Source organism: Balaenoptera ricei, chromosome 5, assembly GCF_028023285.1.
Source record: "Balaenoptera ricei isolate mBalRic1 chromosome 5, mBalRic1.hap2, whole genome shotgun sequence".
NCBI lineage: Eukaryota > Metazoa > Chordata > Mammalia > Artiodactyla > Balaenopteridae > Balaenoptera > Balaenoptera ricei.
Window position 1 is genome coordinate 660,708 of NC_082643.1, and position 144,179 is coordinate 804,886.

Sequence of the window (144,179 nt, forward strand, 5' to 3'; positions counted from 1 at the left end):
GTCTTGGTGTAATGTTTTTATGCACCAAAAGATAACTAATACGCTCAATAGCATAAAATAACTGAATGAAAAGGAACAAAAGTAAATGCCTTCTTTCAAACAATGACTTGTAAAACTATTTGCAAAATGCACACACACACACAACACAGGGTAGGGATTAAGAGCATAAATTCTGGAGCCAGAATGCAGGGTTTATCCCATTGACTAGACTCAATATATCTCTAAGCAAGATGTTGAATTAAATAGTTTTTTTTTCAATTTAAAAGTCTACTCAAACAGCAAGGTCCTACTGTACAGCACAGGGAACTATATTCAATATCCTGTGATAAACATCATGGAAAAGAACATAAAGAAGAATACATATATGTATAACTGACTCACTTTGCTGTACAGCAGAAATAAACACAACATTGTAAGTCAACTATGCTTCAATGTTTTAAAAATTAAATTTAAAAAAAAAAGGTCTGCTCAGCTCAATTCAGAGCTTGATTGTATCATCCAGAGTATGGGGCTGATTTTGGAGGCGCTCACTTACCAAAAGATCAGTGAAGCAAAAGAAGAGAGAGAGAAATCTCATGAGGAAACTCTCAAGAGGAAAAAGGGATTTAGAATGCACATGCAGCAACTCTCCTCCTAAAAAAAGATTATATATAGTCTGTCCACATAGGAACGGGTAGAATCAGGTCAATGGAAGGTCTATCTGTTGTATGCTGACATTTTCACCTGATTTTGTCTTCATGTTTGAAAAACAGGTGTGCCTTTCAATCACTCTTCCTCTATCACTCTCACTGCTTTCTCTTCTCCTGGAGCAGACAAGCTGTCCAGATACCAGCACAGGTAGCAGGGGAGACCCACCGGAAGATGGAAATACTGCTCAGAACTTGGAGGAAATCGGCAAAGACCAGGCTCTTGCAGGTGCTTGTCTGAGCCTTGTGGGTGTGTGCGTTTCGAGTCCCACGCCTCGTGAGAACAGACGGAGGCACTTTTCTCGTGTCCCTCCCCAGTGGGATCAGAAATACCCAGGAAGGAACTTTCTCACACAGGCTGCCAAAATATTCACCCAACTCCCACAGTGCTCTCCTTGAAATGAATTCTAATTTGCTTCAGAAAATAGACCTAGTTCTTCCATGGAAGCAAACTCCTCACTGCCCAATGACACTGCCAGGCAAAATCAAAGGGATGTTCAAAAATTAGGAGCCCAGAGGATAAACCCTGACCATTTGATTCTTGGAGGAAACAGCTTCCGAAGAGAGGGAGTTTTTGTTAGACTCTGCCATTGAATGCCTTCTGCAGGAATCTGTCACGGACTTTTTTTTTTTTTTAAATTGAAGTAGAGTTGGTTTACAGTGTTGTGTTAGTTTCAGGTGTATGGCAAAGTGAATCAGTTATACACATACACATATCTACTTTTTTTTTTTTTTTTTTAGATTCTTTTTGTCACCGATTTTTGAAGCAATGACTACCTTATTTCTAGGTCAGGAGAGATTCTGCACCCTCTACAAATGCACAGAGGAAGTCAGCGTCCAAGCTTCCCGTCCATCTTTCTTCCGACAGGCCTGTGCATAGTGACCACAAAGATAGTAAACAACGCCCATCCTTAGAACTAAAAGCAGTCAGAACCAACCTAGAGTAAATCAGAGTCAGTGAAAAGAACTTGAGGATACTGATTATTTCAGCTTCCTGTTTGGTTTGATTTCGGGGGGTGGGGGGGATATGTGTATTAGAAGAAAATACTAAAGGAATTTTTGTAGGAAAATGCCTATATTCTTTAGTCTATTAATATGACGATTAAGAAGAAGAGGGAAAAGGGGGACATTAGCAATTGCTGGTGAGCCTAATGCACAATGGAAAGCAACAAATTATAACCAATTTCACATGGTTTGTAATTGGGAAGGAAAGTCACCAGAAGCAATCGGCTCTTCTCCTGGAGAGCAGAATTGACTTGGTTGAGGGAGTGGAGGTGCGTCACAGAGCCCTTCTACCAACTGGCAGGGCCCTGGAACTGCCCTAAATCTAGGCTTGTCTTCGGTCAGATCATCCTGATTCCCATTTTAAAGAAGAATTTATTTTAGGCAGCTCAGCACATCTCATCAGATGATGGCGTGAGAGTCCTGGAGGAATGGGATGAAGGATAGGGCAGGTCTGGTTTACAGCAGAGCCTCCCCCTCCAGGTAAAGGGGGCCCCAAGGGAGAGTTCCACTGGAGTCCTTGGGCACTGGATTCCTCAGTTAACTACAAAAGAACTTATTTTAATTCATTAACAATCTCTTTGTCATTTTTTTGCACAGCTGTTGAAAAACCTAGAAACTAACTTGGTTTTATAGCACTTCTCCTTTGGCCTACTATTTGTAATGAGTAGTGGATTAGCCAAGATATTTTTAGCAGAAATAAAACAGGCCAAAGGGGGAAAAAAACTATAAAATATATGAAGTGAAACGTTCATCACCACAAAGTGATGGCTATTACATTTTCCAAAAACTACTGCTGTTGAATAACTCTTTCCAAAGCTGACTTTCAACCATCTCAGAAATGATGCCTTTCTTTAAGACTCCTATGGAAGGTAGCTGACACTTTGGGTTTTCCAGAAGCACCAGCTGGAGAAGAACACACCCAAAGAGGATAGCTACTTGCCAAAACGTCGAAAGACCTCTGCTTGCAAAATGGGACGTGGCATGCATTGTCCGGCCTCTTTCCATGGTGATGGAGTTTCAATCCCAGATGTCGTCATTTGGATGGAACAAGGTCACTGAAGAATAAAATCAATGAGGTTTCTCTGAATACAGGGGTACATGGTGTCTGATTGAAAATGATGTTTGCTTTACGCTATTGCATCCAATGTTTGTCCTGTGGTTGCTTAAAGCCCAAATCTACAATAAACTTGGAAGATTCCTGGGCTACTTTCACATTTCCTGTGTTAGTAAATGTCCTCTTTACTGCCCTGTTTCACAGACATACCTATAAGGAGCTGCTCTTAAAGTGGGTAAAGCGAAAAGAAAACAACTCTTTTTAGCAATGACCCAGGTCAGGAGCCTTCCTGGTTTTTATTGCCACTTCAAAGCCAAAACAGATAAACCAGCTTAAGGTACTACTTTGACATTGAGTGGAATGTGAGACAGCTGTCTGAGTTTTGAGATCACAGGAATTCTGCTTGAAGATCTTGCCTCTCACCCATATATGGCAAAGCCCCCCAAGCTCTCTGCTCATTGGAGCCAAGAATCCCTCTTCTATCCCTTGACCCATCAGACTAGGACCTCCAGTGTTTCTGATGGGTTCATCCCTCATTTTGCAGAAAGTCACGTGAGAGTTGTGAGCCGTGATACCCAATTTAAACCGTTTGCGTTTCCTTCCCAGGACGCTCTAACCAGCAGCAGGGACCACGAGTGGAGCCCAGGACGGGAAAGTTGCAAACGCCTGGACACCATGTGTCCCGTCTGCTGTAGACACCCTTGACGCACCTTAATGTCGGTTTTCTGACTGCAGTGTGTCTGGAGTCTCAGTAAGTGCCCAAGCCACCCTCAGAGGGTCACTGCTTGCTTCAAGTAGCACCTGTGCCTTCCTGACCTCTCTGCCCCTCTCTGATGCCACCTGGGAGTCAACTTGGAGACGTTTTTTAGCAGGAAATGTACCGTTTGCTTCACGCCATTCTGTCATATTGGTGTGTCCAATATTTCAAAGCTGATTTGACTAAGAAAATGTCTAAGCCCAGATATGAGCTGAACAGATGACTTTCCAGATCAGAAGAGCTATAGCAGAGGTTTAAAGGGAAAACTTTGATTTCTAAAGAGAATAGGAAACTCATCTGAGTTATTCATGTTCTACTTAGGAAATGTCCCGCGTTGAAAATAAATGTGACATGTGAAATGGAATTTCAACGGGGGCTTCTGGTCACATCTGCAATGATACCTAAGGTTTTCCACTTCTGTGTTCAGCTTCAATAATAAATTGGAGACCCAAGAATCATCTTCTGGGAAAGAAGCAAGAGATCAGCTTAATCAAGAACATTAGGCAGAAGCAGGAAGCTGGAAGAAATATATTGATCTTCTTCTGTTCAATGTCTACAGTGAAATAATACCAGGTTTAAAAAATAACTAGGGGCTTAATAAGAAAGCTTATAACACCCAAATAACAAAACATTGGGGGTGTTGCTATCATAATAATGCTTGCCATTACTTTTTAAGCTGGCTGTTTCTACAAACTGTTTTTGTTCACATTTAAACTATTATCCTGCATTTTCCATCAAATATATCATATGGAAAATGGGCACCCGTACCTGATGTTTTAAATTGATCAGATATTAAAATATTGTAAGTTAAAAGCACTTGTAGCTTCCTTCCAATTGAAGATTTGTTTTCCTGTGTTCAGGGGAATATTTTTAAGACAGTTTGGTGCATATAAATAGTCTGCCCAATAACCAAATCTTGACATAAACTAAATATTTGCAAATGTTCCAGAAATTCAGAGACATCACATTTGTTTTTGTTTTTTTTTTTCCCCATTTTTTTTCATGGGCTTCAGCACTTCCTGTCTCAACTTGTGCCAGGAAAAGAAACTACCAAAATAGGGCAAAAAAGCTGTTTCTGTCTTACGGTTTGAGAATTCAGCCCAAAAATCAAGAGGTATTCGCAACTTCATGGGATCTCTGAACTGGAAAACATAGATGTGATCAAATGTTACACATGTAATAACCACCTCCTTTGAAGTTTGGCCATAAGCAGCATTCAATCAAAGAGAAAAATCAACATTGAAAAAGTAGGAATGATGGACCCTACAATGACAAGTTTACACGGCAAGTTGATTATGTCACTGTTAATTATAGAACCAAAAGGGTAATAACAGTTGGTAAGTTCCCCGCCTCTCAATATATTGAAGTTGGTTCACATAAGACATTAACCATGAATTAATAACTATTACTCATATATTTTATTATTAATTAGTTAATTATCAACTGACATTGGAAAATAAGTTTATTCTTCAGCTACCGAATAAAGCCTAAATTAACCATTTAATTCTTTGCATTTAAACTATGACAAAGACATTTCACCAACATATCTTTTTCCCTTAAAACTTGACATAGTTAAGCAATTACTATTTTATGTATTTTTTTCATTTTGTCATAACTTAAAAATATTTAAAAGATACTCCTTCCAGAAAGATTAGTATGTTTTCCAGTGTTCACTTATCTCTTCTGAGTTTGGGTTTCCCCACCCAGCCTCGAGGATGAAAATGGCAGTAGAAGTGAAGCACTGTGGGAGTATCCTTCACAGCCCAGGTTGTACGCTTACCAAAGTGTAAACATTAGTCCTACTGCAACAAAAATGCATCACCCTTCACAGTTCATAGGCCTCAAAAAAAAAAAAAAAAAATTCAATGGGTTTTTGAAATATTTTTCTTTCTTTGACTGTCTTCATTTTTATTTATTTATTTTATTTGGCCGCACCGCGCGGCATGTGGGATCTTAGTTCCCTGACCAGGGATCCAACCGGTGCCCCCTGCATTGGGAGTGGGAAGTCTGAACCACTGGACCACCAGGGAAGTCCCTGGGTTTTTGATAGAATGGAATATTTAAATTCACATGTTTGTACTGCTCACAAATGCAGACCACTTCAGTTTTGCAACCCCCAAAAGCTACTTCTTCCTACTAAGAAATATCTGCCTTAAACTAAAACTGAAAATAAAACATATGTAACAGAAGTTATGGGATCCCGTCACCACATACACCGTCAGTCTCCGTAGGTCAGCCAGTTGGTCGTCCTATCATCAGTCGGCTGAGACCAACTCCCACTTACCACCCTCATCAACGTTAGCCCGATGATTAAGTATCTTAGAATCAAGCATTTCTTCTTGCTTCCCGACTGTACAACTCCTGATCGCATTATTCTCTGACCCATCCTCTGAAATGTTGCTCTCTGTACCCATCCTAGAGAACAAGCCATTGCCGTGAGGTGTGATTGGGGGTAAACGTGAAAAGGGAGCACTGCACCCGGATAACTACCCCCCGCATCTGCTACAGTAGCTGACGTATCACCACTTAGAACCGTGTCCTTCCATGTCTTTCATGCTCCTCGAGCAGTTCCAGCAAATTGAACTGAGTCCCTCAAAACCAGATCATACCCATTTTCCTTCCAGGAGAGACCCAGAGCTCTCTCAGGAATCAGACACCTCGAGAGCTCAGGGACACTCGTCCTGGCTGGAGCTGAAGGTGCAGCCGGGTGAGGTGGCTGCGGGCACAATGGTGAACCTTTGAGGGCAGGGTCTCCCTGCGAGGGTCCGCAAAGCCCCTCTAGCCTTTGTCTTTCGCTTCTTCAGTCTCCACGCCTGGCCTGCTGCCCTCACCTGTAATTGCGTCCTTTCCTCCTTTATGAGTTAGGGTAGATGCTGATGAGCCCACCCTGGAAAATTCCCCTGAAAGAGAACACCTGACAATGTGAGATCTCAGTGAATCACTGCTTCTTTTCCTGGCATTCCTACCCATATTTGGACTCTGTAGTCATGGGAGAGCCATTTTTCTTGTGTTAAGAACATAGTAAAATCTTTCATGTGATACAATCATTCTGTGGTTAAATCGTTCCTTTCTTAGAAAAATGTCTACTTAGAAAATGATATATTTGATAGACCACTTTGGAAAATTTAGGGGCTGTGAGAGATGATTAGCAGGTTTTTCCCTAGCTCATCGTGAAAGTGAAGGAGAATTAAAAAAAGATGAAAAAATGTGCTTGGATGAAGAATTTAACAACCAGTGGAAATTCTGTAAAGCTCGAGACACACTGGATGATGTTTAACAGAACTTACCTACCTCTGCAAAGAAAAGGAAAAAAGAACAGGAGGAAAAAAAGACAGCATGCACTTGATGTGTGATGAAGTGCTTAAAAGCCCTACAGAAAGCTTTCACCACCACCCCGTTGCTTTTCCTGCAGTAGCTGAGCTTTGCGAGGCAGCCGCTCTGTATCTGCTTCTCCGGGCTCAGCACATCCTCTGATGCAGGGACCGAGAACTGGGTTCTCAGCCTAGAACCTGAAAGGAATCCCTAGATTCTGAAATTGGCAGCGCTTTTCTCATAGCTGGGGAATCAGTGTTCGGGGCACTTCACACATTTTCTTCCGTTATCTATGTGATTTCAGGGAGCACTTTGGCTCACCTAGAATATTCTTTCTGTGCTGAGGTTGCCCAGAGGGCAAAGAACATTCTCACTCCTACCACGCATCCTGCATTCTTCGTTTATCCAGTTTTAACAGAACTGCTTCCCAACCAGAAAGTCATCAGATTTCAAACCAAAATACACCAGACCGAGAGGGCTTGGTGCTGGCGATCAGGGAAGGTATCCATCCCTGAGACTGGGGAAGCCGAGGTGACGGCATTTACGCATGCACAGGGGTTACCACGGCTACAGGTGGCAGTGAAGCAGTCCTGTACCTTCCCATCGCACATGATGATCACCCGAGGCTGCCAACATCTCTGAAATATAATATCCTTACATGTTGGATCTTTTCCACATTATGAGTCCCACGCTCCCCAGGGAAAACAAGAAACTCACACCCTCGGGCTCCTTTGCAGCGCAGGGTCTAAGTCTGGACGATCAGATTTACCCAGGCGATACTTGGATTCAAGCCTGAGATACTGAAGGGGGGATTGATCTTCTAACAGGTGCTTCTGGGGTCTGCGGGACACAGCTGCTGGTGGCACCCATGGGCTCTCACTGATGCCGCAGCAGTGTTTTCATTTGGGAAGCCTCTGTGTTGTGGCTGGTTATGGCCTTGTCTGAGTTTTGAAATCTGGCTCTCTGGTCAACCCGGCAATACCTCCTAATAGAACGTTTTTTCTGCTTAGATTATTCAGAACAGGTTCTGTTGTTTAGAGCAACGGACACTGACCAATACATAATTGGTAGATCATTAATTCCCTCCAACTTTTTTTTAAAAAAACAACAAATACTTTTATTTTGTCGCCTATAGACTTTGGGTAATATGACAGTAGAGAGACAATTTTACTTTTGGAGCCCTAGGTGACGAAGAGCCTGGAGGCTACTGCAGTAAAATTTTTCAGAGAATGAGAATCTAGAAAAGGATGCTGGTGTTCGGAAATGGGGTCCTGACAGTTTACTGACAATTTGTGAACTAGAAAATATAAAGAAAGAGAATGCAAAACTGATGCCAATGCTTTCAGCCTCATGTTATAACAGAAACGTTCATTCCCCCAGATTTTCAGTTCCCCCTTAGCTGAGGTTTCTTTTATTTTGGTTCAGTATATAAGCACTTCTACGTCTATCCCTCTGGTTTCTGGTTTCAGCTCTCGTATTTACGGCGACAAGAGAAGAAATCCTCCTCCTCCTTTCATAGAATTGACAAAGCTCTGATAAAAAACTGTACAACGTGCGCCAACGGACATCCTGTTTTCCCACTTGGATGTTACAGGCTGAGACAAGGGGAAAGAATGGTGACAATCAAAGCACTACCATGTATATGTGTTAATATATGACATTTGTCTTTCTCTGTCTGATTTACCTCACTCTGTATGACAGTCTCTAGGTCCATCCACGTCATATATGTGGAACCTAGAAAAATGGTATAGATGAACTTATTTGCAAAGCAGAAATAGAGACACAGACACAGAGAACAAACATCAGGCTACTAAGGGGGAAAGAGGGGTGGGAAGAACTGGGAGATTGGGATTGACATACATACACTATACTATGTATAAAATAGATAACTAATGAGAACCTACTGTGTAGCACAAGGACCTCTACTCACTGCTCTGTGGTGACCTAAATGGGAAGGAAATCCAAGGAAGAGGGGATATATGTGTACGTGTGGCTGATTCACTTTGCTGTACAGCGGAAACTAACACAACATTGTAAAGCAACTATACTCCAATAAAAAAAAAAAAAAAAAAGCACCACCAGGTACGTGGCTGATGTAAATTAATTCACAAACAGACACGTATTACCCAGCTATCTAGGGGATGTATCAGGGGGCAGAGGGGTGTCTTAACATGCCCCCCACTGCCCAGTCATTCTAGGGGGTCACAGCCTCTCTCTAGGGCCCTCTGTTCTCCTGGGGGCTGGACCTAAGGACTTGTTTCTGAAGAGCAGCACGCAGCAGGGTGAGAAACGGTCACTTCTGCGATGACACTATAAAAGTCTGCCACTTCTTTTTTCTTTATTACAAAAGCAAACTCACCCTACTGGAACAACCTAACTGGAGAGAAAGGGTGGGTGAACATGCACGGTAACCAAAGGGAAAAAATTCTATGTCAAATCTTTTTAAAAAATGGCTGAATATGCTAAAAGCAGTTTACTTCTAAAGAAGCTGTCTGAAAGGAAAACAATGTTTACTATGACATGACATAGTAACCTGACCCCTTACAATAGTAAATCTGTAACTTGAATGTTTGTCCAATCCAATATTTTAATTTTTTTTTTTTGTATTTTTTTGGCCATGCCTCCCGGCTTGCGGGATCTCAGTTCCCCGACCAAGGACTGAACCCGAGCCCCAGCAGTGAAAGCCCAGAATCCTAACCACCAGCCCACCAGGGAACTCCCGCAGCCTTCTAAATATTGAGAGCAAATTTAAGCTATGTCTACTTAGGAATACAATAAAACCTGTTCTCTTAGTCTACCTAATAAAAATACTGAAAAAGCAGCTAATTAAATTGACATAGGTTTTCATGGACGTGCCAATCACAAGTTTGAAGAAAAAGAATCAGGAGAAAGGTCATCAAATGGTTTAAGCAACATGTAATTGAAACATTAGATCAACTCTGGCTTGTATACCAAGTGGTGACAAATGCCCACCTGAAGTTTTCAGGAGCTCAGTAGCCTAAGGGCTTGGTTCTGAAGGACGGCACACAGCAATGTGAGAAACGGTCACTTCTGAGACGAGACTACAACATTCTGCCACTTCTGTCTTGCTTGTCCTCTCTGTTCTTCACACTTGCTTGCTCTGGTGAAGGGAACCACTGTGCTGTGAGCGCCCCACGAAGAGGCCACTTAGCGGGGAACGCAGGGCCCCAGGGCATCGGCCAGTCCCTGCAGGAGCCAGCGAGGACCGCAGGCCCTCAGCCCAGCAGCCCCCGGGGCGCTGAGTCCTGCCCGTGATCACCAGACCAAGCCTGGAGCTGGTCCTTCCCTGGCTGAGCCTTGAGATGACCGCACTCCCACCAGCACCCCTCTTCCAGCCGGCGGGAGACCCCGGCCACGGGTCCGGCTCAGCCATGCCCGGGGTCCCGACCTACGGAAACAGCGAGCTGAGCAATGGTGTTTTAAGCCATTAACTTCTGGTATAATGTGTTGTGTGCTAATAGAGAACCAAAATGCATTGAAAGAATCATCTTCTAAAATATAGACATTTTTAGAATTAGTCAAGGCCTTCGGGAGCGTACTTAAAGAAAAGTAAGAAGTCTCTCGGTAACCTCTTTTCTTTATGGAATCGAATCGTGCGGTCAATTGGAGAGTTGAGTACTAGCGTGATGTTTATAGCCGAAAAGGTAGAAGAGACCCCTCATTGGGAGATACACTGTGAGCAAAGAGCAGAAACATTGAAAGGTGATCTGGGGAAAGATAGTTTTCTTTTGTTTTGTTTTTTTAATTTTTTTGTATTCTTTTTGTATTTTTTCGTTTTGTATTTTTTAACTGAAGTATAGTTGACTTACAAAGTTGTGTTAGTTTCAGGTGTACAGCACAGTGGTTCAGTTATACATATATATATATCAATATATTTCAGTGTGAAACGCAAATCTCTTTTCCTCCCCATGAGCCATTTAGTAAACTGGACATTATTCTTTAAAGCATTTGGTGTTAAATTTGAGTTTGGAGGAGAAACATAGTAAGACCTGCTTGGAGTCCCTCAGAACTACTGAACTCAGGTTAAAATAAACCAAAAGCTCCCTTTCATTAGGGAGTGAGGATTCCAGACACTGGATGCCTAAGAGGTGCAAATGGAAAAGAACAATCCATCAAGGTCATCCTTTGAAAGTAAAGTCTACACACCGGTCATGGCAATGTAATCAGGAGCATTTCAGTGGCTGAAGCACACGGGCTTGTGCTTTCACGAGTTAGGGAAAGGCTGCGGTCCGTTAGCGGGCAGCCTGCTTCCACTGTAAAAGCCTTGCTCATCCTAGAACTCACCCAGTTATCTTAATAAATGGCAGGGAGGCCCTCTCAGCTTTCATGCCCGGAGATCAATGCTCTACAGAGGTAATAAATCTGGGATGATCTCAGAAAAATAACAGGGGAATAGCAAATACTCTGGAAAACACAGAGCTAGTAATGTGGATTATAGATTCTGTTTTCATAGACTTCTTCACAATAAGATGCTAATGGATTCAAGAGAACATCTAGCTTATTTCTCACTGTCTTGAAGGAGAGCATCCAGTTAATACTGAGAGTTATCTAGGAATACCTCACATATCTCTGTGAAAGGGGATTCCACCATGCTTTTCACTAGCCCATTTCCGAGCAAAGTATATCTGACCAGATTCTCAAAAAAATTTCTATTCTATTTCACCTCAGGAGTTGGATACCTTACCATGCAAGGCCCAACACTGATCCTAGAACTGTTCACTTTGTCGGAAAAACCAACCTGGGCCTCTTTCCAACTCAGTCATTCTGTAAATCTCTCCTAGAACGTGAATCTCCCCTTTCGTTCTTACCCTGTTTCTGCCTGATATTGAGTTAATTCTGTCTTCTCGGCTTCTCAGTTGCCTTGATTCTCCCGTCTGCTGCTTGCTGCTTGCTGGCTTGGTTGCAGGCACTCTTTGAACTGCTCGGAGGCGTGGCGGTAAGTACAAGGCTCAGGTGAGCAGCACCATATCCCATACACTCAGAGGCTTCCATCAGTGTCTGGGGAAGGTCACAGCTTCGAGAAGGGAAAGTCCCAGTGATGACACAGGCAAGAACGCGCTGGGCCTGGGTACACGTGCATGCGGAGAACCCGCCCCGGACCAAACTCCACAGGAAGCGTGGAGCCCGGGGGAGGAGAAGAAGGCAGTGTCCCAGAGCATCCTTGAGGTTCTACACTCAGTCACAGGAAAGACAGACAATCGCTCGGAGCACCAAAGTCAACGCGTGTCCACCACACTCCCTCCAACAAAATCAGCCCGTCTTTTTTTTTGTTTTTTGTTTGTTCTGTTGTGGTTTTTCGTTTTGTTTTGGTTTTTGGTTTTGGCCGTGCCACATGGCTTGTGGGATCCTAGCTTCCCGCCCAGGGACTGAACCCTCACTCGGCAGTGAACGCGCCGAGTCCTGAGCACTGGACCGCCAGGAGTTCCCCAAAGCAGCCCCTCCTCGGAGGCCCTGGCCATTTGGCCGTATTCTACAATTTGTCATTCTTCCTCCTCAATTTCTAAGTGCCCCTCCTACAGGGAGTTCATCACCTGACTCACAGGGTAAACTTTATCCCAGTCAAAACCCAGCAGCATCCGTGGCGACAGTGCGTCATCCTGACCCCAGCGACCTCCCTCGTCTCCCAGGGCCGCTGTGAGCTGGGGCCCCCCAGTGCGAACCTCCGGCCCCCCAGCGGCCCGCTGGGGGGCCAGCTCCAGCTCATCGGCCCGGGGCGTCCGCCCTGACCCTCAGGCAGCACTGAGCACCCCCTCGACTCCAGCACAGGTCACACTGTGGCCATGCAGCCCCCAGAGCACAGAGGGGACTCGAGAAACACACGTTCAACTCAACCGTCTTCCTGTTCCAACTAATACGCCAGCGTTTCCCTGACACGCGCCTCAACCCCCCAGAACTGCCACCAAACCCGGAGCCCCCGCCCTGTGCTCTCCCCACTGCCCTCGTGACTTGAGGCTGGCGCCCCCCCGTGGATGCTGGGGGGGCATTCACCACGTGGACGCTGTGGTCTCCACGCTGGCCTGGGACCCTCCCACCTGTTCATCATAAGACATCCGTCCCCCAGCTCCCCTCGGCTTTCCTCCGTGCTTCCGTCCAAGCTGAGCTCTATTAACTTCAGGGTGTGCATAAACTTTCCAGTCTCCTGCAGCACAAAGAAAATAGAAACTCTTTCAATTTCCTATATTTCAAGCTCCCCCCAACTTCTGCCACATACACACCTTTAAGCATCTCTCCGTTCAAGCCCATCTTTTACAAACGTTTAGTTGTCCATCTTTTTTTTTTTTTTTTTAACTTTAGGAACTCATATTTAATCTTGTGTAATTGTCAAATTACATGGAAATAGAGCATTCTTTATAATGATCATCAATATGACCTACCACGGTCATGAACTTCAGATGACTTCTTGGTCTTGGTTTTCTGGCTCTCTCTCTGGGCGTTCTAATTAAATCTTCCAAATGTTTATTTCTCTCTTCCAAATTCACTCAGTATGACAATCTCTAGGTCCATCCATGTTGCTGCAAATGGCATTATTTCATTCTTTTTTATGGCTGAGTAATATTCCTTTGTATTTATGTACCACATCTTCTTTATCCATTTCTCTGTCGATGGACATTTAAGTTGTTTCCATGTCTTGGCTATTGTGAACAGTGCTGCTATGAATATTGGGGTGCAGGTATCCTTTCAGACCATGTTTTTCTCCGGATATATAACCAGAAGTGGGATTGCAAGATCATACGGTAGCTCTATTTTTAGGTTTTTAATGTTGTCCATCTTTTACTGAGGATATAAGCCCTTAAAAATGAGGGACGGGAGTGAGGGCAGGGACCATGGCTTATTCATATTTGTTCACCTAGTGATAAAATAAGTCTTGGAACATAGTATTGATGAGTATTTCTTAATTTTTCTTTCTCATAAAGATAGAGGAAAAAAATAAAGAGAAGGAAAAGAGCCAGGAGAATAAACAGTCAACATTTATTTATTATCAGCGTACGCCAACCACTGTGCTAAATGGTTTTCCTTTATAATATGTGGGTACTATGAATTTCCCATTTTGACAAAGGAAACACTACAGTTTGGGGATGTTGGGTAATTATTAACCAGCTCCCAGGCAGCAGGATTGGGATTGAACCCAGGCATCTCACCATCAGTCACCTTAACTACTTTTTATTAAATGCTTCCTAAAAGAGCATAGGATGCTAGCACTTTACGTGCAGGATATGCAAAGCTTCAAGCAGGAGTAAGAGTGGAGAAAACAGGGGGCAGTGAGAGTAGTAGGCTTTGCTACTTGTAGAAAATCATCTCTCTTGAAGGGGAGAAAAAAGTGAAGTGGAAGAGGTGACTCGATTCCAAGTGGCCTTGAAGAAATGAAATCAACTTTTTTCAGCCATAAAAAAAGAATGAAATAACACCATTTGCAGCACCATGGATGGACCTAGAGGTTCTCATACTAAGTGAAGTAAGTCAGACAGAGCAAGACAAATACCGTATGATATCACTTATATGTGGAATCTAAAAAAGGAAAAAAAGATACTATTAAATTTACATACAAAACAGAAATAGACTCACAGACATTGAAAACAACGTTATGGTACCAAAGGGGAAATGTGGGGAGGGATAAATTAGGAGATTGGGATCGACATATACACACTACTATATAGAAAATAGACAAACAACAAGGATCGACTGTATAGCACAGGGAACTCTACTCAATATTTGTAATAAACTATAAGGAAAAAGAATCTGAAAAAGAAAGATATACTTGTATGTATAATGAGTCATTGTGCTGTACATCTGAAACAAACACCACATCGTAAATCAACTATTCTTCAATTAAAAGTGAAATAAAATAACATAGAAATGAAATCAACTTTATTGGCAGTGGAGAGGCATTGTGCAATATTAATTCAAAAACTCCATGAAATGTATTTCATATCTATCATAGTCAATGCATTATGATAAGAATTATAAAAAGAGAGCAAATTAAATATCCCAAACCCTAACAACTAGGAGCTTACAGGAAAGATATAATAAAAAATTATCTATAATAGAAGATAGAAAATGATCATTGTGAAAATAAATATCATGGGATTTCAGAAAACGTAGAGATTTTTGAAGATAAGGGGACACTGTATGAAGGGTGATGGTTTAAAGATATTAAAAGGAAAAATATATCTGTCACTAGGAGGAAGCTCATTCCAGGGGGAGGAAACAGCCCAGCGAAGGTGCTGAGGCGGGAAAGCAGGGTTAAAAACTTGAGAGTGAAGTTTGCCCGGAGTGCTTAGTCTGCAAGGGCAGCAGTGAACCGCACACTCCGCGAAGCAGGTCCAGGCCACCACCTCCTCTGCAGGTGCCTTTTATGCCTCAGATAATGGGACACACACTATGCATGTCAGCTGGAAAATCATATTATCATAACTGACTGAAAAGACTAATCTGACAGGCTGTGTGGTGTGAAAGAGAAATATGATCGCTTGGTAGAAGATGTTCATGAATAAAGTAATATATACACACTACTATATATAAAGTAGATAATCAACAAGGACCTGCTGTATAGCACAGGGGACTCTCCTCAATACTCTGTAATGACCTATATGGGAAAAGAATTTGAAAAAGCATGGATATAGGTATATGCATAACTGATTCACTTTGCTGCACACCTGAAACTAATACAATATTGCAAATCAATTATAATATAAAACAAAAATTAAATTTAAAAAAAGTAAAATTGATGGAGCTTCACAACTAACGGGGTCTATCAGGCAAAAAAGAGGGGGACAGAAGAGTCGAACATTAACATTCCAGTGGAGTGGTGTAATCAAAGAATGTTCTAGGAAGATCAAACTGGACGAAGGGTACAAACAGAGTGATCAAGGAAGACAGAAAAGTGAGTGATGGAGAGATGCTGACAGATGCAGGGCCTGACAGAGTTCTGAGTGGATGGTGACAGGAGGAAGGGAGGTGAGGCTCTAAAACACAGTTCAAGACAGGAATGAACAAGAGCTGATGTTACGACGAATCTCATGAATGGAAGTCACAGAGTCAAGGGCAGATCTTAGGTTTAAAGCTGGAGGAGTTCGTGGTCCACCGACAGCAGTAAGGCCCGTACTATAAGGAAAAGTTTGTTTTAAAATGGGAAAAAGATAAATTTGGGCAGGTGGAGTTGCATAACGCAGCCACCATTAACCTCAATCGAGCCTTCCTAAAGCTATTGTTACACTGATACACTTTCTTTTTCAACATTGTAAGACACACCGAGCCTTCCATTTCAGATTTTCAGTTTCTCAGAAACTCTGCAGACATTTGATACTTCTAAATATTTTCAAGTAACCATTAGCTTATGTGTTTCATCTTGTTGCATACTACTGTAGCAGAAGTAGAGAGATCAAAGAATAATGTTGGTCTAACTTTTCTGTGCTTTAACGTTTGGGTTATATAGGAACCAGAAATCATAGTCACAGCTGAAATGGATCCTCAGACATTCCACAATGTCCTATTTGGCCATTGGTATGAAGACCCAGCAATAAAGAATCTAAAAACATCTGAAAGTTACTTACTTCAGGAAAAGCTGGCAGGTGACTTTGATCTTACTGTTTTAGTAATATGAACCAACACAGACAGTCATATAAAGGGCAAACCAATTAAGGTTGTTTAATGAGTAAACCAAATAAAACTATCAAATACCAGATTATTAGAAAAATAATCAGAGAGAATGATATAGAGTCAAATATAAGTGGGAAGAAATTTCCTGCTGAGTTTTTAAAAAATAGTTAATCCAATTCTTAAGCCATACTTAAATGGCCTCGGAAAACAGATATTATCTAGTCTATGCCCTAAACTACAAAAGAAACCATAACTAAGCACATGAAGACTGATGCTCTCCAACAAAATAACTTGCTCATAGAAATTATAAAGAACCAAGTATCCCAGTGATATTATGACTTTAATGGTAGGAAAAGCAAAATAGTTCAGAAGATCAAGGAATAAATATAGTTAAGGTTAGGGTTAGGGTTATTTTTCACACTATAATCTGTTGTCTGCTGGCTCCTACAAATCCCATGTTATGTCTGAAGATGTATTAATCTAGGCAAGATATTTCCCCTATGAATAAGGTTAGCAATGCTTCTGTCATTAATAAAGACTCAAAAATTAATATGAGTTTCAGAGTTTTAGAAGAGATATTTTCCAACTCATTATAATTTTTAAATTTAAAAATGTAAAGATAGTATGTATTAATTGGTCAGTTCTATACGATATATTTATCAACAATTAATATGACACAGTTAAATAACAGAGCAGACATAGAAAGATTGGCCAATTTGGGTAAAAAAAAAATAGTTTTTTATGAGAAATAATATTTTTTCCACCAATAAAATGACTTTGCCTGAGTAAAATAAATGAATCTCCATATTAAGATCATATGGGGTGTGTGTGAAAATGATTCCTGAACCAAATATTCGAAATCTTATTAGGAAAGAGGATTAGCTTAAGATGGGTGTAACAATTCAGAGTCTGCAGAAGAAACCAGGAAACTTAACCATGGTTTTATTCATTGGAGAAATCTCTTCAGAATCTGCCTAAGGGTTGAAACAGTCTCCATGAAATGCACCGGGGAACTCGGTCCCCAGACAGGCCCTTCTCGAATTACACAGAGCAACTGCTGTAGACTTGACCACAAAAAAAGACTGAGCACTCCAAAATGCTCCACGCGGGACAACCTGCTTGCATTCCTGCTAGATTAAACAATATGTCCCCGCACCGGACCAGGTGGATTTTTTTCATAACATCAAACCCCAAATCCAAAAACTTTCAGCATCCAGACGTTTAGTTCAAAATCTCCCCTAATTGTTGACAACACAGCAGCTGCCAGAAGCTCAAACCTGACCAAGAGAGCATTTTCCATCCTCCTACCGCAAAGAGAGTGAGGAAAGGAGATCTTCCCTGCCCACAACTATCTGATTTGGCTCGGATTTGGAGGAAAGTTGGGGGAAGGGGAAAGGGAAAAGAACAAAATATTTTGGCTACGCTGAGATAATGGGAAAGTCCCTTAAACAGCCCTCTGAGTTCTGAACGGTTTCTCATCTTTGTTTGGGGTAAGAGAGCAGCCAGGATATATGAAATCTTATTTTTAGTTTGATTCTTTGGAAAGGGTTGTGTTCCACCAACTTCAACAAGTTCAGGGAAAGGATAAAGAGTAAATAAACAGTTTAGGAGCAGGCTGTCCAGCTTCTTAGAAGAAATGAACTGGATGAAATGGATGATTTATTTCTCACTTTTCTAAAACAAGAAGTAAAATAGAAAACATTGAACTCCATCTAGGCAAAAAGCAGATTCAGCTGAAGCCACGGCTGTCCAAATAATTCGGACTGGTGTGTGCCAACGGGCTCGACTTTTATACTCTCTTCTGATTTATTAAGAAGAAGGAGAGGCAGGGATCATTATGGTGATTAGAACAAGCTTCAGAAACATTCTAGAGTCACAATCTCTAGCCCACTGATTAGGCTACAGCTCAGAATCTGTACGAACACGTTGAGGAGCACAGAAAAGGTCTAACCCTCCCATAGCTACGATGGCCTCAGCATAGAAAGACTTCCCAGAAACCTACAAGTCCCGCAGTTCGGCAGACAGATTTGCCAGGACGTGTGTCATGGTTAATGAGCTCCAAAGAGAGGAAGTCAGTAGCGTGGGACTCACCTGACTTAGTAGCAGTTTAGCAGTTTAGGTCTAACCATTGTGCTGGACCCGAGGAGATCTCCATTCTCTGGGCAATTGCTGTCCTTTAATGAGTAGGACCTTTAATGATGGAATGCAATGGAATAGGTACTAGCAGTAATCGATCCACAACATTTTGTGGGAACTGAGATATAAAAAAAACCAATGCATTCATTATTTCATGAAGAAATGGAGTCTTGACCTGTAAAAACGAGCCTGCATTGGCATTTATCTAACAAGACTCAGGAGCAGTAGACATCTAGATGAGAAAACACATGTTCACTGGTATAGAGATTCGTTCAAAATTCTGAGAGTTAAATGGAATATACAGAAAACATTCCACGTTACGTGGATGGACCTAGAGATGATCAGACTAAGTGAAGTCAGCCAGAGTCAAACATCATATGACATCGCTTATGTGTGGAATCTTAAAAAAAAAAAAAAAAAAGACACAAATGGACTTATTTATGAAACAGAAACAGACCCACAGACATAGAAAACAAACTTACGGTTACCAAAGGGGAAAGTGGGGACCAGGGAGGGATAAATCAGGAGTTTGGGATTAACATATACACATGACCATGTACAAAACAGATAAACAACAAGGACCTACTGTATAGCACAGGGAACTGTGGTCAATATCTGTAATAACCTATAAGGGAAAAGAATCTGAAAAAAATACGTATATATATATAACTGAATCACTTTGCTGTACACCTGAAACTAACACAATATTATAGATCAACTATACTTCATTTAAAAACAAACAAAACAAAAAGAAAGAAAGAAAGAAAGAAAACATCCCATGCTGGTAAGCAAGATTGCAAAACAGGTTGCCAATTCTTCCATCTCTATCTGCACACCGTTTGCAATGTGACTTGATGAGGGGTGGATTCTATTTCTTTACCCATTAAATCTGGGCTTGGCCACGTGACTTGCTTTGGCCACTGCGACGTTACCAAGTGTGACAGGAGCAGAAGGTTGAAAGTTGCTTTCACTTTTCACGTAGGAAGAAGAGGTTAACCTCTTAAGCCCGAGTCACACCCGCCCCGTGCTGACAGCCGGCACCAGTGGTCACCAGCACCAACCACCAGCTACGTGATGAGTCCACAGAGACCAGCCAGCCCCTCCTTGACCTGCCAGGTGACTGCAACCACATAGACGAGCCCAGGTGAAACCAGAGAAAACCTCGGACTCGTAGAATAGTGAGCTAAGAAATGATTGTTCATTTAAGACCCCAAGTTTTGGGTCTGATCGGTTACACTGCCAAAGCTGATAGCTGACATGCTATAGAAGATGTCATAGAACAGTCAGTGTTCCTAAAGGTGAAAAAAAAATGCATACCTGACTCTAGCGAGTTTCACAAGGAAAGGTGCCATTAAATAAAATAGTAAACAGTTCCTAGACCCTCCAGGAGGGCAAGATGACTAGACTTTGGAGCCAGAAACAGTCTAAATTGCCCTGCAGAAACTTTATCCTGGGTACACCACTGCCCGGACCACAGGGACCAGCCACACAAAACTGCACCTCTCACTTTGGACACGGAGCCCTGGATGCTGTTGGTAGGACCCCTGCCACTTTTGGAGAAAGGGCAAGTGCTGGCCCTCAGCACGATGCATCCCATATGTCACCTCTTTATTTGCATCACTGGCTTCCAAATGAAAGTCTCCAGTGGGTCTGCGTGGTTCGCAGAGTCAGGGAATATGCCTGCCCTCCAGGAATAGAGCAGGGTGGTGGGGAGCGAATCTGTGGCTTTGACCTTGTGGAAGAACGAGCTTATAAATTAAGAAACGCCCTCAAAGAAAGGGTTCAAAAGTGCTGGACAGCCAAAGGTAACTTACAAATGCCCTTCAGTGTCTGCTCCTTCACATATAGATGTTTCTTTCTCACTTACATATGCAAACAACCAGAAGAAATACATTCCTCTTAATGTGATGTAACCATCATTGTATGGCAAATGAAAACTGCCATACACCCGTCGTCCCAAAGGGAGACACTACCAGCTCTCATCCACACAGCAAATAGAGCCAAGTCCAGGATCTCTGAATCACGCCTTTTCTCTTCTGGTTCCACCCTGATCCTCTCTTGTTGCTCGATATTCTATAAACTACGGGTCAGGATGTAATGCTTCCCACCATCAAAACATCCTATATACACGTAAAAGAGGGAGAGGTCGAGAGGGGAGACATTAGAATATTCACATGTGTACATGACATGCGAAAGAGGGGAAGGTATAGATACTGCAAGTGGCCACGAGGCTGCACTTAGACTTTTAAACATGTCTCCTTCTTTCTCTGAACCACGTTGCCTTTGCCCTCAGCTGGCTGCTCAGTAGATTCGGGTCCTTTACCCAGCGAAATAACCCAGAAATAACCCGTATTTCTCAGCGATTGGAGGGCAGAGGTCCCACCTCTATGCTGTAATCTTTTATTAATCTTCATCGTTGGACGTGACCCTCTCATGGCACGTCCTGTGTTCTGGACACAGTTCTCCCTGACCTGTTACACACCAGTCACACTAACAGGCCACAGGAAGAAAGTCCCTTTGGGGGACAACTTTAGCAGGAAGTAATTAGGTAGTAGAGGACAAAGCTAGTCCACTCTGCCCATCGCCATGAACTTGGGATCCCTTCCTTTGGAGCCTAGTGAGGGATCAGCAAACTGCTTCTTAAAAAGGGAGATAGGAAATATTTTAGACTAAGAGACAAAGTCAAAGATATAATGTAGATATTTGCATAACCATTTAAACTGATATCACTGTATAGCACAGGGAACTCTACTCAATATTTTGTAATAACCTATAAGAGAAAAGAATCTGAGGGAGAATACATATATATATATGTACATATCCGGACACTAACACAACATTGTAAATCAACTCTACTTCAATCATAAATAAATAAATAATAAAAAGAAAATTAGAACATGCAAACCCATCTTAGCTCAGGAGCTATAAAAAATATAAATAAAACACAAAAGCAAGCCAGCGACCGGCTTTGGCTCCCAGGGCTATAATTGGCTGACCCCTAGTCTAGGTTATACCAGGTATTTTGGGCACATGGAATTATTTTGGCATTGGTCACCGAGTCCAGACTTCAATGAACAGTGAAAACAGTTAGAACCACTCCCAGTCCTGGTATGTGAACCCGTATCAGTAACTTCAATCTAGTTTAAGATGCAGCGTCAGCACTTTTATGAGTGCTAACAAAAGATCAAGATGAAAAAAAAAATTAATTACATGGGACTGAGTGAACTGATGAGGATGAGTATAATTTTTGTGACTTTCTGTCTGAATTTAAAAAAAAAAAAAAAAATTCCACAAGGACTCAGAGGCAAAGAATATACAAATCAATTTTCACTGCAAAGTAAAGGAGCTGTTACAGTGGAGGATTACTGGACTGAATGTCAATACTATGACATAGTATGAGTGTGTTTCATGTTTGGTAATTGCAATCATTGTTGCTTTTGTTGTGGTCATCCATGTACAATGCTTGGTGTCAGTCGATTTATCTCTTGTAAAAATAAAATACAGTGTGTGTGTGTGTGAAGAAGAAAAAAAAAAATATTTCACAAATACATAGTGAAGATTAATCTCACTTTGCTTTCTAACTTCTACCAAAATATTTGTTTTCCTCCATGCACACTCATTAATTTTTGATTTTCTTACTGTTTAATTCTTTTCTTTTTGCATTATTCATCTGTACCATTGAATTATCTGCTTGTCATTTTCTGTAAATTGATGCCAAGTCTAAATGGTTTAGCCCTGTACCATTTCACTCTTTTATGAGATTGCATTGGAAATACAATTTAATCTTGGAAAAAAAAAAAAAAAAAGATGCAGCGTCTCTCCGGACCTGACACCATAGACTCTCTCCCACACCTCAACTCGAGGCTCTTGTTATGCGAATCAGCAAAGCTGCACAAACCTCACGTGCTCGAGCCTTGTCCTACTAGGCTTTATTCCCTAGATGCCTCTACACCATCCCAGGGCACTGATTCTAGTTCCAGGTCTGAAGATGTGGCGGGGTTTTTAGGGAAATGGTGTTGTTGGGAGAATCTTCCTTCCCCTTTCAAGTCTGCTCCTTTAGGCAATGTTCTTCTGGGCTCATCGAGCAGGGCAGGAAGCGTCCCATTGCACCAGAGAGGAAGGGCACTTCCTGTGCCAGGCCACTGTCACTACTTGAGCAGAAAGAGGGTTTACTAAGCGCTCTTAGTTACCTCCTCCCTCTTCCAGGAAGGCCTGGCGTCAGCATCGCGAAGCACAAAGGGCCCCGAGTTCACGGCAGGCAAAGTCCCCCTTGAGACAGCCCTCCTGCTCCCAGGGCAGACCTGCCCACAAACCCCCAGACTCTCCTTGCCAGAGCCCGACCTCAGGTGCCACGGCCAGACCTTCTGCCCCTGCATCCACAGGTGACTCTGACCTGCTCTCCCAGCCTTGCCCCCCCCCCCCCTGACCTGCTCTCCCACGCCTGCCCCCCCCCCCCCCAGGGCCAGAGGACCCCACTTCTCTACGTCACGGGCTCGGACAAGTGGTCAGATTGGCAAAGTCTGGGGTGTATTTTTGTGCCCTCAGTCATTAAAGAAATATTAGAACAGCTGTTGTCTGGTTTCCACCCTGAGGAGCTGCAGGCTTAAGCTGCTCGATGCTTCTGGGAAGACAAGCACAATCACCAGCTTCAAAAATGACCTGCCCAGAGCATTCAGCAAAGATGTGGGAGCACCAGAGCTCTCTTGAAGCTGCCTGCTCCAGAGGGCAAGCCCTGCCCGGGGCACTGCAGAGCCGCGGGTGCAGGCGATGGAACGCCAGACACAGGGCAGGAAGGTGCAGGGTCCTGCAAAAGTGAGAGCGCAGGACGGCTGAACAATGAGCAACAGAGATTCCACATTTCAAACAGGAGAAGATGATAGATGCTGGATGGGGAGTGGAGAGAAGGGAGGCCTCCTGCACTGCTGGGGAGAACGTAAACTGCGGCAGCCGCTGTGGAGAACAGTGTGGAGGGTCCTCAGAACACTAACAATAGAGCTACCATGGGATCCAGCAATCCCACTCCTGGGCATGTATCCGGAGAAAACCATAATTTGAAAAGAGACATGCACCCCAATGTTCATTGCAGCACTATTTACAATAGCCAGGACATGGAAGCAACCTAAGTGTCCATCGACAGAGGAATGGATAAAGAAGATGTGGTACCTATATACAATGGAATACTATTCAGCCATAAAAAGGAATGAAATAATGCCATTTGCAGCAACATGGATGGACCTAGAGATTGTCATACAGAGTGAAGTAAGCCAGACAGAGAAAGATAAGTATCATATGATATCGCTTATATGTGCAATCTAAAAAAAAATGACACAAATGAATTTATTCACAAAACAGAAACAGACTCACAGAATTTGAAAATAAACTTATGGTTACCAAAGGGGAAAGCTGGGGGAGGGATAAATTAGGAGTTTGGGATTAACACATACACACTACTATGTATAAAACAGATAATCAACAAGGGCCAAGGGCCTACTGTATAGCACAGGGAAGTCTACTCCGTAATCCGTAATAACCTATAAGGGAAAAGAACCTGGAAAAAAAAAAAATATATATATATATAACTGATTCACTTTGTTGTACCCCTGAAGCTAACACAACATTGTAAATCAGGTATACTCCAATAAAATAAATAAATAAACAAACAAATTCTTGGCTACCAGTCAAAAAGAAAAAAAAAAAAAAAGGCAGAAGAGAGAGGCTTACAGGAGACAGAGGGGCTGAGAGTTAAAAAGAAAATTAGGAGAAAATTGACATCAAAGATCTCAAGCAAAGGGAGAAATTCAAAAAAAGAAGGCTGGGAGAGGTGTTAACAGTAGTTCAGAGGTCAAGAAATATATACATTTCTTAGAAGTCAGCAATTAGGGGGATAGAGGCAACCTCCACTGCCAGGTAAAGTCACAGGGAAGCCATATTGCAGTTGGTGGGGAAGAGAATATAAAATGGGTAAATGGGTACAAATACCAGGCACTTCCCTAACAGAGGGCAAAGTGAGAACGGTATCTAGAGGGGGACAGAGATCCCAGGAAGGGCTCTTTGTATTTAATCTGGAAGAAATCTAATCAAGTTTAGTTGTCGTTTCCTTTGTGAAGAAGAAAAGTGACCCTCTCGGATTTCTGAGGGCAGGATGGAGCGAGTCGGGATCTTAAGGAAGGAGTGGAAGCTTTGCAATGAAAAGGGCGTCAGCCGGGGCCACGTATAGGCATTTTTTCCAGCCGCGCTGAGATTCACGCTAAGGAGTCCTAGAGACTCAAACGCAACCATCATCGAAACACAGAGGTTGGAGTTACAGTAAGAATGTAGCACGAAGACAAGGAAGCAGGAACTTTGAGGTGATGGTCAGGGGTCTTCTAAGTCATGGACCAACGATCCAAGCTGGGTTTGTAAGAAAGTGACCTGAGGGGGTCGCTAGGTAATAAGGAGGTTCCGAGAGCCTAGAAACTTCTATGAAAAAAAGTTTGCATATAAATGAAAGATTTTCATCCAAACACCTATTAAAGAGGGCAGAGCGCAAAGCATTTGTCGCAAAGAAGACAGTGAAGGGACAGAGAAGGACGAGGGCAGATCAGATTAACACCGAGACTTGAAAGTTGCTTATTTGAAACACAGAAGATGGAAATAAAGGGCCCTGGTGATTCTTCCTCTAAGGAAGGGCACTTGTTCCAGACTCTGAAATTACACAGTGCATCACTTTCTGCGAGGTCAGTGCCTTAATAAAGAAATAAAGGATTCTCTAACTTCTCCAGAGATCATGTGTAAATAGACGTCCCTCCGGAGGCTGCGTGTCTTGCGTAGACAGCAGAGCAGATTGGGGGGTGTCACGCTGCAAGACCTGGTGGGAGAGGCGACGTTATTATCATGGACCACGAAAAAGGCCTCGTGGTCTCTGAACATACAGAGAATATTAGACTGTGAAAGTAAAGCTGCTTCCAAATCATGCATCCATTCCCTCAGTCACTATTTACTGACTTTTCTCTAAATACCAGGAACTATGCTAGGCATTTGGAATGTAATTATGAGCAAAAATGTGTACATTACCACTGCCTGGGGAGCCCCCAGCTGAGCTGGGAACGCACGGCCACCACACGCTGACATCAGGTGATCACACAGGGTAGCAAGTGCCCGGAAGGGGAAGGACAGACCTGCAGACCCAGGAGGAGCTGCCCAAGGCTGGGGCTCAGCGAGCCTCGCGGTGGAAGTCGTGCCTGCATGCAAGTCTGCAAGGCGAGTTCGAGAAGTGAGGACCTGAAGGACCGACAGAAATCAAGCGTGTGGGGCAGGTCAGGGACCTGACGCAGAAAACGCCCTGGTGAGTTCCAGCAACGGGAAGAGGGCTGGAGGCTGGAGGGAAAGACGAGCTCGTGAGGGGAGGGAAGCCCAGACTGCGTCATCAACCCGCCTTAGAGCCACAAGACTGAAAAAGCCTCCCCACCCCAAGTTAACAATCCATGGACGCTTTTGAGCAGGAAAACGACGTAACCAGATTTTGTTTGACCAATCAATCTGTCTGTGGAATGTATTGAAGGGGAAAAGGTCATCTCGACAGGGGGATTGTCCCTGAGACCAAGAGAACAGCATGCAGACGGAGAAACATAGGCGATTTAAGACGTGTGTGAGCACAGAGATTGGAAATTCAAGGTGGGAAGAGGGAGATGGGGTGGTACTTCCTCCCTCAGTTTCTAGCTCTCGCGACCGGATATAATATATAATATAATAAAGTATCCAATATTAATATGATTAATCATAATATAATTAATAACATATTAATATATAATAAGGAGCCTAGATAGAAATGTGAGACTGGGATAAACCAGATTTTAGGGGGAAAACATCATGATTTTTTTTTAAGGCGTGTGAGTTTGAATTGCCTAAAAATGAGATATTTAAGAAGCAATTGACTCTCGTCTACAGGTATACATCTGGGAGTCATTAGTTGCATAAAAGGTGTGTGGAGCCATGAGCGTGGACACGATTTACCTGTGGGACCAGAGTAGAGGGTGCGAAAAGAAAAGGGCTGGAACGAAGGCTTAAATGTAACATGTTAAGCTCAGAGGAAGGAGGAAGTCACCTTCCTAAAGGGATTGTGCAAACAGCATCCGGAGGATAAGGGGAAGTGGGACCCGTGTCCAGGAAGCCCAGGAAGCAGGTTCCAGATGGCAGTGCTGCCTGAGAGGTGCAGCTTCCCCTTCCAGGTCAGGGAAGGTGCAGACAGAAAATATCCACCTGGCCCCCGAAGGGGGTTTTATGAAGATACTCTTCATGAGGGGATGGAGCCAAAGTCGGAGTGCAGGGTGTGAAGGACTGAAAAACAGAGACTCGGAAGGGCTGGCAGCGGGATTTCTTTGAGGCGTTGAGCCAAGAAGGTGGCAGAAGAAAGATGGAACGGCGCTTGGTCTGCCCCAGATAAGGGGTCTCATCCAATGCCGTTTTTATTGTATACGGTTAAAAAGTGAAATGTAACAGAGCGTTTAAAATCGGATGATCTCACATAAAACCCCAGCTGTCCTTGAAATGTCGACTCATCTCACCGCACAGGTTTACAGCACTAGCTCTCGTTTGCCAAAAGAAAACCTGAGGCTGGGGATTTAGCTGACTTGCCCAACACGACAGCTCGGAAGCCAGGGCTGCAACCCAGCGCTGCTGACCCCGAGTCCTGCCGTCCTTTGCCTAACTCCATTCTGTTGCCCAGGAAGCTCTCAGGATCACGGGGGGCTCGTGAAGCAATTCTGGAGTGACTGGAGGCCCCCAGTGACCCTGACCCTTAGCTGTGCAGGAGAAAGCAGAGCCCTGCAGTCTGGGCTGCTCTGGCCCTGCTTCTGCAGCTCCTGGGTCTGACATGTGCTCCCCCTTGATGCGTTTGAAAGAAAGCAGCGGGGATCCCTGGAGAGATTTCTCTCAGAAGCAGGGCCTGCAGATGTGCATATACACGGTCAGTCATGACTCACGAACTGCTGAGAGTCAGAAAGAGCCAGGAATCCAGGGAGGAGTAAAGCACTCGGCCAGGCTCGCGTTTTGTACTCACGATGGCTGCCCTCCAAACGTCTGGTCTCCAGGATGGAAACCTCTTCCCTTAATTCCGTTATGGTCCTCAGTTCGGGGGAGCTACTGTTCCAGAGATCAATAAAACTCAACACGAAGGCTCTTCTCGGCCTCTGTCAGGGAAACTCTGAGTTACTCTCAGCTGTTCTGCTGTTGCTGCTGTTTTTCAAAGAACCCTATTTCCTCTGATATTGATGTGATTCTTCCCGGTTACAAAGTAAATGTGTCATTAATGTAATTAACTAGAAAATAAAATGTTACTTTTCCTAAGCATCAGAACTTACTTATTAAAAGCTCCATGTTTTTGTATATTGTGAACTCTGGACACAAAATAAAGAATTTTTAAATGTCTTTCTCCTTCAGGATTATTCGAGTGCTTCTTTATTTTCCTCCCTCTGTCCAACCTCCCCTGCCCTATTTGCCACAAGTCTGGAAAACACAGAAAAATATTACCTTGCCTCTGATTCACAGGCTTCAGGAAATGTCTTGGAAATGGTAAACATTTATAAACATGCAATCAGTTTGAAATTTTCTGTCATCTTCATGAAAAGTTAAATCAAATGGTTTAACTTTATAGAAAAATACTTAACCAAAAAATAAGTTCAACAGACATGAGGAGAAATGCCTTATTGTATCTTGAAAGCAAGAGTGGATGTGTATTAGTTTTGTGTCCTTCTGGGAAGATACCTATGTATTATCATCACAAGAAAATTTATCCTCCAAAATGAACAAATATATGTAAGGAATGCAAATTAGAACAAATTGTAGCTGGTGAACTAATAAATTATAAATGATTAAAACTATCTAATTAGATTTATGTATGCTTTTTTTTTTACAAGCCACTATTTTCAGCTTTTTATTACTAACAACCAAATAGTATTTCTAACTGATATACCCTCAGAAAATTACCTGGACAATTTTTCTATTAATTTTTCTATTAGTGGCTTTGGGTAAACCAGTTTTTTCCCCAGTTTTCTTTACTTCAGACAGAGTTGAGGACAAGATCCTGGCTAAAAGAAACAAAACAATGTATATACCCAGAAAGAGATTATGTATGATTATGTATTTTTAAGGCAATGAAAGTAAAAATGTTTTCATTTCACATGACACAGTATTCGTTTTCCTCTGAAATACTTCCTCATAAACTAATTTATGACAACATAATAAAAAGTGCTTCTTCCATGACTTAAAGAATTGTATTTAAAAACATTTAAGAAAATAAATGCTATCCTTAAAATAAATCAAATTTTTATTTAAGACATCTAAGAATCAAGAAATAGTACTCGCCTGCTGCTTCTTTGTGAGTTTCCTGAGCTTGATTTAAATACCAGGATGGTCACGGTCATGGTCTGGGCTCCTGGGAGTCTGGCCCTGGGGTGGAGAACAGAGGTTAGGATGCAGGAGGCACATGAGGACGAGCCCTTGTGACCGACACCTGAGAAAGCCCACCTGCGGTGGGCACCCTGCAGTCCCAGCAAAGGCCTGCGTGGGCCCCGGCAGGGCTGTGAGGCCCAGACGACCCTCCAAGCTCTCCCGACGGGGCGCGGGACCCAGAGGTCTAGAGCCCACGTCTGTGCGTCATTGCATAGCCCCCCCAGGATGGGGACATGACCTTGAGCCCTTCAGACACAGCAGGTATCACCTATGCCTCCCTCCCTACCCCTGTGGCTACATTTACATTTCATTCCTTTTTTTTTTTTTTTAAATTACACTATACTAGGTGTGCTTTATTTATTTATTAACGGCTGTGTTGGATCTTCATTTCTGTGCGAGGGCTTTCTCTAGTTGCGGCGAGCGGGGGTCACTCTTCATCGCGGTGCGCGGGCCTCTCACTATCGCGGCCTCTCTTGTTGCGGAGCACAGGCTCCAGACGCGCAGGCTCAGTAGTTGTGGCTCACGGGCCCAGTTGCTCCGCGGCATGTGGGATCTTCCCAGACCAGGGCTCGAACCCGTGTCCCCCGCACTGGCAGGCGGATTCTCAACCACTGCGCCACCAGGGAAGCCCAACATTTCATTCCTTTTATCACAGCGATGCTGCCGAAACTCATGGAAAGAGGGATGTGACGAGGACGTGCCTGGCTGGTGACGTTAAGAAAAAAGCCCCGTTAGGGTCAGGCAGCCCCTCTGGATCCGCCGTCAGGGCCGTGATCCTGGGTGCACACTCGGCAGGCTCACCAAGTGTAAGCATCCTCTGGCCACTTCTAGCAACTGTGGCACTTCAGCTGCACGTCACTAATTACTAGAGTAAGATCCATACCGTTTTTTTTAAACTCAGAATTTAATTTAGGCTTAGAATTCTCCCCTTCCCAGGATTTATCTCCTTCACGCTAGCTGCCTGCAGGCAAGGACGCTTGAGTGACCTTCTTTTCTTTTCCCTCTAGGTTGGCTTCTCCCCACCCATGGCCCCAGTGTGTCTGTTGCTTCTGATTCCTCCTGTTTTGGGTGGAAGGGGCGGGGAGATGTGAGAATCGGGGAGCAGTTTGGTTAGGAAGGAGCAAAGTTAAAGGAACAGGAACTTGGACCTGCCCGGCACTGAGCTGGTCTTGATTTCTTCTCAGCATCGCAGGTGTTTGAACCCGGAGAGCAGCTTCTGTGTGTGATACTGTGTTCTCTTCCCAAGTCCGCTCCCGTCCAAACTCTGAAGACGATTCCTAGGACACAAGTAGCATGGTTTCCTCTGAGTTCCCAGATATGCTTCTCTACCCAAAGCCAAAGGTATTGACCCCGTCACTCCAGTCGACCCTTTGGAAGGTGGAAATGGCGGCGAGCACGCTCTCTCTCTACACACGGGCTACATCGGGTCCAGAGAAACTCTCTGGTGTGGACGCAAGTGTGGCTTCTGACCGCTAAGCCAAGCTCCCTCCCAGTCCTCTGCAGCCTCAGGCATGTGCAGTCGATCCCCAGACTCTGACTGGTGTCTGTGAACCTTCCCACTAGTCTTGAGGGAGACGTGTTTCCTTCCCTGTGGGAATTCACAGCACCCAGCATTCTCCAGAGAAAGACTTGGCTTCCAACATCTTCAGCCCTTGAGGTCCGACTTGACGTCCTGTCCTCTGAAGCAGTGAAGGGTCAGAGGTCCCGAGCCAGGTTTCTTCACCTCTTTCTCAAGTCTTGCATGGATGGTCCAGCGTATCATTTTGGGAAATAGCGATACTCGCCATGATGCTTTTGTTGGTGATCTTTACGCCTCATTCAACGACGAGGCCCTAAGAGTGCTCAGTTTTCACAAGCTGCTCTACAACATTATACATTCACAAGGTAGAAACAGAGCCGTACGTACTGATCAGCCAGGATCTTATGACACACAAACGAAGCACAGCCCAACGCTCACCCTTTAGAGACTCTAAGGGAGACCTGGACTGAACGCCCTTGTAGGCCGAGTCTGCGGGCATCTCTGATGATACAGTCAAATCCTCTAGAGACTCTAAGGGAGACCTGGACTGAACGCCCTTGTAGGCCGAGTCTGCTGGCATCTCTGATGATACAGTCAAACCCTCTAGAGACTCTAAGGGAGACCTGGACTGAACGCCCTTGTAGGCCGAGTCTGCGGGCATCTCTGATGATACAGTCAAACCCTCTAGAGACTCTAAGGGAGACCTGGACTGAACGCCCTTGTAGGCCGAGTCTGCGGGCATCTCTGATGATACAGTCAAACCTTTCTTGAACAATTTAGGTCATTGACCTGACTCACAGAATTGCTTGTCAAATCAGACTCACAGGAACCAGAGATTTTATCTGATATCAAGCTTTACGAAATCATTCCAAAGATGCAGGCAAGCGAGAGGCTCAGAGAAAACAGAGACATCTGAGCCCTCCATGGCAGCTCCCCAGACGCTGGCTCAGAACAGATGAATTCTCCACGGGAGTTTCTCCGGGTTCCTCATACGGCTGGAACGTTTTAAATATGAAATAACTCCAGGGAGTGGCATTGCCTACATTACTCAGGAGGCCACATCTTGCGGATCCTGGGTTCTACGTTTCTAGGAAATCCTTAGCTAGGGGTTTCCTACTAACAGCAGCTCAGAGTCAAGGGCTTTTCTTCCTAGCAAATGACATTAGCCTATGACCCAGCGGTCAGGATGACCAGGAGATCAGAGAGCAGTCACCTACCTCCTTTTCTTTCTCCTGGGAGCACTTTCATCACCTGTAAAAGAGAGTAAGAAGATCTCAGACCATCTGCTTTAACTCTTTCCTCCCAGGCATTTAATGCTTAATGTACAAATGGGACGAAAAGAGTTGGCTTACCTCTAGGGTATAATTTATAACCTAGTGTAGTACAGATAAAACAGACATTCAAGGGTATTACACAAATGTAAGTGACTCACAGCATAAGCGCAGGAGAGGGTGCAGCATGTGGAGGATGAGAATGAAATCATTCATCCAAGGCAAGATGGGGCACCATCGCCACAAAGAGACGGAGGTTGGGATCTCAAAACAGCAAATACCGCATCCTCAGACAAGAAGTGGAGGACAGGCCAAAATAGATCAAGGTTAAGGCCAATGGGTTTTTTAATTATACTGTGGGTCAGCTATACACCACAGAGTTCACCACTTAGTGGATTTCTGAGAAGTTTAAACAAATGTTGATGACGCAAATAAATATGAAAAGGCCTCTTGGCAATTAGGCAGAAAAGGTAAAGAATGCTTTTACCTTAAAAGGTAAAAGAATACAAAGAGACCACCAGGAAACCCACATTTTCCTAAGGCTCTACCCTGAACTTTCTCTAGCATCTGTGCTTTAGAATTTCTACTGTCTTTTTCCATCTCTTCCTACTCTTCCAACTGCTATTCAATATGTTTTGAAGGCACTACCTAGAGCCTAGAGACACGGCAGGCTCTACAAGAGGGTTTTTGAAATAATTATATAAATATGCATAAAATCATTATTCTGACCTTAGATCTGTGCACTCCCTCTCACCTCTCTCTGAATATTTTTGAAGACATTAAGAATCAGAGTCCTATTCTGTCCTGCATTCTCTTTCTTGTTTACTTCAGAGCAATCACAGATGCATTTCTTGGAAATCGTAGTGATGCTCTTTTTTTAAATTTAATTTGTTTATTTATTTATTTTTATACAGCAGATTCTTATTCGTTATCTATTTTATACATATTAGTGTATATATGTCAGTCCCAATCTCCCATTCGTCATTCTTTCAATGACGTTTTATAGTTTTCGAGGGAGACATCTTGTACATCTTTTGTAGACTTATTTCCAGGAAATTGATATTTTTTATTGCTGTTATAGATGATACTTTTTTAAAAAGGATTTTGTTTTGGTAAATTGAAATAAAATTGATTTCTTTTCTTGACTTTATATCTAGCAACTTTCTAATTTACCTCAATTCGAATTTTCTGTAGATTCTTTTGGATTTTTTTACTTCCCCGGTGGCCCAGTGGTTAAGAATCTGCCTGCTAATGCAGGGAACATGGGCTCGAGCCCTGGTCAGGGAAGATCCCAGATGCCACGGAGCAATTAAGTCCATGCGCCACAACTACCGAGCCTGCGCTCTAGAGCCCGTGAGCCACAACTACTGAGCCCACGAGCCACAACTACTGAAGCCCATGTGCCTAGAGCCCGTGCTCCGCAACAAGAGAAGCCAGTGCAATAGAAGCCCACACACTGCAACGAAGAATAGCCCCTGTTAGCTTCAACTAGAGAAAGCCCACGTACAGCAGCGAAGACCCAACACAGCCAAAAATAAATTTAAAATAAATAAATAAATAAATAAATAAATTTATTTTTAAAAATAAATAAATAAATCCTGGTTTTAAAAAAATGATGATTTCTAAATGAAGTCTATTTTGTTTCTGCTTTTCCTTTCCTTATACCTTTTATTTATTTTATTTCCTTATTGTACTGGCTATGTCCTCCTGTAATGTATTGAATAGAAGTCTGAGATGATAAATTTAAAACATTGAGAGCAGTCATTCTTATCTTGTTTCTGATCCCAATGGGAAAGCTTTCGAGATTTCACCATTTTGTATGATGTTTGCTTAGGCTGTTTTTGTTTTGTTTTGTTTTGTTTTGATTTTGTTTCTTTTTTCAGAAACTCTTAATAAAATTAATGCTAGTACTTTGTATTTTTAGTTTACCAAAAGTTTTTGGGAGGGTGGTGGTGGTGTGATGAATTGGGAGATTGGGATTGACATGTATACACTGATGTGTATAAAATTGATGACTAATAAGAACCTGCTGTATAAAAAAATAAACTAAGTAAAATTCAAAAATTAAAAAAAAAGAACAGAAAAAAGTTTTTGTTCATTTTTCAATCATGAATGAATATTGAGTATATAAGATGATTTTCTTGCACCTGTTGAAATATCCATAACATTTTTCTTTATTTTATAGTATGTTGAATTATATTGGATGATTTTTTTTACTGTTAAATCAACCATCTTTCCTAGAATAATTCCAACTTTAATATAGGCATTATCTTTTTTATAAATCACTGGATTTGCTAAAAATTAGTTTAAAACTTTTTCATCATGAGTGAGTTGACCTGTGATATTCCTTTTTTGTACTGCCCTCGTCATGTTTTTGGCTTCATAAAATGAACGGGACAGTTTTAAAATTCTTCTGTTTTCTGGAAAAGTTTGTGTGAGATTAGAATAATTCCTCAAATGATTTATAAAATTCTCTGTGAAGACATAATTATAGGTTTGATTTCTGATTCTAGATAGATGGAGAACTATTCAGATTTTTGTACTTCCTTTTGTGTACATTTTAAGAATTTGTATTTTCCTGGGAATTTATCCATTTTATCTACATTTTCAAATTTATTGGCATAAAGTTATTCATAGTATCATTTTATGATATTTAGAATGTCTGTAGGATCTATAGTGTTAGATCTCTCATCATTCCTGATGTTGGTTACTTCTGATGTCTCATTTTTCTCTTGTCAGTCTCAGTAGAAACTTATCAATTCTGTTAGTCTTTTCTAAGAATTAACTTTTAGTTTTATTCATCCTCCCTATTGTGCATATTTGTTCTATTTCATAACTTCTGCTGTTTATTATTTTCTTCTATTTTCTTGGGCTTAATTTGCCTTATCTTTCGAAGTTTTTGAGATGTATACTTAGATTAATAATTTGCAGCTTTCTTCTTCTCTAAAATATGCACTTAGAGCTGTAGATTTCACTCCAAGCACAGCTCTAGTTGGTTTAATATGTTTTAATACATAATTATCCATTGTCTTCAGTTTCAGTTAGAATATTTTCTAATTACTGTAAGAAGGTTTCTCTTTGGCCCATGGGCTATTTGGAAGTACATTTCTTACTTTTCTGTCCAAATATATGGGGATTTTCAAAGTATTCTTTTATCATTGATTTCTAGCACAATTACTCTGTGGAAGGAGAACATTTTTTTTTTTTAATTGTGGTATAGTTGTTTTACAATATTGTGTTAATTTCTACTGTACAGCAAAGTGAATCAGTTATACATATACATATATCCACTCTCTTTTAGATTCTTTTCCCATATAGGCCATTACAGAGTACTGAGAAGAGTTCCCTGTGCTATACAGCAGGCTCTTATTAGTTATCTATTTTATACATATTAGTGTATATATGTCATTCCCAATCTCCCAGTTCATCCCACCCTCAACCCCCCGCTTTCCCCCCTTGGTGTCTATACATTTGTTCTCTATATCTCTTTTAAAGATAATTTTCCAACACAAGGTCAAAGCTACATATTTGAAAGATAAAAATCTGTTTAAGAATAAAATCTTACTCAAAGTAAATTCTGTGAAAATACTTAACAGAAAAACCAGGTAATTCATTTTCTAAAAGATTTGCTCCCTGCTGTGTAATCTGTAAAGAAGTTACAAAAAAAGAAATGAAAAAATCTGACCCAGCAAAAAATATCAGGGAGGAAAGGTGGTGAGTGTATTTCAAGATGAGCAAACTTAACTTAGAATGATCATATGTTAGATGAATGGATAAAGAACGAATGGCATACACACACACACACACACACACACACACACACACACACACACAAAATGGAATATTATTCAGCCATAAAAAAGAATGAAATAATGCCATTTGCAGCAACGTGGATGGACCTAGAGATTATCATACTAAGTGATGCAAGTCAGACAGAGAAAGACAAATACCACATGATATCACTTATATGTGAAATCTAAAATATGACACAAATGAACTTATCTACAAAACAGAAACAGACTCACAGACATAGAAATCAAACTTATGGTTGCCAAAGGGGAGAGGTAGGGGGAGGGGTAAATTAGGAATTTGGGATTAACATATGCATATATATAAAATAGATAAACAACAAGGACCTACTGTATAGCACAGGAAACTATATTCAATATCTTGTAAGAGTCTATAATGGAAAAGAATCTGAAAAATAATAGATATATGTGTATTTATAACTGAATCACTTTGCTTTACCCCTGAAACTAACACCACATTGTAAATCAACTATACTCCAATATAAAATAAAAAGTTAAAAAATGACAACAAAAATAAAATAAAATAGATAACCAGCAAGGACCTACTGTAGAGCACAGGGAACTAGACTAAATATCTTGTAATGACCTATGATGGAAAAGAATCTGGAAAAGAATAGCTATACATACGCATGTATAACTGAATCACTGTGCTGTACACCTGAAACTAACACAACATTGTAAATCAACTCTACTCTAATGTAAGATAAAAAGTTAAAAAATAACAACAAAAATAAAATAAATAAAATAAAATAAAATACGTAACCAGCAAGGACCTACTGTAGAGCACAGGGAACTAGACTCAATATCTTGTGATAACCTATGATGGAAAAGAATCTGGAAAAGAATAGACATGTATGTGTACATATAACTGAATCACTGTGCTGTACCCTGAAACTAACACGACGTTGTAAATCGACCCTACTCCAGTTATATATATATATATATATATATATATATATATATATATATATATATGGGAAATCTCTACTGTCTAGGCCACCGGGTCCCTTACGGCAGCCCAGACTAAGACAACACTCATGCATGTCGTTTTCGGAATAAGAATTATCTCATTAATTACACACTCCCTCAAAGTTGCTCCTTCCTCACCAGCAACCCTCCTGTCTAGCATCTAACAGTGACACTGGTTATACAGAATCCATTAAGTTCAATAAATAAAAATTTCAAACCTTAAAGAAGAAAAAAAAAAAAAAAGATTGCGAGCTGCCCTGACAACTGCTGGAATCCCGAGGGCCTGGTGGGGCGTAATAGCACTTCCCCTTCCCGCTGTGAGCCGGCTGATAAGGCCCCGCCAAACATCCTCCTTATCAGAGGGACCAGATGCCTTCCTGCTTCTCCCTGGGCAACAGGCTTCAGCTCCCGCCAGCCCACAGAATTCCTCAACCCGCTGTCCACATTCTACCCGGAACCAGGGGCTCCACTTCTAGATGCCGCACGCCTGCGTCCCACGGGCTCTGCGTGATGAGAGGGGCCCTGCCCCCTGGTCTGAGTGTACCAGTGACTCACAAACTGCTTTTGGTCTCCTGCGTCCAACGTCAGGGGTGTGTGTTCAGCCATCCCTGAAAGTCCAGGGCAGGAGTCCCACACACACACCGATGAGGTGAATGGGACGGGAATAAAGCACCTTCCCTTCCCTCCCACCATGAGGATTCTGACCCCCAGACTTGTGGAAGCATCTAAACTAGAGCTTGTCTCCCTCTGCTTCCCAAGCGTGCACCCCACCTGGACACCACTTAATACTCTCTCCGGGGATGTGCATTCTAGTGCAAACAACAAGAAGAAAAGGGTCCTCCAGACCCCAGACCCTACCTTGATGTAGACTGCAGTGAAGATGTTAAACAACATTTTTTTATTATTATTTTGCTGTAGGTCTATAAAACCGAAGTTTGAGTTACAGCAGGAAATATAACTGCCAGGAGACAAAGCCTTTTGCATCTTTCACCAGCCCTTTTTCCTCCTCTTTGCAGATGCTAATGAAAAACCTATGTATATTCAGGATTCTTGGTAGAAGCAGAATCAGAAAAATGAAGATAATTTGTATGTGTTGAATATTCAATAGAAATAGATATAAACTTCCTAACAGTCTTCTAAGTCTTCTTTTTCTTTTGTAATGCATTGCCTCACTCAGTCTTCACAAAACAAACAGCAGTTAGGGAGAGTCATCTCCATGGCACAATGAGAACACGTATGCCCATAGAGTTTGGGGAATTTGCCCAAGGTCACACAGGGATGGATGATGGAGCCAGAATTGGAAACCAGGAGAGCACTTAAAGGTTATTCCCTGCTTTGCTATCTCCTCAGCAATACATGCCAGGATCCAGGTAAAGCTCTGGGGGCACCATAACATCCAGCCTTCTTTGTTACAAATCCTCCTCTAATTCTGTCCTCCCCACCATAAGCTGATTTCTCCCAGGCACCCTTTGGAGCCTCCCCCAGAGCGTGGCTCATACAGATACATATTCCGCAGAATGTACGGAGGGCTCAATGGAGGAATATTCTAAAGTGTCCATTCATCTCTACAACCACGCTACAGAACCGCCAATAGCGTCTGAACTCAGTTGATCAGACTTGTGTGCAGTGTGTCCCCTCGGGATGCGCTCTGACAACGCAGCTCTTACTCCCCTGCCCCCCAAGTCCCAGGTGTGACCTACAGGGTCTCAAACCTCTGCTGAGGGCTTCAGCACAGTTACCCTTGTGGCTCTTGAGATGGCAACACACCTTTGCCCCTCTCCTTCCCTTGCATCTTGCTTACCCACGCCCTCAACAGCTGTCAGGGAATTTTTCCAGATGGGTAACTGGTACATGAAGCCTCATCTCAAGGTCTGCTTTTGGGAAACCCAGCCCAAGACAGCAGTCTTTCTATACAGAACACATTCTGAAATGAACTGCTCTTGACCGGCTTGAAAGGACCTCAGTTGGCCAGGATCGCCTTGCTTCCAGCACTAGAAATAGTTTGTGTCTATGGTGCCTTTTGCATACGTCTCATCTGATCAGTTATGTGTTGGCTTTATCATTGAACTTGGAATTTTGGTGTTTCCTCCATCCTGCTCCCCTACTGTCTGCTGTGAACACATCCATGTAAAAATGTACAAACCCTTCTTAACATGTACCAACTATTTTATGATGCTTTTTAATATCCCCTACAACCTGTAGTTAAGCAAGACAACGATTATTGTCCCCATTTTGACATGAGGCTGCGTGGGCTTGGAGGGGAGGCCACCCAGGCAGTCGTTGGGAAATTACACTGCTGAGCCCGGGATCCAGGTCCTCAGGCAATTTCACTTCTGAGACTAAGTCCTCAGGCCCTGGAAGTCATCAGCATCGTTTCTACATGTTCTTAAAATCTCTTAACTCTGCTACTTTCTATGTTCAGAACAACAGATCTTACATGGGACATCTGAGCAGTCTGGGAACTTCAATTCCATGCATATGTGCAAATCATTACATTTGAAAAGTAAATCTCCCCCTGTCATTTGTACTCTGGATGCAGCCATGAGTCACTTGCCATGGTTATATCATCTGGAACAAAACCACAGCATGCATAGGAAGGTGCCTGAAAGGGAAAGTATCTTTCTGATTTGAAAGACAGAATTTGGAGCATCAAAAAATGTCTTCTGTTGGATTGCTCACGTTCTGCACTAAATCAGGTTATTGTGACCTCACACCTCACAGTTATTTTATTCCTGGATTTTTCTCAGAAGTTGCCCATTGAAGAGAAGTGAGGGACAAAATCCATATATTTTGACTATAAAATATTTAAAAATTAAAATACATTTATCTTGGCCCTTATAATATTCTGGTATGTTTATTCCTCTTTCTCATTCCTTATATGAAGGTGTTTATTTATGGTCCTAATTTCAAGTAATGCATTTGATAAAATAATCATTAATTACCTTATATTGATAGGAAACAAAAACAAAAACATATAGGAATATATTGACTCTTCTCAGTATTTTAAAACATTTTATCTCAATTTTCCATTGGAGATTTTAATTCAATTGGGCATATTCTAAAATGTGTTTTTTTGATACATTTTTTTTTTAATTGAAGTATAGTTGATTTAGATACATTTCTTTTTTGGTTTATGAGGGATAGGGGAAGGAATTTTTAGAGGTCATGTTGCCTCTTCATTCTGCACAGAAAGCTTTCCTTTGCCAACAAGAACAGTGTTGATTGAATTAAGACCACTATTGTCTTTATTGGGAAAAAAGTCCACATCTGTCATGTTGTAAAACAGAACTAGAAAAAGCTATTTATTTTTTCTTGTTCTCATAGCAATCTTTTGAATACACTTAGCATTCAATAAGACTTTACAGTGAGATTAAAACAACATAGTTAATTTAAGTCAACAAGTATTTATTGACTGCCTACTATATGCCATACACCCCTCTAGACTCTGAAGTTATACTGGAGAACAAAGCAAATCCAGCCTCACGGAAGTTTATTTTAGTGAAGAAATACAGACTATTATGTCAGATGGTGGTAAAAAGTTGTTCAAAAGAGGTTAAAGTCAAGTAATATCGATAGTGCAGGTGGGTACAAGAGTCAGAGGAAACCTTGCTGAGTGGAAACCCAAAGGAAGGGGTAAGTCAGTCTATTCATGACTGGAAGAAAGAATATTGCAGGCAGAAGGAAAGCAAGTGAAAAGGCTCTGAGGCAGAAACACGTCCAGCATCTCTGAGGAAAAACAAGGAATGGAGAAGGGGATCATGTAGCACCTAGGGGTCCATGGTCTATGGTGAAAACTCTGGCTTTTACTCAGAATGAAACAGGAAGTTACAAGGTTGGAAGCTGAGGAGTGACACAGTCTGACTCAAGTTTTAAAATTCAAACTTTTCTAAAAATCTGACTACTATGAAAGGAAAAGAGAAAAAAAAAACAACTCATTAGGAAGCTATTGAAATAGTTCTGAGGAGAGATAAGAGGAGTAGGAGGCCAGGGCTGAGAAGTGATTTGACGCTGGGTATATTTTGATGGAAAAGCCAGTGTGGCTTCCTGGTGGATTGGATGGGAAGAATGAGATTAAAAGGAATAAAGAAAAACCCAAGTTGTTTGGCCCCAGTGATCAGTAGAACAGGCTTTTCTCCCTTTGAGGAAAGGGAAATCCATAGAAATAGTGGGCTAGGTGAAGAAATGAATAGTTTGACAAGCTATGTCTAGATACCCAAAGGAAAATGTCTCCTAAGTGGTCGGATGAGGGCGTCCAAAGTTTAAAGGAAAGTCAGGGCTGGAAGTAGGCATCTGAGTCATCAGCACACAGAGATGGATTTAAAGCCAGGGGATTGGATGAGACCACAGAAAGGAGTGTGGAAGATAGAGAAAACAAAAGGGAACTCGGCAGTGCATGGACTTTGTACATGAACATGTTCCCAAGCAGAAGCTCCAAAGATAGGAATTTCCTATGGATTCAAATACTCTATTTTTGCAGAATGGGTACCAAACAAATTAAACCTGGCATCATCCTTTCATAAAGGTCCTCTCTTCCCCATGTGTTGCTAAAATTCCTAAGTTCTGGAGATATCTATTTATGAAAGATTTTTTTCACAAATTAATGGTTGACTGTGATAATGTCAGACAAAGAATGGTAAATGGTGAAAAAAAATAGTATGTACCAAACCATATAATTACCTCCAATAATCCTCCCTTTGTTGATAATTATCCCCAATTATGTCTTCATCTTTGTGATTCATCCACATAACCAATAATTTCCCTTCATCCAAATGCCTTCTTTATTTCTAAACAGATTGAACAAATCTACTTACAAACCCTGTAGGCAGGTGTGGGTGTGTGGGTGTGTGTTTAACACATTTTCATTTTAATGTGAACTCCTGAAACACTCTTTTCACCTTGTTCAACAGCATTGATTTTGCAGAAACAAAACTGTGGCCAAACACACATAGCACATAGGAGACCTAATAGGATGGTTCTTTAGCAGAAGTGGTATCTGATCAGAGACAGAAAGAGAAAGAGAGAGAGCGAGAGAGAGAGAGAGAGAGGCTTTATAAATAACTGTGAGGCCTATTATATAACACTAGAATTTTACCGATGTACTAAATCCAATATATTATTTTGTATATTTTTATACATTATGTTATATATGATATATAGCATATATATGCTGTAGTTGTGTATATATTTTTAAGTACACATTGTGATATATTTCAAGTAGGCACCAAACACAAAACTGTTTTATAACAAAACATTTTTCTGGCACTAATCTGTCATACCAGCAACATTTCAGCATTCTTGAATATTTGGGTAATTAGATTAAAAAATCTTTTTTTTTTTTAAATTTTGGAACCAAATTTTTACCATCACAGAAGTACTGGGAAGAAGACATAGAATATGTTGATAATAAACCAGTGTCACAAGCCACAAACCCAGCTTTCTACACTTTGTGCAACGATCACTGATATTCCAGCCATCCCCAGATACTTGAAATGACCTGCCAACAACAGCTGTTATGATGGATGCCCAAGGACCACCTGACGTCAACAGGGCAGATGTGTGTACTCGTCGCAGCTGTCAGCACACAATAGAAGGGGCAGGAAACCTACTAAACCTCTTTCTACACAAAAACAAAAATAGTTTCCTTGTTTGCAGGTTAGAGAAGGAAACCCTACATTCAAGGGACAAAATGAAGTAAGCTGGTTGTCTTGCAATGCATGGGCTAAACTAGTTATTAGTCCGCTATCCTCCAAAAAATTGTTTTGGCATCTTAAAAAATAGAGACACGTATCTCTTCATGTCAACTCATTGGCTTTGCATGATTCTATTAGGCTCACAGGCAAGAGAGAACAGTTGTTTCTGTAAAAGCCATCACCTCAGACCCATCTTAAGTCTTTCTGAAACTTACAAACACACACCTGCAAACACACAGGCAGCAGCATTTTACAATAAAAGACAGTGGGACATGTTTACGTTTAAATGTGGTTTTGACAAATTACTCCAAAAAAATTCTCTCAAGCCTGTTTCGTCCAGCAAACGTGATGGTCAATAAGACAACCACTTGACAATAACAATGTTTATTCTTGTTGTCTATTTAGGATTTCTCGGGTTTATCATTTAGATTTCTTTGGTCCTTTTATAGGTATTTATGTTCCAAAGAACAAAAAAAACAAAACACAGGCTTGGTTGTGCTGGACTTCCGTGGTGATGGTTTCCGTCAAGACTAACCTCCTCTGGGACCTGTAGCCCAACGTCACATTTATTTTCCTACTGTGGTCAAGTAACTGGCTCAAAAGCAAAGAAGGCAGTTGGTGAGGATATTTGAAGATCCTGTTTCACTGGTGGAAAGCAGGCCACAGTCAGGAAGCACATCACACGCTGGGCAGGAAGATGGTACAAAGTGTGAAAACACAAGTGAAAATGCAACCTCAAATATCTTCTCCTATAAAACACTTTAACTTTGCACTATAATCTCCAAAAGCTTTCGAAGCCTAAAATACTATAATTTTAATAAATACCTAGAAATTGTTTTTTTTTAATTTAGTTGTCCCTGAAGGAAATACAGAGATGAACACTTTACATTATAATTAGGACATGTTTAGTGAAAATCCAGTTTTTCCAACCTATTTTAGTCTGTACAAACGTAAAGAAGTGAAAAACTTTAGAAGTGTCTCCCCTCATTCCAGACATTTTTCACTGATAAAAAATCAAAGAGTACAGCTTCCAAGATTGTAAAGTTGGCCAAGACTCTGCGACTTGCAATCGTCGGCTGGTTTTCACTCCCTCCCTGAGTTGTGAGTCTGGGTTTTGAGTAGTGAACCCTTTGCAGTCCACGGGAGCTCAACATGCAGAAAGAATTGTGTCTGGTGAGGCCGGTCTTTGCTTTTTCACTTTCCCCCCATGTTTTGTAAATGTTTAGTGTGGAACTAACATATATTCCTGCTTTATCTTCTGCTTTTCTTCGCACTATTATACAAAGTTGCATCCAAATAGTACAATCCAAATCCAGAGGAAGAGTTAATCTGTATACTTTCCAGAAACAAAAATACTTATTCAACTAAAATGGAAAACAGGCATTATGCCTTAAGCAAATGGTGCTCATATATGCACGATAAGTGCCTCATAGAACTGGCAAGGAAATGTCAAAATATACATACGTATGTAAACTTTAGAGGAATGACTCAGAAAAGTATTCCAATTAATTCACAAATTACTTTACCTCTCTCTGCCTCTCTCTCTGTCTCTCTCTCTCCTAGTTATTAAGACTTGAAGAAGCTGAATCATTTGGCCTCAAATTTTCCACATTAGTGTCTAGTCTAAAATGGAATTTCTTTTGAAAGTTTAAGCAAAATGTGTCTGGCTGTTTGTGAGTTATAGGAACATAGAAGAAATATGCTTCTCCAGTTTTAAAAAATACTGTTAAGATTTTTCTTTTCACTCATGTAAATTAAACGGCACCAAAGCTATAAACTTCAGACTTGGAAAGATTTGAATCACAACGAGAAAAGAAAACCTAGCTGAAATCAATGAACGTCTAAGTATTTTTATTCTTTAACTTACAGAACATCAAGAAAAGTGATTTGAAAATAACTAGTAAGATATATCTGTCTACCTGTCTAAAAGGTCACGGAATTATTTTCGTAGGGTAGTTGCCATGCACGTCTGCATGCATGAGCCCTTTCTCTCCCCTAAATTCTAGGGAAATTAAGTTAAAAAATTGCAATATTAAAGGGAAGATTATTAAGAACTTACACATCAGGAAATTATTAAATGAATAATCCATGAGTAAAATTAAATATAAGTGAATGTTGTGTATATGTGTAAGACATCTTTAGCAAAGCACTAGAATTATGCTTGGAGTACAGATCAAGTTTTCTGTGTCTTAATTTATGCACGTTACATGTTGTCCTGTTCTCCACTCTCACTTCAGATCAATCCAGCCCTGCTCCTCCCTCTCTCATCCCTGGCCTCTCATCCAGGCACTTAACCAGCTCTCCTTCCATCCAAAGCTATGATGTCAAGAAACCCTATGTACCACGGTTTATCAGCATCGTCTACTTTATTACTCTAGATGACTCAGGAAATAGCAGTTGTCCCGTAACTTTCAAAGGGAAGCATCACCACCTGCAGTTGTCTGCCCTCTGAGATATGAGTGAGAGTGTCCCTCCCCAGTCCCTATTTTTAGCAATGTGACACTGGCTTTGAATTTGTCACTTCTCTCCTGCATCCTTTTGCATCCTTGACTATAGGTCACTTCTTTATGTCTCGTAACATATTTGAAATGAGACTCAAAGTCTGTTTTTCTTTTCTCCACTCAGTTTTCCTAACACCTTGAGCCACACCACCGTTTGCGTAGATGACCATCTCGATACCCTGGTCTTCCTGTTCCAACACCTCCATCAGACTTTACTTCCACGATTTCACCGTGACCTACTCCCACCTTTGCCCCCATTACACTGTCATGGACCAAGATCTCCTACTTTTCACCAGCCTTCTTGCCTCGATTCAGGTTTCCACCTCCTGTCTCCACTCCGTGCTCCACCTTGGTTTCTAAATGCAACTTTATCTACAGCTCCTTAACGTATAGTTTTCTAGGTTATGACATCATGTAACTACATAATTAGATCTCACCTCTAAATCTCGGTCTATAAATTCCAAATTTTATCTACTGATTTACTGCTATGAAAAATAACAATCAGACATTTTTATCCCCCAGGCCACTCCTCTTTGTTACTAATACTATTATTATTATTATTATTATAATGATGATGGTGGTGATTATGATGGTGATGATCATGATGATCATGATGATGATGGTGATGGTGGTGGTGATGATGATGGTGGTGATGATGATGGTGATGGTGATGATGGTGATGATGATGGTGGTGATGATGATGGTGATGGTGATGATGGTGATGATCATGATGGTGATGATGGTGATGGTGGTGGTGATGATGATGGTGGTGGTGATGATGGTGATGATGATAATGGTGATGGTGATGATGATGGTGGTGATGGTGATGATGATGGTGGTGATGATAATGGTGATGGTGATGATGATGGTGATGGTGATGATGGTGATGATCATGATGGTGATGATGGTGATGATGGTGATGATCATGATGGTGATGATGGTGATGATGATGATGGTGATGATGATGGTGGTGATGATGATGGTGATGATGATGATGGTGATGATGGTGGTGATGATGATGGTGGTGATGGTGATGGTGGTGTTGATGGTGGTGGTGGTGATGGTGATGGTGATGGTGATGATGATGGTGATGGTGATGATGGTGGTGATGGTGATGGTGGTGATGATGATGGTGATGATGGTGGTGATGGTGATGGTGATGATGGTGGTGATGGTGATGATGGTGATGGTGGTGGTGATGGTGATTTATGATTTTTCTCTTGGTTATTTTTTTAAGTTTAGGTACAAAACTTGAATCTGCATCTATTAAGCAACATTAGAGTGTTTCTTAAACTCTTATTATGTAAGAAGAGGAATATGAAATTATTACTCCTGGAGAGTAGAACCAGCTACAAAACTTCTGCTTTTCATTCTATACCTCTCTGTACTGTCTGAACAAACTGTCCTTGAGTTGCTTGTGAAATAAATAAAATAAAGTGGAGATTTGATTATGACATCCACTCACGATGACTGTTTTCTCAAAAAGATTAGCTTTTCAGTCCTCCTGTTATGCTGTAATTCGTACAAACCTCTCTTCCCACCCGCATGCCCCCAAATCTCAGCACCTAATTTGTTTCCTGCTTTACAATGTCTTTCCATACTAATCTTAGTGCTCTGCCCAGGTACTGGCCGACTTGCCGAGAACGATGCCCTCACACTGTGGATGGGCTTCACTTACCAGGTATGTGAATCTCACAGCTGCAGACTCTAACCATCCACAAATGACTTATCTGGAAAATTATGGTGCTGGGTCGCATATGCAATTCTTGATTTTTTATCATAGAAATTTGTCAGAAAGAAGGTCAGGTTTGCCACATCCTCGAGTTAAGGCACATTGAACGGAAGTTCAACCCCCTCCCTAAAGCCAGATTTCTGTTCACTTTACCCTGGTTTTGCCACTGCCCACCGCATTTCCCCCCACACACACCTGCCCGCCAGCAGCAGCAGGCAGCTGAGGTCCCAGCAGCCTCAGGGACAAAGTGACAAAAACTAGGACTTAATCTTCAATTTCTTCGATCCCTCCAGCTCTTCTTGGCTAGACTGTACTGAGCTCCAGGTCAAAGAGCATTTTTTGCTTCATGAAGAAATTATTTAAGCTGAAATAAAGGAGCCAATAAACATTTTTATAATAATATGATGGAATTCAAAAGTTCTCAGTATACTTTCTCTTAGCAACAATCCCTGGCTTCATGAGCAAATTTATACATTTATTTTTCCCTTAATTCAGCAATTTCAGCAGAACCTTTTCTTTCACCACGTGTGTTTTTCAAGAGTGAACTTTCCATTCCATATGGTGGATGACAGTGGCCAGCCCAAGTGCCATGATTCCCTGGCAGGGCTCTGAATTCTTGTCCCCAAACCAGAAAGGATGCACTCACCACTCAGCCGAGGGGGCCGTCCACCAGAAGGAGACTCCTCGGGCTGCTTGAAAGAAACAGACAAAGAAAGAACCTCACAGCCAAGCAAAGAGAATATAATATTCTAAACCATTCCAAAAATGCTTGCAGATGTTGAGTACAAAATACGAAGGAAGGACAGTCTCTAAAATTGGACAGAGAGAAATGCAGATTAAGAAAGCCACATTTTCCATTTTGGGGACCTAAAAGATTCATCCTCAAAAGAGTATTCTCCATCTAATAAGAACATCAAATCATTCCAGGAAAGTTTATCAGATCTACAATTTCAGCACAATAAGGCAGAATTTCTTTACAAACAAAATATTCTGCTGTATAGCTATAATCTCATCATTTTATAATCCTGAGGCCCCTTCCACCTCCCATCACCAAGTCTAAAATATGATAAAAGAATCTCATTTTTCATCATGGCAGTAGAATCGTAGAGGAAAAAAGGAAAAGTCACCTAGTTCCAGTTTCCTCTGCCTTCCATGCTCCGTCCACATCCAGCATCCTTAGACCTTTCCCATCTCTGAGCCAATGGACTTGTTGACCCCTCCATCTCGTGTGTCCAGAGCCGACTCACCAAGCACGTCCCATGCCTTCATCCTTTCACTCAAGCATTTGGGTGAGTGAAAGTGCAGTGTCCCAGCACTGCAGAGATGGGGTGTGACACCAGAGAGCTCGTGGGGCTCACATTCTAGGAAAGGGACAGAGGCAAGAGATAGGCACCCAAGGGGAAGATGTCAGATGTTGTAAGTACCAAGGGCAGCAACGATTCGGGGCAGGAGCTGGGGATAACGTACTGGGACAGTGTGATGACTCTTAGAAAGAGTGCAGTCTAATGGCATTTGGGAAAACACCCGCAGGAGGCGAGGGGTGAGTCGCCTGTCTATTCCAGACAGAGAGACAAGCAGTCTCAGAGGCCCTGCGGGGGAGCACGCGTGTCAGGTTTGAGGGTTCCCAAGGCTGACAGAATGCGTGGAGCAAAGACAAGGGAGGGGGCATCGGGGGCCACTCAGAGAAGAAACTGGACCAAGTGGCCCACGGAGGAACCGGATGGGCACCGTGGACATCGGACTCGACTCTGAGTAAAGCAGGAGGCGTCAGAGGGCTTTGTACTAACAAGTGCCGTCCTCCGACTCCAGGGCTTACCAGGATCCCCCGGCTGCCGTGCTGCAGGTGGGGGGGCGCCTGGGGAGCACTCACGTGGAAGACAGTGTGGCCGGGAGCGGGGGGCTACTGCTGGTGTTGACGAGACGGTGCAGGACTCTGCGTATTTTGAAAGCAGAGCCGGACAGGACTGACTGAGGGATTGGATACGAGCGTCAAATTGTGTGATGTCCTTAGGAAATCTGACGTCAGACCAGGTTAGGACCTCCCGGTACACACTCCCAGGGGCCTGACCCCTGTCCTTGTACAGGATGCACCCTTTCAGTGTTTGTCTTTGTATCTGTGTATCTTCTCTTGTAACCCCAGCTGTTAAGGTAATGCCTTTCCTGTACTAGATGCCAAATGATATTCTATGAAATTATTAAGAGAAGGAAAAACTACAGCATTTGTACATTTTATTTCTACGTGTAATGCTCTGTGGTAACTTGCTGGCTGGATAAATTCCTATTCACCCATCAAATCCTAATGCAGATATCACCTGAATCTTTCATCTGCCACTTCCGAAAGCAGAGTTAATTACTATCACCCCTCTGTTTTTGTATCTTGTACTATTGCATTTATTACCATGTCTTACAATTGACTTTTGTAGTGTAGTAAAAAAAATTTCAACAGATGTGCTCTTAGCAAACAAAGATATCTAATAGCCAAGGGTTTGTGTTTCTACAAAGTAATAAACTCTCCCAACACACCCTGGCCTCCAGAGTATGTGCTATGTACACAAATGCCAGTATAAGTGACTTTTAAAGGTGAGAGCAAACAATATATTGAGTATTTATGTCACATTCTAAGTTAAGTACCTAAACGATCACATTTACTTTTCATAAAACACTAATAATTAAAACAATTGTTATCCTATTTATTTTACAAATGAGAGAATTGAGGTAAAGATCCTTGGCCAATTCACACATGTTGTCAGGGCCACAGCCGAGACCTCAGGTCTTGAGTGGAGAGACTGTCACCTACCAAGCTGTGTGCACTGCCGTCTTTCTGAAATGAAAGGGCTTGAGTTTTGTGCCCCGCCCTTGAGCAGACAGAATAGATGCAGGAGATTAAATTTAAGCTAAATCAAATGTTCAGAAGGAATAGGAACTCAGACCCCAAACCTGAAGCCAAAACTGACCATGTTGACGTGTATCTCCCAGGAGTATCCAGAAATAGGAGAGGCAGGACCTTTCCCATGGGATGTGACAGGAGGGGCCTGAATCCATTTAATTTCATTTCCTAGGGCTTGGACGTTCTTCAGGAGACCCAGGCGCTACATTTATTTTCCTGTTTATCTCTTCTCAGAGTTCACGTTTTCTGTAGGTTGCGCTCTTCCTTTCCATTTTATGACCTGCTACTGAGCAAGTTCTTCTTTGACTTAATGAAAGAGACTCATTCAAGTCTTCCTACTCTCAGGGGGGAGTCCACTCAAACCTGAAGAGACTAAGTGGCTAGACCATTATCATACAGGTAATTTGCAGCAGGGAATCTGTCTGTCCTCTGACTACTGGTCAAGGACTCCGTATCACACACCACGTTTAGTCTCACGAAACAGAGTCACATGCAAGAAAATGCAGACACAGAAAGGAAGAAAGGAAGGGAGAGTTTATTATCTTCTCTTAAAACTTACCACAAGCTCGAGACGCAGGTTGTTATTAATTCCATTTAGAGGAAATGCTCCTTCTTACTGATACTGCAAAGTCTATGTCAGCTCTTAAGTGGACAGTATTTTCATCTAATAGTGCTTTGCAATGTGGTCTCTGTCCTGCCCATAAATTATGTCCTGCTCATAAATCATTCAAGTCTGGCACTGCATTGGGACAGTTTAGTCATCTGTGCTCCATTGAATGTCGCTATCCTAAGGTGTGATAGTAATAACCTGTCATGCAAATGACCATTATTAAATATTTGGCAAGTGGTCCTCCTCAGGTAGACACATTAGAAAAGCAGAACTTTTTCTAGCCAAGAATAACCAGGGAAGTAGATATATACTGTAAAACATAGTAATGGTAATGATAAAGTCAAGCAATAACCAGATTAACTGCCATGGATTCTCAGGTATGAAGGTTTTTCAAATGCAGAGTTTCAAGTTCTGGCAAATTCTTAGAAGGAATATATCTCACAAGTTATGGACCCTCATCTCCAGCCTCCTCTTCCTCCACAAGAACAAGCTCCCTGTTGCATCTCTCCTGCCCTCCTGCTACCTCACATGTCCACACATACTCCGTGAAATTTCTTCTCCTGTGTTTAATTAATTGACTTGCAGTTGCATTGCCCTCAACACTAAATCTTTGCCTGAAACAGGTGAGACGTTTTCTACAAACAGTTACAGCCTGGATTAAATGTAAGCATTAGTTCAATGTGCTACCACTTCTATGAGGACATCTTGTTTTATGTGTCTGATAATGACACGTTGAACGATGAATTTCATCGGGTCCTCAGCTAATCTCTGAGCTTTTGGCTACATCCCAGGGCGATTCCTCTCAATCATATACTCTTCAGTCAGATGTGCCTGTTTTGGTCTTCTGGGAGGACTATTTGGGGAATAGTCCTGAGCATCTATTTTTCTAGACTCAGTTTCTCTGTAGTCAGGATTCCAGCCTACGTAGATCAGACTGTGCTCTCTTGCCACCAACTCAGCCCTGGAAGAAAGAGGATTCAAAAGCACTGCTGAGAAGGGCCTATGGGCATAGTCACTGATGTTCTTTTCTGGCCTAGTGCCTCATGGGTTCACCTTGCTATCACAGAGGAAATCCAGAACTACCACTTAAGGACACGTGTAAACGAATTGCTGACCATGGCTCTCTGAGGCCAGCTGTTCTCCAATCCACCCCTCCCTCAGCTCAAAGACATGGCAATCCCAACCAAATTTGATAACAATATCCCCAACACACACCAGTAGCTTTTAAACCATAAGGAAAACCAGAATCACATAGGGAAGCCTGTTAAATGCAGATTCCTGGTACCAGCCACTAGAAAACATCGAGTCAAAGGATTTGAAATGATAAGAGATCTAAACTGTTTAAAAGTACCACGTATTTTTTGAGACAGGTAGTCTTTGGATTACAATACTGTGAAAACTACTGGCCTTCCACCTGTAATTCATGTCATCATGTTTTTCTTAGTTTGACACTATTATTCTATGAATTAGGGCGATCAATAGAGGCTCTATTGGGAGAGGCTCAGTGGAGCTTTCTTTCTCAAGTCGCTGGAGAGGAATGTCGAGGAGAATACATTTTCAGGGTACAGTTCTCTAGCGTCCTATCAGCACATGTACTGGCAATAAATTGTTTACTGATATTTACTTCCTCAGTTTATAATTACTGCATAATCATGCTCCTAATTAAGTCATATCCTAGCAGATAAAATTTTTAATTTTATAAGGCTGGCAGAATTATCACAATATAGAACAAGCCACAAATGAAAATACATAGTAGATATATATTAGTCAGGAAGGAAAATAAGTGTAAAATCATAAGACATTGAGAAACAATGATGCAACAATTTGACCTTTCCCTCATATGATAACCTGACCTCAATTTTATTCTCTTTGATTAAAATGAGACAGCTTCTTGAAAGCTGATTCTCTGCTCTCTTATTTTATCCAAGTTGCTGGGTCAAGAGATAAACCGTGAGGCTAAGAGAAATGGCTCCAACACTGAGATGCACGTCAAATCTTCCAAGAACCTCCAGCATTTACTGAGCCTGCAGGATGGCTTTTGTGATCTTTTTGTGTGAAATCCAGTACTGCGTCAGCCTCCTAGGGTCTAAAGTGTGCCTTTCTTGAAAGACCTCAAGATTTAATCATCCTAGCTCTGAATGAGTGAAAATGTGCTTTGTTGAAACTTCCCAAGAAATAACTTCATTTACTGTGGAATCTTGCATTGTTTATGGGCCTGATGAAAGTGTTTGGCACTTATTGATTCCCAGAGTATTTCAACTTAAAAAAAAAAAAGAGAGAAGAAGGAAAAGAAAGAAAAAATGGTGGAAGCTGAATATTTTGAATGCTAAAAACAAAATATGTGGTTTCTAAACACTTACAAATAAGTTAATGCAAAGATTTGCCTACATGTTAGGAAAAGTCCTCATGACTGATGACCTCTTCGATGAGAAAACGAAGCATGAGAGAAAGTGACAGAGAACAAGAGACCCAGGTGGCCCTCTGAAATTCGAGTCTGTTGCTATTAGCTCTGGTATAATTATCTTCCACTCCCTTAAATTTTCCCCCAAATGCTAATCCTCCCCATGAAATCTCAGCCTTTGCTTCCATCAACACTCTAAGAAGTAATGTATTCTGCTTAACATCTAGCCAATTAGAAACACCATACATGGCACATAGTTACAAGAGGTAGCTTTTGAATAGTTACACATATTTTTGAAATGTATTATAATTAGAGAAAAAATTAACTTTTACGCTTTTCACAAAATTACTGGGGGGTGGGACTAAAAGGTAGCTTTTTCTTACCAGATGCCAACAATTTACAATTGGCTTCAAAATGTTTATTTATATGATAAAGGTGACAATTTATGTGACTGTAACACTTAAATCTCTTTATTACTGAGATTAGGTTATTTCTGAACTATGGAGACGTTTCATATACATTCTGTTGAAGAATTTCATCATCCTAATATGTCCTCACATGTAAAAATAAAATGTCAGGCTTATTTGCAATACTAAAGATTCCACTTTATTAAACAGGAAAGCTGATAGAATTTACCCAATTACGTTGTCAAAATTGCTTAACTTTCAAAAAGTTAAAACAACAAAAATTCTGGAGTACACTGTTACAACCCACATTCTTTTTATTCCTTATTTTCTCATTGCCAAATTCAGAGAATTATAGAACTCTAAATGCACAGGCTACAAGGGATCATTATTTACTATTTGATAAGTATCTGAAATGCAGTGCAAGAAAAATACACAGGATTTCTCTGGGGCTCTTTCTAGCAACTTGCTGGTTATAATGAATTTTGATTTTCATGTCTCCCTTATTCCTTTCCTCCACCTCTGGTTCCCAAATCCACGGGGTGTCTCCATACTCCACTCAGTCTCTTCAAGATCCCCAATCCAATGGACTCTCCAGAAATACCCTCCCTGGACAATCACGTATGCCCCATCACCCTCTCCCTCCACCTCTCCTCGTGACAAATGCCCTGATCAAGGAGTTTAAGCCAAAAGAGAATTTACTGGCTGTTTTAATTGGGAAATCCAAGTGACTGTATAATCTTTATGCACAAATGGATCCAGAATTCTGAATGACGTTGTTAGGAATCTCCCTCTTGCATGCATCAATTATTTTATCATTTATTATTTATTTTTAGGCAGGTTCTGCCCATGAAGAGCAAAAATGGGTCTGGAAAGCTGTAACTTTATATGGCACTTATTATCTAAAATCACAGAAGGAGAAAGACCCTTTCTCTTTCAGCATACATATAATTTTCCCCAAAAGGGCCTTGACTGGTTCTGCTTGGATCATGTGACCAAGCTAGACAGTCCCCAGGGTTAGTGGGACACGACTATGATTAGTCAGCAATGACTGGTTTCCCACTCCCATGGCAGAGAAGATGTCATGATTGATAACATACCATCTGAGTGAACGGCAGTTCACAAAAGGAAAGAAAGGCCATTTTTCTGTGTCCACCAAGGATTGAATCCACCATATAAGAAGTGTTTTTATTCTTTAAGGATTCTTAATAGTAAAACTGTATTCTAATAGTGGCATTGATGGTAGTATGATTGGGGTGTTGAAAAAAATTATTTTACTAAAGGATCCTTCCAGAATCCACTTGAGGATGGCTCGTCTTAATTCGCTTTTTATTGTATGTCCAAGATGTCCTAATTTCCAAGGTTTGCTGCTCCCTGAAAATATATGTGCACTTATTCCTTTCCAAAAGAAACATGAGAGGTGAATCGAAGGTCAGAAAACCAAAATATGCATGTACTTCTAATACAAATTGTAATCCATACAGACAAATTTACTGAGAAGTTTGTCTCCAGTTCGTTTCTGAAGCATTGTTATAAACAAAACCATTCTCAGTAAATGTAAAATCACATTATTGTTGAAATAATCAGGTAAAAAGGAAAAGAAATGGAAAGAATAGATTTTTTTCTCAAAATATAATTCTTCAACCTCAACTCTGATACCCCTGATGAAAGATCATCTTAACTTGTTAAAATGAGACAGAATCTCGGAATTACCTCATACAAAATTACCCTCAAGGTCTCTTTGAACCTAACATAGTCTATACATAGTCTATACTATATATATATATATATATATATATATATATATATATATATATATATATATATATATTTATGATTTCCTGACAAGGAATCATATCTTGCAGACATATGACATCAGGTAGTATGAGGTAGTATCTTGTCCAGTTTTTTTTTTCCTAAAAGACCATGAAGTCTGACATTTCACTATTTAGAATCTTAGATTACAAAAAAATACTGTTGTCAATAAATTTTCTCATTGAGCATGTGTGTTGAGCTTGAGTTGGAAGGTGCTATGGTAGCTGAAAAGTCTACAGCTGCTCTTGCCCTGAACAAAGCTGGAGGTAACACGCTCCCTGATTTCAAATTACACTACATAGAAAGAGTAATCAAAACAGTATGGTACTGGCACAAAAACAGACACATAGATCATTGGGACAGGACACTGTAGAGTTCAGATATAAACCCATACTTATGTGGTCAATTAATTTACCACAAAAGAGTCAAGAATATATAATGGTGGAAAAAAAAGTCTCTTCAATAAATGGTGTTGGGAAAACTGGACACCTACATACAAAAGAATGAAAGGAGACCACTTTCTTGCACCATATACAAAAATAAACTCAGAATAGATTGAAGACTTAAATATAAGACCTAAAAGCATAAAAGTCCTGGAAGAAAACATAGGCAGTATGGTTTGGCATCAGTCCTAAAAGTATTTTAGTGTCTCTGTCTCTTCAGGCAATGGCAACAAAAGCCAAATTTAAAATATGGGACAACAAAAAAAGCTTTTGCACAGCGAAAGAAACCATCAACAAAACAAAAAGGTAACTTACTAAATGGGAGAACGTATCTGCAAATGATACGTCCAATAAGGAGCTAATATCCAAAATATATTTTAAAAACTTACATAACTCAATACCAAAAAAAAATTTAAAACACCAAACAATCCAATTTAAAATGGACAAATAACCAGAATAGACATTTTTCCAAGGAAGACATATGGATGGCCAACAGACCCATGAAAAAATGCTCAACATCACTAATCATCAGGGAAATGCAAATCCAAACCACAATGAGAGACCACCTCACACCTGTCAGAATGGGCATCATCAAAAAGAACACAAATAACAAATGCTGGTGAGGTTGTGGAGAAAAGGGTACATTTGTGCACTATTGATGGGAATGTAAATTGTTACAGCCACTATGGAATACAATATGGAGATTCCTCAAAAAAATTAAAAATAGAACTAACACACAATCCACCAATCCCACTCTGGGTATTTATCCAAAGAAAATGAAAACACTAATTTGAAAAGATACATGCACCCCTATGTTCATTGCAACATTATTTACAATAGCCAAAATATAGAAGCAGCCTACATGCCCATTGATAGATGAATGAATAAGGAAGATGTGGTTCATGTATATATGTATACATATTTGTAGGAATACTACTCAGCCATAAAAAAGAATGAAATCTTGCCATTTGCGACAATATGGATGGACATAGAGGGTATTAATGTTTAGTGAAATAATTCAGGTAGAGAAAGGTAAATACCATATGATTTCATTTATATGTGGAATCCAAAAAACAAAACAAACAAATAAATAAAACAAAACATAATCAGACCCATAGATACAAAGAACAAAGTGGTTGTTACCAGAGGGGAGGGGCATGGTGGGTTGGGAGAAATAGGTGAAGGGGATTAAGAAGTACAAACTTCCAGTAATAAAATAATCACAGGGATGTGATGTACAGCTAGGGAATATAGTCAATATCTCAATAACTTTGTATCGTGACAGATGGTTACTAGACCTATGGTTATCAATTCATAATGTATATAAATATCAAGTCACTATGTTGCAGGCCAGAAACTAATATAATGTTATATGTCAACTATACTTCAATAAAAAAAAAAATTAGTTTGCACCTGGAGAATCATAGAAAGATTCTGGGGATGATATACTACCATGACATAGTAAGTAGTATTAGGAATTCATTATAAGATAAAGCAGTAAAAACATTTAAAAAATTAGATTATTACATTTGTAATTTGAATTAATATAATAGAAAGCTAAAACTTTTCAGTACTCTTCAAATTCTATACGCTGATAAACTGTATGTTTATATTTTAAAAAATTAATTTTTTGAAATGTCAGAGTAGTGTTAAAACATCCCCAATCCTCTGGACAGTCACCTTCTCTGCCAACTTTTCTGTAACCACCCCTCACCCTCCACCTCTCTCTTTCATCCTTTCTTTCTCCCTCTCTGTTTTTCATTGTCTGTGCACACACACACACACAAACACACACACACACACACACACACACGGAGGCTTGCATATGCAAAAATGGGTTTCCATTGTATTTAATGTAAAACCTTCTCACACCACATAGGGCTTCAGACACAATCCCTTGAGCGGCTTTGCATTAGACCTGGATCTTGGTGTCACATAGGTTCAACACTGCAAAACTTCCCTAGGCTGTGTGGTTCTTTAGTAATCCATTCTCTGCATAGTTGTCAAAGAGCCCAGGTGAAAGAATGCCATGGCAGCTTTCAGCTCTGGATTGTCCATAAAAATATTTGACCATGTGCAGAGCGCAGATGAAAGCAAGAAACGCTGGCAGCTATTGTAAAGCAAGTTGAAGTGAGGCAGATCATAACTTTTAAAGAGTCACTGGGACACAGCCTCGAAAAATGAGGCTTAAATGTGGGTGGTTGGAAACCACAGCAGTTGCAGGACCTCTTCATTTAGCTTTAAGGGAACTTCATCTTTTTGAGCAAAGGCTTCGGGCTGTCTGGAATTCCTGAAAAGGAAAGTGTGCGTGTGCTCTTCAGATGGTGGAGGGGATGCTAAGTAAAGAGTGTTTTATTTGTTCTCACATTTTATCATGAGGTGACGGTGTCATGTTTTTAAGTATATTTATGGATCTTAATTTTCAGTCATATTTCCTCCAAAACTAAAGGGCAAGAACAAATAGTCTAAGGCAAATATGCGTGTAGATATGTAGAGAATGCATGTGTGCACGATAATATCTAATTCAGTGAAAAATATCGAGGAACTGGTTAGTCTATTTAAGTGAATATTTTAGATAATAAAATTGAGCCTCTTCACGTATGAAGAATTTTTGAAATGTTTTCCTTTTTATAAGCAAAGTGTTATGTACATCACCACATTCAAAAGAAATTTTAATATAATTTAACCTTTTCTTAACGACAGATTGGTCTTAAAATCCATTTAGATGCCTACAACTATTTTTCCACATACTTTATGTTCTCCACTGCATTCATAATTAATTAGCTTGCTGTAAAATCAACATCGTCACTATGATCACTCTGCCTACTTCTGCCCAAGGTCACTGCCTCCTTCCTTTCAGCCCTCCTAGTAGTGTGTGCGATGATAAACAAGGTCATCTAGCTATTTCAAAGTGTCACTTAAGGAGACTTTCAAATCAAAAAACAAACAAAAATCAAAAAACGGGCTAGTCATCCCCAAAGCAGCTTCTCCCAACTTCCCAGCACATTGCCTATGAAAACTCCAAAACGTATGAAACCCAGAATGAAAGAGATTCCAGGTACCCCGAGGCAGACTGGACGGAACTGAACACACACCTACCTAAAGGAAGGAGGGAAGACCCTTTAGCTACGTTCACAGCCCTGCTCACTGGATCAGTTACACAAGATACATACCAACAAGAAAACAAAGCAGTTGCCCTCCTATTGAATGGATGTCACAGTTTGCTTAGTTCAGAGTTCCCTTCGTGCTCAAATTAAACTTAATCCTACCCTCCACCCCAATACCCCAACACACACATATGCACACACACTCATTAATACCTTCTTCATTCTTTTAGAAATTAAAGCTTAAAGGAAACATCTAGGCAAGGAGAGAGTAAAGTGCTTTGGAGGAAAAGGGATTGGGTGTTTGATGTCACTTTGGAAAACATAACCCCTCAGTTAAGGATTGTAAACAGCAGGAAAAGGCTTAATAAATCCAAAAGTCTGGCGATTATAATTTTTATATATTCCATTGCTTTGCAACCTAATGGCTCTATGAAAGATAGATTTTAGTGCCCTGAGACCTGGGCTAGGAGCTGTGCACAATGACAGAGACAGCACTGGAAAAAATGCATGTGACATCAGTGAAACAAGGGCACAGGCAGTCGACAAAGCTTGTCCGTGGAAAACACGAGTTCTAGAGAGATCTCTGCTCAGTCAAGTAAGAGTGAGAAAACACTTGCAAAACACTGCAGGGCAAGAAAAAGAGAACCACTTTCTGAAGGCTAAGCAGCTGAGAAGCCAGGAAAATTTCTAGGAAAATATGACATTCTCAGAAAAACACAAAAAAGATGAACTTAAGGCCCACGTGAAACAGGTGTAAAAAAATTTTTAAATCCTTTTGTTTTAAAAAGATCTTATATTTTGAAAGATCCTCGACCTATTAAAAGTGACATGGGTGCTCGCTTCGGCAGCACATATACTAAAATTGGAACGATACAGAGAAGATTAGCATGGCCCCTGCGCAAGGATGACATGCAAATTCGTGAAGCATTCCATATTTTTGAGAATCTGCCTGCTAATGCAGGGGACACGGGTTCGAGCCCTGGTCTGGGAAGATCCCACATGCCGCAAAGCAACTGGGCCCGTGAGCCACAACTACTGAGCCTGCGCGTCTGGAGCCTGTGCTCCACAACAAGAGAGGCCGCGATAGTGAGAGGCCCGCGCACCGCGATGAAGAGTGGCCCCCGCTTGCCACAACTAGAGAAAGCCCTCACACAGAAACAAAGACCCAACACAGCCAAAAATAAATAAATAAATAAATAAAAATTTTAAAAAAAAGAAAGAAATCGTTTATCAGTGAAAGCTCCTAAAATATATTTTAAAAGTGACATGGGTTAGATGAGAAAAGATCACAGTAGCATTAAAAAAGTGCATATTGAAGGTAATAAATGGTAACATTGACAAAGAATAAAAATAAAATCCTAATGTGAAGAGCAAGCTAGATACATCTCTGAATAACACAGAGGAAAAATGGCCCAAGGAAAGGAAAGCAGTAAGTAAAAATTCATAACTGAAAGACAGAAAATGACAACCAGAAATTAATAGAAGTTACTGTGGAAGAAAGCACAATACCTAAAGCAGAAGCAATAAGGAAAGATGTAGTGAAATAAAATGTTCCTATGCTAATAAATGGCCAACGTATAGATCAGAAAAGCTTAGTAATCTTCGAGCATAAGAATTATGGAGAGTTAAAGTATGTTTAGAAAAATGGTGTTAGAATGATAAAAAAAATACTAAAAGCACTTGAACATTTTTTTTTATTTACTACAAGTCAGGTTAGCCCTTATTTCTTCCAAATGGTAAATGGCAGAAAAATAAAAGTAAATTTCTAGAGTCTGAGGCAAAAAAAGTTATCCCCCAAACTGCATTTCCTGTCAAGTTGTCCTCTACGGGTGCAGACCACAAGAAAAAGAATAGTTGCAAATATGAAAAAACTCAGAAGACATAACGCTAACATGTATAGTTTGAAAAAAATAATAGAAAACAGTATCTTAATTAAAGAAAACTGTATCTTAATTAAAAACACAGCATCTTAACATCTAGAGATGATCAATCATAATTTTTAAACAGATGTGTCATCATATAAAAAGATTGACAGTAAATATTAAATATGTTTCAATGGCATATGTTCAAATTTGAAATATTTAAACTTTTTCTAAAAAGAAGATATATGACATAAATAATATTTTAATAATAATCTAGGTAGAAATCTCTAGATCGATGATCACAATTTCACGTGACCATGGGGCCTGGGATAGAAGGCAGATAAGGAAAGTGGTCCCGTCTTGATGGACAGAGAGTGGGGGAAGCCATGCTGAGCTGGGGACGCGTCTGCCAGCCAAAGGCAGCAGATGCTGCTAGAACCACTCACACCATTACCCCGCAATACAGGCAGGTCAACACATTTCAAGGGAAGCCAGATATCTATATGCAACATTGCAATTTCTTAATATACAAAGACAATCCATCTATTGAAAAAAAGCACTGGAGGGTGCTAAACAAAGTGTGTTTGAGATCTGAGCCAGGGCTAACCAGGTCTTAACCTAGACATTCAAAAATATTGGAACGTCTTAGAATTACAAAGGTAAATAAAGACCAGAGATGGTAGGTGGGAGGTTTGGAGGGTAGAAATGTCTTGCTTTCTGGGTTAAAGGGGGTCCAAAACAAATATGTGATTGGAAAATTAGTATTATATACAGTCTAAATGTTTGGAGAAAAATATACCAACAAAATTTGTAACATTTAAATAATTGAGTAAGATAAAGCAAACAAACCATGGCTAGGCAGCAATGTCCAGCTGTGCTGATTGCAGAATTCAAAAGGACACTAAAATTTAAAAATAAAATAGTGGTTAATTCTTTTTATACAAATACTATAAAAAGAAGGCAGGAGAGGACAACAGTTCAGAAACTGTAATAAGTAGAGTGGCAAGATAAAATGCAGTAGGTAAATCCAAGTAAGTTACTTTATTTTGAAATATGATTTAGTTAACTTTAAAAATAGAATAACCGATTTGCAAAGTAGAAATAGAGACACAGAAGTAGAGAACAAACATATAGACACCAAGGGGGTGGGGGAGTGGGATGAATTGGGAGATTGGGATTGACATGTATACACCAGTATGTATAAAATACATAACTAATAAGAACCTGCTGTATAAAAAATGAAAAAATAAAATAAAATTTAAAAAAAATAAAAAATAAAAATAGAATAACATGATGTGGTACAACATAATTACCAATAAAAGGATAATTTAATAATGATTAATAAAAGGATAAATAATTAATAAAGATACAAATTTTGTAATCATAACTTTTGAAAATACTTTATAAATATAAGCATCTGAGTAAATGTTAGTCCATAAAGAACATATCAAGACATTTTTTTATAGCACAACTTGTACAGCCCGCACTTCCTACTATTAACGTAGTGTAATTGAGTCAAAGAAGCTACCAAAACTTCAAATGTAGGTTATTTAGAAAGTAACAATGCAAATGTACTTATTAAACATATGGGATGTAACAAAAGTTGTAGTCAGTGGCAACTGTATACCTTTAAATGCTTTCTTAATATTAACAGAAGGATGAAAATCAGTAACAAATGAAATTAACATTCAAAGTAAGAAAGAAAACAAAAGTAGACTAAGGTGGTACCGATGAAGAAAGAAAAAACAAGAAATTGAGATGTTAGAACAGATTTTTTTAAAAGCTGATTTTAAAAACCCATAAAACCTAAGGGCCAAGCAAATCAAATGATGAGAGGTACACACAAAATTTTGAATGAAATAATTAACAAATAGATATGGCTAAACATTTAAAAAATAATAGTATGTGCAATTCTGTGTTAATTCACTTGAAGTTCTTGATGACATGTATGTTTTACAAAGAACAGATAAATTACCAAATGGTTATGCTTTCCGGTAGTTGAACCTCGGGTTAATAAGAAAAAGTAAACTAGTTATGCAGAGAGAACACAAGAGTAACATGTCAAGAAAGCTGCCCCCGGGCTTCCCTGGTGGCGCAGTGGTTGAGAATCTGCCTGCTAATGCAGGGGACACGGGTTCGAGCCCTGGTCTGGGAAGATCCCACATGCCACGGAGTGGCTGGGCCCGTGAGCCACAACTGCTGAGCCTGCGCGTCTGGAGCCTGTGCCCCGCAACGGGAGGGGCCGCGATAGTGAAAGGCCCGCGCACCGCGATGAAGAGCGGTCCCCGCACCGCGATGAAGAGTGGCCCCCGCTTGCCGCAACTGGAGAAAGCCCTCGCACGAACCGAAGACCCAACACAGCCAAAAATAAATAAATAAATAAATAAATAAATAAATAAATATTAAAAAAAAAAAAAAAAAAAAAAGAAAGCTGCCCCCTTGCTCGGCCACTTTCCACACAGTGACCTTGGCCAGGTCAACTCATGCCATTGTCCTCCTCTTCTCCACCATTAATTGAGAACTTGGAAAGTGGTCACCGTTGGGGTCTCTCTAAGCATCAGAATTCCTTGCTTCTCCCACATGCTAATCTGCACACAGGCATGAGTATGTGAAAGGCTAGTAAAATATAAAAGTAAGCAAAACCTCAAAGCATCATAATTATATTGCAGATCGACCCTCTGCCTGATGCCGCTTTTGTCCCTTCACCTGCTGTATGTCCCTATTAGTTCAAACACCAGAGCTAAGGGGAGATATACAAACCAAAGAATTTAGTTCAATATTTCATTCATTCAGTGTCTTCTCTTGGAATTCTTTCTTCTCTTCCTGTTTCTTAAAATATGTCTCTTTTCCCAAGTAACAAGTCATGCACTGTCTTTTCTTCTGGGGCTGGTTTCCAACACCAAAGTCTCCCTCCAACTCATACTTCAGGTTTGTGGCTTCTTTTTATATTGTTTTATGGAAAATGGCCAAAGTGAGCATCTGTGCGTCTTTCTTCCAAAACTTCTATGTCTCACGCTTTCCTTGAAATTTCTCTGTAGGTTTTCATATCACTTGATATCTCTTTTTTAGTGAGGGTGACACTCTAAATCTTTAGCCATGGCTCCAGTATTCATATAAATTTTACTCCACTCCTGCTGCCAATGTATCAAACTGGTCAGATTTTGAAATACCAGCTGGTTATAATTTGACTGTAATAGGCCCTATAAGTAAATCTGTTCATCATATTTTTTTCAAAATTATTATTCCAACTAATCACAGGCTATCACAATAGCCATGAAATAAAACAAACAAATAGCAGAATTCCCTGTCAGCATGCCTGTGGAGGACGGAGGGGGAAGGGGGAGAGGGCAGAAGAGGGTTCATTCAAATATATAAAGAACCTACATCTAACTAATTTACAGTTTTCACTCTTCCTAGGATTTCCCCCACTGCTAACAATTAACAATATGGTATAACCTAAGTGGTTGTGGTTCTCTTTTGTATCTACTGAAATTAAATTTTCCTTTACCCTGTAACCTTTACACATTTGTTTGCGTTCTGAGAGAAGCTATCTTATAACTGCATTGGGCTCTCAGATGTGACAAAACTATTCATCTGTCACCATGGGTGACATTGACTGGACACTCATGATATACTATTTTCTCTAATAAGTACTTTAATACCCTAAGCTTAAAGTTCAACACTACATCCATCACAGGAAACTAGGAAGAACATCAACTGACACAAGGTAGGCTCTCAATAAATAGTACTGAATGAATGCACAAATACATCATTTCATTAATCTTTACAACACAAAAAGAGTAAGTGCTGAAATCCTTCTTCTCACACACAAGGAAACCAAGGCTTGGAGAGGGTGGGCTTCTTGCTTGCAGTCACTTTGCTACTAAGTGGCCGAGTTAGAATGTAAACCCAAGTCTGACTGAGTCCCATGCCCTCACTGTTTTACTGCCCTAAATCCACCACCAATGTATTAAAGTTCTTCACTTGCTTCAGTGGATGTGGGACAAGGTAGCACTTTACAGGCATCTCACTGCATATTCTAAGAATGTCCCAAAACTTCTGGAACAATCTTGGCTGTGTTTGAGCCAGAGAGTTATACGCATCTGAGAAACAAAGAAGAGGGTCACAGAAAGGGTCATTACATACAGTTTGCACCCTTCAGACCATGGCTTCTGACCATTATTTAACATTCATGAGTAGTAAATTCCCTGGACAGTCTAAGGATTTTAGGTCATTTCCTGGGCCCTTGCTAAAAACCTTTATCTTTTACACTTAGAAAAGCAAATCTAAACATAAATGAAATTGATATTGTTATAGAAAACATTTGGTATTTTAACGATCAATCATTATAAATGAAAAATCAAACATTAAAAGATTTTAAATGACTTAAAAATCAACTAGAGATTTGTCGGTTTCAGAGCACACACACGTACATAGAAAGAAAAATCCAGAAGTGAAAGGTAATATATGACTCGTGTGGCAGTACTCGGTCCTGATAGACCAGACCACAGCAAATAAAGTCCACCTGAGTAGTCTTTCATTATTAGAACTTATTCAAACACTATGGAACGAAATAATCAAGATGCAATCTAAGGTTAATCATTGCCTTTCTTCAGAATAAATGTTATGTATCCTTTCCATAGGCAGAAGCCAATTCTGTCTTAAGTGCTACCCATGTTACTAAGGATTTTAAAAGGTCCCTCTTCATCTGATGAGAGATATTAGTCATTCATCATAACTCCACAGTATATCCAAAAATATTCCTGTGAAGAATCGTTGTTATATTGCTATTAATATTACAAATGTATAAGTAGCTTTTTATCCAAAAAGGTCAGATTATTCATATATATATATATATATATATATATATACATACATATATTATACAATTTATGGAAGCAAATCACGCCTTAGTATCATACATGTAGTAGTTTTGCCATTCTGCATTGGTCATTTTTTTAATATGTCGTGTAGTAGACATATTATCCTCCATTAAATAAGTTGGATTCCTAAAATAAAAACTTGAGTGTACATCAAAATTGCAAGTAAATATTTTTAAGTTACTCACAATCAAGATCTAAAACCAGGTGATTCATGATCCTAGTTGGATCTTCTCTTGTATAATTGATAGTGATGCCTCACTTACCTGGTTTATAATCTTGACACTCAACAAATTAATAAGTTATTGACAGATTTGCCCCACTTTTCATATATAAAAATATATGAATATATGTATATATTCATATATAAATATATATTTCATACATATAAATATAAAGATTGACAAAATCTAGAGCCAACTTCATTCAATGGGTGAATCAAAATTAAAATTAATAATTCTTTTCACTCACCTTTGCTTACCCTAAGAGCTACTCTGCACATACATCAAATAAGCAAGTACTGGCCCTCAGAGCTTTCCTTAGAGGCCAAGCAGGTCTGGGTCTTTCATTTTTGGCTCTTTGCTAACTAACCACCATAACCATGAAGCTTTAGAAAGACCACTCAGCCTATAACTGGGGAGAATTTGATGTCATCCACACCAGCAGACTCACATTTTACCCTGGGGAACAGGACCCTGATGTGGCTTCACATGGTCGCCATCACAATCCTGCGTTTCTCTTGACCTCAGTCTCTGGAAGGGTCAATCCTGGCCAAGCCAGAATGGTCAGTGACCACCTTCTGGCTCTTTGTGTGTCACCAGGTAGAGTGTCCAGCATTCCATATTCTGAAAACTAGCAAATAAGGGTCAATACAATTCTATTCCTATGGAATGCCAGTTTCCATAAACAAATTTGTTAATGACTGCTAGAATTATTCATTATAATTTGGAGGTCCTTTAAGACCAGTTAGACTTCACATTTATCTGTTTAAGTTCAAGCACTGGAAAGAATGAACTATTACCTAAAGAAGGACACCTCACATGACAGACAGAATCTCTGGGGTTGAGCAGATGTCACCTCAATCCCTAATTCCGCTTCTTGTTGGCCATTCACTAGTCATTTGCCCTAGAAGTGACCACCGGAGCCTCAGTCTCTCATCTCTAAAATGGGGCAGTGCTAGTCCCAAGTGCAACCCCTACTTCATGAGGTTATTTGTGGGGATTAAATGAAAAAATGGAACCAAAGAAAGAACGTAGCAGGTACCTGGCACATAGGAATGGCTCAATACATGCTGTCTATTATTTTTATTTCTCCCAACACAAATATAAAAATCGCCTTGATTTCAACAAATATTTATTGAGTATCACTATGTGCCAGACATCATTCCAAGCCTGTGATACATCAGTATACACAACAGACAAAGATCCCTGCTCTTCCTGGTGGGGGGAAACCAAAAATATACAATGAACATAATATATGAACAAAACTATGGAGATTTAGAAGGTGAATAACACAATGAAAATGAAAGAAAACAGGAGTAAGGGTGACTAGGAGTAGTTGGTGGGGCTGATTGTAGGGTGGTTGGGGGAGCCTATAAAATAAGATTTGGTTTTCTGAGTTTCTCAGTTTAAGAATTATTAAAATTGTACTATTTTTCCTTGTAAACTGCATGCATTTAACTAAAAACTCACTGGTCAGAGTTACTCAGCAGCATATATTTTTCAAAATCAGAAGCCTCCCCATATGCCAACAACCCTCCTTAAAAATTGCTGAGGTGACAATTGCAGAATCAATTGTTGACAACAGGTTGCACAGTCATGTCTAATGTTATGTATAGATCAATGTTGTCACAGAAAGCCTCACTCTGATTTTATCATGACTTTTCACACATATTTCTCCTTTCCCAAACTAAAGCTGTTTTCTATCAGAGTTGTGAGAGCTCTGAGATATTCACCTGGCAAACAAAGCCCTTCTGCTTTCAAAAAAGAAAAAATTACCCCCTGTGTTCCAAAAAGTCTATGAAAGTCTACATGTTAAACCAATAAAATACAGACAGTAGCATGTGGAACATTTTTCCAATTATTTTCTTTCTAAAAAATTACTTTCTGCAGGTTAAATCTCAGGTGTTTTAGATATTGCAGATTCGATAGCTCTTTAAACTTTTAATTGGTTCACAGCCTTGTTGTGGAATAAATAACAAACTTGAGAAAGACTGACACTTTTTTTTTTTTTTTTTAACTTATTTATTTATTTACTTATTTTTGGCTGTGTTGGGTCTTCTGTGCGAGTTGGGTTTCTGCGCAAGGACTTTCTCTAGTTGCGGCGGCTTTCTCTAGTTGCGGTGAGTGGGGGCCACTCTTCATCGCCGTGCACGGGCCTCTCTGTCGCGGCCTCTCTTGTTGCGGAGCACAGGCTCCAGACGCGCAGGCTCAGTAGTTGTGGCTCATGGGCCCAGTTGCTCCGCGGCATGTGGGATCTTCCCAGACCAGGGCTCGAACCCGTGTCCCCTGCATTTGCAGGCAGATGCTCAACCACTGCGCCACCAGGAAAGCCCCGACACTTTTTAAAATATCTTTTTTGGAGGGAGGAGGAGGATTCCTTAGGTAATAGAAGTTACTCCATTAGATTCTGAACACAAACAAGTCACAGAGTCTGAGTATTATTTTGAAAATGGATATGTGTTTCAGTTGAACCTACAGAAATGTTGAGAACTGTACAATTACATTTTTAGAAGAAAAAAAATGCATGGCTCTATTCTGTTTTTCTTCTTTTTTGTTTAATTACTTACCTCTTACTTTGTCTCCTACTGAAAGGCCTCGTGTTTCTGAGGAATAAAATTTAAACAACTTTCCACTGGAAACGCTACCTTCTCTCATCAAAGCAAATATCTTGGAAGCCTGATCCTCAGAGAATACCCTCTAGCAATTACTTCATTTTAAAATCGTTTTTAATTAAATGCCTGACTTGTATTTTTGTTTTATTTCATTAGTAATATGAATACAATTCATTTTCTGTGGAATTATTTAAGTGTGAAAGAAAATGTGACTATCCCAACACACACTGAATTTCCATTGACACACTTCCCTGTGAATGTGATGTTTGATCCGGAAATAGTAATCAAAGGTTTTATTCATTTGCATAAGCTCTGAAATTTTGAATTTTCACAACATATATTTACTAAGAATGAGTATTCTGGAAAAATAGTTCTTCAGTTTTTTATACCACAATCTCCAGCAACTTTTCCAATTACTTTTTAATCTTCTTCTTGCTTGCACCCTCCTTTTCTCCTCAACCCAAATATAAAGCACAACTTAGAAGAAATATAAGCATGCATATGTATACACACACACACACACACACACACACACACACACACAAACACCCCTACCTTGATTTCCTGACTGACGATTTTGGAGAAGGCAGTGATATGTAAAACAAAAAATGAGAGAAATATATGTCTGACTCTTGAAAATATGCATTAGGAAGAATGGTTGGATACATGTTAGCCAAAGGAAAAAAATAAACGTAATGCGAGGAGGTTCGGTTAATGGATCTGACCGCCACCAAAGTGTGCTTGAAGTTTCCATAACTCTGGTTTTTGCAACCTTTTAGGGATTTGCTCTGATTCTCTAGAGACCTACAAATATCAATTTAAGAATCAGTGTTCCTAAACATTCCACGCAGCCAATAAGGTCAGAAATATCGGGATAAGTTTCTAGAAACAAGGTATCCAACCCAAATTCCACTAATCTCTAAAGAGATCATTGGTTAAATTTTAACTCCAGGATTTACGAGTAGATTCTTTTTTTTTTAAATATACACCTCTGCAGTAACCAATAGTTGGCCGTTATGAATGAGTCTTTTCAAAACGATGCATTATTTAGAAAGTCAGATGGGTGGCTGGAAGGTTCGTCAGAAGCAGCTGGTCACATGTAACAACCTTTGCAAGCCTGACACACATGTAAATGCAAGTTCCTCAACTGTACAGAGGGACCAGATCATTAGGGTAGATATCATTAGGGCAGGGAAAGGTGTTCCCTTTCCTTGTCTCAGGACAGGCAGACATGCTGTGCTCATCCCCCCAAAGCATTCCCTAAAATAATGATTCTCAAGGAATTTTATTAGAGAATTCCAAAAACGAGGAGCCAGCCTATCTCTATTTTAATCACAAATCCCTAGCCTGTAGAGAAATTCTCATGAAGTTATATGGGATAAAACGATAACATTTTTTATAAGTATGTTCTCACATTCACACATAAAGCTGTCCAAAAGCCTAATGTGGTTCAGTTTCCACAGTGCAGAATCCGTTAACTGGATCTGCCTATGTTTTCCAACTCACAGCATCCTGCAATGCGAAGTATCTAATATAAACACTCCCCACTGAGACTCCTCAAAACCCTGGATTTTTTTTCTTCCTTGAAGTCAGCTGGTGAATTTAGATGGCCTAAATGCTAAAAATAAACTTGGTTTTTCATTCTTTACTGACATAATCCAACCCCGCACAGAGAGTTTAATAACAATTATCCTCTTTACAATCTTTCCCAAAAGACTAATGCAACGTTCATGTAAAAAGTCCAGAGAGAGGAGGGCAGAACAATGATTTGGCAACCTCAGATATCAACTTCAAGAAATGAGTGCATTTTCTCATTACAATTTTTATAGTTGTTGTTTTAACTTTAATGCTTACTGAAATAAGCATATATACAAAGAATGCAAGTCTTAAATGTATAGTTTGATGGATTTTCACAAGGTCATCACACACATACCCACCACCAGATCAAGAGGAAGAACATCGCCAGTGGCCCAGAGTACCTCTTATGCCACCATGGAATCACTGTCTCATACCCAAAGTAACTGCCATATTTACCTCTGTCACCACAGATTAGTTCTGCCTGTTTTTGAAGTTTATATGAATGATGTCATACATTTTGTACTGTTAAGTATTTAGCTTTTTTCCTTGCTATTCTCTCTGTGAGATTCATCCACGTTATACACAACAGTAGTTTGCTCTTTTGTTATTGTATAGTTTTGTGTTACATAAGTAGTTTTAACCATGGATTCAGTTTCTTTAAAAATACAGGAGCATTGAGATTTTATGTTTTGTGTCAATTTTTGAAAGTTGTGTATTTCAAGATTTGCCCACTTCAACTTAATGACACTTGCTTATTACCTTTTCCAGTCTATGAATCTATAATAATATGATATTTTTGTTCCTTATACTAGCATTGTATGTTTGCTTCCTGCCCTTTGTTTTTATGACTTGTATTGCTAGAGTGTTCATCAATTTTATAACTCTTTCCAAATAATCAAATTTTTATTTTTTGGTTTTTTCTATTTGTTTCACTAGGGGTTTTATTGGTTTCTGCTCTTTTATATTTCTTTTCTCTTAGGATTTTTAGCTTTAATTTGCTATGGTTTCTGTTGGACCTTGAGAAGGCTGCTTGGATAATTGTTTTCTAGAATTATTTCTTTATTAATGTATGGTTTAATTCTGTGGTTTTCTTCTCAGCTTTTGTTTAGCTGCATACCACAAGTTTTAATATTTTTAACTAAATGAAAATCACATATTTTCTTACTGCTATTGTGATTCACCTTTGACCAAGGTATAATTTAGAAAAGTACATTTTTATTTTCAACCATTTTTACAGATTATCTACTTTTACTTTTGCAATTGATTTCAAGGTTAATTCTTCTGTGGCCAGAGAATATGCTATGAATATTTTCAAAATTTTGAATTTTGGGATGATTTGCTTTATGGTACAGCATATGTTCTCTTTCAGCTAATACCAGTGGGAGACAATTCTCTGTGAGTCTCTTGTGTTTCTGCAAGTCCTCGGGGCAGAAGTCCTGACTCTCCGTAGTCTGGACTGTACTTTGAAGAATGTCTGTGCAGAGATCAACTTTGGAAGATGAGATAGTATCTCCCTCCAGAACAAAAGGCAGGTTTTCCTTCACACTGGGAAGACTGTCTCTCTCTGGAACAGCAGGCAGACGTGTTTACTATCCAGTGTAAAAAGCTCAAGTTTCTAAGCCCTTTCTCTTCTCCTGTAACACAACTCACGGCACGTGCAGATATTAGCTGGCTTTCCCGTCATCCTGTATGAATTGTAGCTTAGGGACCTGGCACAAAATACACTGATGTGTGTGCAGCTTGCTGTTATGTGAGTAACAAAACCCACTGTTTCTGGTTCAAGAAGAATCTCACATCTTCTGCAGGCCTTCATGAATCATAGCACACTAACATTTTAGGTTAAAAAAATGGATAAAATTGAGATGAAGTCAGCAAGACGGTAGAAGAGGAACTCCTAGAACTTCCTTCTGCCAGGAGACACTGGCTCAAAAACAACACAGACCTATTCCCTTCATGAGAGATCCAAGAACTAGTTAAGAGACTCCTGTACCCCCAGGTAAGTGCAAAACCAGCCACAGCAAAGCTGCTAGGAAGATTCACTCACCTGCTGTAGCCCCACCCCCCAGCTCAGTGTGACATAATTGAGAGAAAACTCCCAGCCCCCAGCTTCTTTCTGGGGAGAAAAAGAGAAAGCTGAAACATATGTCCAACATTTTGAGGAGCGCTGTCCAAGGGACTGGTTTCTGTCTTCCCTGTCTTCCCTGTCTCAGAGTACTAATGGGACCCGACACACTCTGGATGCAGGGGTGGGTCCTCCTCCAGAGGACCCACAATATAGCATAGAGAAGCCAATACAGCTCAGGAGACAAAATGGCAATAGTTAAGTCCTTCATTATCAAAAACTATTCTAAATGTAAATGGTTAAACTCCCCAATCAAAAGACATAGCATGGTTGAGTGGATTAGAAACAACAGCAATGAGATACAATTATATGTTGTCTACAAGAAATGCACTTTAGATTGAAGAGCAAACATAGGCTGAAAGTGAAAGGATGGAAAAAGATATTCCATGAAAATGCTACGTGGTAACCAACAGAAAGTATGGATGACCATAATCATATCAGACAAAATAGATGTTAAGCCAAAAACTGTCACAAGAGATAAAGATGGTAATTATATAATTATAAAATGGCAAATTCAGCAGGAAGAGCTATCTTTTATAAATATATATTCAGCCAACATCAAGGTCCCAATATATGAAGCAAACATTGACATAACTGAAAGGAGAAATAGACTGTAAAACAGTAAGAGAAGGAAATTTCAATACTTCACTTTCAATAGTGGATAAAAAATCCAGAAAGATGATCAATAAGGGAACAGGAACTTGAATGACACTATAGATCATACGCATTTAATAGATATATACAGAACATCCCCAACAGCAGCAGAAGATGCTTTCTTCTCAAGCATGCACAGAAGTATCTCCAGGATAGATCACACGTCAGTCACAAAACAAGTCTTAACAAATTTAAGAATGTTTAAATCATACAAAGTATCTTTTCTGACCACAATGGAAGAAAAGTAGAAATCAACAGAAACAGGAAAACTGGAAAATTAACAAATGGTGGAAATTAAACACAACTCTTGAACAACAAATGGATCAAAGAATAAATCATCCAGTAAATTGGAAAATAAGTTGAGACAACCAAAAAAGAAAAAATAAAATACCAAAATTTATGGGATACAGCAAAATAATATTAAGAGGGAAGTTTATACTGATGAACATGTACATTAAAAAAGAATTATCTCGGGCTTCCCTGGTGGCGCAGTGTTTAAGAATCCACCTGCCAGTGCAGGGGACACGGGTTCAAGCCCTGGTCTGGGAAGATCCCACATGCCGCAGAACAACTAAGCCTGTGCGACACAACTACTGAGCCTGCACTCTAGAGCCCGTGAGTCACAACTACTGAGCCTGCGTGCTGCAACTACTGAAGCCTGAGTGCCTAGAGCCGGTGCTCCACAACAAGAGAAGCCACCGCAATGAGAAGCCTGTGCACCACAACGAACAGTAGCCCCCGCTCGCCGCAACTAGAGAAAGCCCGTGCGCAGCAACGAAGATCCAGTGCAGCTAAAAATAAAAATAAATAAATTTATAAAAAAAAAAAAAAGAATTATCGCAAAAAAAGAGAACAACCTAGTTTTAAAGAAGAACAAATAAGGAAAAAGCAGAATAAAGAATATAATAAATATTAGAGCAGAAGTAAATAAAATCAAGAATAAAAAAAAAATCAAAATTGAGTTAGTTTTTTGAAAACATCACAAGATTGTCAAACTTTTAGCTAGACTAAGGAAAAGAGAGAAAAGACTCAAACAAGATGAGAAATGAAAGAAGAGACAATAACTTACACCACAGAAATAAAAAAAGATTGCATGTCACAAAATGTTTCACCTAGAAGAAATATAAATTCCTAAAAATATGCAACCTACCAAGACTGAATCATGATGAAAGAGAAAATATGAATAGACCTATAACTAGCATGGTGATTGAATCAGTTATCAAAAACCTCCCAAAAACAAAAACAAAAAAGCCCCAGACTAGTTGGATTCACTGGAGAATTCTACTAAACATTTAAAGATTTAATGCCAATCCTTCTAAAACTCTTCCAAAATATTGAGGAGGAGATCATTTCCAAACTCACTTTATAAGGCCACACGTACCCTAATATCAAAGCAAGTGAAGGGCACTACAAGAAAAAAAAATAAAACTACAGGGAAGTATTACTGATGAATATAGATGCAAAAATCCTCAACAAAATAATAGCAATATGAATTCAACAGCACATTAAAAATATCAGACACCAAGACCAATGGGGATTTATTGTGGGGATAAAAAAAATTGTTCAATATCTGAAAATCAATGTGATGCACCACATTACCAGAAAAAAGGATAAAAATCACATGATCATCTCAATAGAACAGAAAAAGCATTTGACAAAATTCAACACCTTTCATGATAAAAACATTTAACAAACTAGAAATAAAAGGAAATTACCTCTCTAATAAAAGCCCAGAGATAAACCCACTCAGCTATGGTCAACTAACCTATGACAAAGGAGGCAGGAATATACAATGGAGAAAAGACAGCTTCTTCAATAAATGGTGCTGGGAAAACTGGACAGCTACATGTAAAAGAATGAAATTAGAACAATCCTTAACACCATACACACACACACACACACACACACACACACACACACACACACACACACACACAGTAGATTAAAGACCCAAATGTAAGACAGGACACTATAAAACTCTTAGAAGAAAACATAGGAAGAACACTCTTTGACATAAATCACAGCAAGATCTTTTTTGACCCACCTCCTAGAGTAATGGTAATAAAAACAAAAACAAACAAATGGGACCTAATGAAACTTAAAAGCTTTTGCACAGCAAAGGAAACCATAAACAAGATGAAAAGACAACCCTCAGAATGGCTGAAAATATTTGCAAACAAATCAATGGACAAAGGATTAATCTCCAAAATATACAAACAGCTAATGCAGCTCTATATCAAAAAAGCAAACAACCCAATCAAAAAATGGGTGGAAGACCTAAATAGACATTTCTGAAAAGAAGACATACAGATGACCAAGAGGCACATGAAAAACTTCTCAACATGACTAATTATTAGAGAAATGCAAATGAAAACTACAATGAGGTATCACCTCACACCAGTCAGAATGGCCATCATCAAAAAAAATCTACAGACAATAAATGCTGGAGAGGATGTAGAGAAAAGGGAACTCTCTTGCACTGCTGGTGGGTATAGAAACTGATACAGCCACTGTGGAGAACAGTATGGAGGTTTCTTAAAAAACTAAACATAAAATTACCATATGACCCAGCAATCCCACTACTGGGCATATACCCAAAGAAAACCATCATTCAAAAAGACACATGCACCCCAATGTCCATTGCAGCACTATTCACAATAGCCAGGTCATGGAAGCAACCTAAATACCCACTGAGAGAGGAATAAATAAAGAAGATGTGGTACATATATACAATAGGATATTACTCAGCCATAAAAAGGAACAAAACTGGGTCATTTGTAGAGACATGGATGGACTTAAAGACTGTCATACAGAGTGAAGTAAGTCAGAAAGAGAAAAACAAATATCTTATATTAACACATATATGTGGAACCTAGAAAAATGGTACAGAGGAACCGGTTTGCAGGGCAGAAATTGAGACACAGATGTAGGGAACAAACGTATGGACACCAAGGGGGGAAAGCGGCTAGGGGTGGTGGTGGTGGGATGAACTGGGAGATTGGGATTGACATGTGTACACTGATATGTATAAAATGGATAACTAATAAAAAGAAAGAAAGAAAGAAAGAAAGAAAGAAAGAAAGAAAGAAAGAAAGAAAGAGGGGAAGGAAGGAAGGAAGGAAGGAAGAAAGGAAGGAAGAAAGAAAGAAAGAAAATTTTAAAAAAAGATACAGATGAACTTATTTACAAAACAGAAACAGGCCCACACACATTGAGTCCTTAAATTAGTTATTCAAACAGTGACATGGTATGATTGAGAATTTACTTTTAATTTTGAAAATTATTTTTCCTGAGATTAGAAATAATAGAATAAGCAAGGGTCTGGGAGGGGTCCTCAAAACTTTTGTTTATATTATATTATACATATTTTATGTTATATTATATTAGGGGGTCTTTTTCTAGTATTTTCCAATTGTTTGGAAATGGATGTGTCGTCTACACCTTATTTTTAATGAAATCTCTATGGCACCTTCTAACGACGACACAGCAGAGAGCTTCTGGGATGCATGACGGCCCTGCCGGTATGAAGCGTGCTATTGTACTCAGGAAAATGTGTCTGCTATTAGAGTCTCCAGGTACATAGGTAGCAAGGAATCACTAAGAAGTCAAAGAAAAGGCAAAGTCACATTCCCTTCCCCCTGTGTCCCCGCGCCACTGCAGAAAGGCCAGCAAATCTGCATTTTGCCTCTTCCGTTTCCATAAGCTCTTTTGTTCACTGAAATTTATGTCAATGACTGAGGGAGGGGCTCCCAAAAGCACCAGGAAAACAACTCCCGCTTTAAGTTAAATACGAACATTTAGCAGTAACCATTTCAATCGTGATCAGATTCTGCCCGGATACATCACTGCAAACGTCTGCCATCGTAAGTACATTCTTCAGCGGGTTATACAAATGGAAGACAGCCAGTAAGAAGAGATGCACAGTTAACCAGGGAAATTCAAACTAAAAAGTTACAAATTTAACATAAAATTTTAGAATCTCCTTGAATCAGAAAAGGCTTATTTGCAATTTTAAGGAGTCAATGATTTTAATGTACATCAAATTCGTCTTCTATTATAAGGATTTTAATTTCATCTTTAATTTCCAATATGCTCTTACATAGGCAAGCTTCATTCACTCCAAACAATGCTTTTTGTTCCACTTTGTTACCTCACTTTTATATTTTCCTTCTATTAGACAGTTCCTCTTACTGGTCACCAGACGGTTCAGTGAATCTATTAGATCACTTGTCTAGAATAATTTGCACCAAAGAAGCGGCTTCTAAATTAAACACTTGAAATTGTTTCAAGTGTGTGTGTAGAGGAGTGCATTGCAGAGAAAAAATATATATTAGGACAATTAGAAGGGATGGTAACCTTAGAATCTCTTTAACTAGGGTCCCTGGAGGTTAGTTACATTGCTTTAGGTCACTCATCAGCTCAAGCCTTAAACAAAAGTTTCCTACCCCTGCTGGTGCCTCAAGAGAAGAGGTGGTGAGGGATAGATTGGGAGTTTGGGATTGTCATGCACACACTGCTGTATATAAAACAGATAGCCAGCAAGGACCTACAGTGTAGCACAGGGAACTCTACTCAATACTCTGTAATAACCTAAATGGGAAAAGAATTTGAAAAAGAACTGATACTTGTATATGTATAACTGAGTCACTTTGCTGTACACTTGAAACTAACACAACGTTTTTAATCAACTATAGTCCAATATACAATAAAATTTTAAAATAAATAAAATATAAAAAAGTGCTTAGAGGAGCATTGTCCTACAGAGCTGGGCCCAGCCCCCAGCGGAGGGATGTCAGCTGGGTGATGGCCCCCGGAACACGGGAAAACACTGGAAAGGCTCCAACCACAGTTATTCCAGCCACACGCTGGGATGAAGAGCTTCAGGAAGGAGCTCGCCCCTCTTCCTCCAGAACCCCGTCAGCGCCCCCTATTGGCAGAACCTAACAGCGATTCAGGCGGCAAAGGTCAGCTATGGCTTGCAGAAGCCCAGCCCAAGGGTCACAAAGCAAATTGTAGGGGGGTTGGTTTGGAGCTGCAAGACAATACTTACAACCAGCACACTTAAGGAGGCTTTCAACTTCCCAGAGGACGCAGCCGCTGGAGTTCTAAGTACATATCCATTCTACTTTTGTGAAAAATGCCATTGGTAGTTTGATAGGGATTGCATTGAATCTGTAGATTGCTTTGGGTAGTATAGTCACTTTGACAATATTGATTCTTCCAATCCAAGAACATGGTGTATCTCTCCATCTGTTTGTGTCATCTCTGATTTCTTTCATCAACATCTTATAGTTTTCGGAGCACAGTTCTTTGGCCTCCTAAGGTAGGTTTATTCCTAGGTATTTTATTCTTTTTGGTGCAGTGGTAAATGGGATTGCTTCTTTAATTTCTCTTTAGGATCTTTCATTGTTAGTATATAGAAATGCAACAGATTTCTGTATATTAATTTTGTATCCTGCATCTTTACCAGATTCATTGATGGGCTCTAGTACTTTTCTGGTAACATCTTTAAGATTTTCTATGTCATCTGCAGTGACAGTTTTACTTCTTCTTTTCCAATTTGGATTACTTTTATTTCTTTTTCTTCTCTGTTTGCTGAGGCAAGGACTTCCAAAACTATGTTGAATAAAAGTGGCAAGAGTGGACATCCTTGCCTTGTTCCTGATCTTAGAGGAAATGCTTTCAGCTTTTCACTACTGCGTATGATGTTAGCTGTAGGTTTGTCATATATGGCCTTTATTATGTCGAAGTATTTTCCCTCTATGCCCACTTTCTGGAGAGTTTTTATCATAAATGGGTGTGGAGTTTTGTCCAAAGCTTTTTCTACATCTATTGAGATGATCATATGCTTTTTATTCTTCAATTTGCAATTCCTGAAGATCTGAATTTTTTTAAAAGAAATAGAAGAAATTTTAACCTGAGGGGCAATATTCTACATTGCCCCTAATGTAGGGGCATAATCTGCATTTTAGAATTAATTAGTAAACTATAATGCTTAATCTTAAAAAAAAGTAACATATTCATTAAACAAGTCAGGTGGAGCCTGGCTGTGGGTACCCAGGCTAGAGGGTCTGAGATTCACACCGTGAGTCCACAGATGCAGCTACGGGGCTGGGACACATGCAGATTACAGTCAGGGATCCAAAAGTGACTAAAGAGGAATTTCTTTCTACTACCTCTTGGATGATATTAAAGTGACTGTAATAAAAGGTCTTTAGAAACATCCATTCAAGGGCCCTTTGTCTCCATCTAATCCCCTCACAGCTTTCTTTCTCTTCTCTGCTTCCTCCGCATCTAAAAGGAAAAAAATCGCCCTCTGCCCCCAGTCCACTGGCCTTTCTTTCCTCCTCTTTCCCAACGTTGTACTGTTTGGTCATTAATTACAATGAATTAAGTGTTAATTCGCACCTTTTGCTGTAATGCATTGTTATTCTTCATTGTGATGGGCTGACAGCACTAATGGCCCCAGTTCTCACCCCTCCGCTTTCAAGCTCTTTGGCAGGAAACACTGTATCTCCCACCTGCCTTAACACAGGTCTCAGCCATGTGATTTGCTTTGGCCACGGAAATTTGGGGACACAGGACACAAGCAGAGGCTTGAGAAAGCATTTGCCCAACTGGATTTGCTCTCATTCCTGCTTTGACAGCATGAGAGTATGGCCAGGCTGGCCTGCTGGAGGGTGAGAGACGCTTGGTCCTGATATCTCTCTCAGCCTAGCTGGACCTGTGCCCAATTCCACCCAAGACCAGATGAACAGACCCACCAAGCCCAGCCAGACTCTCTGATTATAGATTGGTGGGTAAGTAAATCCTTATTATTATATTAAGTTCCTGAAATTTGAGGTGATTTGATATACATCATGATCATGGCAACAGATAACTGATATGCTTTTTAGCAGGAGCAAAACAGGGCTGGAAATTATAATATTCTCTTTGGTAGGTTGATGAAAAAAGAAATTCTGTGAACTTTTATTCATTAATAATACTTCAGTTAAATTAAAGCACACAGACAAAAACAAGGACAAATGCTAAGTATGAGACAGATGATTAGTGGCCTGTTTACAAGAAAAATAAGATAACTATCTAAGAATTGATTCAGAATAACTCCATTTTTAAAAACTTCAAATATTATAAGTAAGCTTTTCATTACAATTCCATGAAAAGTTTCTAAATCTGACAGAAAATTATTAAGAAGGCTTAATGTACCCAAAGTTTCCTTTTTAAAAGTTAGGTGAAATTTTGAAAATATTTTTTAACTTGTTTATGCTCTTATTCAGAATTTTTCATTACTCTCAAAGACTTTCTCATGCTTATATATCAAAGAGATTGAATGATAAAAGATATAAATCATAACAAAAAACTATGAGACTATATTTTTACCCTGCTCAGTCAGTCTCCAAGAACTTTGGATAACTAAAAAAATAATTACTACGATCTGCCTGAAATCTTTCTTGATCAAATATTTTTTGTAAAAAAATTGGCTTATTCTATGAAAAAAAAAAATGGGTAACCAGAAACTCCCCGTTCTTAATTTAAGGGAATTTGAGTTTTCAGCAGATTATTCAAAATGAATGCCAGGAAGGGAAAGGTGTACAAAAATGTAGACACCCACCAATGTGTTACCTGTCCGGGGCTCTGTATACCTGGCTTCCACAGCGCAAGGTATAAAAAGAAGAAAGAAATGACTAACTCAGGCCACAGTCCATGGAAGGTACAATGACTCTAAGAGTTCTCCCCTTCCTGGAACCACTGCTTTCTTCCTTTGTAGACCCATCCCCATCCTTCTCACCTGCCATCCACGGCCAGACCTACACAGTGTGTTAAACATCAGCTACACTGAACACCTTTGGACCAGAGGAATTTCACTGAAGCAATAAGTACAGAAGCCAACTTGGCATGAGCTGAACGACAAATGATACTGGCTCACAAACAGGGAGAGAGATCAATGGAATAAACAGTGTGTCTAGAACACTGGAAACACTGTTCCAGAACATCTGGAAAAGTAGAGACGATAAAGATTGCATTTCAAATCAGTGAGCAAAGTGTTTAATAAAACCGAGACAACCAGGTAGCTATCTGGGAGAGATTAAAGTCGGACCCATCCTTCAAACCTTACCTCAGGTATAGCAATGATTTTCATGTATGAAAAGAAATAATAAAAGAAGAGAAAACAGGTGAGAATTAAATATATATATAATCTCAAATAGATCTTTCTAACCTTGTTACATAAATTGAACCAAAGCAAAATAATTTTTTTTCATTATGAGAGCATTTGTCAAAAGATAACGACCAAGTAAGAAAAAGCATTATCAACACATATCACAGACAAAAGGTAAATTTCTCTAATACATAAAAGGTTACTAAAAACAAAATGAAGAATAATTATGGTATGCTTCCATTTGTATACAAAAGGGGAATTCGACATAGAAATTTGTTTATATATAGTTGAAATATCTCTGGAAATATAAATGAGAAATTATTGATTATTGGTTGTCCCAGGGCGGGAGTGTGCTGGAGAATGGCCAGGATTCAGAAACAAAAGAGAGATTTTTCACACGGTATGCCATTGAACTTTTAAATTATGAACTCTGGGAAAGTGTTATTTATTCAAAAATACATAAGTAAAAATTGAATTAAACTTTTTCATTTATAAAAAACTGATATCCTCATATTTTCATCAGCGTTGTTGGTGCTTGCCACACACAGAAAACTCCTTAAAATCTCAAAGTTTAACACACACAAGGTTTCTTTCTCACTCAGTAGAGCCTAGTACATGTTGGATGGCCCTCATACGTCTAGTATTCATGACATCTGGAACTAGCGGCCTTCGAGACTGGTCACAACGAAAGACAGGCGTGAGAAGCCCAGAACAGACACACATCATTTCTGCCAACAATCCAGGGGCCAGAGCCAGGCACGTGGCCCTGAGCGAACGCAGGACGGGGGCGTAAGGAAGAGCTTGCACGGGGCCCCTGGCAATCACTGCTGCGCTCTCCACTCCTTAGTCAGTCAGCTTTTAAATAAAGGGCTTCTTAATTATAAAGCCTCATACTTTATGTAACCTCTGTTTTATGTACTTTTGATTCTACCACATTAAAAAGCCTGTTAATAAAAAATGGGCAGAGGATCTGAATAAACATTTTACCACGGAAGACATACAGGCGGCCAACAGGCACATGAAAAGATGCTCAACATCACTCGTCACCAGGGAAACGCAAATCAAAACCACACTGAAATATCACCTCACACCTGTCAGAACGGCTATCATCAAAAAGGCAACACATAACAAGTGTGGAGAAAAGGAAACCCTCCTGCACTGTTGGTGGGAATGTAAATTGGTGCAGCCTCTATGGAGAACAGTATGGAGTTTCCTTAAACAAAATGGTTAAAACTACCATATGACCCAGGTGTTCCACTGCTGGGTATTTATCCGAAGAATATGAAAACACTAATTTGAAAAGATATATGAATGCCTATATTCCTTGCAGCATTATTTACAATAGCAAAGACATGGAAATGACCTTGAATGTCCATCCACAGAGGAATAGATAAAGAAGATGTGGTCCATATATACAATGGAATATTACTCAGCCATTAAGAAAGAATGAAATAATGCCATTTGCAGCAACGTGGATTGGAGATTATCATATTGAGTGAAGTCAGTCAGACAGAGAAAGACAAATACCATATGATATTGCTAATATGTGGAATCTTTAAAAAATGAACAAACAAACAAAACAAAGCTTAGATACAGAGAACAGGTTGGTGGTTATCGGAGGGGAAGAGCATTGGGGTGAGCAAAAATGGTGAAGGGAGTCAACTGTGTGATGATGGATGGTAACTAGACTCCTGGTGGTGAGCATTTTGCAGTATATACACACATCAAATTATGATGCTGTATACCTGAAACTAGTATAATGTTATACACCAATTTTACCTCAATTTAAAAAAAGCATATTCAAAGGCATAAATTCGGAGTTTGGGATTAACATGTACACACTACTATATATAAAATAGATAAACAACAGGCCCTACTGTACAGCACAGGGAACTCTACTCAATATTCTGTAATAACCTATATGGGAAAAGAATCTGAAAAAAAGTGAATATATGTATATGTATAACTGAATCACTTTGCTGTACACCTGAAACTAACAAAACATTGTAAATCAACTCTAATATAAAATAAAAATGAAATTAAAAAAATATTTTAAATAATAATAAAAAAATGAAAAGGCATATTCATACTTCAAATAAAGATACACAGATGAGAACTCTAGGATGTCTTAGAACACCGGGTATTTCCTATCTCAAGTGGAGAAGAATGAACTTAGACCTAGAACAGCAATGTGAGTAAACACACAGTTGGTCAATCTAAATTTGTGTATGCTTTGAAATGTTTGGGTCCAGTCCTCTTCAGCTGTGCCAGGTAACACTAAACAAGAGTGGTCCACACAGACATCCACCAGCAGTGTTTGGAGGCAGATGAGCTCACACTGCCCATTTTGTCAGGATGCTTCAGCTGAGTTTTCACATGCACAGCCAGGGAAGGCTACTAAGCGTATTCCTCCTCCACAAATTATAAAGAAAGTCTCGAAGAGAGGCAATGCAATGTTCTGCTGGCTATTTTTATCCAAGAAGGAACTGTTTGTATTCATCCTGGATTTTCATCTCTCAGTTCTCCTCTGAGCCCATTTTGCCAAAAGGTTCTTTTTCACTTTGCAGCAAGAGAAATGAGGTCTTCTCCTAAAAAGCTGAAAGCCATGGAGTAGATGATTGGATGGCTTCTAAGCGTACTTTAGGTACCATGGGGTGGCGTGTGGCCATGATTCAGCCAACATACTTTAGCTTATCTCATTTCACAAAAATGTTTATCTACCAGAAAGATCCCTGTATCCGAAGCTGAAGAATGCCAGCTGCCCCAAAGAAGACTCAGGGGAGAAGACAGGAACCTTTGGTGACTGGGACCTGGATTGAGGGATTGCTCCCCAGAAGAAGCGAAGAAAAGAATTGGGGAAGAGGTTGGTCCACAATTTAGCAGAGGAGCCAAAGGAGGGGAGGTGTCTCTTAACATGTCATTTTCATGAGGCATGAAAGTGACTGTACGAGCCATGTGTGAACAGGGCATTTTCACCTCTTAAATGTGTGCTGCTTTTATTTACCTGTGTTGAAAACACCACAGGGCCAGAGTGGTTGAACACCAGCAGAATGTTGAGTTATGAGCACACCCTACTGGTTTGGTGTGAGACCACAATAAAGGACAACAGAAGGTCTCAAAGGTTTGCGGGGGTTGTGTGTGTGTGTGTGTGTGTGTGCGTGTTTTAAATTATGGACATGATAAAACATACAGTATTTCATAATTTTCATATGACACTAAAATAATAGTGACATGAATATTAAGTGTATATTAATACAGATTAATATATACAATACATATATTCTACAGGATCTAATCCTTTCTGAAGTTTTTGGATGCCTTGCTACGCCTTCTTTCCCTCTTCTTCTATTTTTAAGCCTCTTTTCACGCCGTCAGCTGGCGTTCAGTGTTAGCAGACTTTGAATGCAGCCCAAGGAGGACTCTTCTGAAGTGACTCAGTTAGACCTGGATCCACAGAGACACCCGCACACGTCACACTGACACACTGCTCTTGACCCACCACCTGTTTTTTGCTCTTTCTCCCTCGGTTTTTGCTTTCATCCAGCAAATTCTTCCAACAGCTGGGTGATGCCAACACATGGAGCCCCCGAGGAGGACATTTTTGCTCCACACCAGAAATGCAACCCTAATTGCTCCGTCGCATTTGGGGTACAATTTCTGCTCCACGGATCTCTCATCATGTTGGCCATATTTGAATTAGAAAATAGCAGTGTTTTCAGCCATGCAAGAGGAACACAAATTTACTTAAATATCAATACGTAGCCATAATTATGTGGTCTGTTCTCCTGTGACTAGAAAATAAATGAATGTGTCACGTGATCCTTTCCAACTGCTCTCTTCCTGAAAGAGAGACATTATCTAAAAACGGATGCGAGGGGCATTGCAGTGGTGAATGAAGAGTTTCAGATTAATTCTTTTGTTTTTCAGCAGTAATAGTGACCAAAGCCACATGGCTCTTTTTACGTCATGATTTTACTACCTCTCAATAGGTATGTATGGGAATTTCACTACAACTGTATTCTCAGTGTCCAGACAATAAGGGATTAGGAATCATTAACTAAATTCCTATTAGTAAATGGGGACAAAGAAAAGCAAATTTATCATTCTACTTTTATGAAGTCCAAACTTTTTGTTTCAGAGATCAGATAACTATATGGATACAATGGTACGAAAGGAATTTCTTTCCAACTTTTTTATCTCTCAGGCATAAGAAATAATTTTGTGACCAAATACTAAACCTCTTCCAATATAATAAAATAAAACTCAACAAAGCTCATGTAACCACAAAATGTAATTAATATTTGGCAGCGTTTGCCTTCCATTTGTTTTTGGCTCAAAACTAACTCTGGAATTCCAACCACATTATTCATTTTACAGTGGCAGCATTCCTGAATTCGAGGCTCACTCTTGTAAAACTTTGACTCATACTATGTTTTTAAAATTGAAATCTGATAGACAATTGTGTAAAAATGGCAAGGTAAAGTCCATGAGCCCAGGCGCTGCGCCTCTCTCTAGAGACCTCTGTGAAATGCAATATGCGTCCTGCTACCAAGTGAACCTAACAAAGCAGAGTTGGAATCATATCATTCAAAAGCCGTTATTGGCTCCCCAGTTACCTACAAAATTAAATTCTTAAGTCTTGTCCTCACATGCAAAGTCCTCTTCCATCAACATCTCCATCTATACTTCTATTATTCTCTTTTGGACATTCCTAAGTTCCAACCTCACTGAATTACTTTTCTTTTCTTTTTTTCTTTTTTCTGATTCATAAAGTTTTTTTTTTCTCTATATACATGTATTTTTTAAATTGAGGTATAGTTGATTTACAATGTTGTGTAAGTTTCAGGTGTACAGCACAGTGTTTCATTTATATATTCTTTTTCATTTATATATTCTTTTTCAGATTCTTTTCCCTTATAGGTTATTACAAACCACTGAATATATTTCCCTGCACTATATAGTCGGTCCTTATTGGTTATCTATTTTATATATAGTAATTTGTACGTGTTAATCCCAAACTCCTAATTTATCCCTCCCACCACATTTCCGCTTTGGTAACCGTAAGTTTTTTTCTATGTCTATGGGTTTATTTCTGTTTTGTAAATAAGTTCATCTGTATCTTTTTTTTTTTTTTTTAGATTTCACATATAAACGATGTCATATGTTTGTCTTTCTCTGTCTGGTGTACTTCACTTAGTATGATAATCTCTAGGCCCATCCATGTTGCTGCAAATGGCATTATTTCATTCTTTCTTATGGCTGAGTAATATTCCATTGTATATATGTACCACATCTTCTTTATTCATTCATCTGTCAGTGGACATTTAGGTTTCTTCCAAGTCTTGGCTATTGTAAATACGGCTGCAATGAACATAGAGGTGCATGTGTCTTTCGAATGATGGTTTTCTCTGGATATATGCCCAGGAGTGGGATTGCTGGGTCATATGGTAATTCCATCTTTACTTTTTTGAGGAACCGCCGTACTGTTCTCCATAGTGGCTGCACAAACTTACATTCCCACCAACAGTGTAGGAGGGTTCCTTTTTCAAATGGACAGCCTAGAAGAAATGGACAAATTCTTAGAAAGGTGAATGATTTTCTCCTTCTTCAAATTCATCTGCTGCTTTCCTCTATGTGACTCTAATGCCATCCACCAACTACCATGGACCAATTCAAATTCCAGTCCAACTACATTTAATGGCAGAGATGAGGACGGCAGTGATGAGTAGCAGCTGGCACTGGTGCAGGCTTATCGTGGGCCAAGCACTGAGTGGAGCCCTTCACACCTGCACTAGGTCCTTCCTTCACACCTGCAGTAGGTCCTTCCTTCACACCTGCAGTAGGTCCTTCCTTCACACCTGCAGTAGGTCCTCCCTTCACACCTGCAGTAGGTCCTCCCTTCCTCTGGACAACTTGGGTGGTAGGCTCTGTTGTTAACGAAAAACTGAGATATTGTTCTAACTTGTCCAAGGTCTCATACCTTATATGCAGAAGAGCTCAGAGGGCAAATACCTTCTTTCTCAGAAGAGTTTTTTGATTTCCCAAACGTTATAAAACGACTTTATCCAGGTATGTCAGGCGGAACTCTTAGGCTGCTTTTGCTAGAAATCGTGGTCACCAGCAGTGTTTAGCCTATGAGCCAGCAGCCATTCATACTCCTGTTCTGGAAGGTCAGGAAGGCCCAGCGTTCTGTCCCCTTAGAGGTCCGGCTACCACCAGGCAGGAAAGCTTCACTTTCACCAGAGCCAGATTCCAGGAGCAAGATTATGTTTACCTTAATTCCAGGAAAGGGCAACCCGAACCCGCTGTGTTACTGGTTGGATACAAAAATTTCTTTTTTTTTTTTTTAATTTAGCTAGACTAGCAGTTCTTAGTATGATCTCTAAGTCTCTTTCAGGGAATCTGCAAGGTCAAAACGATCCTGTAGTAATACTTAGATATTATTTGTCTTTTATCAGTGTTTCAGCATCTACACTGATGGTGCAAAAGCAGTGGCGAGTAAAACTGTCGGAGTCTTTGCACAAGTAAAGACAGAGGTGCCAAACTGTCCTGGGGCGTCTTGTGTTCTCCACTGCCAGTGTATTCACGGGGTGGAGAAATTCCACTGAAAATGACCTTGAGAAAGCAATGAAATTTACTAATTTTATTACACCTAGACCCTTGAAAAAGTGTCTCATTAGTGTTCTGTGTGCAAAATGGAAAATTTCATGCAAAATTTAGAATTTTAGAACTTTGTCTTCTTCACCATATTGGCAGTCTCCCAATACTTTTAAATTTTTCTCATGAGATTGGTGGTTATATTAATGATTCTATGTATGTGTGGGTTTATTAAAATGAAGTGTATTAACATTTGGAAGATCTGGACAAGTTGGTGCACCTATATTTCATAATGGCCAATGTGTGATGTTACAAACTCATGTGTGGATAAGCAGTCCCTTTGATCTTAATGGAACAGAATACAAAATGTTCATGGATATAGTTTCAAGTTTCCCACTGTAACTAATCTTCAATAAACTACCACTTGTTATGTTGTGATATAATATCAAAAAACTCCAAAATTATTTGCAAAGGATACTTAGTTACTTTTTTTCCAGCTACATAAATTAGATGAGGTTTGACGTCAGATTTTCTTCATGTGCTCCAACCAAAACAATGTATCTCAACAAACTGAACATGTGAGAACCAGGCATCTTCTAATAATCCAGACACTAAAGAACTTTTCAAAAAAGTAAAGTAATGCCACTCTTGCCATTTTTCGTTTTCAAGAATAAAGTTATTTTTCATAAATATTTATGTTTAACCCATTATCACTATTTTTAAATTAATAAATAATTCCTTATTTTCTATTTCATAATATATGTTCTTACGGGATTTTCAATCAATTGTAAGAGTGTACATGGATTCTGAGACCAAAAAGATTATACACAATTGAGCTAGGCCCTCATTTTTAAGGATAAAGACCATGAGCTTTGCTGGATTTTTATGCACTATTCTCAAAAGGGTGAACATGTCGGGAAACACCTAAGCTGACACATGTATCTTGAATATCTTATTTTCACCAAGAGAGCCCATTTTAACATTTCCTATGGTAAATAGAGAACATCTAACTCACAAATTAGAACCATTTCTGACATTCACTGTGTGATGGGAAAAGCCTCATGTGATAACCACGACAGAGAATGTATAGTCGTCAGAACTTGGGATTTCTCCTTAGAATATTAGCTGACAACACCTGGAGTTTACATTCCCCATTAGAATTCAAAATTCATCAATTGAGTTTTAACTTAATCCAAATGAGAAACATGTTATACTACGCACCAATGCTGAAGTATCAAAAATAAAATTATAGAAACCACCAACCAGATGCCACCTCTCTTTGAATCTCTTCAGTTCTTTAATGTGCCTCTTCCAGGATACCTAGTTATGTACTCTGCCATTTTTGTATTGAAAGCTCTGTGCATTTATTTTACTTCCTGTTGTTTTCAAAAATCCTGACATGTTACCCATCCAACCACTACAGATAGATATAAGATATGATGACTGGGTAAGCGAGTCCTCAGAAACAGGAGAAATCTAACAAGAATGGTGTTAGGTGGACGCTGCATTTCCAGAAATACACAGGGAGCGACAGGAAATAAATAGTAAAGAAGAGATGGATATTCCAATGGTAAATGAAATGCAGCAATGAGAACCTAGGATCAGACAATATTTGGACACTTAAGAAGTTTTATTTTTAATAACAAACATCCAAAAACATTTAGGAAAGACTTTTTAACCCATCAGAAACTCAGGGTAGGGTTTGAGTCTTGAGGGAGAAATAAAATGGAAAATGACGTTTATAATCTTAGAGAGATTTGACCATTGGTTAGTTATGAATTTAAAGACTCGGGAAAAGGGGAATAAGACAATATTCCAGTTACCCATCCATCAGAATATATAATTATAATAAAAACATAATTTTAGTTTTAGTGAAGAGATGGCTTTAGACAGCCAGGACTATGTGAGTCTAACAGTTTGCAAATAAAGTCACAATGTTATTGAAATAATATACATAGGTAAATTCAGAAACATGGAAGAACAGCTTCAAAGCTATTATTCTTAAATGCATTTGGGAGAAAAAAATTCAACCAAGTACAACTATGGAGGACAAAAAAGGCTGGATTTTAATCCTAGCTTAACCGTATTCTAGAAATATACTCTTAAACAAGATACACAACTTCTCAAAATCTCAGTTTCCTCATTCCTAACATGAAGGATAATATCTTTCTGATAGAGTAGTTATGAGTATTGGATGTTATGTCTATAAAAAGTATAGTACATATGTCAGTTCATTCATTTTAAGAGTAAGAGGTCATTGATTTTGATCACAGCACTGTTTTGAAAAACTAGTTATTATCACAATTTCCAAGAAAAAAAATTTTCATGTGCCATGTCATTCCAAAAAAAAGACATGAAAGAAAACAAAACATAAACATCGCTGAAAGTATATTTTAAATGGAAATGGAAACAGCCAACCATAGTACAAAAATAACATGCTTCTCATTACAAATACGCTCAGGAGTTTTACTTACCTAGCAAGAAAGACCTCAAAGAGATGGGACATGTGTAGCAACCAAAATTCAGAAACATGGGTAGATTTCTGAATGGGAATAGAAATAAAGAAAAAAGTTATTTAGTCTACATAGATGAAGACTGAAGGAGATATAATAAAAATAAAAGAGCATAGTAAAGATAAATGGGTTTTATTTCCTTGGATTTTCTAAGTAAAGAATTTATACAAATCTACTGGTGAATTAAAAGTTAAATATATTCCAGTATCTCCTGTATTTTAGCTTGAAATACAACACAAACCTTTGAATAAATCTTACAAATTAAAGTCATTATAAAAAATTTCACACATAATGCTGCTCTGAAAGTCAAAGAATTTAGACATGTGTTGTGAGGCTACTTATAAAAATGTTAATCCTTTATTGTACCAGAATATCCTGACTAGAGTATTTGATGCTGTCTTAGTTCCTCTTACCTCCCTTGAAAGTGGTGATGCATATGGATGTCAGAAATAAAAAACACCCAAACTCTGATTATGACCACACCATTAACATAATCTGAATTGAAGAAGAGAAATTCTTTGTGGTAAAATGCTCCAAATCAGCTGTCTTCAAAGTTTGGTGTACATACACCTAGGCATATGTAAAGTCTTTTCAAGGAGTAGTTAGGCATGAACTTTCAGATTCTCAACTTCTATGGTTTTTATTTTTAAAATTTTTTTTAAAGTATAGTTGATTTAAAATGATGTGTTAGTTTCAAGTGTACAGCAAAGTGATTCAGTTATACATATATATATATATATATATATATATATATATATATATATACACATTCTTTTTCAGTTTATTTTCCATTATAGTTTTTAATAAGATGTTGAATTTAGTTCCTTGTGCTATACAGGAGGACCTTGTTGTTTATCTATTTTATACGTAGCAGTGTGTATATGTTAATCCCAAATTCTTAATTTATCCCTCCCCCCTTCCCCTTTGGTAGCCATAAGTTTGTTTTCTATGTCTATGAGTCTATTTCTGTTTTGTAAGTAAGTTCATTTGTATCATTTTTTTAGATGCCACATATAAATGATATACAGTATTTGTCATTTTCTGTCTGACTTACTTCATTTAGTATGATAATCTCTAGGTCCATCCATGTTGCTGCAAATGACATTGTTTCATTCTTTTTTATGGGTGAGCAATATTCCATTGTATATATGTATCGCATCTTCTTTATCCATTCATCTGTCCATGGACATTTAGGTTGCTTCCATGTTTTGGCTATTGTAAATGGTGCCGCAATGAACACTGGGGCGTGTTTATCTTTTCAAATTATGGTTTTCTCAGGGTATATGCCCAGTAGTGGGATTGCTGGATCATATGGTAGCTCTATTTTTAGTTTCTTGAGGAACCTCTATACTGTTCTCCATAGTGGCTGTATCAATTTACATTCCCACCAACAGTGTAGGAGGGTTCCCTTTTCTCCACACCCTCTCCAGCATTTATTATTTGTAGACTTTTTGATGATGGCCATCACGGCATGGGGTGATACCTCATTGTAGTTTTGATTTACATTTCTCTAAAAATTAGTGACGTTGAGCATCTTTTCATGTGTCTATTGATCATCTGTGTTTCTTCTTTGAGGATGTATCCATTTAGGTCTTTGGTCCCTGTTTTGATTGGGTTGTTTGTGTTTTTGTTATTGAGGTGTATGGGCTGTTTGTATATTTTGGAAATTAAGCCCTTGTTGGTTGCATTGTTGGCAAATATTTTCTCCCAGTCCTTAGGCAGTCTTTTCATTTTCTTTAGGGTTTCCTTTGCTGAGCAAAAACTTATAAGTTTGACTAGGTCTCATTTGTTTATTTTTGCTTTTATTTGTATTGTCTTGGAAAACTGACCTAAGAAAACATTGTTCTGATTTACGTCAGAGAATGTTTTGCCTTTGTTCTCTTCTAGGAGTTTTATGGTGTCATGTCTTATATTTAAGTCTTTAAGCCATTTTGAATTTATGTTTGTGTATGCTGTGAGGGTGTGTTCTGACTTCATCAATTTACATGAGGCTGCCCAGCTTTCCCAACACCGCTTGATGAAGATAATGCCTTTTCTCCATTGTATATTCTCACCTCCTTTGTCAAAGATTAATTGACCATAAGTGCAAATTCCATGTTCTTAAACTCCCAAGTATACACTGTCTCAAACTGATCTCCCTGAGAATACACTTTAGATTGAGGTTCAAGACCTCCTTTCCAATCACCCTCTCAAGATATCCTATGCCCATCTCAAAGTTATTACAGTCCACGATTCTGGGGTATAAAACTTTCAGGGAAGCCAAACAGGGCTATAAAAATATTAATGTTGGTGCTGACAGATGATTGATAGCAAATCTTTTCGTAAGTCAGGTAGTTTACAATTCTTTGTTTTGAACAAAATGGAAGAAAGATGTAACTAGTAGCAATATATTATCAAGATTATTTTTAACAATCTGCGTGATTTGGAATGATAACAAGGAAGGACTTCAAATAATTATGCCAAATTCTAATAACAAAGCTTCTATTTCTACCTGTTTATCTATGTGACAAGTTTCTGAACATGTACATCTAAGCAAACAAGAAAGAATATGATTAGGATTGTGTTTGAACACTAAATGTAGCAACAACTCAATTTTAATACATAAATTAATTTTTTAATTCCATCCTTTCAGAGGTCTATTAAAAGAGATGTGACAATAAAGTTCTTACTGTTATATTTAATTATTATTTTTCAGCATTTTAGTATATATGTTGTTTTTATCAATGGTATATAATTATATGTTTAAAGAAAACTCAATTTAGAAAAAAATTTTTGTCTGAGATTTGCAACCCCAGGAAGTTTTAAAATATTAGATTTCAATTATACATATGTATGTGCAACTTTTCTTGTTTTGTTCTGTTTTTTTAACTTTTTATTTTATATTGGAGTATAGCCGATTAACAATGTTGTGATAGTTTCAGGTGCACAGCAAAGTGACTCAGCCATACATGTACATGTATCCATTCTCCCACAGACTCCCCTCCCATCCAGGCTGCCACATAACATTGAGCAGAGTTCCCTGTGCTACGTGTATGTTTTCTTGTTGAATAGAAGTATGAAAGGATGATCAGTAGAAGGCATTCAAACAAAAGTGTATTTCATATATTTCTTAAAACATGACGGTACATATCAAGTTACCATAGGGTTTAAAATCAGTAAGATATATTTCAAAAGATGAAGTAATTGTTTTAACTTAGTTGTGATCATTTACAATATGCTGTGAGACTTTTTAATTGCAATGTTTATATTTATGTTAAAACCTTTAAAATGGTCAGCTAAATATCTGAAGTTGTCCATAGTTTTACAAAATTCCTTTAGGAGTAAAAGAATAAAAGTTTGAAGTCCAGGGCTCTAGTCTAAATCAGAGACCCAAAAGATGCTTGATTGAGAGAGTGCTGTGTCTAAAACCTCACAGTGGTCCCTACAAACAATAAGAAAGAGCGGTGAGTCTTTTGGACAGGTCCTGTTATTTTTTCTTTCAGTTCAGTGACCATGTCTGTCGCTGTTAACTCACCACACAAGATTTATGATTTTGAATGATTCATCGACAGTGACCATAATTTGTTTTTAAAGACTTTCTCTTTGAAATGTACCTTGATCTTGATATATCACTCCAGGTTGATCTCTACAGAAAAAAACTGACACCAAAAGCTGCAATGCTTTGAGGGAAGGTTTATGTGATGATTAGATTTCAAAGCCACTAAGCCCGTGATAATCTTCTACATAAAAGTCCTAAACACGATTGTTTGTGAACACTTCCTCATTCCTCTAAGGTTTCCTCTTCCCCACTTTCTCCAATACCATCGAAAATACGCCTTGATTTTCTTTGAATCAGAAGTTTTAGCACCTTGGAAGCCCTTCATTTGAAACAATTCCTCCGACTATGATGGGAAACATGGGGTAGAAACAATCGCTAAGCGCCCATGCTTAATAAAACACATCTCTTCTAGACATTTAAAAATTGGTGTCTATAAAAGTCACATCACATCTTCAATAAATTTTTCCATACCACTTGACTATTTCTAGAGGGCAGTGAGAAGAATTATATTTTCCCTTTTTAAAGCATGACATTTATTACTTTGTACAAATTGAGTGTTTGAGACCCAGAAGACCACTGCAGATACAGTTGAAAAAAAAGTCAGTTGCTTTTCTAATGGCTTTAACAAAAGCTGTTGGAATTCTTTATATTTAACATCTGTACGACTAGAAAGAAGTGTGTGTGCGTGTGTGTGCGTGTGTGTGTGTGTGTAAATGGGAGCTCCAGCTGCTCGTGGAGTGAAGGAATCTCCACGGCATCAGCAGATAGAATGATATTTCCTTCACCCTTCGGCCATGGTTGAAAGTCAACAAGCGCCACATGGTTGTTCTGGGTGTTAAAGTGTGTCTGCTTTGTAATCGTTGTCTGAGACCCAAACCCTTGTTTTATGGTGCTTAAATAATTGATTTCACCCAGCCTTCAGTCAGAGCTAGAAAACCCCAAATATTTCCCCATTAATCCTCAGAGTAGGGCACTGCTTATGATGCTATAAGGAGTTTCAAAATTCATGGGTTCATGGGAAATCACAGCGTTTATAAAGAAATCCATTTGGGCTGGGAACGAAAATAAAAGCCTCGCACTGATGATTTCATAATATGACGAACCAAAGCTGCAGGGTGACTAGATAAAACAAGAATATTATTAAACTCATGAAAGACGCAGGCTTATGCTGGTCTACCACTGGGCAGATTATTCCCCATAAATGCCATTGTTATCTTTTTAAAGAAATGAATTTACAAAAAAATAGGGGTTCAGTGAAAGCATGCGAAGTCATCCACATGCTACGAAACATTAGGACGACTAACTCTTAGGGTCAAAAACTCTCTAATGAAGAGCTCAAACGCGAGAAGACATTCTGAGTGCTTAGTCACCAAAAGAAGTTTAATGAAAATGCGTTCCTTCGAGAAAAGCATTCAGGATAGTCTGTCTGCTGTTCTAACCAATGAAATCCAAATTTTATTCCCTGTTGGAGTTAAAGGTAGATACATGTTTATTCATAAGGGAAGTACAAACTTACTTTCATTGTTTGCATTTGGTTGTTTGATATCCTGAAAGAATGTGAAGCACATTACAGACTCAAGCACAATATGAGATAAACCACTGAAGGATAAATATAACAAAGTTTCCTAAAGGAAATTTGAATAACTGCTCTAAGACACCTGAGTTGAGTAGATTACCAAACTCAGGCAATAAATTTGTCTGGAAGGCTTCTGACTGCAAAGTCAAAAGATGGGAAACATTTTGGGTTGCACCGTTTTCACATTTTAGCATCAGAAAGTGTAAATATTCATCTAAAGTCACTATTTCCCCTAGAATAAAAATTATGTGTGTATATTGTAGCTGGCCACATGGAGGTTGACAAAATCGTATGTGTAGATACATGTAGCAAGTGTAAAAGTGGTGACATGTGTCAAGATGCCAGATGCAAAAAGCTCTGGAGGATACAGGATGGACACTAATTTAGTTCTAATCATTGGAAACCAGCATATCAATGCTTACAAAGAACTAAGAAGCACACCAATGGTACATCCTGTAGAACAAGGAATTTGATGCATCTTTAAGAGAGATTCCCATGCCGGTGAATTTAATGAAAAGTGGGTGGGGTTTGCTCTTTCTAACTATACCGCAGAAATTTGACAAGCATGTGTTCATCTTAGTGTTTCTCCTTAAGGTCATTCCACAAATATAAAGAAAACTGCCATGACAGATTTTAAGAAAAATACATATTTTAATCCTGTAATCTGTGGTCTTAGCTCTGATCTGTTCAATTTTATGCATAAAAGTATGTGAGGTGATATGCTTTAGCATGTGCATGGCCACGTTTACATATCTGTAAGGAAATAATTAGAAAGGCCTTCACAATCCCGTGAAAGTGGTTCCTCGTCAAGCCCAGGGCGGCTCTCAGCAGAATGGATGGAGGGGATCCCGTGACCGTTTACAGATACGGCTGAGGAGGGCCCTGGTGGAAGTTATCCTCCTGTGGATTCCAGATGATAAATCTCCACGTCACTTTACTGTGTGAATTATGTGCTTGATCCACTGCCTTGCTTTCTGACCATTCTTTAACTTAGTAAGAAAAAGATCACTATTTGCGTTTCAGTTAATGGAGTTTTTGCATGGGAAGATGTGTGTCATGGAAGATGAGAAGAAATATGTGTTTATTTTTAGCAACACTTGGTGAGAAAAGGCAGAAGCCACATTACTCTGTTTAAAAAGCAGTTTCCCCGTGCAAAGAAACATATGTGGAAGCAGATGCAACAGCAGTTTCATTGATTTTCCTAAGGTGATGATTGATTCTAAGAAGGGGGCCCTTCAGAGGTGCAGCTCTATGGTGGGATTCAAGGGCACAGGTAGCTTGTGTGAATGCCCTTCCCATTTATATCTTTCTCAGGCTCCTGGCGGCCATCACAGCTCTATAACAATGGCTTCACCTACATAATCTTTTAAAGGAAATGAGGGCAACTGAGGTTCCCAGAGAGCAAAATAGAAAAAGCAAACCTGGCAGGTAATACCATACCTTTAAGCTTAAAACACAAGAAAACAAAATGGATAATGATAAAATTCTGTTGGTGTCTATTAAATCAGAATTTTCACTCTTTAAAAAAATTACAGAGATGCTCATTTTGCCTCAGATGAGTGACAGAACCACAGAGCGACGCTGAATCGTTCATTCAAACAAGATTTTTTGAGTTCTTCCTTTCAGTGTTCTGGGCATCTCTGGAGACGTTTGGGGGATAACATAGAAGGACACAGACAAACAGGCTATTTTCTAAGGAGGGAGAAAAACAATAAACATTATCTTAGACTGTGAGCAGTGCTCACAGGAAGGATAAAGCAAGAAAGGAGGATGCGAGGTGCTGGCTTGTGTGAAGGTTGCAATTTTCCTCACCATTGGGGGTTGGTGAGGGAGGGACCCCTGGGGAAGCCAGCTGTGGAGTCAAGAGCGAACCTGCCTGCTTATTCCAAGACCATCATGGAGGCCAATGTCAAAACGTATGGTAACTGACAGATTTGGGTTCTTTTATTTAATTTTTAGAGACATCACATTTTATTTAAAGAGTAGAAGAAACTCCATTTTATATTTTAGCAATTGCTGCTAAGGTGGCAACAAATTTAGTGGAAGGAAATAATATGAGAAGCAGCCCCTTCACTGGAAAACAGGAGGAGAGGTCGCTATTCTATCTCGTGTTTTTCCCTTAGACCTCAGTAGTCTCCGTGGAAGAACTGAAGGGAAACTGGTGTATTTCAATTTTTAGAGTGATGTTTACTTTCTAAAATGGACCGTGTCTACAAACTTGGAAACCTTATTTAATGAAAGAAAAAAATATGCAATTGAGGAAAGCTGCAAACATGAAGACAGACTTGACTCCAATAAAGTCCTGGAGGCCAGCCTTGGCAGCGGGGGGCACTTCATAAGCAAAATGTCAAGAAACCTTCCATAAGAGAGCACACAATCCAAAGATCCTTTCCTCATAAATGGACAAGTTGTGCTATCTCCACAATGTTGGTCATCAGTGTATGTTAACAAAGAAACATTTACTTCTTTTACTCCTCCACAAAAAGCAGGCCACCTCCTAAGCCTATTCCTGATAAATACATAGGTTATTTTTAAAAGGTCACGTGAAAAGAAGGAAAATAAGTAAATTTAACGAGAAGTAATGCATTAAACTACATGATAAAAAGAGAGAGGAATAAATGCTGGAGAGGGTGTGGAGAAAAGGGAACCCTCCTGCACTGTGGGTGGGAATGTAAATTGGTGCAGCCACTATGGAGAACAGTATGGAGGTTCCTTAAAAAACTAAAAATAGAGCTACCATATGATCCAGCAATCCCACTACTGGGCATACACCTAGAAAAAACTATAATTCAAAAGGATGCATGCACCCTAATGTTCATTGCAGCACTATTGACAATAGCCAAGATGTGGAAGCAACCTAAATGTCCATCAAGAGGTGAATGGATGAAGAAGATGTGGTACATATATACAATGGAATATTACTCAGCCATAAAGAAGACAAATTATCATATGATATCACTTATATGTGCAATCTAAAATATGACACAAATGAACTTATTTACAAAACAGAAAGACTCGCAAACATAGAAAACAAACTTATGGTTACCAATGGGGAAAGTTGGAGGACAGATAAATTAGGACTTTGGGATTAACACATACTCACTACTATGTATAAAATAAATAACCAACAAGGGTCTACTGTATAGCACAGGGAACTGTACTCAATATTTTGTAATAACCTATAAGGGAAAAGAATCTGAAAAAGAATATATATGTATATGTTTATATATATATATATATGTTTATATATATATATATATATATATATATATATATATATATATATATATATAACTGAATCACTTTGCTGTATACCTGAAACAAATACAACATTGTAAATCAATTAAATAAAATTTCAATAAAAATTTAATAATGAAAATTAACTATGTTTTAAAAAGAGAGGAATAAGAAAATGCATATGGAAAAAGAAGTCACTAGCTCACCATTATTGTATAGAATGACGCCAAATAGGCACTTTTTCATGATAAAATTAGAGTTCTGAGCCATAAAACCCCCAAAATAGGAAAAGATGCAAAATGTAAAATTGAGGGACCCCAAGATTCTTCTCATTTTTTTAACTGAAGTATTATTTAAGATACAGGATCTATACTTTCTTTCTTTATAAAGCTAATTTTCTCTCCCTGTTCATGCAGCAGCATGCATTTGTAGTAGCATAATCCTGAGGTCAGCAATCAATGTGCAGTGATCTCTGTTCTAAACTAAAAGACTGTTTTGCCAGATGTTAAGCAGTTCTGACAGGTTATTTTTAATTCAAACATGAACATCTCATTTTGCACCTCATTTAAGAGGCCCTAAAAGAATCAAAATCTCCCATCTCCAAACATAAACACATTTTAATTGCAGTTCTTAGAGATACACCAGGTCCCACACTCAGCAAGTACCTGCAGACCCGGTGCTTTCAAGATAAGTTTGCAGTCTCCACAATTGTTCAGAAAAGAAAAACTGGATTATTAAACTGGATTTATTAAAATTACATTACAGGTGTTTCATTATTCCACACTATATTCAATAACGAGAAAGTGCAAACTCCAAATAAATTCTGCTCAGAACTACCAAATCATAAATATCATTTTCATCATTTTGCTCTCAGACAACTCAAAATATGCTACTACTTGATTCATTTCAAAGACTTTCCAAGTGTTTTTTTTTTTTTTCTAAACTGCTGTTTAAGTAGTTCAAAAATATTTTCTCTGAACTGAGACTAACATTTCAGAAGTTACATCCATACAAAAAGATTTGTTTTCATTCCATCTAATTATGTTGAATGTGGTTTGTAACTACTTTTGGTTCCGTTGGAGATGTGTATACCAAAAACTGCTGACTTGAAAAAAATAGTAGATATATTTTGGCTGTTTGTAGATCGTCAGGAATGGTATTCTAGACACACAATCAAATTCTATACCCCCTCACTGGCACTCTTTCACTGCAGAGTTTCCAGAGTGAGCTCTGAGACGCTCTCAGGCCTGGGGTTTTTCCATACTCATAAACTAGGACATTAGCCTGGTTTTGCGGATACTGGCAGAGGACACACGTTCCCCTGGGGCAGAGACAAGAAAGCAGCAGAGCCAGCAACCTGGGAGTTTAGTTTGGAGGGTTCCCCTCTACGCCCCCCCCGCACATCCCAACGGGTCACTAGGCCCGCGGTGGGTCTGCATCGATCACAGAGGACAAACACAGCCTGGGAAATTCAACACCAAGAGCCTGGTCTTTGTCCCCGAGGGATGCCAACCCAGAAAAGGGACCCAGTGGAGGGTGGGTGAGGCCTGCACGTGGCACAAAACACTTACCACATGCGGGGTAGGGGGGTTGGTTCCTCTCCCACCCACACTGGGTGAATTTTTACTGAAAAGATGTCCTGATTGAGGAGGATTTGTATTCATCCCAAGAAACTCTATTTGTATTCTCCTTCCCCCACCCTCTTTCTCTCTCTCTCTCTCTCTCTCTCTCTCTCTCACACACACACACGCCACCACACACACACACACACCCCACACACACACCCCACACACACCACACACACACACCACACACACACCCCACACACACACACCCCACACACACCCCACACACACACCACCACACACACACACCACACACACACACACACCACCACACACACACACACCACCACACACACACACACACACAACATACACACACACAACACACACACACACACCACCACACAGACACACACACACACACACCACACACACACCACACACACCACACACACACACACAACATAAACACACACCACACACACCACCACACACACACACCACACACACACACACACACACACACACCACACACACACACACACACTGTGTGAGCACCAGTCGGCAGAGTCCAGCCCACAGCTCTGCAATTCCAGGCCATGAGCCCATCTCCACCCCAGAGCTTCTCCTCAGTCTCCTGCGCTGAGATGCCCCAGGATCTCTCCCCTCTGCACACTCTTTCTTGGCAATCTCACAGTTTCAATAGCAACTCTTGAAAATTCACTTTTTAAAAGAAGTTTTATATTGGACTATAGTTGATTTACAAAGTTGTGTTAGTTTCAGGTGTACAGCAAAGAGATTCAGTTACACATATACCTGTATCTATTCTTTTGCAAATTCTTTTCCCATTTAGGTTGTTACAGAATATCGAGCAGAGTTCCCTGCGCTATACAGTAGGCCCTTGTTGGTTATCTATTTTATACATAGTAGTGTATATGTGTTAATCCCAAACTCCCAAGTTATCCCTTCCCCCGTTTCCCCTTCGGTAACCATAAATTCATTCTCTAAGTCTGTGCGTCTGTTTCTGTTTTGTAAATAAGTTCATTTGTATCATTTTTTTTTAGATTCCACATGTAAGTGTTATCATATGGTATTTGTCTTTCTCTGTCTGATTTACTTCACTTAGTACGATAATCTCTAAGTCCATCCATGTTGCTGCAAATGGCATTACTTCGTTCTTTTTTGTGGTTGAGTAGTATTCCATTGTATGTAGGTACCACATCTTCTTTATCCATTCATCTATCGATGGACATTTAGGTTGCTTCCATGTCTTGCCTATTGTAAACAGTGCTGCAGTGAACACTGGCGTGCATGTGTCCTTTTGGACCATGGTTTTCCCCAGATATATTTGAATCCTCCTCTCTTACCCTGGCTTTTGACCCGTGCTTCCATCCTTTGTTTCCAACCCCTGACTGGTTGGAATTTCAGACTCAGTGGCCCCCGTGACCTCCCCTCCACTCCCTCAGCATTTTCTGTCCCTATTAGAGACATCATTACTCCCCACCTCACCCGGTTGGAAAAAATTATGGGAATGCTCTGACTCCCGTCTTGTAAAACTTCTACGTCCAACAATTGGATCAATTTGCACCACTGCCCTTTTAAAGAGTCAGGAAGTGTAATAATGCTCCTGCAGGTAATCCTTTATGGGCCTGCCAAGGAGTGTAAATTCATCCTAATCTCCCAAACAGCCAGCCACCTGGAGAGGAAATTAAAATGCCAACCAATCTTCACCCAGTGTTTTTGCAATATGCGTCTGCTACCGTCCCTGGCAGCCAAGGGACACTCTGGAATCCAATAACCCGTTCGCTAAGGGTCCCAGAAGCTGGTGCTTTAAATGTTTAATCTCAACTTTAAAACCTTTACAATGCTTCCGAGAAGTTGGCTCGAAAATAGCACACATGTGCACAAAAATACCAACCGACTGAAACAAACTGAAGGACACACAGAGAAATAGGAAACGTTTTGGGAAAAAAAGAGTGATCACATGAAGCCCGCCTTCTCCAGTAGGAATGGATTGATGGCTATGAGGACCTGTTCATGCCTCCAGTTTCTCTGAATGGAAAATTGGTTCCTTCCCAATCCCACTAAATATTGAATAAATATGCAGTGTTTGAATCGGAATCAAAGGATTCCCATTTCAGAGTGGGGACGACTCTGCCCTCACTCACCCGGCACCATCTCCCCACCCTGCCGTCATCACTTTCATCATTACCTCTTATCCTGAAATGGTCACACCTTTAAACTATCAGCGGGAGCATTTCTGGTGCTTTTAGGATAAGCTTGTGTATATAGCACTGATAGGTAGAAATGATTTTGTACTCCAAATCAATATTTAATTTATGAAAATTACAAAGTCAAGAGTGAAGTTCCCCTGGAAGTTGAAAGTTCAGCTTGTAAATATTGTCACATTTTATAGGACTGTTAACCTTTAATCAATTAAAACCTCTGAGTTATTTCAACATGTATTTATAAAATTACTATATTCCATTTCCTTACAAATATTGCACTTGTCTGCCATAATCAATGAAACCTTTCCACACACTTAAAAAGATCTTAAATATCTAGTAAATGGATTTATAAATGTGGTAATTCTTAAGTTCTCTTAAATGTTTTGATATTAGTTGTAATTTATTTTTAACTTGAATGTAAATTAACTTCTCAATTACGTATTTTAAAGCATCATAAAGGATACCCAAACATGAATCACAGTACTTATAATATTCAAAATATTGCTAAACAACACAAAATATAAATATCACAGTGTTGCTTCATTATGTTTCTATACCGAATTCCAAATCTCTCCCGGTTAAAAGTATTCACTTACTGTCTTCACACACTAGGTTGTCCCCTAATGTTGGGGTCACTTTCTCACCATCGAGAAATAATGGCAGCAGCCCAAAAGCCCTGCCTTTCAGACACCCGAGCAATTCTGTTGACTCCCTAGGGCAGACCTGTACTGCTTTCAAAACAAACTTGTTAACTGTTCTTGTAGCTTTTTTTCCCCTTATAAATAAGAAAAATCAAGTGACTTTCTAATGGGCCATTTGGTCAAAATTATATTGAAAACAGGGAGGGAAGGGATTTGGGGTTTCCTCTGAGAGGGCTGGGAAGCGTTTGAATACAGAGCAGGATGAGTGGGCACCTGGCAGCTGCCACCCAGGAAATAGATGGAGAGACGGGCAGGTGGGTTTGTTAGGAGGAAGGACCTTGACCATCCTAAGAAAATGCTCACATCTAGTCTGTGGACAGCAGGGAAACATAAATGGTCAAATAGTTGTTAAAAGAGAGCCATCATTTCCGCCGAATTTGTTAAAAGTGCTTTCAGGCCAACATTTATTGAAAAATATCGTAGTTTATTCAATTAACATTTTACAAGTCCTGCAATACACTTAGGCCAGAAAGTAAAGATTAAAATGCCATTTCTTCATATTCCCAGTTGTGTAAAATTCTGAGCGTGTCTGATTAACAAAGTAGAAATGTTCAGTGTCTTTCTTTCAAGATTTTTATGAAAGTAAAGTTTGCTTCGAAAACATGTAAAATTTAAAAAAGAAAAAATATTCAAAGAGAATTTTGTTAAGATAAATTTCAAAGAAGTTATGGGTGGCCAGAATAAGATATTCCATAGTTTCATACTTCTTTTTCTTTTTAAAAATAATTTCATAATTTATAGAGATCCTATGCTTATCATATATGCCACTTTCATATATTATTTACATTTATTTATAAAATTTTAAAAAACGAAATTAGCGTAAAAAGTCAAATGTTAAATCAATCATCGGCAATTTGGCCTATTCTTTCCAGAGAAAATTCTAAACAAAGTTACTGTATGAGTGCTGTCCAGCTGTCTTCCACAATACATTCACATGCCCTAATGGAACTCTTTTGGAACCAGACAACAATAGGGGAAAAAATGGAAATCAATTGCTTTACAGGCTACTGGTCGTTTTCTTGGTTCACAGTTTCAGAATCGAGATGGAGCCAGAAGTTATGTGGCTGGAGCCATTTGTCAGGCCCTAAGTATTATTTATCTAACGGCATATAACTACGAGTTGTCCAGCAATAACGGAGACTGCGAATAAATAGAGTCGTTAAGTGTTTGGAAAGCAGGAAAGTACCACACGAGTGGGTTCCGTCAATCACCCTGGTATGTGGAGCATTCACATCTTAACTCCCATTAAAATCTCAGACTGAAAGGCCTGGGAGTGTGCAAAATTGCAAAAATGCACTCCCTCTAGCTTTTCAGACAGCACTTTTCAAGATATATGTATATGCTTATATATATATATATTACATGTTCATTATACCACATTTAAATCAAATGTAAATAAGGGACCAGAAGAGATACAATTTAAATATTTAAAAGCCTATATGTATATGTATAACTGATTCACTTTGCTCCACACCTGAAATGAACACAACGTTGTAAATCAACTATACTCCAATAAAAATTTTTAAATAAAATAAAAATAAAAATTTAAAATCCTATATAGATAAAATTTCCCCTAGAGATGGAACATTAATATCAGAATGCACACAGTAAATTAAAAGTACCAACTACACACACTCACACGTGCGCGCGCGCACACACACACACACACACACACCCAGAGCTGACATATTACTCCCAAAGGGGACCCCCGTGGTTATGACTGATCCACTGGGGCATAACTTCAGGAGAAAGAAGTAAGAAGAGCAGCTAAGCTCCCAACGGACAGCAGCTTGAACCCTGCATCGTGTTTACGAACACCAGCAACAGATATGACATGCCCTCTCATTGGAAACATCCTGCTAAAACTGTAACATTATTACAGCGTGGCCCCATGCTCTGCCCCGCCCTGCCGACACCTTTGATCTGGGTCCACAGGGAGCATTTATTCCTGTGGGCGCAGCAACAGCTATAAACACGGCGCTAATGCTATCAGGGTATTGAATTTCTCTTTCTGTTCCAACCGAAATCAGGCTTTCTCTGCACTCCATTTCCCATTGGTTATACTTCTAAGTTTCTGACGTTTCAAGATAATCTACCAAAGGTAGTTGCTTAAAAACTGTGACCATCAGTTTCCATTAGGACAACAACAGAAACAATATTCTTCTTTCTCTTTGGTAAAGAGAACCGACTGCTGCTGATAAATCCCAACCCTCATATTTCTGGTCTTCTGTCCCTGCCCCAGTAGCTGTAGTTCCTAGCTGTTTATTGTTCACAACTAATGAGGCATGAAGTGGGGGAAAAGGTGAGCCTGGCCCCAAGCATGCCACATCCATACCCACTGGACCGTAAAATAGAGATAAAGAGAAAGGACACACAGAGATAAAGAGAAAGGACCATAAACCAGAAAATGGATGAATGTGCCCACGTACAGTAGGAGGAGCTTTTCCATAAGACCAGTGTCCGTGGTTCTACACTATACTTTCTATTAAATTCCCTTTCACACCCTAATTGTTCTTCCCCCTCTGCCATCTTCCATCTTCAAAGTCAAACTTCATCAACTTCATCCCGTACCTTCCGCCGGCCACCCCCTCTGCTCTGCACTTAGAGCCTCCAAACTGATTGTATGAGTGGCCTCTGACCAGGTTACCTGCCTTCCCTCTTTCCTTCCTGCCATCCACCCATCATGTGATTGAAGATGGATTTTTGTGCCATTCCACTGTTCAAAACGTTTCATTGAATGAGTACCACTGCCCTCGAAACACAGATCAAACAGCTTAAAACTGACTTTACGGCCAACCTGGGGAAAGCAAAGAAGGATTTTAAGGTCCTGATTTGAATTTCCATCCAATAATCCCAGAAGGAGACTATACTTCCTGCCCTCGTCCATCTAGAGAGACCTCTTCAGCCTTTGGACAGCCTTGATCTCAAACAGCCTTCATGACCAGCAGTTGCAGGTTACCTGGGAGCTTCTCAGATGAGAAGGCTCTTGGGGCTGAATCAGGATCTCCATCTTTGACACGATCCACCTATGCACCGGAGAGTGTGAGAAGCCCGGTGTTAGGGAAAAGATTCCTTATTTCCTGGCTAATCCTGGGCCACTGCTCTGCTGGCTCCTGGACTGCTTGGCAGGCCTCTGCCTGATGGTTTGCATTTTGTGAATCTGTCTTCCAGAATCACCCACTTGGTGACTTTCACCAAATTCACTTTTCACCTCCATCCTTGGCCAGAAACCACCAATTTCACATCTCGCGTGCGGTGGATGAGAGTGAAAACTGTTTATGTGAGGCACTTAATAGCATAAGAATAGGAGGGATTGTTTTCAACAAAAAGTAAATGAAATCTGTTTAAGACAGAAAGAGAGCGAGAAGAGCCTTGCGGCGAGGGTCTGGGCAAACGAGCGATCCTCAGTGGGACAGAGAAAAGGATGGATGGGTGTCACTAATCCCGCTAAGGCAACGTTGGGCCCTGTCATCCACAGGACTCTAGTACCACTGTTTCTGCTCTTACTTTTTTCCTCGACAGACACGCCTGGAGGAAGGGGCTTATTTCCATCTTGCTGTGCCCAATAGTGTTCCAAGCCCTCCTGACATGTTACCTAAGGCAACCTGCCAGCACGGACTCCCAATCTCTAGAGCTGATACAGTCACACTTGCTGTGACATCCAAGAGGCACGAAAATCAGGTTCCATCCTCTACTCTTGGCCACAAATACCACCAGCTTCCCGATTCCAGACTCCTTGGATGTGACTGAAATTCCATTTCTGAGCTTTTTATCTAAATCCCTCACATTGTTTAAAGCCCAAAGCCAGGAACTCTCTATAATCAACTGTCAGAGAAAAATCTTTCAATTTTAGTCCTGGAGTACTACTTGTATACCATTTGGGATGTTTATCACATTTGCCTTGAATAGTAGACAAGTCCATTCTAGACCCTAGTTTTTTTGTTCGTGTGTATCTATTAGGTTGTGTTTGTTTGTTTTTTGCCTAGAGACCATGTCTTATACCAATTTTGAATCCCTCAAACAGATGGTACTGAGTCTTGACATCAATTATGTTCAAAAACTAATAGTTATATGAGCCAATAATCTGAACTCTAATTCCTAAATCCCTAACGTATTCTTCTCTTTTCCAATTGAACCAAAGCATTGTGTTGGAAAGACAGTGCCCTCTATTCCAGGAACATCATTCATTATATTTCTGAAAATCTCCTCTAGGAATTGTATATTCCTTGTAGAGACAATATACACTTGAAGTTCCTTTTCATAAAAATTCTGACTTTAAATTTCCTAGCTTTACAATTGTGAGATGAGCAATATCTTATTAACTTGGAGTTTAGAATTTTTTGTCACTTAGCAAGTCCTACAAGACAATTTTATATCCTGCACCAAATATCTTTATGGCCAGAGTAATTCCCAGCCTTGGTGGATAGCCAGGAAGTAGGTCAAGGGCTCAGTGGTGTTATTCACCCAGCAGAGAAACATATTCTTCCTCTTCTCCCACCAAGGACACTGGCTTCTTCTGCAGCCTCAGAAATCACCAAGTTGTTCTGATGTTGGTTATGTCAAATGTGCATTTCAAAGTTAATGAAGACACACCAAGGACTGATTTTCATATAACAATTTTAGACATTGTAATATGCTAGCAAGAATTATACTAACAGTCTTTATAGACTTTTCTATTAACAAGAAATCTTTTTTAAAAAAAGAAAACAAATCAACTGCATCAATAAAATCTTAAAAGGGAGCATGCATTCAGTGAGCTAATTGTTTCTACCCCCCAAAAAATGTGTGCATGAATTTAAAAGCCAAATACCTCAAGGCACGCAGAAAGATCTCAGGTCCTATTATGAGAGAAATAAAATAAGATGAAGATGAATATACACTCATTTCATGAAAATTATATAATATAGAAAATGCAAAACATGAATTATGAGGCAAGCTTCCTTCATTCTATTTCTACAGATAATTAATGTTGAACCACAAAGAAAGGGAACGACAACTTCCCCCTATTCTCTCCCTCAACCCTAAATCTCTTTAATATTTTCATGTTCACTGGTGTTAATTATCCTTTAATATCATGAAATTAATTTTTTCTATTTCAGATAGTTTACTCACAATAAATTTTCTGAATGATACTATTTTGAGAAAGAAAATGTCCTTATTGACTTGTTGAAATGATCAAACTCTCATTTGCCAACAGACTTGTAAAAATTATCATTAAACTTCTAAGGAAAAAGGAGAATCTCATAGGAGACAACCCACAGAAAATGTCCTAAAGGTAGTGCTTAAATACAGTACTGGAAATCAAAGTGGAATCCGCCAAGTAATCTTACGTATCATAAAATGAGAGTCTTTCTGAATGAGACTTCATTATAGATGCTAGATTTTTGTAGGAGCAAAAACAAAGGTAAATTTTATCCAATTCATCCTCTTTTTAGGGAAAGCGCTCCTTCATCCTCACTAAGAAAAGAACACCAAGGCACTAACACAACATTGCAAATCAACTATACTTCAATAAAAAATTAATTAAAAAACTAGAACACCGAGGCAAAGGTAGAAATATCTCGTTAGCCCAAAGAATGGTCCCTCTTCTGCAACAAATTAAGAAGAAATGACACATTTAAGTCTTCAATTTTTTCTAAAACTTTTGATTAAGTTTTCATTTTTTTCCAAACAATCCATTATGTAAAATTTAGAAAAGAAGAAATGAATACATTTACCACCTCAATTTTCTCTGCTTCAGTAAGTGATGAGTTTCCAGATAGGAGAGAATGGATGTTAAATAATCTGAAAAGTTGAGCTTCCACCTCCCCAACCTCTACACCCACTCGCAAAGCTTTGCTCTTTATTTTTATAATTTTCTCATTGTTGCTGATGGGGAAGGTATGTCCTTTGTCTTTTCCAAACTAAATAACTTAGACAAGTGGTTCGATAAGAGGCCCTCAGGATCATTCTTTACTCATCAAATGAGGAAATTATGAAATAAGGAAGTGAAATGATTTTGTTTAGATTGCTGAGCTCAGTGGTAGAGAGTGGCAACTAAACTTTTAAATTTGTTCTAAAAAAAATCCCTAGAAGGAAGAAATTCTTGCAATGAGAATGTCAGTATGAATATGAGGATGTATTTCTTGAGTAACTGATTTAAAGTTGACCTACATGACAAGAGACACCATTTGGGAATGCACTGGGTCACCAAATTAGGTGTTGGTGATATTTTCACTATTGTAAAAAACTGTTATACAGACATAGTCTGGGAAACCCCAAATATTGTACTAAATTATTCATCGGGCATTTCATTTTGACAAAAGTGAACAATATTCTAATATGCATCATCTCAGAACATTGGTTTGATCACCAAAGTAATTTTTTAGTACAGATAGATAGATAACAGTATTTACATTACCAGAGATGGACATTAAATTCCTCACGTACAATTTGTATATAAAAAATTAACAGCTAGTTTATGTCATCTAACTCTGTTTTTATTTCATTTGGGCTTTAAATTGGTGTTACCTTAGAATCACCCAGAGTTTGGGGAAAAAATCCATATACCCAAGCCTTACCTCAACCCAGCTGGGTCAGGATCTCCAGAACATGAGGAATCAAATGATTCTGAATCTATCCAAAGTCGAGGAACTATAGCAGTTGTGCAAACTATTGACTAAGATGGTATAACTTGTGTGTGTTGCGGGAGTTGGAAAAGAAATGTGTGTTTTAGGTTTTTTGTTTTCTGTTTTAGAAAATAAGCAAAACTTCCTTTCATTTTTTTTCCAGTAACATTTTAATATACAGTGTTTTGGAAGTTGGATGTCAAACATCTTGGTGTTTTAAAACGTAGAAAATGGTAGTCAATGTAAAAGAATGCCTTTTATTTCAATTTGAGTAGGGCATACTCAGAATTTAAACCTAAAACTTCCCGTTCACCATTAAATTAAAAGAAAAAAAGAACAGTAAGACATTAAGTCAATTTAGTCAGACAAAACAGGAACTCTAGCTGTTATGTGAGTAGCTGAGAGGATGTGGGCCTCACATACCAGTTAGGGATCCCCATGCAAAAGCACATTTATAGCACATAATTATCATTGCAGCACTGTATTACTTGGTGACACATATGGCATTACCAGAAAGAATTTACTAAAATTCTGAGTCAGAAATTTAAGCCACAGATATGTACTCGACAATAATATTTTGGTTTTGTATGGGGGGGGCTATTAAAAGAGTGCATGGATTATGCTCTAAATTTTGAAGAAGTTGAATTAACATGAATTTGTGTCAAAAAAAAAGTTTTGAAATTTGGATTGAATAAGAAAAAATATGCCCTAGTGGAGAAAGAAAATTCATGCTTTAATTTTATGAAAACTGAGTTGATGAGAGAAAATGATTTTACATGCTAAATAACATGGTATGCCCACCTCTAAGAGCACAGGAATTTAGAAAGTGGGGAAAGTAGTCTTTGAAATTGCTAATACAGAAACTATTTTTTTAAATCACATTAATTCACTGTAGGGTAATAGTCAGATCATGCCTTGTTCGAATTATCCACAGACTTGTTAATGGATGGGTAGGAGAGGACTCTCTTGCCACTCTTTAAAATATGTGGGTCTTAATTTAATACTGAAAACATTCCCCAAGTTACTCTGGTTTATAAATGACCTGAATGTTATCCCCACCTGTCTCAGATTGGGTTCCATGGAAACAGTCTGTGAGATCCAGAGGGGCATGCGGAAATTTACTAGGGAAGCTTTCAGAAAAAGGGAGGAGGGCAGGCTTGGCACAAGGAGACACTGAGGACTCCACAGCTTTAACTGAGACCTTGGACAATCCTACCAGAGCTGTGTAGCTTCAGTGGTCCTTCTGAGTGTCCCGAATTGAGGCAAGGGGGTCTGGCTTTGTATGCCCACCAGTCGCCGATAGTGCCCCCAACCTGCCCCAAGGAGAGAGTGTAACTGGAGGTGAGGCAGCTCCTTGGGGCTGAGTGGAAAGCCTGGGTTGTGAGAAACCAGCAGCTGATCCACCAAGGAGCACGTTAGCCCGAAAGATGGGTCTGAGTCAATGGTACCTCAATAACGCTGAAGAAAGAAATAGGGAAAGAAACACAGTGTGAGAGAGAGAAAGGAAGAGAGGAAGGAAAGAAGGAAGGAAGGAGGGAAGGAAGGATGGGAAAGAGAAGAAGGGAAGGAAGGAAGGAGGCAGGGAAGGAAGGAAGGAAGGAAGGGAGGGAGGGAGGAAGGAAGGAAGGAAGGAAGGAAGGAAGGGATCTGGGCAGAGCACGATTGTACGACTGGACCCCCTACAACCCGCCCTGGCACTACTGCTTCTTGGAGGGAGTCAGAGTACGTCTGCCCCGCGGGAGGAGCCCCTGGGCGCTTAGAAGAAAGGGGTCCAGCCCAGGCGCAGCAGCTGATTCCCAGGTCTACCCCTCAGCGCCCTCCTCCACCACTCCCTCTGAACGTCCCTCATGCTGGGCTGGCAACGCAGGTTGTCTTGCTTGGAGGGGTGACCCAGATCCTCACTAGCAGTGAATCTGAGCCCCTCCTCAGGCCACGGCGGCTCTGTTGTCCATTTACCCCCAGAGTGGACATGAAATACCACAGGAGGCCCCAGGGGACCCCCTGGCAGCAAGCGTCCTGCACACACCGTTGTGTCACGGTGGCCCAACTCCTCCTGATAACCCAGTTCAGTAGCCGACGCCAGTAGGGTCACCCATTTCCTTGCCTGCTGGTCCTTCAGCATGAGGAGCCTAGAGACCAGGCAACAGATTTTGCTTAAAGTTGCATGAGACTCTTCCTGTGTAGACAGGATCTGTATACACACAGCGCCTCAGGACTACAGGAAGCGGATAGTGGGTCACGAAAAGTAATGATACACTTCGTGCTTCCACTCTTGTTTCCTGGATCCACGGGCTCTACTTCTGGGGGCACAGCATCGTGTAAATGTCATCTTCTCCGAGTCTCACCTCACACCTGGTGACAGGTGCCCCCTCAACAGACCGTCCTGTTTCTCCATCAGGGCAGTAACTTACGGGCTGTGAAGGATGTGGTAGGTTTCTGTTTCTGCTGTACTTCCTTTGTCCTAAAGTCAGTTCCTTGGTGTAATGCGATGTTTTGGGGGATCTTCTGTTGGCAGACCAAAGAATCTACAAGCCCTCCATTACTTCCATTGGCTGAGACCCTGCGTGCAAAACAAGCAGACTCAAATTCAGAAGCGGTGCCAATCCAGTCAAGATGCTTACGGCCCCTCCAGGTGGGAGGGTCCAATGCTGTTTGCACCAGGGGCTGGTTGGTCTCAGAAGGTTCTGTTCAGGGGCTCAGTGCTGGTCCCTACAGCCGGCAGCTTGAACGCTGAGCCACGGCAATGGCCAGATTAGACTCGGCGAGTGGAGTCCAGGCTCTCAGGCTCCGTTTCCACCTCCCTGACACCTCTCCAGCCCTTAGGCCAGCCCTGGGGTGGTCACTGACACAGGCTAACTGGCCAGGTCATTCAGTCTACTTGTGTGTTTAATGTCTTTTCAATGGTGGGTGCTTTCCAGTGGGCGTTTAGTCTGATCCCAGCACAGGCGTCAGGACAAGAACTTCTTGCTGCCTAAGCATCCCTGAAGATCCATCCCCACGCCTTTTCCCCAGACCTCGTGGACCAGATCTTCCAGTCTTCCCTGTTCAGGCCCCTGTTTGATCAGCACCAACCCCCATGAGTCTGTGGATAGTCTTACGTTGTTCAGCTTGTCTGTTCACATGCAGTGGATGACTAAGGGGCGCCTCTCAGAACCCCACCCAGGGGGAGGGTTTCCCCTCACCATGCTTTCCAGGGCCATCCTGGATGAGGCTGCAGTGAGCAGCGGTTCCTTCTGGGCTGCCACGGATATGCTGAGCACACGGATGAATGAACCACGCCGGCCTCTTCCTCCTCATCAGACGGTCCTAGGGGACCTCAGCCGCCACAGGAAGCCAGAGGGGCGAGGTGGCAGGTGGGATGGGAAGGGGCTTGCGCCACCTGCTTGCACAGCTCACTTGTGCCACCTGGCCCCACCTGTGTCTGGGGCCTGTGGCATCACTTCCTTCGTCCACTGGATCCCTGCCGGGCTTGCCTGATCTTGGTGGTTCAGCATAATCTTGCTCAAGATGAAGGTCTCTGACCACATGAGGCTGGTCACTGGATGTTCCATGGTCAGGTCTCTACAAAGGACCAATGACATTCCAGTTGCTGCTTTCTGAATGATGTATCATTCGTTGCTGCTGCCTAGGTCTGCTGCAGACCTCTTTCCTGCCTGGGCCCCTGAGGAAAACTGGCAGCTTTTCACATAACCGGTATAGTTGTTAGAAGAGGATTTCCAAAGGTAGACTATGTTGTATCCAGAACCAGAAAGAAATTGACCTAGAGTTGTATTTCTTCGTGGTAGGAGGTGAGCTATGCCAGAGTTTGTCCTTCACTTTGGAAAGGATGTCCTGAATTCCCCAGGCCACTAAGCTCCCTACACAGTTGGTTGATGTGGTAGTCCCTGAACCTTCATGGGGTTTGTCTCCCACCCGATGGGGTTCACGCGTCTCAACACAATGCACACACTTTGGGCTCGTCTGGTCCTGTTAGCTTGTGGTCTCTAATACAGCAGACCAATGTGACACACCACAGGATGTCAAGCCCAGGTCCCCTTTGACTGTACTGTCACAGACAGTAGAAGACGTAACATAGACCTAGAGCAACACAGTAAACGTCTGTCCTAAGTAAGGTGCAAACAATTCCTATCCTCCTTTGCAATACGGATGGAAAGGAAGGCATTCATCAGATCAACGGCAGCCTAGCAGAGGGCAGAATGTTTGTTAATCTGTACCAGCAAAGGTACCACATCCAGCATAACGACTGCAATGAAGGCTCCTATTTGACTCAGTTTGTGGAATTCCACTGTCATCCATCATATTTCTGTAAAGACCAGACTGGTTAACTTAATGGGAATATGATGGAGACCCCCTTGGATTCTGTGAGCAGGACACTCACCCCTGCCGTTCACTCCTAAGACGCAGGATGGATTTGCTGTCTTGGGAAGAAGGGGGCAGTTTCAGGGCTTCTACTTCCCACTACAGTAGCCCTTACGTCAAAGATCAAGAACCAGCTGAGGCTTCTGTCAACTACCAAGGATGCCCACTGTGAGCAGGACCTGGGCCAGGATCCCGATTATCTCCCGGCCGCCACCTGCCTCAGTGCTCCCAGGGGGTCGCGCTGGCACCGGGGGTCTCTAGCTGATGATATTAACCTAGACCCTTGGGGAAGGGTCTCTGCACGTCTGAGCATCTCTGACTTCCCAGCGCGCCCTTACGTGAGTTAACGTTCATAGTTCACTTCAGGGAAGGACTGGGGAGGTACCACCGAATACCTGCGTGCAGTGATGCAGGGTCCATCCTCCTGGGAATCCGGCTTCTCCTTCAGTGAGCGGCTCCAGGTGTGAGGACCGGCTCAGGTCCAGGAGCTTGGTGAGGAATCGTGACTTTTTATTGGGGCACCACCTTCAGTCTCCTGCTTATCCATCCTTTATTTGGCGTTGAAATAGAGTTTATTACATTTTCAGAAAAGGTAACCATTTGACAAAAATTAGTAACCCATTATTTGTTTAGACATCAAATTGTACCAGTTAGCAAGACTTAATCTTTCAATCTCACTTTTTGTTTTTTAACTTTGGGTTTATTTATTTATTTATTTACTTACTTATTTATTTATTTATGGCAGTGTTGGGTCTTCATTTCTGTGCGAGGGCTCTCTCTAGTTGTGGCGAGCGGAGGCCACTCTTCATCGCGGTGCGCGGGCCTCTCACTATCGCGGCCTCTCTTGTTGCGGAGCACAGGCTCCAGACGCGCAGGCTCAGTAGTTGTGGCTCACGGGCCTAGTTGCTCCGTGGCAGGTGGGATCTTCCAGACCAGGGCTCGAACCTGTGTCCCCTGCATTGGCAGGCACATTCTCAACCTCTGCGGCACCAGGGAGGCCCTCAATCTCACATTTTTCATTAAGAATAAGAACATTTTTTTCATCAAGTAGAGTTCCCTGTGCCTATGCGGTAGGTTCTCATTAGTTATCTATTTTACGCATAGTAGCGTATGCATCCTTGAGTTTTTTCATTGTATAAAATCAGAAGTACCCTTGTTGACTGTCTTTCCCTCTTGGCTGTTCCTGCAAGCTCGCCACCACTGTGACCAGTGCACACACCTCGCACCATCGCCGGGCCTTTACAATAGTCCGGAATCGTATTATCAGCATCGCTGCAAAGGAGCCCGGTTCCGTGACAGCACATCCTACTACCGGCCCAGCCGAGGACAGACATCGCTGGACTTCCCAGTGACGCTGATGCCACTCTGCAGCGGATGTATTTGTTAACAGATGTGTCCAAGAAAGCCTGGTCCCAGTGGTATTTCTACTTTGAAGCAGAATAATACCCTCTGGAGAAAAAAAATATTGCTCAGTATCTGAGAGCTCACAGCCGCATTACCTCTTCCAACCTTGATTATGTGAAACGCAGGTATGTTTCCACTGCTGAGACTGCTACATAATTTCACGGGGAATCAGTTCCTCCCACTGAAAGTTTTTTTTTTTTTTTTTTTGATGTGGACCATCTCTAAAGTTTTTATTGAATTTGCTACAACATTGCTTCTGTTTTTTTGTTTTTTTTGGTTTTTTTGGGTTTTTTTGGTTTTTTTTGGTTTTTTGGCTGCACGGCATGTGAGATCTTAGCTCCCTGACCAGTGGTCGAACCCACACCCCCTGCATTGGAAGGTGAAGTCTTAACCACTGGCCCACCAGGGAAGTCCCACCACCGAACTTTTTTAAGTTCTCAGGTGCACTGGAAAGTTAGTAAAACCTGGTGGAATCTGCATTAAGGCGAGAAATGAGATTTTATGATGAAAGCTGAGATGGTTCTGAAATGAATACACATATGCAAAGAACAATAATGATATCAAGCATCACAGATTGTGGATGAAATCAAACGTGGCATTTTTCTTGGGCAATGCAATTAGGGCATCACGGAAAGTAGAAACTTATGAGGTCATTTAGGTCATTCTTTTTTTACCACGGAAACCACTATTAGATTATTCCAGGTGGGCTATAATCCCTAGTGTTTTCCCAAATTTCAACTGCACACCACCGGCACTATAGTGGATTGTATGATGAAGGCCACAGAACACTGAAGTTTCATCTTGGAATGCAGGGGCCTGAAATTAATCAGGTAGCAATAAGCTAAGCCGCTTCTATTACAGAGTTGCTTTATATTAATTCCAAATTACTCTGGTGGAAATATGGGTAGAAAAAAACATTAGAAGCCTCTTTGATAAATATTTTCTTTTAGAATCATATTTGCTTATTTTTCACTCAGAATTTTTAGGAAAGTGAAGAATATTAGAGCTAGGCAGATAATCTAATAAACTTCATCTTACACGTGAAAAATCTGGGGCCCTAAGGTCTGCCTTAAATCAGATGTGTCTCATGCAAAAGATTCATTATTCCCAATGAGATATGCAATTTCAAGTTTTCTTTCTCATAAAGATGTGAAATTGACATTCTGACAAGTAAGATGGTAAATGACTTTATTACACTATACCATGTTTTTAATGATTTCTCAGACATCCCAAGAAACCATGTCACAATTTTCTTAAAACTTCAGAATTTAATTCAATGTCAACCTAATGAAGGAGCACTTACACCTAAGTCAAGAGTGAGGAAAATGGGGTCCTATATTTTAGAAACTATATTTTTAGAAAATAATGGTTCCCTGATAAAAACATAAGATCAAATATTAAAGGACAAAATATTAGAATTTTACTAAATATATAGCTTCATTATCTTTCAGTCGTCTATTCTATTCCCTTATAACTGTGAATAACTTTAAATTATCAGAGAAGATAAAGTAAGGTAACTCCTTTTGGTTTTAGAAAAAATGTGTTATATTAGCCTATGTTCTGAAATTTGCTTTTAAAATATACTTGGTATCAATTTACCTCAAAATTTACTTATCTGGAATATTTCAGAATACATAGTCCTTGAACTGGTTTTTAAAGTTTCTCAATAACAAAAGAGTATAAGAGCCCACTAACCTAATTTCATGTACTCTGTACTACAGATTTGGAATTCTTCTGTAAATTACACGACAAAAATTCACAATAATACTTTCAAATGAAAGAATAGAAACTCTACCAAACAAAAGAAGAGAAAGTAAATCTCCAGTTGTCATCTTCAAGGGATTTAAAATGAGATTGATTTTCTTAATTTTACAGTTCGACCCCACTTTAGATTCACATTTGATCAGTATTCTTTTTTTTTTTTTTTTTTAATAGTTCACATATCTTTTATTTATTTATTTATTTATTTTTGGCTGTGTTGGGTCTTCGTTTCTGTGCGAGGGCTTTCTCTAGTTGCGGCGAGCGGGGGCCACTCTTCATCGCGGCGCGCGGGCCTCTCACTGTCTCGGCCTCTCTTATTGTGGAGCACAGGCTCCAGACGCGCAGGCTCAGTAGTTGTGGCTCGCGGGCTCAGTTGCTCCGCGGCATGTGGGATCTTCCCAGACCAGGGCTCGAACCCGTGTCTCCTGCATTGGCAGGCAGATTCTCAACCGCTGCACCACCAGGGAAGCCCTGATCAGTATTCTTTTGATAACTCAGTAGCTACAGAATCCTAGGGCGAGAACCACAAGCTACTCATTGCCCCTATTTTAGCCAGAAGCATTAGGAACCCAAGCAAGACCATTCTCTTAAAAACATCAGTCAGAGTGGGTGTTTTTGCTGGCTTCTCTAATAAAAGTGATTCTGAAACCAGAGGCCTTAGGTGGTGACATGTTGATAAACAGAAACAATTATCCAAGTACTGATAACTCATTTTTAAATGTGAAAGTAAATACTCACTACACGCTAACAAATTCACGCAGGATTCTAAATCCTAAAGACAAAACCTGGTTCCAAAAACAAACAAACAGGGCTTCCCTGGTGGCGCAGTGGTTAAGAATCTGCCTGCCAATGCAGGGGACGCGGGTTCGAGCCCTGGTCCAGGAAGATCCCACATGCCGTGGAGCAACTAAGCCCGTGAGCCACAACTACTGAGCCTGCGCTCTACAGCCGGTGAGCCACAACTACTGAAGCCCGTGTGCCACAACTACTGAGCCCACGTACCACAACTACTGAAGCCTGCACGCCTAGAGCCCGTGCTCCGCCACAAGAGAAACCACTGCAATGAGAAGCCCACGCACCGCGAGGAAGAGTAGCCCCCGCTTGCCGCAACTAGAGAAAGCCCGCGTGCAGCAACAAAGACCCAACGCAGCCAAAAATAAATAAATACATAAAATTATAAAAAACAAAAACAAACAAACAAACCCCTAAAACTAGTAGATCAGAAAATGGACTCATGGCTTCAAACATTAGCAGCAAACTCATTCTTTGGAAGCGATGATCTGTGAAATGGGAGGCAGAGAACAGGGTGAAAGACAGAAACCACAGCTCCATGCACCATGACAGCTGAAACGGACGTGAGGGAAACATGATTCTCAGGACCGAAAGCTGCATTAACTTCTTTCTTCAACACTCACTTCACTTCTTTAATAATACTAGTTTTTAAATTTTTATTTTATATTGAAATATAATTGTTTTACAATGTTGTGTTAATTTCAGGTGTACAGCACAGAGAACCAGTTATATATACATGTATCTATGTTCTTTTTTAGATTATTTTCCCATACAGGTTATTATAGATTATTGAGTAGAGTTCCCTGCACTATAGAGTAGGTGCTTGTTGTTTATCTGCTTTATACACAGTAGTGTGCATAGGTCAATCCCAATCTCCTAATTTATCTCTCCCCTAATAATATTAATTTTTTAATTTTTATTTTATATTGAAGTATAATTGATTTACAATGTTGTGTTAGTTTCAGGTGTACAGCACGGTGAACCAGTTATATATACATGTATCTATGTTCCTTTTTAGATTCTTTTCCCATATAGGTTATTATAGAGTATTGAGTAGAGTTCCCTGCACTTTAGAGTAGGATAGAGTAGGTGCTTGTTGTTTATCTGCTTTATACACAGTGGTGTGTATAGGTCAGTCCCAATCTCCTAATTTATCCCTCCCCTAATAATATTAATTTTTTAAAGGTGATCTCCTGGGAACCATTATTCATGAGATAATTGCTCCTGTGCTGTTTGCAAAGTCTCCTTTCCCATGAAAAGCCAAGAACGTAAGCAAGGTAGAGAAGGGATTGGAGAGACTGGAGTGTGTCCTGGGACAGCGAGGCCGCGCTCACAGGAAATGATCCCAGGAAGAGCCCAAGCCTCACCTGTGATGCTTCACAACACAGAGGTCGCAGGGCAAGGGCCAAGGCCACCGGCAGTGACTGCCTTCCTCTGTCACCAAAATGAAGAGCAGGCAGAGAGGTCACAGGGCACATGCACTTTTATGTTAAAAACATTAATATGTTTGATTGTCCCAACAACCCTCATGGGATTTAGAGGTGAGGAAACTGCATTGCAGAAAGGTTAAATAACGCATCCAAGTGGCCCAGGTAGTGTGAGGCAGGGTCAGGATTTAAACTCCAGGAGTCTGGCCCCAGACCTGCACTCTTACCCACTACGGCAATACGTCTCAGGAAAGTGTGGTGTCTTAAAAACAAAGGAACAGGTAGACAAAGAAATAATTGGTGAATCAGTCTGGCAAGGGGTGTGTCTACGTGTGTGTGTGTGTGAGCGTTCATTCACATGCTCACATACATACACACGCACACATACATACACACACACACATACATACACACGCACACATACATAAACACATGTAGATATAACGAATACATGTCCACTAGGACGTTGGTTAATTCTCTGTTATATTTCAGTGGGCAGGTACTGGTTGAAGAGAGCATACAAGTTTAGATTTCATAGTTTCTAACTCTAGTTTGAGAGAATCCTAAATTTAGATCCAATGTAATATCTTCTCTAAATCCACATTCTTTCTATTGCATGAAACATCATTTAATCATCCCTCAGGTAACTCGGTGAAATTAGAAATTACTCCACAACTCCAGGTGAAAAGTCAGTTAACTCTGAATTTAAATCTAGAACGGGTTACATATCACATTGTCAGTGCAAAACCATCATTGTGTCTGGTCTATAGACGAGCCTTTTCAGTAGCCCCCGGGTCTGCTGAAAGCATGGCTTCCTTGTGGCTGGTAGGACCCTTTCAACCCTCTCAGCCCCTCTTGTTGTGATGGGAAACTGTTGAGTTCCTCTTGTGTGATCTCGGGGACCCCAGAGCCCCCATGGAGCTCCCCCAGGTCCCCTGCCTTAGACCATCCAGGCTACCATGCTCTGCCCGCTCACACCTGGGAAGAGGGCTGGTAGGGACTTCTTGGGAGACCAGTACCCCCATCTGCAACCTAGTAGTGAGACCTTGGGTGCCCACCACAATATCTGGGAGATAATCTCCTCTCCTTTACCACCCGGCAGAGCTGACCAGAGTAGCACTGTTTTTTCTGAGGCCACACCAACATCTACCCCTGCGGTGGTTACCTTTTCTCTTATCCCCCCTCCTCTTCCAAACAGTAAAATTTTATCTCCTTTTGGGAAAAATTTCCCTCTTACATTATGATTTGAATTCTTCTCAAATTTGTAGGCTATAGATAAACTATATGTTTTGAGTCCTTCATGCTTTTAATCTTTGAAAACACAAAAATTTGTTTTCCTCTCAAAAGATGGTCTCTTTCCGGGAGAGCAAAACTGCTTTGGCAAATTTAATTCTGAAGCTAGACTGTCCGTCCCTCTCTAGCTGTGAGGTCTTAGGTCAGTTACTTAAAGGCTCTGGAACTCAGTTTCCTCATCTTAAAAAGATAATAGGGGTCTGGGCAAGATGGCGGAGGAGTAAGACACCGAGATCACCTTCCTCCCCACAGATACAGTAGAAATACATCTACACGTGGCACTGCTCCTACAGAACACCCACTGAACGCTGGCAGAAGACCTCAGACCTCCCAAAAGGCAAGAAACTCCCCACGCACCTGGGGAGGGCAAAAGAAAACAGAAACAACAGAGACAAAAGAATAGGGACGGGACCTGCACCAGCGGGAGGGAGCCGTGAAGGAGGAAAGGTGTCCACACACTAGAAGCCCCTTCGCGGGCGGAGACTGCGGGTGACGGAGGGGGGAGCTTCGGAGCCGCGGAGGAGAGCGCAGCCACAGGGGTGCGGAGGGCAGAGCGGAGAGACTCCCGCACAGAGGCTCGGCGCCGAGCAGCACTCACCAGCCCGAGAGGCTCGTCTGCTCCCCCGCCGGGGCGGGCGGGGCTGGGAGCTGAGGCTCGGGCTGCGGTCGGATCGCAGGGAGAGGACTGGGGTTGGCGGCGTGAACACAGCCTGAAGGGGCTAGTGCGCCACGGCGAGCCGAGAGGGAGTCCGGGAAAAGTCTGCAGCTGCCGAAGAGGCAAGAGACTTTTTCTTACCTCTTTGTTTCCTGGTGCGCGAGGAGAGGGGATTCAGAGCGCCGCCTAAACGAGCTCCAGAGACGGGCGCGAGCCGCAGCCATCAGCGCGGACCCCAGAGACGGGCAGGAGACGCTAAGGCTGCTGCTGCCGCCACCAAGAAGCCTGTGTGCGAGCCCAGGTCACTCTCCACACCGCCCCTCCCGGGAGCCGGTGCAGCCCGCCACGGCCAGGCTCCCGGGATCCGGGGACAACGTCCCCGGGAGAACGCACGGCGCGCCTCGGGCTGCTGCAACGTCACGACGCCTCTGACGCCGCAGGCTCGCCCCGCCTCCTCCGTACCGCTCCCTCCCCCCGCCTGAGTGAGCCAGAGCCCCCGAAGCAGCTGCTCCTTTAACCCCGTCCTGTCTGGGCGGGAACAGACGCCCTCGGGCGACCTACTCGCAGAGGCGGGTCCACATCCAAAGCTGAACCTGGGGAGCTGTGCGAACAAAGAAGAGAAAGGGAAATTTCTCCCAGCAGCCTGAGAAGCAGCGGATTAATCTCCACAAACAACTTGATGTGCCTGCATCTGTGGAATACCTGAATAGACAACGAATCATCCCAAATTCAGGAGGTGGACTTTGGGAGCAGGATATACTATTTTTTCCCCTTTTCCTCTTTTTTTTTTTTTTTTTCCCTTTTCCTCTTTTTGTAAGTGTATATGTGTATGCTTCTGTGTGAGAGTATGTCTGTATACCTTTCCTTTCACCATTTGTCCTAGGGTTTGGTCCGTCCGTTTTTTGTTTTTTGTTTTTTTTTACTTAAACAAATTTTTTTCTTAATAATTTTTTCCTTATTTTTTATTTTAAAAAATTAAAAAATTTTTTTCTTAATAATTTATCCCTTATTTTTTATTTTAAAAAATTAAAAAATTTTTTTCTTAATAATTTTTTTATTTTAAAAAATTAAAAAAATTTTTTTCTTAATAACCTTTTTCTTAATATTTTTTTTCTTATTTTTTATTATAATAGCTTTATTTTATTTCATTTCATTTTATTTTATCCTCTTTCTTTCTTTCTTTCTATTTTTTCTCCCTTTTACTCTGAGCCGTGTGGATGAAGGGCTCTTGGTGCTCCAGCCAGGCATCAGGGCTGTGCCTCTGAGGTGGGAGAGCCAACTTCAGGACACTGGTCCACAAGAGACCTCCCAGCTCCATGTAATACCAAACAGCAAAAATCTCTCAGAGATCTCCATCTCAGCATCAAGACCCAGCTTCACTCAACGACCAGCAAGCTACAGTGCTGGACACCCTATGCCAAACAACTAGCAAGACAGGAACACAGCCCCATCCATTAGCAGAGAGGCTGCCTAAAATCATAATAAGGCCACAGACACCCCAAATCACACCACCAGATGTGGACATGCCCACAAGATCCAGCCTCATCCACCAGAACACAGGCACTAGTCCCCTCCACCAGGAAGCCTACACAACCCACTGAACCAACATTAGCCACTGGGGACAGATACCAAAAACAACGGGAACTATGAACCTGCAGCTTGTGAAAAGGAGACCCCAAACACAGTAAGACAAGCAAAATGAGAAGACAGAAAAACACACAGCAGATGAAGGAGCAGGGTCAAAACTCACCAGACCTAACAAATGAAGAGGAAATAGGTAGTCTACCTGAAAAAGAATTCAGAGTAATGATAGTAAAGATGATCCAAAATCTTGGAAATAGAATAGACAAAAGGCAAGAAACATTTAACAGGAATGTAGAAGAACTAAAGAGGAACCAAGCAATGATGAAAAACACCAATAAATGAAATTTAAAATACTCTAGAAGGGATCTAGAGCAGAATAACTGAGGCAGAAGAATGGGTAAGTGACCTGGAAGATAAAATAGTGGAAATAACTACTGCAGAGCAGGATAAAGAAAAAAGAATGAAAAGAACTGAGGACAGACTCAGAGACCTCTGGGACAACATTAAACGCACCAACATTCGAATTCTAGCGGTCCCAGAAGAAGAAAAGAAAAAGAAAGGGACTGAGAAAATATTTGAAGAGATTATAGTTGAATACTTCCCTAATATGGGAAAGGAAGTAGTTAATCAAGTCCTGGAAGCACAGAGAGTCCCATACAAGATAAATCCAAGGAGAAACACGCCAAGACACATATTAATCAAACTATCAAAAATTAAATCAAAGAAAATATATTAAAAGCAGCAAGGGAACAACAACAAATAACACACAAGGGAGTCCCCATAAGGTTAATAGCTGATCTTTCAGCAGAAACTCTGCAAGCCAGAAGGGAGTGGCAGGATATACTTAAAGTGATGAAGGAGAAAAACCTACAACCAAGGTTACTCTACCCAGCAAGGATCTCATTCAGATGTGATGGAGAAATTAAAACCTTTACAGACAAGCAAAAGCTAAGAGAATTCAGCACCACCAAACCAGCTTTACAACAAATGCTAAAGGAACTTCTCCAGGCAAGAAACACAAGAGAAGGAAAACACCTACAATAACAAACCCAAAACATTTAAGAAAATGGGAATAGGAACATACATATCAATAATTACCTTAAATGTAAATGGATTAAATGCTCCCACCAAAAGACACAGGCTGGCTGAATGGATACAAAAACAAGACCCATATATAGGCTGTCTACAAGAGACCCACTTCAGACCTAGGGACACATACAGACTGAAAGTGAGGGGATGGAAAAAGATATTCCATGCAAATGGAAATCAAAAGAAAGCTGGAGGAGCAATTCTCATATCAGACAAAATAGACTTTAAAATAGAGACTATTACAAGAGACAAAGAAGGACACTATATAATGATCAAGGGATCGATCCAAGAAGAAGGTATAACAATTGTAAATATTTATGCACCCAACATAGGAGCACCTCAATACATAAGGCGAATACTAACAGCCATAAAAGGGGAAATCGACAGTAACACAATCATAGTAGGGGACTTTAACACCCCACTTTCACCAATGGACAGATCATCCAAAATGAAAATAAATAAGGAAACACAAGCTTTAAATGATACATGAAACAAGATGGCCTTAATTGATATTTATAGAACATTCCACCCCAAAACAACAGAATACACATTTTTCTCAAGTGCTCATGGAACATTCTCCAGGATAGATCATATCTTGGGTCACAAGTCAAGCCTTGGTAAATTTAAGAAAATTGAAATCTTATCAAGTATCTTTTCTGACCACAACGCTATGAGACTAGGTATCAATTACAGGAAAAGATCTGTAAAAAATACAAACACATGGAGGCTACACAATACACTACTTAATAACGAAGTGATCACTGAAGAAATCAAAGGGGAAATCAAAAAATACCTAGAAACAAATGACAATGGAGACAAAATGACCCAAAACCTATGCGATGCAGCAAAAGCAGTTCTAAGAGGGAAGTTTATAGCAATACAAGCATACATCAAGAAACAGGAAACATCTCGAATAAACAACCAAACCTTGCACCTAAAGCAATTAGAGAAAGAAGAACAAAAAAACCCCAAAGCTAGCAGAAGGAAAGAAATCATAAAGATCAGATCAGAAATAAATGAAAAAGAAATGAAGGAAACAATAGCGAAGGTCAATAAAACTAAAAGCTGGTTCTTTGAGAAGATACACAAAATTGATAAACCATTAGCCAGACTCATCAAGAGAAAAAGGGAGAAGACTCAAATCAATAGAATTAGAAATGAAAAAGAAGTAACCACTGACACTGCAGAAATACAAACGATCATGAGAGATTACTACAAGCAACTCTATGCCAATAAAATGGACAACCTGGAAGAAATGGACAGATTCTTAGAAATGCACAACCTGCCGAGACTGAACCAGGAAGAAATAGAAAATATGAACAGACCAATCACAAGCACTGAAATTGAAACTGTGATTAAAAATCTTCCAACAAACAAAAGCCCAGGACCAGACGGCTTCACAGGCGGATTCTATCAAACACTTAGAGAAGAGCTAACACCTATCCTTCTCAAACTCTTCCAAAATATTGCAGAGGGAGGAACACTCCCAAACTCATTCTATGAGGCCACCATCACCCTGATACCAAAACCAGACAAAGATGTCACAAAGAAAGAAAACTACAGGCCAATATCACTGATGAACATAGATGCAAAAATCCTCAACAAAATACTCGCAAACAGAATCCAACAGCACATTAAAAGGATCATACACCATGATCAAGTGGGGTTTATTCCAGGAATGCAAGGATTCTTCAATATACACAAATCAATCAACGTGATACACCATATTAACAAATTGAAGGAGAAAAACCATATGATCATCTCAATAGATGCAGAGAAAGCTTTTGACAAAATTCAACACCCATTTATGATAAAAGCCCTGCAGAAAGTAGATATAGAGGGAAGTTTCCTCAACATAATAAAGGCCATATATGACAAACCCACAGCCAACATTGTCCTCAATGGTGAAAAACTGAAACCATTTCCACTAAGATCAAGAACAAGACAAGGTTGCCCACTCTCACCACTATTATTCAACATAGTTTTGGAAGTGTTAACCACAGCAATCAGAGAAGAAAAAGAAATAAAAGGAATCCAAATCGGAAAAGAAGAAGTAAAGCTGTCACTGTTTGCAGATGACATGATACTATACATAGAGAATCCTAAAGATGCTACCAGAAAACTACTAGAGCTAATCAATGAATTTGGTAAAATAGCAGGATACAAAATTAATGCACAGAAATCTCTGGCATTCCTATACACTAATGATGAAAAATCTGAAAGTGAAATTAAGAAAACACTCCCGTTTACCATTGCAACAAAAAGAATAAAATATCTAGGAATAAACCTACCTAAGGAGACAAAAGACCTGTATGCAGAAAAATATAAGACACTGATGAAAGAAATTAAAGATGATACAAATAGATGGAGAGATATACCATGTTCTTGGATTGGAAGAATCAACATTGTGAAAATGACTATACTACCCAAAGCAATCTACAGATTCAATGCAATCCCTATCAAACTACCACTGGCATTTTTCACAGAACTAGAACAAAAAATTTCACAATTTGTATGGAAACACAAAAGACCCCGAATAGCCAAAGCAATCTTGAGAACGAAAAATGGAGCTGGAGGAATCAGGCTCCCTGACTTCAGACAATATTACAAAGCTACAGTAATCAAGACAGTTTGGTACTGGCACAAAAACAGAAACATAGATCAATGGAACAGGATAGAAAGCCCAGAGATAAACCCATGCACATATGGTCACCTTATCTTTGATAAAAGAGGCAAGCATATACAGTGGAGAAAAGACAGCCTCTCCAGTAAGTGGTGCTGGGAAAACTGGACAGCTACATGGAAAAGTATGAAATTAAAACACTCCCTGACACCATGCACAAAAATAAACTCAGAATGGATTAAGGACCTAAATGTAAGGCCAGACACTATCAAACTCTTAGCGGAAAATATAGGCAGAACACTCTATGACATAAATCACAGCAAGATCCTTTTTGACCCAACTCCTAGAGAAAGGGAAATAAAAACACAAATAAACAAATGGGACCTAATGAAACTTAAAAGCTTTTGCACAGCAAAGGAAACCATAAACAAGACCAAAAGACAACCCTCAGAATGGGAGAAAATATTTGCAAATGAAGCAACTGACAAAGGATTAATCTCCAAGATTTACAAGCAGCTCATTCAGCTCAATAACAAAAAAACAAACAACCCAATCCAAAAATGGGCAGAAGACCTAACTAGACATTTCTCCAAAGAAGATATACAGATTGCCAACAGACACATGAAAGAATGCTCAACATCATTAATCATTAGAGGAATGCAAATCAAAACTACAATGAGATATCATCTCACACCGGTCAGAATGGCCATCATCAAAAAATCTAGAAACAGGGCTTCCCTGGTGGCGCAGTGGTTGAGAGTCTGCCTGCCAATGCAGGGGACGCGGGTTTGAGCCCTGGTCTGGGAAAATCCCACGTGCCGCGGAGCGGCTGGGCCCGTGAGCCACAATTACTGAGCCTGCGCTTCTGGAGCCTGTGCTCCGCAACAAGAGAGGTCCGCACACCGCGATGAAGAGTGGCCCCCGCTTGCCGCGGCTGGAGGGGACCCTCGCACAGAAACGAAGACCCAACACAGCCATAAATAAATAAATAAATAAATAAATAAATAATTTAAATTTAAAAATCTAGAAACAATAAATGCTGGAGAGGGTGTGGAGAAAAGGGAACACTCTTGCACTGTTAGTGGGAATGTAAATTGATACAGCCACTATGGAGAACAGTATGGAGGTTCCTTAAAAAACTAAAAATAGAACTACCATACGACCCAGCAATCCCACTACTGGGCATATACCCTGAGAAAACCATAATTCAAAAAGAGTCATGTACCAAAATGTTCATTGAAGCTCTATTTACAATAGCCAGGACATGGAAGCAACCTAAGTGTCCATCATCAGATGAATGGATAAAGAAGATGTGGCACATATATACAATGGAATATTACTCAGCCATAAAAAGAAACGAAATGGAGGTATTTGTAGTGAGGTGGATGGAGTTAGAGTCTGTCATACAGAGTGAAGTAAGTCAGAAAGAGAAAAACAAATACCGTATGCTAACACATATATATGGAATCTAAGGAAAAAAAAAAAAAGTCATGAAGAACCTAGTGGCAAGACGGGAATAAAGAACCAGACCTACTAGAGAATGGACTTGAGGATATGGGGAGGGGGAAGGGTAAGATGTGACAGGGTGAGAGAGTGGCATGGACATATATACACTACCAAATGTAAAATAGATAGCTAGTGGGAAGCAGCCGCATAGCACAAGGAGATCAGCTCGGTGCTTTGTGACCACGTAGAGGGGTGGGATAGGGAGGGTGGGAGGGAGGGAGATGCAAGAGGGAAGAGATATGGGAACATATGTATATGTATAACTGATTCACTTTGTTATAAAGCAGAAACTAACACACCCTTGTAAAGCAATTATACTCCAATAAAGATGTTAATAATAATAATAATAATAATAATAATAATTACCTAACTATTAATATTACCTAACTAATAATCATGTGACGAGGATTCAGTGACTCAGACATGTAAAGCATTTGGAACACAGTAGGTACATAAAAGTTTTAACTAATATTATTATTATTACTATTATTTTATCATTATTGTTATTTTTTTTTAAACAAAGGGGAAGAATCTCAGACCCAGAAAAATGCAGGGAAGAAAAGGCTGACTCAGTTCTATCCTGACTCTATTAGCTGACTCTAATAATTCTATCCTGGCACAGATTTTTCTCGCTTACTCAGAGTATCTTTGTAAAGAAGAAGAAAGCTTGTTTATTCCCCAGGAAAAAAAGAAATAAACAAATTTTAAGAGATTTACTGATGTTGCCCATGTCACTAATCCGGAGAAAGACAAATATTAATTCAATTCCTTGATTTCAAGTCCACTCTTACTGTCAGCTAATCTATGAGTGGGCAAGGGAAAAACTTTCTAGACTCAATTGGATAAAAGGAAGTAGATTTTATAATGCTATACAAACTAAGCCTAGAGAAATAGTCAATTTTTTGACAAATATTTCCTGAGAGTCTTACTGTGTAGAGCTCTATGCTAGACATGCTGGGGCATGTCTAGCATAAAGCTAAACATGGGACATGCTAAAATTAAGATATATAACACTTTATCCTCTAAGAGTTTACAACATAAAGAGATAAACAGATATATGCACAACTAACTACTCTTTAGCGTAAAAAGCACTTCAAAGAGTCCCAGCTTGCTATGGGAAACAGAAGGTGCATTTCATACTGATTTAGGCAAGAAGACTTCATGAAGGATGTAGCATTTGACTGGGGACTTAAAAGGAAGATATATGCAAAAGAGTGCTGGTAAATTTTTAACAACTAGTTCTCTAGAAAAAAAGAATAAATATATATGTGTGTGTCTGTACATAATTTTATTATAAAAATAAATGATATAATATAACTGAATCACTTTGCTGTACACCTGAAACTAACACAACATTGTAAATCAACTACACTCCAATAAAAATTTTTTTAAAATGAATGATATAGATATACATAGCCCACAATTAACAAAGAATGAATTGAGTAATCCTTTTTACTGTAATTTCCATATAGAATGTTCTCACTTCCATTGATTTTTGCTATACGCTTGTGTCTGTAGACAACCAATGTTTGCAATTAATGAATGAGTGTAATTGCAGATGTCCTATGTTGGAACTTCAATAGTTTGTCAATGATGTGAGCAACTTTTCAGGATTAGTAATAGTTTTTATATTTCTTCAATCTTTCATGCTATTCATTATGCAAGAACATGACACACTTTTAAGCTTAATCCACATTCTTGACATTTTCTTAAGTCTAGAGACAGCCAACAAAATGATCAATCAGACTCTGATTTTTCGTGCTTGCTGATTTCCATGGTATGAACACTTCACCATGTCTGATCTCAAGCTACCAAACTACATGAAGTCAGTGAAAACAGAGTTGAGAAGATACTTGTGTTCGCACAACGTTATGTTGTAGACTTAAGGGGCAGAGAAACCAGAAAATGGGAAAATGTAGTAAAATAATCAGGAAGTGATAAGTTCTGAGTATTGCTTGCCTTTGTTTTTCTATATATGATTCTTTTAACAGCTGTTAAGAACTGTCCCATAAGACTCTTGAAAATTTGGACTCCACCACCCCAGTTCCACAGGGGCTCCAGCACCCACTGGATGTCTTGTTTAGAGAATATGTATATGCCTGAATTTTTACCCTAATTTATAGATGAAAAAAGAGGGGATCAGAAAAGTAACGTGTCAGGTTCATTCAAGAACTAAGTGGTGGTGCTCAAATTTAATCCAGATTTGTCTGATTTCCCAGGATTTTTGGTGGTCCAGGAATTCATGGGGTTGTGTCCAAAAGAGTTCTTACTTTTTTTTAGAATCCTGGCCCCTGGAGGATCACCCCAAGGATATGCTTTTCCCACATCATGCCATGAGCCAGATTGTTTTGATGTCTGTAGTTTACAGAGAGTGACATAAAAATGGGGTCTTTGGCCACTCTGGGCAAAAACCCACCTTCCAGGGCTGTTCAACCAGCACTGTGCCAGGAAGGGCAGACTCAGAGCCGGCCACCACAAATGCTCCATCATTGCCGTTTTAATCAATACTACACATTTTGCCAAGTAAAGTAGTGAATATCAGGAAAGGGTTTGCATCTGGGAAAGCAGTAGTGTATTAGCGTATGGATGGAAGGTGTGTGATGTCATAGCTGGGATGGTGTGGGTTAGCTACATGTGGGCCCTCCCTGCTCTTGGGTGAACCAGGTGTAAGGTCCCCACGGTGCCCAGGGTGGCTCCTCTACCGTCCTCTGGTCCGATGGATTTCTGGAGCCTTCCTGCTACTCTACACAGGGCGGAGCCTGTGCTGGGACACGGCTGTCCTTGTCCTGAGGGAACTTTTCTTGCAAGACGGTGGTCGGAGTGCTGCCCTAGAGACGGGATATGCATGTACGGTTTCATAACTGCTTGCTAACCAGTGTGTGTACGTGTGTGTGTGCGTGTGTGTGTTAAGTGTACGTGAGGGACAGCATTTGGTCTGAGACTTGTGTTCTTTAAAGTCTGGACGTGGTGTGGGTGGGTGACATCTGACCGTCTTTCACCTCAAAGTTCCCTATGGCTTGTGCTAGCTCTGAAAATGAACACACAAGTTGGCTTAAATTGGTTCTCAACAATGAGCTTCAGGATTGTAATCAGCAGGGAAAGAAGGAGAATTTCACAAAGAGGAAACCAATTCTGCCAGAGTCCAGAGGTGCCCAGGGGCAGCAAGGAACAAGCCAGCATGCCTCAGAGAGGCTGTGCCCTCCTTGGGGGAGAGCCTGTCACCTGTCAGGGGAGGGGAGGCCCCAGAACGTTCAAGGGGATTCTCCCAGGCCAGGCCGAGCCTAAATGCCGGTTTGCAGCAAACCACTTAATTCAGTTCTTTTCAATGTGTGAAAGTATTCTCCTGTTTTTTGGTAAACAGGGAATTCGCAGGCGTGTCTCCAAAAGAATTGTTTTTCACTAGGATCTTGGCCGTTGAATGTCACCCTGGTCTTTCTATTCTAACTCACCTGTCACTTTGCTTCCCAAAGAACATCCTGCCGGGGCTGTGCCGTCAACCACTTCATGCAGCTGTTTTTTCATCTGTTCCACTGAGTTTCTCAGACATCAAATAGGGTGACCCCTCCCTAGATCCTAAACCCGGTGAATCTTAAGGGCCCCTTTGTCCAGCACCCGTTTTCATCTGATAACCAACCCCTTTCTTCTGCCCAAGGATGGAAAACCAGGGACTACAGGGCAACTTGAACCTTTCCTCCTCCATTCAGACTTGTTCAAATTTTACTTTCATTAGCAAATTTATTCCTCAATGAATTAGAGTTCCTTCTCTGAGAGTTTGCTGAGGGCCTGGACCCCATGGGAGCACAGAAGGCTCTCCAGTGGAACGACGAGACCAAGCTGGATTTTAGAGACAATTAGGACGGCAGCATGACCCATGCTTTGGAGAAATTAGAGGCAGAGTCGGGGTCAAGGGGCTGATTCAACAGTTCAGAGTGAAAATGATGAGGCCTGAGCCAGTGTCATAACACTGCATCTGGAATGAAGGGCGAATATCAATATTTGAGATTCATTCTGCAGTAGACAGTCAAGGGCTCCGGGATTGATTGGGAGTAGGATGAAGCCAATTAAGGGGTGAAGCCAGGGCACAGAGGGAGGAGCTGGCGTCCATCACAGGAGAGATGGGTGCAGGTACCGCGTGTGTGTGGAAGTGGCAAGCGCTACCTTGAAAAGGCAGATCTGGTAAAAATAGAAACATAACTGAATGGGAAGGAATTAAATTTTTTTTTTTTTTTTTAGTTCAGTAGTGTAGTCATCTCCAGCTGAGAGTAGATTATTGGTATTTTAGGAGGACTTCTAATGGTCGCCTACTCCATCTTCAATATGTAGTAAACCAAATGAAACATTTATAGGGACACAGGCATGTGTCTAGAGGAAGGAGAAATGAATCTGACCACATCAGGGTCACTGAGAGACTGAGAAGGTCACTAACGATGATATTGAAGTTCAGAAAATCTTTGCATCTCGTTACTGTTTTCAATATCAAAACTTTGAACAAAACGAACCTGTTAGGATTATAGCTTTAATTATCCTTGACGTAAATTGAATCATCTCATCTTTCTGCTCAGAATTCATTAACTGTGTTCCATCACCCACCGCAAAAGTCTAAACCCCTTAGCACTTCCTACAAGACCATTCTTGATCCCGTCCCTGTCAGCCGGTCCCACTTCTCTGCCCACAAAGCCCCTTGAAGGGCTGCGGGGCATCAGGTACAAATCCTGTCTTCAAGGATTAGCCCATGAAGGAGGTTCTAAGGTCCTCATTTTCTTACCCAGTGGCTTGTTCATACTCAGACTCAGAAACGTGCTGAGTGAAAAAGAATTAGAAGGAATAAAGGACAGAACAAAGGAGCATTTTGGTAAACGAAGCCAAAAAGATAAATCCTTTTGCTGAGCCACAGAAGAACAAGGCAGAATTAACTATCAGGACTTCAAAAAAAGAAGGAAAGATGGGGCTCTGATGTCCAAGGCAGAACCACCGCAGGCATCTTCCCCACTTGAGGTGCTCTATTTGCTAGCTCTCAGCCCTTCCTGTGGAGGGTGAGAGGAATTAAAAATAGGAAGTCGGGAGTTTCTGATTAGATGCAAACTATTATATACAGGACGGATAAATAACAAGGTCCTACTGTATAGCACAGGGAACTATAGTCAATATCCTGTGATAAACCATTATGGAAAAGAATATGAAAAAGTATGTATATATATGATTCAGATATATATATATATATCACTGTGCTGAATCACTGTGCGGTACACCTGAAACTAACACGACATTATAAATCAAATATACTCAATAAAATAAATTTTTTAAAAAAGGACTCAAAAAAATTAGAAAGTCAACAATCTTTCATCTGAGAGAACTTTTAGTTTGGTAAATAATGTTGAAATAAATGTATTCAAGTTTTGTGAAGTCTTTGAGGAGTCACATATTATTAATGGGGAGAGGTAAAAAGCCAATGACCATTAAAAAATGACTGACAACAAATAAATAGTGATTATTTATTATCAATAGTAATTGATAATAATTAATTAGTTAATTAGTCAGGCTTTTTTTTTTTTTTTTTTTTTTTTTTGCTTCAAATGTTGTTTTCTAACAAACCATTAAAAAGTTTGTAATTCTGAGTGGTAAAGTTGCCAGCCCACTTGGCAACACCAATTAAACCCTCTACCTGTAGACTCCAGTTTCTTCTTGGGCAGGCTACTCTCATCAAAGAAGAGTTTTATTACCAGCAACAGACAGAAGAATGATTTTTAAGTTAATAAGAAAATACAAAGTTCCTAATGTTGATGTCAATTGTTATTGCTGTGGAGTTTGATATTCCATGGTCGGAAGAAAATAAACTCCAGCTCCCTCTAAGTGGACTCTATTAAAATTCTCTCACTTAATTTTCACCCCATGATTGTTCTCATTTCTTAGAACAAGGAAACAGAGGCTTCAAGATGTTACTGTCCAAGATCAGACAGCTGGTAAGTAGTAAAACTTGTTTTCAACCCTGTTTTAATCCTTAAAAATCTACCTCCAAAGTCCATGTTATTTATTTCCCAATAACTTTACTTCCAAAAACTACTTTGAAAAACAGAAGCTAGAGGAAGGTGGATAGAGAATGCAGCTAATGTCTCCCTGAAGGGTAGGATTTCTGATAACCCCAACATTATAATTTAAGTGATTTCCAGTCATTTATACATTTTTTACACAAACTTTACTAAATTCATTTTTCTAAGGTGATGACGGAGTCTAGGATCCATTCGGCTGCACATTTTTTAAAGGCACTAACTCTTTGTGGGGGGGTACCATCCCACCCCAACCTGAAGCCAGGTTCCACCCCGCGGCCTCTCCAGAAACTGCCCTCCACTGAAATGGGCAGGATTACTTCCTGGGGGCGGCCACACCTAATGGCTGTTGGTTCAGTGCAGGAGGATATGAGCCTGGTGCCTACAGGGTCTCAATGTAAGTCTGCTCTGAAGAGCCATCTCCCCTCCAGAGCTTCCCGCAGCGTGGGCTGGGGTCTCTGTTGAGTCTGCCCAGCATGTGGTGCCCTCTTCCCAGTCCTGCTTCCTTCCCTTCCCCTTAGGTGTTGAGCCCAAGAACTCTCCCCAGTAAACTTCCTGCATGTCTATCTCTCTGGGAATCGGCACTCCAGGGACCAGACCTCCAATATAAGTCAATCTAAAATACCCAGTAAATGAATACTTTTGCTGGTAACGTTACTCTAGCAAGAAGAGTTAATATCACTTTCAAAAACATTCACCAAAAAAAGAAGTTTAATGAGAAAATTTAAGCTTATTTATTTTAAATTATGTAATAAATAGGGACATAGGTTTGGCAAGTTTAAGAAACTCTGGCTCAGAGAGATAGTTAGGACAAGAGTCAAAATTTCAAGTGTTCTTTTCCATTATGGTTTATCCCAGGATATTGAATATAGTTCCCTGCACTATACAGTAGGACCTTGTTGTTTATTCATTCTATATGTAATAGTTTGCATTTACTAACACCAACCTGTATATATGTGTATTACTGAGTCCCTTTGCTGTACAGCAGAAAATAATGCAACTATTGTAAATCAACTATACTTCAATAAAAAAAATTAAATTCAAATGCATACAAAAATATCTTAACTTTTATAGTGACCATTATTTTTAGAACAGAATAAACCGGGTTGATTATTTTAAAACAAAACCTGAATATTAAAGTATTCTTTGAAAACAGGATTGTATACGAAAGAGGGAGATGCCAAATCATTTAAAAAAAAAAAAAAACTACACTTTTTGGAGAAGCAGGATGTGAAAAATTGCCACACAAAATTCCGATCTTGTCTCTGTTGGTAACTAATTTGTTATCACTGAGGAATAAAACGTGCCATGTTTCAGTTGAAACCTGTTGCATTTGCAGATTGAGAACAGACTTCACAGACTTAGAGGACAAACTTATGGTTACGGGGTTGGGGGGGGGAGTGGTGGGAGGGATAGATTGGGAGTTTGGGAACGACACGTACACACTGCTATGTCTAAAATGGATAGCCAACAAGGACCTACTGTATAGCACAGGGAACTCTGTTCAATATTATATAACAACCTAAATGGGAAAAGAATTTGAAAAAGAATAGATACATGTATATGTATAACTGAATCACTTTGCTGTACACCTGAAACTAACACAACATTGTTAATCAACTAGACTCCAAGATAAAATAAAAATTTTTTAAGACAGAGCAGTCCTGACGGGGGAGCATAGCTGTGGACATGACCTCACCCGTCCCGTCCAGGACACGGTCACGACGTGGATCTTGGCAGTAACTGAGCCAAATCCTTTCTGTTCTCATCTGTCTCAACTGCAAACACCTCCCTAGGATGCAGAAAAGTCAATTAATTTGTTTTCATGCAACATAATACTTCACAGAATTTCCCATTTCCAAAATTTAACTCCAAAGCAAAGAAATTAACCACAAAGCTATGCAATTCTATTTCTCGATTCTGATTTAATATTCAGCAAAATCTTTACTACGTTCATTGAGATTTCCGAATAATTGTCCTCAGCGAACATCCTATAAGCAGTGACATAAGCAAACTAAGTTATTTGGGTCTCAGAAGAGCCCAACTTTCCCTTAATTTCATTTTATTTTTTAAATCCAGTCCAAAATCTTCATTTGATATATCAGAAGCACACTTGGAAGTCCCAAAGTATAAAATGGATGCCCTCTGGTATTTGCCATTTTAGCAAAAATACATACATGATTAAAATGTAAATATATATCTATGCCAATGAATTCATGCTGGAAAAAGAACTTAGGCTCAAAACATATTTACCAATTTCTGCAAATGTTTCCTTCTCACAAATAATCTTTGGTGTTGATTTATGCTAATTCAGAACTGAGAAAGTACCGAGTAAATTTATGTCATTTTCTGACTTAATCTTCCAGACAATCTATCATCACGGCCTAAATGCATCCACAGGTCCAGGCTTGTGAAAGCACGCTCTTCCCAAGACAGAAACCAGGGTGACAAGGGAAGTGACAGGGGCTCTGCCAGGTGGCCCAACCTTCCAGGAGTTATTTCTCAAACTATAATGACCTTAAGAGAATTTAGAAATGACTTAAAGCTAAACATTATTTTAACTAGTTTAGACTAACTAGAAAGTTTTTCAAAAATACTATTACAAACGTGGTACAGAGCACGATCGATTTACACACAGGCAGGCAGAAGTGTCCATTTACCGGATGTTATTTGAGGAGGAGAAAAGCTCCTTCGCTCTCCTGTCCTCTCCCCCGAGGTTTGAAGGGCCTTATTAAAATGCAAATATTCTCTGGGTGGATCATCTTTCTCAGAAAAGCCTTGAGGCCAAAGGAAAACAAGTGGCTGTAAGAGCTAAACTGTCTATCATCTACTTCAAGCAGGGAATTTCATGAGCCCATCTCCATCCTAAAAGGAAATATCGGAAAAAACTACAACAGCAATAATATCATTTACGTACGGATTGCAGTGTGCCAGAGATCGTGCTAATGCTTCATGTAATTTATCTTATTTATTCCTAACAGTACGCCACCCGTATAGGTATCATCAGTAGCTGCAGGTCTGGGAAGCTCTGAAATGTAGAAAGGTGAGTATTTTGCCCACAGTCACAGAAGTAGCAGGAAAGACAGTGAATGAACTCCACTTCCGTGACATCGACCGTGACACAAGCTGCCTGTCAAGACATGTCTTCGTCTTCTCTTTGTTCTCTCCTGACTCAGAGGGAAAGACGCCAACATGTTTCCTCTCCAATGGCCATCGCCACTCGCCATCCCATCCTTCTGACCTACAATGGGATAACCATCCTGTATCTCTTGAATTTCCCCTCCTCACTCCATCATACTAATTCAGTACCTTCAACTGATCCTGTGAACACCTCCCTCCCCTCTGCTTTATGGACCAGCAAACATACACGCTCACCTCCACTGTCTCTCTCCTTTTTTATGAATTTTATTGAAGTATAGTTGACTTACAATGTTGTGTTAATTTCTGCTGTACAGCCAAGAGATTCAGTTGCACATATATATATTCTTTTTCATATTTTTTTCCATTATGGTTTATAACAGGATATTGAGTAGAGTTCCCTGTGCTATACAGTAGGACCTTGTTTATCCATCCTGTATTTAATAGTTTACATCTGCTAATCCCAAACTCCTTTTTTTTTATTAATTTTTATTGGAGTAGAGTTGCTTTACAATGCTGTGTTAGTTTCTGCTGTACAGCAAAATGAATCAGCTATAGGTAGACATATATCCCCTCTTTTTTGGATTTCCTTCCTATTTAGGTCACCAAGCTAATCCCAAACTCCTAATTTATCCCTTCCCCACCCCTCCCCCTTTGGCAACCACCAGTATGTTCTCTATGTCTGTGAGTCTGTTTTTGTTTCCTAGATAAGTTACTTTTTGTCATATTTTAGATTCCACATGTAAGTGATATCATATGGTATTTGTCTTTCTCTGTCTGACTTACTTCACTCTGTATGACAATCTCTAGGCCCATCCATGTTGCTGCAAATGGCCTTACTTCATTCTTTCTTATGGCTGAGTAATATTCCATTGTATATATGTACCACATCTTCTTTATCCATTCCTCTGTTGATGGACACTTAGGTTGCTTCCATGTCCTGGCTGTTGTCTTTTACAACCACCTTCCTATTTCTGTACTTATTTCCTTTGATGATTTCTCGGGTAAGTATTATAAAAATGTAATCTCCATTTCTCATGGAAGTTTAAATGGTTTACAGAGTGATTTCCAGTGACGGCGGAAAGTGAGGCTGAGCCCTTGCTGACGATTCCTGACTCCTACTGAGTTGGCTGCAGACGATCGGGAACCACGGTCTCTGTCATTTCCTTCATAATCACCACTTCCCTTTATTTCCACTGTGGTCACTGGCCTTGATGTGTTGCAGCTGAGTTTTCATCTCAGCCTTTAATGGTGCTTCTGCATCTTGTCTTTTGCTCTTCCAACACATATATAACACCTCTGCAGAATGTGACCCCCTAGAATAACACTTTGCTCACCTATCTGCCTTGTATCTGAACTTGCCTTGCGCTCGTGTGGCCTCAGGACAACGTAGAAACTCTTCCACCAAATCCCCAAATCTGTCAAAGTGCGAACTCCGGCTCCAAGTTGCTTTTCCTTTCCTTCCTTCCTTCTACTAAAGCTCCTCTTCTCAAAGTGCTCCTTCTCTCCTGGTTTCTTCCACCCAGCAGGACACCTCCACCCTTCCTGGTCTCCTGCTCAGACCCCTGCGTGCTCCACGCGGTGTCACTTCCTCAGCATTGCCCACGTCCCTTCTGCCACCTCGCCTCCCCTCTGCCACCTCACCTCCCATGCAACTTGCTTTCCTCTGAGGAGTGTTGCCTCAGTATTTCATCCAGCAGGCTTTCCAACATCAGGCTTTTACAATTCATTCAACATTTTTTAAATTTCCTGTTATCACGTGGTCATGAGTGTATATCTTGCCTCTTGAACCAGAGTTAGCATTTTCTTGAGAGCACTGTAGGATGTGAGGCATTTCCTTTATGTCTCTGTCTCTACCCCATAGTGTAGAATACAATGCTTTGCCCAAAACTATATATTTGGTGAACAAATGGTAGGCAATATTTAGTTAGGATTTTATACTAACTCACTAAAGAAGTGGCAACCATCTATCAATGGAATCCTGTAACAAGAAAAATCAACTTCTTATTAAAATACTTTTCAGGTTACAAATGGTTGGATTTGCTCCACCTTCCTCACCCCCACCAAATATGGTGTGTTTCTTTCTTTTCCCACATGTGCACTTTATCAGGAGACCTTCTGGGAGCTTAGTCTCTGGTAAACAGCTTACTGGAATATTAATAAAAGGAAACAGACTCAGATTGCTAGAAAATTAGAAGTCTCAGTTACCTAAAAGATAACTCCACTCTGGTAGTAAAAATAAAATAAAATGCAAACCTATAAACTTGTTCCATGAAGGCTTATATGAATACAAGAAACAATGGTCTAAAAGTGAAGTGTGAAGCCAATTTCTCCAAAGATAGGTTAATACTATTGCAAATGTTTCCACTTGTTCCTTAAATAGTTCTCCATTTCATGAACTGAGGTGTCCAAGTGCTAACATCACGCCATCATAACAGTGCCAACTTACTCTTGGCACGGTTAGAGCTTAATTTTTGAAAGACTGCATTTTATATGCTCCATTTGTAAGGCAAATTTAGACAAAATTAGGATATGAAAATTAGCACAATGAAGAAGAATATGAAGAATAAGAGATCAGTGCATTCAAAGAGCTGCAATAGATCCACAGGTATTACTTCTCAAAATGAGTTAAGCTGAACCAAAGAGTAGTTCTGGATGGAACTCTGGATGAAAAATTAGGAGCTATTTTCTAGATTTTCAGCTCACCATGAGCTCACGAGGAGATTTACTCCTTGTAAATCACTCTTAGGAGAGTGTTAGAGAACTTGAAATAGAATCAAACATTACCACAAATAGGGATGTGTCCAATGAGACCATCAATTCTTTTCAGGCAAGTACATTAAAATTAAGTCTTACAGAGTAGTGGGACCACTGGCTTCTTTGACTGAATGATCTATATTGATTCTGCAAATTATAAAAAGTATATTAGATAACTATTCAAACTTTACTAGTAATTGGCATAAAATAGAAAGAAATATTAAAGTAATCATGATTAAATAATTAAGATCATCATTTTTATTGAAAAAGTTTTTTTCTCACTTCTGCTTCTGGAAAGATGGAGTACATATAATTTCTCAATTCCTCCCAGTAAGTACAGGTAATAATCCTGGATATTGTATATAAACAAATGTAAGAGTACTCTGAAAGGTGGAGAGAAGAAAGCAAAGTAGATCAGGACCTCAGAGTCTGAAGAATGACACAGTGGTGAGTGCCCTGGATTCTCTTTTTGCCTAGAATCCCTTAGACGGGGTCTATGAGGTACTGGAGAAGCAGACAACATGGAAATGCCAACAGGGACAGATCAGAAAAGCCCAAGCAAAACCTGCTCTCTCAGCAAAGGAATAGGAAGGGGACATCCCAGAAAGATGGAGATCTTCTATAACATAACCACTCTGCTCCAGGCAAAACCAGAGATGAAACTGTGGCCCTACCCCATCCCTGTCATCACAATCCACATGGAGAGGGTAGACTCCACCCTCACCAGACCCTAACAAGACTCCTTCCCCCCACCCCCCTGTGTGGTTTCAGAGAAGCAGGGAGCCTGGAATCCCACCCACCAGTACTAATGAGGTGCCCCCTCATCCTCACCCGGTGAGTACAGGAGGCCCAGTGGAGAGTCAGGACCTCAACCACAGCCCAGTGGTGAGGTGATGGAACCTCCCTCCACAGTGTAGGGGACCATGTGAAAAGGGACATGAGGCGCCCCCTCTTTCCCAGCCAGGGTGTTACAAATGGAAGCCCTGGAAATGTGATTGCCCACCTCCTTCCAGCAGTAGAAGGAGCCCCCTTCTCCAGGTGTCAGTGGAAGCCAGTGGAGGACCTAGACATCCACTCCAACCTGGCAGTCGTGACGCAGCACCCTCTTCCTTGCTGAAGAGGAGACCGGAGAGGTCTGCTAAAACACATGATTTAAATAAGACCCAGACTCTCATAGCATTATACCAAAATTGTCCAGATTCTAATCAAATGACTCATCTTACCAGGAACCAGGAAGATCTCCACTTGAATGAGGTAAGGTAATCAATAGATACTAACTCTCAAGTGACACAGGTGTTAGAATCCTTTGACAAGGATTCCCAACAGCCATCATAAAAACACTTCCAGAACTACTTATGGACATGCTTGAAACAAATTTAAAAAACAGAAAGTTTTAACAAAGAATTAGAAGATATAAGGAAGAACAAAATTGAAATTTTAGAATTGAAAAATACAATCAACTGAAAAAAAAATGAACAGGGGCATGGGAGACTCTAACAAAAATTCTAACTTTTATGTCATCTGTGTCCCTGAAGCAAAGAAAATAGAGGATAGGGTTGAAAAAGTATTCAAGTAAAAAGTGGCTGAAAACTTCCCAGGTTTGGCAAAAGACATAAGAATACAGATTCAAGAAGCTGAACAAACACTAAACAAGATAAACCCAAAGAAACCCACACCAAGATGTATCATAGGCAAACTTCCAAAAACTAAAGACAAAGAAAAAGTCTTAAAAATAGAAAGAAATTACTCATTAACCCATAGGGCAAAAACAATCTGAAGGATAGCAGATTTCTCTTGTGAAAGCATGAAACCAGAAGGAACTAGTATAGCCTTTTCCAAGCACTGAAAGAAAAGAACTGTCCACAGGAATTCTACATCCTATGAGAATGTCCTTCAGAAATGAAGGATAAATCAAGACAGTCTCAGATGAAAGAGAACTAGGAACTAAAACTAAAACCATCAACAGCAGACCTACCCTAAAAGAATGCCTAAAGGAAACTCTCTAACCAGGAATAAAATGATAAAGGAGAAATCTTGGAAAACCAGGAAGAAAACCAGAACAACAGAAGGAGTGAAAATATTTCATTCTCATGAGTTTTCTAAATTGTATTTGATGGTTGAAGCAAAATGTATAACACTGTCTAATGTCTCAATGTATGTGGAAGGAATACTTAAGGCAATTATATTATAAATGGGGGAAGTAAAGGTATGTAAAGACAAGTAGATTTCTACCCTTCTCTTGAACTGAAAAATGTTGACACCAATAAGCCATGATAAGTTATATATATGTGTATATATGTATACATATGCATATGTACAGTATAATAACCTACAGTAACCTAGAGCAAAAAAAAAAAAAATGCTTAGAGCAACAGCTCTACAGAGAAATACTATAGATTTTCTATAGTAGAAATACTATAGAAATACTCGAAAACACTATAGATCTCCAAATGTCAAAATCATATGGATGGAGAACAGATTAGTTGTTGCCAGGAGCAGGGAGCTGATGGAGAGGGGTGGTGGGGTGACCACGAAAGGGGAGCAGGAGAGAGGGCTCAAGGTGATGGAATAGTTCTCTGCCTTGACTGCAGTAGTGTTCATGTGGATCACCACGTGTAATACAATGACATCAAACTAAGCACACACATTGTGTCAATGCATTTTCTGGGTTTATACCGAACTCTAATTATGAAAGGTGTAACCATTGGGGGACCCTGGGACAGTGTATATGGGACCTCTCTCTATTTTTGCTACTTCCTGTGTGTGTATAATTATTTCAAAATAAAAAGGGTTTTGTAAAGTGCAAAGTTATACAAGACAAGCTAAATCAGAACTAACTGGCTACAAAAATAATTAATAATAATAATAATAATAATAATAAAAGAGGTTAAAGCCAAAAAAAAATTGGACAAAAATTTTTGGCAACTATTTAATTCGTATGGCAACACACACGTGTAAAACTTCATAATAATAGCTTGAATGTTAATGACACTGGCAAATGTACCTAGAAGACCATAGTTTTTTATTCTGTAAGGCCACCATTAATTAGAAAGTGCCTTTGCGAATAAGCATTTGATTCCTGTTCCTCTGTGATATCATCAATCCCTACTTACTACCTTGTATCTGTCAGGATAAGCTAGGTTATGTTGCTGTTATAAGCAGACCCCGAATCTCACTGCCCCAAAGCTACAAATATTTCTCTCTCTTTCACGTTACCATAGACACCGGGTTGCCTGGCATCATCTTCCCGACACATCTTGCTGATGGAGAAGCAAGGTTCTCTAGTGCTGCTGGTCATTGTGACAGAGGGAACCAGAGGGGAAGGTCACCAGTGTCTGTGGCCCCGGCAAAGCTTTGGCTTGAAGCCGTTTGTAAGCACTATCACCAATGCCCATCACTAAGCCCTGTGCTAATTTCATCCTCTGTTTGTTTCTATGCCGACTACTGTTGCTGGGGAAATAGAGTAAACAGGGTCCATCCTTGGGGGTGTGATTGATATCACTTCCAACCAAACCTTAAAATGTAGATGAGGAAGGCCCGTCCCCCAGCATAAATCCAAGGTACTCTTGCCATAAAGAAGGGGGGATTGATTCTAGGGAGGAAGTAACAGACGTTCACTGCAACAAAGAACTATGGTGAATATTACACTGCAGAGGGATATCTCTTCCAATTGAATAGGAGGCCCTCTACACCTGTAACAGTGAGGTGTTTACTTACGTTTCCCAGGATAGATCTCAAGTCTGTACATAGTAGGTAACCAAGAAGTCTTTGTTGAAGGGTTGACTGAGTGAAGTAAGGAATGGAAGGAAGGAGGGAAGGGAGGGAGGGAGGAAGGAAGGAAGGAGGGAAGGAGGGAAGGAAAGAATGGAGGGAGGGGACTTGCCTGGTGGCACAGTGGTTAAGAATCCTCCTGCCAATGCAGGGGACACGGGTTTGAGCCCTGGTCCGGGAAGATCCCACATGCCGTGGAGCAGCTAAGCCCGTGCACCACAACTACTGAGCCTGCATGCCACAACTACTGAGCCCACGCTCTAGAGCCCGTACTCCACAACAAGAGAAGCCACCACAATGAGAAGGCCGCATGCCGCAATGGAGACCAACACAGCCCAAAATAAATAAATAAACAAACTTATTTTTTTAAAAAAAGAATGGTGGGGGGAAGAAGTATAAAAGGGAGGGGAAAACTGACAATAATTCACAACTGAATTAGAACTGCATTTTTATTTTTCTACTTTTTTCATCTTTTATGTCTAATTTTATAAAACAAAAAATATGAAAACAATGTTAGTAGAAAACAGAAAACGTAACAAGAAATACATGTTAAAAATTAATTTCATTTGAAATTAATCCACTAAAACGTATAATTTGTGTGTTACATCATATGTTTAAGGTAATAATTATCAGGATACTATTCATTTAAAAAATGAGGCTTAAATAAGCAAATAAATAAAGCATCACATTTGCAGGACAGAATACTTGGAATACTTTAACCCTTGGATTTTGAATGCAACAATTGCTCTAATATCACAAATACAATTAAAATAAGTATCAAAGTTAATAACTCAAATACACTTTTTTAAAAAATTGGTACCACCCAGTAGAGGCTACCTGCAGAGGAAAAGGTAACAGTGAGACAAGCAGAGAAGAAAAGAACATGAATCTTTGGCCCTTGAAGAGGGTTCGTGAACAACCTAATATCCTTTGATTCGATCCTTTTCTGCTTACACTAGTCAAAAAGGATTCTGTGGTTTGCAAGGAAGAATCTTGTGGGACACAGAGCCTCCGTGAGCTCTGAGAACGCACGGGGCCGGGCCACTCCCAGCGCACCTGGACCACCTTGGTCGTGCACGTGCACGTGCTAGTGTCTTACATCCGTGCTTCTCTTTCTTCCCTCCTGAGAAGGAGAATGAAGGAGTCAAGTACATGGAAAGTATACCTTCCAG

General features: G+C 40.1%; 1 long non-coding RNA gene and 1 other non-coding gene across 2 annotated transcripts; one reads left to right on the forward strand and one right to left on the reverse strand.

Moving 5' to 3' along the window:
- Window positions 1–58,986: 58,986 nt before the first annotated feature.
- LOC132366814 (U6 spliceosomal RNA) lies at window positions 58,987–59,093 on the forward strand. Its single transcript, XR_009503537.1, has one exon. It is a non-coding gene; the product is annotated as a U6 spliceosomal RNA (small nuclear RNA).
- A 1,770-nt stretch (window positions 59,094–60,863) lies between these two features.
- LOC132366304 (uncharacterized) lies at window positions 60,864–120,687 on the reverse strand. Its single transcript, XR_009503414.1, has 3 exons — window positions 120,637–120,687; window positions 89,313–89,380; window positions 60,864–60,917 (listed from the first exon to the last, which is right to left on the reverse strand). It is a non-coding gene; the product is annotated as an uncharacterized LOC132366304 (long non-coding RNA).
- Window positions 120,688–144,179: the final 23,492 nt, after the last annotated feature.